At 40.2% G+C, this 137,671-nt stretch overlaps 2 protein-coding genes across 2 annotated transcripts; both read right to left on the bottom strand.

Moving 5' to 3' along the window:
* Positions 1-835: 835 nt before the first annotated feature.
* bean1 (brain expressed, associated with NEDD4, 1) lies at positions 836-90,244 on the bottom strand. Its single transcript, XM_067437910.1, has 6 exons — positions 89,781-90,244; positions 89,191-89,265; positions 87,437-87,565; positions 38,217-38,417; positions 35,216-35,357; positions 836-1,764 (listed from the first exon to the last, which is right to left on the bottom strand). Exons 1-6 carry the CDS (start codon positions 89,806-89,808, stop codon positions 1,395-1,397), a joined length of 945 nt encoding a protein of 314 aa, XP_067294011.1. The 5' UTR covers positions 89,809-90,244; the 3' UTR covers positions 836-1,394.
* Positions 90,245-117,420: 27,176 nt separating this feature from the next.
* On the bottom strand, positions 117,421-132,794 carry cdh5 (cadherin 5). Its single transcript, XM_067437921.1, has 12 exons — positions 132,432-132,794; positions 128,834-129,058; positions 128,385-128,667; positions 128,021-128,137; positions 127,242-127,409; positions 126,961-127,142; positions 124,374-124,630; positions 124,110-124,246; positions 123,263-123,375; positions 123,062-123,164; positions 121,397-121,630; positions 117,421-120,385 (listed from the first exon to the last, which is right to left on the bottom strand). The coding sequence occupies exons 2-12, from the start codon at positions 129,056-129,058 to the stop codon at positions 119,895-119,897; spliced, it is 2,310 nt and encodes a 769-aa protein (XP_067294022.1). The 5' UTR covers positions 132,432-132,794; the 3' UTR covers positions 117,421-119,894.
* Positions 132,795-137,671: the final 4,877 nt, after the last annotated feature.

Raw genomic sequence — 137,671 nt, forward strand, 5'->3', positions numbered from 1 at the left:
TATGTTTCCGTCGCATAATATGATATCGCATCAAATCATGTGGAATGAAAACGCCAAGATGCAAATCAATTCAAAAAGTGTGCATAAAAAACATATGCGCTCATTTGAATCGGATACATCTGATAAGGAAATATGCGCATAAACTACAATGGAAATGCATTTAACCAAAACAATTTTATTGATGTGCATAAGTAAATAAATAAATAATGTGACTTTTGCGATGTAACAGCTGTAACCAGCGGAAAAAATACCTTGTTTGTAAAGCATCCGAGTGCTGTTTTGGTCATTCAGAAGTCTGTTGTCAGAGATGCTCTGTATATTTCCTTCCCAGAACTGTCTTCCATGACTGCGTTCCCAAACATATTTAGCGGTAATTTATCAGGAAGAGAAGATTATGTTCTCTTCAACTCACTGAATGGAAACGGTGCCTAATTCGTAAATGTTTTGTAATATTGCAATCTTGCGCATAAGTTACGTTCGCAACTTTGGATGGAAACATAGCTTAATGTTGTACGTCTTATTTTTAGTCTCCCCCCCCCCCCACCCCCCAGTATTCTAATGAATATTATGTTAATATAAATATGTTTAAGACTTTTGGGGCTGGAAGTTACCCTCTGGTTGAGAACCACCGATGTAAAGAGCAAAGAAATGGTGAGGAAAAAAAAGAAAAATGGATTAAAAGCCTAATAAATTTTTGATGACATTCAAATTGCTTTAAAGGTAATTTCTTATATTTGCTAGTTAATCTATGAAATTTACAAAATGTTATCTTAAAAAAAAAACTTTTTAGAATACAAAACGTAAATAGTTAAAACCAACCCTAAATTTGAGAGAGAGAGAGAGAGAGAGAGAGAGAGAGAGAGAGAGAGAGAGAGAGAGAGAGAGAGAGAGAGAGAGAGAGAAAGAATAGGTTGTAACAGATAGTCATGTGGAAATAGTCACTCATGCAAGAATGCGCTCAGATTTTCACACTAAAAAGAAAGGTACATTTCTATCCCTATGTAAATTTCTCCAGGTGATGTTTATTGAGAGGCTTTCTTCTCCTTTTAACGTCAGGGCACCCAAAAGGGCGCTGAAATTTGCTGTGGTGCTCGTGAGGTTGAAATCATCCATAAGTCTACCAGTGAGAGAAGACGCACGTTGACATATAATTACACCATAAGCAAAAGACAAGGTGAGGCGACGCACGGAAAAAGTGGTCGATAGCCCTGTGCTCTCATTTGTCTGATAAACAGGAGGTGCAGTGTCTGTGTCAGGTGAAGTGAGAGGTAATTGCGGGCTTCTGCAGGAGTCCGTTTCAGCTCTTGACTCAGAGAGACCTCAGCCAGACAAAGGAGTTCCTCTCATAGCTGGTTTGGTACGGGTGACGCATGAGTGTGCTGGAGAGGTCAGGATTACAGGATCCTGTGGGAAACGCTGTCCTGAGGACTGCTGTCCGCCGTGGGGTGTTTGAGCAGATCCAGGGGCATCAGTGGAAGGGGTTGGTTTTGTTCACTCACTACTGCCTCGTATGGGGGCGCCTCTTCCAAAGGCAAGGCTGACAAAGAGATGGAGGCGATTGGCTGGAGTCTGAAGTCCCGTAGTCTGGTTGGGTATTGGGAAGAGCCGCTCGCTGACACCCAGGAAGCACCGGTGGGCAGATTCTCCATCTCTCTGTGATAGTGTGAGGCTGGCTGCCCACGGCACGGGTCTGTGAGGGAGTAGGGGGGTGGATCGTCCGTAGGAACGTATATTTGCGTCCCTTGTCCCACACATTCATCGTAACTGAAAGAAAAGATCATTTTGATTAAATATGATTATATACACATATAACATTTCAACAATACGTAATTGATACATTTCCTATTAATATAATATATCAAAGTTTGTTAAATATAGGAGGATTTAGTTGCACAGGATCCCTTCTTTAGGGAACCACAAAGTATCCTGTAAACTTGGTAGGTTACCTATTCTATCCACTAGAGGGCAGGGAATGTATTAACACAGCTTGGGATTTTCACATTTTGGCCATAAGCCATACATTATGCCATACATATAAAATGTAAGAAATCTTTAAAAAATATTGTTAATTAGGGCTGTCAATAGAACAATAAATTGTGATAAAGATCATGATTTATCATGATAGGTCAGGTTATTTTATCATGCTTTTGGGAAAATAATATTGGACTCAGGAGTGGCAATGGCACACAAATAACATTCAAATAATGACATATTAATCTAAAACGATAAATTAAACAATATGTGTATTAAGATCATTATGCTGGGCATATTTAATATTTAACACATTATCTTTAAAAGCTCTAGTTGAAAAAAAAAAAATCTTTATGTTTTCTGTGTAGCCCAGTGCACTCTTGTAGCCTCTCGGGACTAGGCCTGTTTAAAAAATAATATAAATGTAAAATGTACATACTAAGTCTAATAAAATGTGTATGATACAAATTAATATAATAAAATATTATACACTAATACATTAATGCAAACATTTTCCCTTTGAAGTTGTTTAAGTTGAAAAATAATAATTTCAAGCCACATTTTACTACATTGTCAGATTATGACATATTTTTACATATAATATAATGTTTTTTTTGGTTGTTTTTACATGAGAATATAATGTTATAATGTCTGAATGCAAGATCCTTTTGACTCACACTAAGTATTACTGACATTCAACTCTCTTTTTACTCCTTCCCATCACACAAATGGGAAGTCTTGTCTTTGCGATATCCTTCTACACAGCAAACAAAGCTCAAGTGAAGCACATCAGGTTCAAAGCATGATGTGTCCATCCAGGAGAAGAGCAAACAAAAAGATAGAGAAAGGAAGCGAAATGGCCTACTTGCTTGCTTGAGTTGTGTGTGTGCGTGTGCGAGTGAGGTGAGCTATATTAACCAGGGTCATGGGCACTTCCAGTAGAAGTAAAGCAGTCATCTGCCTCTGACCTCAGCTGGAGCAGGGCACTAGAAAGCTCAAGAGCGAATAGCAGCAGGGTAATTGGATCTCGGCATGGTTAACCATATCAGACTGTCAGTGAGAGCGGAAACGGGATGCTAGAATTGGTTTACGCCACCACCCCAGGCTTACACATGAGTGGGGGTATTGTGGTGGGCACAAAGGTTGCATCTTTTGTCTACACACAAAATTGTTATTGCGCTAGAATGCATTAAATTCAAATTCATCAAAAATGAGAGTAAATACATTTATAATGTTACAAAAGATTTCTATTTCAAATAAATTTTGTTATGAACTTTCTATTCATTAAAGAATCTTGATTTAAAAAATAGAAGCATTTCAATATATGTATAAAATACTTATTAAACATTAATAGTAATAAATGTTTCTTCATCATATTATAAAGATTTCCGACAGATTGTGTGACACTGAAGACTGGAGTAATGATGCTGAAAATTCACCCTTTGCCATAATAATAAACCACATTTTTAAAATATTAAAGTAGAAAACTTCACTTAAAGGGGTGATGAATTGAGAAATCAACTTTCCCTAATGCATAAGAATATTCTGTAAGTTTCAGAGCTGAAAACTTTCTTGTTAGTCAAAAGCTTTATAGACACCAGGCTCGGCAAACGCTCAATCTCAGAATGTCCCAACACTTGACGTCAGAATGTGGTGAAACACCGCCTCTGCAGAAGAACAACAACCTACTTCTTCATTGCCTGTTTAGCCCCGCCCACCGATTTGTGCATGTAACAAAGGCCGATTCCAGCTACCAAGCAATAAACATGCCGTTGAGGATTACAAAATATTGTGCAGTGCCTGGGCTTGACAGTAATGCAACATTTAAGTAACTGTTCATTCTAATGCCTGATCTGAAATGTGATGATTCATGTAGTCAAATGTTCTTTGTCTGTGTGTCAGTAAATCAAACCAGTAACTAAACATCAACTTGCATTGTTTCTCTTAGGATGAAAATAATCTGCCATTTAACGGTGATTAAATTCTATAAAGAAATTGCAGCTGTCAATAAAACAACAAGTGTTTATCAGTGACGTGTTTAACAGGGAATATCGTTTTATTCAAAGCATCCCTTAACTAGGGCTGGGCGATATGGCCAAAATTTCATATCCCGATATAGCTCATTTGATATCCCGATAACGATATACATAACAATATAGCAATTTTTCTGTTAATTCAGTTTATGAATAGTCTATACAAAATTGCAATGTGGAAATGCAGTTTGAAATGATATACAAAACAAATAAAGGTAGTATGGACTACATTTTTATTTTATGTAGAACCTTTTTTTAAAGCAAGACTGTTGGTAAAGTTAACACCTGCCTAGGGATGTTAACCGATGACCGTTTGACCGATGGCTGACCGTATCAACGTTAACCGATCAAAGTTGTCGGTTAAAATAAATAAAAAAGTGATCTCTAAATTAGGCTATTATAGACAGTGGACTAAACGCTACTACAGGTGGCCGTCTCATTCCAAAATCTTTTTGTGTGATTGAACATATCCCTCGCACTCAATTTTTCATAACTCGCCTGTTTGTACTTAATAAACCAATAAAAACATTTGGCGCGAGGTCACAGCGTTTGGGTTTGCGCGCTCACAAGGTTTGCAAAAAGTAAACACTCGAGGTTAGAGCCAGAGCAGACGACAGTATGAAGCGTGCATTTCGCTTAAGATGGGCTTACATTTGGAAATATATTACATCTTCATTTCAGTGGAAACACATAAGGTGTTGATCGTCTTTCTTTATTATTGTTAGCACTACCTCGAACTAAAGCGGCGTCTCTTCGGAGCTGTCATTTTCTTAAATGAGCCGCGGCAATGATTCAAATGAGCTTCTAACGCTAGACAAACGCCTTTATTTACAACGCGATCACCTTGTACCCAAACCATTTCGAAACTAATGAGCCATTTGTCCTCTGATTACAAACAAGCTCCTCTGCGGCGCGTTTGCGGGACTCGTGTTTCGCGCTGTGGGGGATTTTAAAAAAGTGACGTGAGTGGAAGGGAGGCTGCATCGCGTGTGTGTGTGAGTGAGAGAGCGAGAGAGAGACAGAGGGAGCGCGGCTCGCGGCTGTTATTTCAAATAGCGCAGCATATTTTAAACTAGTCGGTTAACCGGTTTCAACCGGCTAATGAGGCTCGGTGGTCGGTCAAGAAAATGTTTAGTTTTCGCCATCCCTACACCTGCCATTAAAATATTTCAATATATGGCTATATGGTGTGCCACGCGTAAAAGCCTGTTGCAGCGTCTGTGTCTGAAGTTTGTTTTGAGCGCTTATGCCACTATTCTGGCATAATTACTCTGAGAATTACCCTGGTCTGAACCGCGTCTACTACCGTCTTCCTCCATGTTTGTTTATGTATTGCAGCGTGCATGGGCATGCCGTGGCGTGAGGTGCATCTTGACATAAAACTCTGCCATAAACGCCTTATCGTGGCATAAGCGATAGAGCCTAATATAAAACGATAGACATTTTCTATCGTCCAGACGATATATTTCGTCATATCCCCCAGCCCTACCCTTAACTATATCATGTTTGCACTGTTAGTGAAGATGAACACATTCGTTAATGTACAGAAACTGAGTTGCAATTTTTCATGCCACGATTGTCATAGATCTAATTATAATGCAACACTTTCTCGATTAGTTAACCATGAGAACTGTAATTGGAAAAACAAGCTAAAAGAGGAAGTAATACTATTTCAAATGCTAATACGCTAGCGAGTCACAGTAGTGGGCGTTTACATTGAACTAACAGTAGACACGCCCCTTAAAACGTGTTTAAAAGCGTGTTTAGAGCAGAAGGAAAAAATGTGTTTTATTTATAAATTGAAATTTGTTTTAATGTAAAAAACATTCTAACATTAAAAGTGCTCCACAGGAAACATCCTAAAACAATTAAAAAAACCCACACAGTTCATGACCCCTAAATTTGGACAGTTGTAAATTAATTAGAATATCATCAAAAAGTTGATTTATTTGACCAATTCCATTCAAAAAGTGAAACTTGTACATTAGATGAATTCATTACACACTATATTTCAAATGTTTATTTCTTTTAATTTTTATTATTATAATTCATTATCTCAGAAAATTTGAATATTGTGAAAAGGTTCAATTTTGAAGACACCTGGCGCCACACTCTAATCAGCTAATTAACTCAGAACACCTGCAAATGTATTTAAATTGTCTTTCAGTCTAGTTCTGTAGGCTACACAATCATGGGGAAGACTGCTGACTTGACAGTTGTCCAAAAGACGACCATTGACACCTTGCAAAAGGAGGGCAAGACACAAAAGGTCATTGCAAAAGAGGCTGGCTGTTCACAGAGCTCTGTGTCGAAGCTCGTTAATAGAGCGGTAAAGGGAAGGAAAAGATGTGGTAGAAAAAAGTGTACAAGCAATAGGGATAACCGCACCCTGGAGAGGATTGTGAAACAAAACCCATTCAAAATGTGGGGGAGATTCACAAAAGAGTGGACTGCAGCTGGAGTCAATGCTTCAAGAACCACTACGCACAGACGTATGCAAGACATGGGTTTCAGCTGTCGTATTCCTTGTGTCAAGCCACTCTTAAACAACACACAGCATCACAAGCATGTCATCTGGGCTAAAGACAAAAAGGACTGCTGGGTGGTCCAAAGTTATGTTCTCTGATGAAAGTTTCCTTTGGAAATCAGGGTCCCAGAGTCTGGAGGAAGAGAGGAGAGGCACACAATCCAATGTTGCTTGAGGTTCAGTGTAAAGTTTCCACAGTCAGTGATGGTTTGGGGTGCCATTTCATCTGCTGGTGTTGGTCCACTGGGTTTTCTGAGGTCCAAGGTCAACACAGCCATATACTAGTAAGTTTTAGAGCACTTCATGCTTCCTGCTGCTGACTAACTTTATGGAGATGCAGATTTCATTTTACAGCAGGACTTGAAACCTGCACACAGTGCCAAAGCAACCAGTACCTGGTTTAAGGACCATGGTTTTCCTGTTCTTAACTGGTCAGCAAACTCACCTGACCATAACCCCTTAGAAAATCTATGGGTATTGTGAAGAGGAAGATGTGATATGCCAGATCCAACAATGCAGAAGAGCTGAAGGCCACTATCAGAACAACCTGGGCTCAACACATGTAGTTCAATTATCTTTTTGTAGTTCTACAGTTATGGTCACATTATCCACACAGGGAAAAAGGGTGTAGAATTGTATTTTTAGGGGTACAACAGCTTGATCATAGAAACGCTAGTGCTTTAAAGTACATTTTACTCTAAGGTACTGATATGAACCTTTTAGGAGTACAAAAAGGTACAAAGATGACAAGAAAAGCTGTTGTACCCCTAAAGGTACAATTCTAACAACCTCTTTCTCTGTGTGTATGGTGTTGTAAGAAAATGTGCTACATAAAGATTCTTTAAAAAACAAAAATCACTAAGAATTATACCTTTACTGTTACGGCCATTTTAATTTTGGTGCTGAAACATTTTCATGAGGTACATTATACAAAAAATATTTTATGGCTGCTCATTTGCAAAATATAAATGGGTTTTATTTACAGAACTCTTTTGGATCTCTCTCACAGAACCATTTGTGAAATTAAGCTCCCATAGGTGGGAATTGATTATTTCTGATGATTTTACAATTGTTGCTCATATAATAAAATGATCTAATATTAGTAGCAGCAGCTATTGATTCGTTTCCAAATATTCAGAGATCTGCTCCCTTTCCTTTTCCGTCAGGCTTCAGTGAGGTGATGAGGGCTAATTAACACACCACCTGCTCAACTGGAAGAGGTGATGATACCAGGGAAAACGGCTAAACATGACTGGGACCCATTGAGGGAGCAAGTAAACACCAAATTTGTTTTATTTTTAGGTGGTTCAGACTAAAATCAAACTAGTCTCACTCTTCTTCTGTCAGTGTTTCTCTGTCTTTTGTTTCTCTTCTCATACCATGAATCAAACCCCACCATGAACACGAAAAACTGAATGACATTTCTCATGCTTGAAGGTCATTCTTTATTTTTGCTACTGGGGCAACACATATAACATATATATTCTGAATTATTGATCTCCCTCCTGTTTGGATTCACTAGTATTTTGTTTTATCTTATAATGATTATTCTAAATAATAATAATAATAATAATAGTAATACCCAGAGACCTAGAGTTACATAAAACAGTTGAAGTTACTATTTTTAAATGGCACATACTAGTAAAAATGCCAGGAATCAGTGGTTAAAATAATTAATTTAGCATACTATTGTCTGAAAATGTATAATGCTATAAATGTTTTTTTTAAAGGCGTCATGAACTCGCTTTTTTATTTATTTATATTGTTGACTGAAGGTCAACTAATGATATTCGTGTGGGTTTTAACTTCAAAAACATCTGAACTAATAATGAGTAATTAACTAATAAGCTTTTCTACACTGGTTTTGAGACTCTCTCCTGAACGCTGGGTTTTGATGGGCGTGCAGCACTGGAGACTTGGAAGTAAACACCCACAGCTAGGATTGGATAAGATTAGCATATTTAATGAGCTGTCAGTTCACATAAGGGATTGTTTTGAAAATGGCAACCGGAATGATGCTCTCAATCACAGGGCTCATAAACTTCTTTGTCAAACAAACACAATTATTTATTTCTCATCCACCCGCAATTGATTGAAATATTATTTTTGTATTACTTGGCCCGCCCAATTGGTGGATATAAGCGCGAAACACACACGCACACGTGCATGCTTAGATCAAGAAAGGTGATATTTCACTAATTGAGATTCACCGGTCTGCCGACTGGCTTACGTTTTTATAGCCTGTCTGGAAAACACAGCTCGGGGACTACTATTACATATAAAAACCCCTTTTAGTCACATAAATGTGTTGCATGTCAGATCCAATACAGAAGGCACAACATTGTGTCTGCAAATCCAGCAGGACTTGCTTACAAACGATTCTGCAGTTAAATTCACAGTCTTCCCCACGTGAGTTGGAATTTCACTAAAAATAAATGAAGTAGTATCACACATTCCTAATATTAGGATAGTAGGAAGCTTAGCAGCAACTGTGTTCTTCCACAATATCGTGCTATCTCCGGCATGTTTATTGCTGCTGGCAATGCGATCCGAACACATCCATGAGTCGGTGGGCGGGGCTACTGAATTACACGTGCTTATTATTCTGTAGAGGCGATGTTTCGTTAGTCAGTGACGTCAAGATGCGAAAAACGATCGTTTTCTGGACATTGTTTCTGGACTTGAACTGTCACCTTATCGTGGTGGAGGGGTTTGAGTACCTGAATGATCCTAGGAGCTATGTTGTCCGGGGCTTTATGCCCCTGGTAGGGCCTCCCAAGGCAAACAGGTCCTTGGTGACGGGCCAGACTAAGAGCAGTTCACAAAGCCCATTATGAAAAAATTAAAAACAAGGGCCGAGACGTCGCCCGGCATGGCGCAGCCGGGGCCCCACCCTGGAGCCAGGCCCGGGGTTGGGGCTCGTATGCGAGCGCCTGGTGGCCGGGCCTTCCCCCATGGGGCCCGGCCGGGCTCAGCCCGAAAGAGCGACGTGGGGCCGCCCTCCTGTGGGCTCACCACCTGCAGGAGGGATCATAAGGGGCCGGTGCATAGTGGATCGGGCGACAGTCGAAGGCGAGGCCCCCGACGACCCGATCTCTGGACACGGAAACTGGCTCTAGGGACGTGGAATGTCACCTCGTTGGCGGGGAAGGAGCCTGAGCTTGTGCGGGAGGTCGAGAGATACCGACTAGAAATAGTCGGGCTCACCTCCACGCACAGCTTAGGCTCTGGAACCACACTTCTCGAGAGAGGCTGGACTCTCTACCACTCTGGAGTTGCCCATGGTGAGAGGCGGCGGGCTGGAGTGGGTTTGCTTATAGCCCCCCAGCTCAGTCGCCATGTGTTGGAGTTCACCCCGGTGAGCGAGAGGGTTGCTTCCCTGCGCCTTCGAGTCGGGGATAGGTTTCTCACTGTCATTTGTGCCTACGGCCCGAATGGCAGTGCAGAGTACCCGGCCCTCTTGGGGTCTCTGGGAGGGGTGCTAGAAAGTGCTCCGACTGGAGACTCCATCGTCCTACTGGGGGACTTCAACGCCCATGTGGGCAGTGACAGAGACACCTGGAGGGGCGTGATTGGGAGGAACGGCCCCCCTGATCTGAACCCGAGCGGTGTTCTGTTATTGGACTTCTGTGCTAACCATGGCTTGTCCATAACGAACACCATGTTCAAGCATAAGGGTGTCCATCAGTGCACTTGGCACCAGGACACCCTAGGCCGAAGGTCGATGATCGACTTTGTGGTCGTCTCATCTGACCTCCGGCCGTATGTCTTGGACACTCGGGTGAAGAGAGGGGCGGAGCTGTCAACCGATCACTACCTGGTGGTGAGTTGGATCCGATGGTGGGGGAGGAAGCTGGACAGACTCGGCAGACCCAAACGTACTGTGAGGGTCTGTTGGGAACGTTTGGCTGAACCCCCTGTCAGAGAGATCTTCAACTCCCACCTCCGGCAGAGCTTCGACCAGATCCCGAGGGAGTCTGGAGATATTGAGTCCGAGTGGACCATGTTCTCCACCTCCATTGTCGACGCGGCCGCTCGGAGCTGTGGCCGTAAGGTCTCCGGTGCCTGTCGAGGCGGTAATCCCCGAACCCGGTGGTGGACACCGGAAGTAAGGAATGCCGTCAAGCTGAAGAAGGAGTCCTATCAGGCCTGGCTGGCTTGTGGGGCTCCTGAGGCAGCGGACAGGTACCGGCAGGCCAAGCGGACGGCAGCCCGGGCGGTTGTGGAGGCAAAAACTCGGGCCTGGGAGGAGTTCGGTGAGGCCATGGAGAAAGACTATCGGTTGGCCTCGAAGAGATTCTGGCAAACCGTTCGACGCCTCAGGAGGGGGAAGCAGTGCCCTACCAACACTGTCTACAGTGGAGATGGGCAGCTGCTGACCTCAACTGGGGATATTGTTGAACGGTGGAAGGAATACTTCGAGGATCTCCTCAATCCCACCGACACGTCTTCCTTTGAGGAAGCAGAGGCTGAGGGCTCGGAGGGGGACTCGTCCATCACCCGGGCTGAAGTCATCGAGGTAGTTAATAAGCTCCTCGGTGGCAAGGCGCCGGGGGTGGATGAGATTCGCCCTGAGTACCTTAAGTCTCTGGATGTTGTGGGGCTGTCTTGGCTGACGCGCCTCTGCAGCATCGCGTGGCGGTTGGGGACAGTGCCTATGGACTGGCAGACCGGGGTGGTGGTCCCTCTTTTCAAGAAGGGGGACCGGAGAGTGTGTTCCAACTACAGGGGGATCACACTCCTCAGCCTCCCTGGGAAAGTCTATGCCAGGGTACTGGAGAGGAGAATTCGGCCGATAGTGGAACCTCGGATTCAGGAGGAGCAGTGTGGTTTTCGTCCCGGTCGTGGAACGCTGGACCAGCTCTATATCCTTCACAGGGTGCTGGAGGGTTCATGGGAGTTTGCCCAACCGGTCCACATGTGCTTTGTGGATTTGGAGAAGGCATTCGACTGTGTTCCCCGTGGCACCCTGTGGGGGGTGCTCTGGGAGTATGGGGTCCGGGGCCCCTTGCTTAGGGCAGTACGGTCCCTTTACAACCAGAGCAGGAGCTTGGTTCGCATTGCCGGCAGTAGGTCAAATTTGTTCCCGGTGCATGTTGGTCTCCGGCAGGGCTGCCCTTTGTCACCGGTTCTGTTCATAATTTTTATGGACAGAATTTCTAGACGCAGCCAAGGGCCGGAGAGTGTCCGGTTTGGGGACCACGCGATTTCATCGCTGCTCTTTGCAGATGATGTTGTCGTGTTGGCAACCTCAGACCGGGACCTTCAACATGCACTGGGACGGTTTGCAGCCGAGTGTGAAGCGGCGGGGATGAGAATCAGCACCTCCAAGTCCGAGGCCATGGTTCTCAGTCGGAAAAGGGTAGCTTGCTCACTTCAGGTTGGTGGAGAGTTCTTGCCTCAAGTGGAGGAGTTTAAGTATCTTGGGGTCTTGTTCACGAGTGAGGGAAGGATGGAACGGGAGATTGACAGACGGATCGGTGCATCATCTGCAGTAATGCGGGCGATGTACCGGTCTGTTGTGGTGAAGAAGGAGCTGAGCCGTAAGGCAAAGCTCTCGATTTACCGGTCAATCTACGTTCCTACTCTCACCTATGGTCATGAGCTGTGGGTCATGACCGAAAGGACAAGATCCCGGATACAGGCGGCTGAAATGAGCTTTCTCCGCAGGGTGGCTGGGCGCTCCCTTAGAGATAGGGTGAGAAGCTCGGTCACTCGGGAGGAGCTCAGAGTAGAGCCGTTGCTCCTTCACATCGAGAGGAGCCAGCTGAGGTGGCTCGGGCATCTATTTCGGATGCCTCCTGGACGCCTTCCCAGGGAGGTGTTCCGGGCACATCCCACCGGGAGGAGGCCCCGGGGAAGACCCAGGACACGCTGGAGGGATTATGTCTCCAGGCTGGCCTGGGAACGCCTCGGGGTACCCCCGGAGGAGCTGGAGGAAGTGGCCAGAGAGAAGGAAGTCTGGGCGTCTCTGCTTAGACTGTTGCCCCCGCGACCCGGCCCCGGATAAGCGGAAGATGATGGATGGATGGATGGATGGTGTCTATAAAAGCTTTTATTTGACAAACAAGGAAGTTTTCAGCTCTGAAACTTACAGGATATTCTTATAATACCATGACCTTTTATATATCAAAAGCTCAAGAGAAAGTTGATTTCTCAATTCATCACCCCTTTAAGTGAAAATATTTGAGTGAATCTATTGCTTTATATGGATGACATTAAGATTCATATGAATATAATTATGATATGAAGTCAAAATTATGACAAAGTTGAAATTATAGTTGAGATACATAATCTATGATAAATAATGAAGAATTATAATTACATATGCAAGTCAACATTTTTATTTGTGTACATTTTGTCTTCATAATTATACATTTTTACATGATTTTTTTTGTCAGAATTTAGATTTTTTTCATGTCACAATTATTTAGCAAAACATGATTTTTTATTATTTAAAATTATATTAAATTATAGATTTTGAGTGGTATTTAATGCTTTAATATTTCTAAACCTAAAGTGTCTGGGGATAAATTAAATGAACTTTAAAACAACGGTTGACATTTAAATTGGTCAAATTGGCTATGTTTTTTAAGAATTATTTTCCCCCCAAGTCCAATGTGACAATGCAAGATAACTCGCACATAAACACATGCAGATCAATGTAGTTTACCAATCCAGATGTCAGCGCATTTTGCAACAGGTGGGAACCACAGCAAACAGGACCCCATGCCCGGACACTTTACACTGCCTCCCCTAAGCGGGTCAAACAATATTGACAGCTTGACTGAATGCTCATAACCCCACAATGCTCTGGTACACGTCTCTGAGAATACTGGACTCAGATATACTGTGGTGCCACCGTGTCTAAGGATTACACCCTTCAGTACACACCGCTACTGAACTTGGCAATGATGGTCAATGACTGCATTCCTTGGATAGTACACAAATGCGTTATGCAGTCTTTTCATTAGGTTGTACCTTACTTTGCATTACATTATGTGATTGATTTTCAGACATATTCAAAGTCAAACAGCAACTTCCTCTGCAGTGCAGCATTCTGAGTCCAGTTCAGTCCACTTTAATATATACTTAGATAAATGAGGCCACTGTGTAATGTGTTATTCACCCAATTCTGCATTCTGCCGTGTAGCTTAATCTAATGAAGAGCGAGACACAGGAAGAACAAGATACTACAGACTTATAGCCACATATTATGCTATTAGCCCATATTATGCTATTTAAAAGTTTCCTAACAGGTTTACATGCATCAAAGGTAAAGAAAAAAGTTTTATTTTCTTATAATATACAATGTACACTCACCACAATGTTCAATGATTCTCAAACGGCTCAACGGGTGAATCAGTCTCTCTAAATCCATCCCTGTTTAGTCTGTTGTGATTGGTCTACCGCGTACAGCGCATATTTTGGAAACAAACGCCCATTACCGTAACTGAACTCCAGCTCTGTCCGGAGGCTTCCTAATGTTCAATTTTAAACAAATTTACATCAGTCCCAGCATGTGTCTGAATCAATCACATTCAGCATTAATAACTGTGCATCCATCAACAAACCCGTGTGTGTGTGTTTCTAATTTGTTGCAGTGCACATTCGGGAACTGTATCAATAACAGCACATAGGTTAGCTGATGTTAGCTGAAAGGCAAAACAATTCTTGCTCCATAATTTTTCTTTACTCAAACTAGTAAGAATAACAGACAATCTGCATTAATAGACAATGGTTTACAGTAGGGCTGAAACGATTCATCGAGTAACTCGAGTTAATCGAATTAAAAAAATCCTTGAGGCAAAATCATCCTCCTTGACGCTTCGTTTAGTCCATTTAACTACATACGGAGGTTGCAGAAAGACATTTTTTTTGTGTAAGGACTCGGAGTATGCGCGGATTGCGGTTATATCCACGGTTCAGGTGGGTAAACATCCCAAAAATTGCGTGTGGATGAGAGAAATCATAATGTGTTGATTTGAATAAAGACGCAGAACTCTCATTTCACGGTAAAACGCAATAAATGCGTGTCGTTCTTAAACTTTCAGTTTCAGCTCATGTCAAGGTCAAAGACCGCAATGCGAGAGAGAGCGGCATCAGCACTGGTAATATAATTTAGTCTCGCTATTTTTAAATAAAGACAAAGGTGTGTAGAGCTTCAGGATGCGTCGCTGAACATTTAAGTTTCATTTGCGGCAGTTCACACGTCAGCTGAGGAGATACAAGCAACTCACGAATGCGATGGAGTTAGCAGCTTTGCACATGGATCACCGTCATTGTGATGTGTGTGAAATATTTAATGAGACTTTATATACTTGATAATATCTTCGAAATACACCATTAAAATGTTCTCAATGCTAGGCGCAACAAACCTCAGAAGCTGTAACGTGTGTGTGTGTGTGTGTGTGTGTGTGTTTGTGATGAGCAGCGCTTGTGCTTTCAGAGCTGCATGCTTTCATTGATTTGTGTAATTTAAATATCACACTTTAATCATATTTATAGCCAGTTTCTGTGTTTACTAGAAGCACGCAAACGCAATTCGGCTGTCGTCATTATGGCCCCGCCCACCAACTCTATACACAACGTGATTGGGCCGTCCAGATTGTGAGGAATACTGCTCAGAAGGGTATTGAGAGTTCCTAGATGACACTTGCGGGCAAATTAAATTTGCTGCCGCTAGGGTGCGTCTAGATTTCTAGGCTATAATAGAGGCACTTTAAGCATACATATTTTTTATTGCACCATTAAACCTGGTTGAAGTGTAACTCTACATAACTAAATACATAAGGATACTGTAAGAAATTGTAGTCTGCCTCGACTCAGATTCCACTTCAAAGTATATTTTAGAATGAGCTCCTCCCCAAAATGGCTTAATTATCATAAAGAAGAAGAAATGCAAGTTATACTGCTTATGCACCATTTGGGTTGATCACATCCTGAGCAAATGGTCATCAATTAGTAGAATGGGAATGGGTGTGGGACACAGAGAACTATCTTAGACAATGAAGTGTCACAACTTCATTAACATACAGGCCACAGTTGTTACAACAAGGGCAATTTCATTTACATTAAAAGTGGTGAACTGTAACAGGATAACATTTTTGAGATTTGGATGTTTTGGGTTCATTCTGATACTGGTTAACAAAGGTGCTTCATGTGCTTTATTATTTTATGGCGAGCTTATGAGCTACTAGATGCGTTCTGCCTTGAAAACAAATGGTGCATTGAAATAAAGTACAGAACTAGTTACAAACTTTCTAGTAGTTACCAAGCCTCTTGTGTTGGATTTACTTTCCACTTTAAGAAAGAACTTACCCAGGTGTTTAACTAAATTTGAAACCATGGCAACAAACACTGGGGTGACACTGAGTCCTGCATGGGTCTATATTTGGAGGCCCACCCCCGCCCGTACACGCAAAGTTCAGCACCAGCTCCGACCCGTCACCCGTGATAATATCAAAATTAAATCCGCACCCTCCCAGACCCGTTAATATTTGACCTATTACCTATTGAGAAGCATCAACAAAAGTCACAGTGGTGGTGACATGATGGGTCTTCGATTTGTTCGAAGCAAGATTCATTCCGTTCTGGGCCTCACTTTATATTAGGTGGCCTTAAGTACTATGTACTTACATCAAAAAATGTACTTAATGTGTTCAAATTGTATTGCAAAACACCCTTGCTGTTATTGAGGTAGGATATGGGTAGAGTTAAGGACAGGTGTGGTGGTGTGGTTAAGTTTAAGGGTAGGGTTAGGTTTAAGGGAAGTGCCATAGGTGTAATTACAAATGTAACTACAGAAATTAATTGTAGACGTAATTACATGCAGGTATTTTTTTTAAATATAAGTACCATGTAAAAACATGTACACAATAAGTGCATTGTATCAAATTATTAATTAAAATGTTAGTACATAGTACTTAAGTCCACCTAATATAAAGTGTGTCCTAGTTCTGCAATGGATTGTCACTTAATTTTAACCTATTGTTTACTGAACGTTTTTATAAAATAAATATAATAAAATCCTGGGTCCTTTTAGTCGGAGACTGAGACAAAAAAAAGAAGAAAGAATGGTCTTGAGTACTATAAGAGTACACATTGGAAACTGACAATGCTAAACAAAGAAATGAGGGCTTGTGGAAATTGCTGTGAATAACAAGCGACAACTTCTCACGTTGAGCAGACAAGTGTCTCGTTTAATCACCAAAAAACATAAAACAACACTTCCTCAAGTGGGTGTTAACCATCGTCAAAAACGTCAACACACATCAGACAAACTTAAAGGGACCACGATCCCTGAACAGTACTGTGTTAATCCTCAGCAGTATATAGAACCATATTTAATTGTTATGATTGCTATTATTTATTATTATTATTTTTATTATTGTTGCTGTTTCCATTGTTGTCTTTGCTTTCATCATTGTCGTCATCATCATCATCATCATCATCATCATTATCATCAACTATTATTATTGCTGTTTTGGAATTTCAAACCTGGTTTTCATTGTCACCACTACTACTATAGTAAAATCGATTGATTATTTCTAATTTTCCCCCTAATCTTTTCATGTGTTTTTAATGCACCACAATGTAGAAGAGAAATGTGTGTTTGTATGTATATTTAAATTGGAAAACCTCATAAACACTAAGGCAGGTAGGACAGGCGAGAAATGGTTTCTCTAGGACAGCATCTCTGTCCTAAGTTGAGACACTCGCACAATGTCCCCCTTCTTTTAATGCACCTTAGACACTACACACAACATAAAAATAAAATAAAAAATAAAATAAAAAGTATAGGGACTGAAAAGATGTGGGGGGAGGATTATCTTATATTATTATTATACTATGTGAAACTTATTGACCCATTGAAAGTGGTGACAATGATAAATATTACATAGGAAAATAAAAAATAAAATAAAAAAAGGGACACTGATTATTACAATGATGATGATGATGATGGTATGATGATGATAAGTGGTAGTGATAATATAATAAATAATAAATGTGTAATTTTGCTTTTGAATACACACCCACACCTACACTCACCCACACACACCTTATACATTAACACACTTTTATTTCACTTCTAGAACTATGTAATTACTCGATTGTCAATTACTGCACTATTGTGGTTTGTATGTCTGTATGTCAATAAAAAAAAAAAAATAAAAAAATAAAAATATATAGATGGCAAAAAAAAAAAAAAAAAAAAAAAAAAGAACCATATTTAATAACAAGGGTCAATTATGTACGTCTCATTCACTACACACGTCCCCCCAGAATTCAACATAAGAAAAAAACAAACAGAAAGTCAACAGGGAGGTGGGCGTATCAACCAGCCGCAACGGCTGCGCTGTACCGGGGGTCAGGAGCACCCTTCTGCATCCGGAGGTGGGGCATAGGGTGTGAGGAGCTTAGGAGGGGGGAAAACAAGGGGCTGAGGTAAAACAGGAGGCCGTCCACGTCGAGGTTGTTGAGCCAGATCAATAGGCCTGTCCGAGTCTCTCCGGTTTACCTCCCCTGTCCACCACAAAATGTTTGTTCCCAGTCTCCAGAACCCAGAATGGGCCCTCGTATGGTGGGTTTAGCGGACCCCTGTGAGCATCATGGCTAATGAAAACATAGCCAGCTGCCTGAAGTCCAGCAGGAATGTGTAACTGAGGAAGGCCATGCCGAGAAGTAGGGACGGGTGAGAAAAGCCTTGCCTTGTCCAGTAAAGTAGACCGCTGTAGGGTAGCAGACCAAGGAACTGTGGTGCTAGGAACAAAATCCCCTGGCACCCGCAGCGGCTGTCCATAAACAAGCTCAGCAGATAAGGAATAAAGGTCCTCTTTAGGCGCAGTCCTGATGCCTAGCATCACCCACAGAAGCTTGCCGACCCAGTTACTATCTTTGAGGCTGGCATGCAGAGCAGCCTTCATCGACCTATGAAAGCGTTCACACAGTCCGTTAGCCTGCGGGTGATACGTGGTAGTGTGGTGGAGTTTAGCTCCCAGGCTCTGAGCGACAGCATGCCAAAGATCAGACGTGAACTTCAGTCAGAGGAAATGCCTGAAGGCGTGCCGAAACGTGCAACCCAGGTGCCAATGAATGCACGTGTCATGTCGATTGACGCCACTGACGTCTATGGCACAGCCTCAGGCCAGTGGGTGGTCCTAGCCACCATAGTTAACAGGTGTGTGAAACCATGAGATGAGGGCAAAGGACCGACCAGGTCTACATTTACGTGGTAAAAACGTCTTTCTGGAACTGGAAACGACTCTAACGGGGCTTTAGTGTGACTGTGTACTTTGGCCCGTTGGCACTCAACACAAGTGTTAGTCCAGTTTCTAACATCCTTCTTAAGGCCGTGCCAAACACTCTTTGCTGCAACCAGTCTCTGTGATGCTTTCGAACCTGGGTGGGAGAGACCATGGATGGCATCAAAACTTGTCGACTCCATCCCGAGGGGACGATCGGCTGCGGACTACCTGTGGAGACGTCACACAGGAGCGTGGTGCCAATATCACCAAAAAAACACTTCCTCGATCTGCAGCCCCATTGCTGAGGAGTTGTACACCTGGGTCTGTGGTCTGAGTCATCGCCATGCTGTTATAATCCAAACAGAGATGGACTGCCCCTGCCACAGCACCTGATAGGCAGTCTGCCACACAATTGTTCTTGCCGGCAACATGCTGCAAGTCTGTGGTGAACTCGGAAATGTAGGAAAGATGGCGCTGCTGGCGAGCGGACCATGGCTCTGCCACCTTGGCCATAGCGAAAGTCAGCAGTTTGTGGTCCACAAAAGCAGTGAAATGTCGGCCTTCCAGCATCCACCATTCGATGTAACTTGTGCTATATGTGCAGATCAGGCTACCATTGGCAGCTTCCAAAGGGCCTGTCAGTCACCATGTCTAAACGGGATGCAGGCAGGACGCTCCTCTGTGCTCCCGTGTCACAAAGAAAACGTAATTTCCCGATCCGCCGAAACTGCATGGTGGGCGACATTTGTTGGCCTTGGTTCCGAACTTCGCATGATTGAAACATAAGCCTGACGTTTGCTGAGAGCAAGAAAACTGTTGTCGATGAGGAATTGTGGCAGCAATAAGTGTGGACTCATCTCGCTGAAGCGATGTGCGCAGGAAAAAATGTGGACTCACAATGTCCCTGACTCGCCAGGAAAAACTTATCAGCCTCCTCAGCTAATTTCCGACACTCAATAATTGTGTTGTTAGCTAGAGCAGTTCTCATTTGGGAAGGCAGCTGCTGCAGAAAAAGATGGGTGAAAAGAAAATCGGGTCTGTGCTCACCTAAAAGATCCAGCATACGATTCATGAGCTCGGACGGTTTGCTGTCACCCAGTCCTTGAAGGGAGAAAAGCCTGTTGGCTCTCTCAGCGTCTGACAGTTCAAATGTTTCAATAAGTGGGCTTTGAGTGCTGCATACTTGTCAGTTGCTGGAGGATTTGTAAGAAGGCTCACCACTCTGGATGATGTTGTATTTCCGAGAAGTGACATAGTAGTATTTAGTTGTATCCGCGGTGATCTCACGCAACGCGAATTGCGCTTCGGTCTGAGCGAACCATGCCGAAGCTGACGTTTCCCAGAATTCGGGGAGTTTAAGAGTAACGACGTTCACGGTCATGGTAGTGTCGTTTCTCTGGATACGTCCAGCAGACAAAAATCGGGGTCACCAGTGTAGAAATTGCTGTGAATAATAAGCGACAACTTCTCAAGTTGAGCACATGAGTGTCTCGTTTAATCACCAAAAAACATAACAAAACAACACTTCCTCAAGTGGGTGTTAACCAACGTCAAAAATGTCAACACGCATCAGACAAACTTAAAGGGACCACGATCCCTGAACAGTACTGTGTTAATCCTCAGCAGTATATAGAACCATATTTAATAACAAGGGTACATTATGTACGTCTCATTCCCTACAGGCTTATATATACAGGGAGAGAGCTTATCAACGTAACATGGGAAATGTATGAATCAAGATGTACACATATTGTTATATATCCCATTCATTTGTTAAAGGGGGGGTGAAATGCTGTTTCATGCATACTGAGCTTTTTACACTGTTAAAGACTTGGATTCCCATCCTAAACATAGACAAAGTTTCAAAAACTAATGTTGGACGTTTGATAGAGTATTTCTGTGTCAAAAATACTCCTTCCGGTTTCTCACAAGATTTAGAGAGTTTTTTTTGAGTATGAGTCGACTTGACGTTAATAGAACGGAAGGTCCTTGTATGGGCCGTACGGACTCTTCTCCCCGTAGGGTGCGCGCGCATGTGACTAGAGCTAGCGAGTAAACACTCTCTCAGGTGCAGATCCAGTCGTCCGTGAACACTTATGTCGGTCATAGTCCGCGCCGCGCTCCACTTCATTCCTAGGGTTGACGTCGAGGGACTTCAACGCTTCAGCACAGCATTCCGGGAAGGCAGCGCTGCATTTGAACCGATTTGAATGCAGAAATGACGGGAAGCTTTATAACATCGCTTCAGTCGCATTTCCACGCCACTGCTGACACAGAACTTCACCAAATCATACCAAAGAAGTGCGTTTTTGACGGAGCGGTCCCAGCGATAAAGGTTCGGTCCTGCTTTGGAAGCAGCTGGTGAGTAAAACGGCTTCAACTGTCTCTGCTATTGGCTACCGTCGCGCGACTAAACATCAGTAAACGACACGATCGCGTGCTTCGTCATTCAAATGCGCTAACGGTTACTCCATTGCTGTTCTCTGTATAATGTTACACTAGGCTGACGTGCAAAACCGTTTTGCTTGCTAAGGTCTAACGTTAGTCGCATACAATAGTCCATAAACCGAATCATGTCCTCATAAACTGTGAGTAAAGACACACAAATGTTGACAGGCCACTAAATACAGTACATACCACAGAGACGGACGTCCTGCTGTTGCTGTTTCTCCTGTTCAATTTATTTCTGCCTCAGATTTGATTCTGGATCATTATCTGTATTAGCTGAGATAGCCATGGGTTTCTCCACGCTTGAGGACGTCACCGCTTTGTTCACGATCGTCATTCTTTAGCTCCGCCCACACGATACGCCTCCAGGCGCTCGTTTTTTTTTCCGGAAAGACTCTGTACAGCCTATATTTATTTTATAAATATAATAAAACTAAAGACTTTTCAGAGATATGAAGGATGCAATACTACTCTATAGGTACTCAAGATTGACATGAGATTGACTGAAACTGAGTGTTTCACCCCCCCCCCCCCTTAACAACATTTATCCATTACTTCAATAAGCTCACTGTTTCTGCCTTAAATTAATACATTGTTAGTTAACTGTGTGATTTGTATATGTACATTTCTGAAATGCATAACTTGACACAGTCAGCTCTGATGACAGATTACTCTAAATACTAATGTAGACACAGCAATGACCTTTCAGTAAAGCTGCTTTGAAACAATGTATTGTAAAACGCACTATAAAAATAAATGTGAATTGAAAGATCGAGCTGTGATGTTTTCAATGAAAAATGATGGGGCCCAAAAGTTGAAACTTATGCATGGATAAGATCAAAACAAGCATTTAGAAAATAGAATTTTAAAAAAGGAATTAGAAAGACAAATTGATTTTGACAGGTCGGGTCAGGTCTAAAAAGTTCATTTATAGACAAGGTTCAAGCTTCAACTTTAATTTCCATGTAGACCTCTACTTTATAGCCTGATACAGTTGTGCTCATTTAAAGGTTCACAACACCTGCTGTGTAACCTATAATCAATATGAATAAGACATCTGTTGTTACCCTGGTTACCCTCAGCGGTGTGTTCCCCTACTCCTCATACATAAATAATAACTCTGATAGAGAATGCTCCATGTGCAGGAGTGTGTGTGAGGTGCTATCAAGATAAAAGCACATTCCAAATGTCGAAGCCTGCTCTGCGATAAATTACAGGGAATGTATGAAAACTAATTTGGCTTTTTCTGAATGATAAGAAGGTGTAGCGCAGAGGTCTCTATGAGCTATCTATATTCTTTTGCGTTACATAAAGCTGTTTGCTCTCTTCAGAAAAGGCCTACAAGGTGAGAAATGTTTTGCACCACACCCTACTTCCCCTGTTTAGGAACCCAGCTCCTCAGGGACTCCTCCACACACACATACTGAGGTACTATCTCAACTGACAATAATTCATTAATCAGGCTATGCAAATGTCACAGCCCAGTCATGACAGTGTCTCTCATCTCATCTATCCAGATCCTAAAATAATGAACAGCCTGTGTTTTCTTTAATGTTTTTTTAAACACACTATTGTTCTCTCAGGAACAAATATGAGCATCAGTTGTTTTTCCACCTTGGTTTAATGCAGACAGTTCACACTTCCCAAGAGAACATGATGAAAAACACCTGCAGAGGTCTGGTTTATAGTATCATTCCACATCCAATCTTTCAAATAAATTTGTATATAAAATTATATTAAATATATATAAAAAAAACTACAAAATTCTATAAACTGGGCTATTTGTAAAAATGTTCACGTATTAATTGCTTTTTTATTGCTAATGTGTTAACAAATTGTAATGACACAAAAAAATAAAAAAAATAAAAATAAAATAAAGACCTGACTTACTGCTTACTAGATTGTCTATGAAAGCCTTTCATTTTTATGTGAAGGACTCAGGACATTTTTACCAGGTAAATCAAAAGGATGTGACGTTTACATGCACTCTCGAGGGTCTCTCTTCCATTCTATGACGCATGAACCGAATGCTTATGCAATGCACAGGATGATGCCAAAAGAGCCATTCTGTACTGTATTGTAAATGTGTCAGGCATAGAAAAATAATTATTTCCACAGTCTTAAATATACTTTATAATCAAACTATCATAAGTATAATTTCGAATTTAATTTGTCGACATTATGACATTGAATTAGCCTGACAAGCCAGACCCACATCAAGATGTTTGGTCTGGAAACTCACCATTGACAGGGCTCAATCCGAGGGGCGGGATAAACGGTTGTCTTTCAAACGCCCTCTGCACGCGATAGGATAGCGCTACACCAACCAGAGCAACGAAGGTGAAGCGGAGCTCGCTGATAGATTAATCAATCGCCGTATCCGGTCGGCTAAACTCCGAACACATCTTCCCTTTTTAAGAATGACTTCAGTGCCGTTCTTTGTTCTTTTCTCAGAGAAAAGCTTAACTCCAAGACTTCCAGGATCGCGGTCAAAGCTGATTCGAAAGACCGCCGCCGTTCGCCAGTTTCTGTGTTTACTAGAAGCACGCAAACGCAACTCGGCCGTCGTCATTATGGCCCCGCTTGCTGACTCTATACATGATGTGATTGGGCCGTCCAGATTCTGAGGAATACAGCTCAGACGTGTATTGAGAGTTCCTAGACGACACTTTAACGACACGGGCAAATTAAATTTGCTGCTGCTAGGGTGCGTCTAGATTTCTAGGCTAACATTGAATTGCAGAGCTTGTGCAAACCTATCCACAATGCTATAATCAGTTTTCTTAACTGCTGCCATGTCACGCTGTCATTTTTGTTGTGTTTATTTTGTTATTGAGAGCAAGGTGCACGGCTAATATTTACATATTCATCTAAACAACAAACTCAGCAGCATGGATGACGTCTGGATGTTTGTTAGTAGTATAAACTATAAAGTAAAAATGTATATTTAGTATTTAATTTATTTATCTATAACTTTCGCACACGCACAATGAAATGATGAAATGAATGAAATGAACCTTGAAATGATTCTTATATGCTTCCTGCTGTGTTTGGGATAATTCAGAAAGACCCAGCCACGTTTCATCTTCAATGCCCTTGCTGATGGAAGGAGGTTTTTATGGTGGATGGTTCCATTTTCTAATAATTGCTCCCAAATTTGATGTATTCACACCAAACTGCTTACCTATTGCAGATTAAGTCTTCACAGCCTGGTGGAGGTTTACAATTTTGTTTCAGGTGTTCTTTCACAGCTCTTTGGTTTTGGCCATAGTGGAGTTTGGAGTCTGAGAGTCTGAGGTTGTGGACAGGTGTCTTTTATACTGAAGTTTAAAGCACACGTTTAAACAGGTGCCATTAATACAGGTAACAAGTGGAGGACAGATGAGCCTCTTAAAGAAGAAGTTACAGGTCTATGAGAGCCAGAAATCGTACTTTTTTTTTAGGTGACAAAATACTTTTTTCTACCATAATTTGCAAATAAATTATTTAAAAATCAGACAATTAGATTTTCTGGATTTTGTTTTCTCATTCTGTCTCTCATAGTTGAAGTGTACCTATGATGACAATTTCAGGCCTTCATCTTTTTAAGTCGGAGAACTTGCACAATTCGTGGCTTACTAAATAATTTTTTGCCCCACAGTCCCAGAGTATGTATGTATGTATCTATGTATGTATGTATGTGTGTATATACTGTATATATATATATATATATATATATATATATATGTTTAGCCATATTTTAAAGTCTTGTCTAAAGTGAAAGTAAAATTGTGTGTGTCTATATAGCCCCTTTCACACTGCACGTCGGACCCGCAATATTCCCGGAACATTGCCGGGTCACCTTCTGTGTGAAAGCAACCACGTCCTAGAATTGATTACCGAATTGAACCCGGTTCGGGGACCTAGTAACATTCCGGTATTCGACCCGGGACGAGCGCTGTGTGAACAAAAGCCAGAACTAATGCCGCAATGTGTACGTAGTTATCGTGCGACTCCTAGAGCTTGTTTTTTCAATAATACAACCCTGCAGTGCCAGAAGAGCTAGTCTGTGTTTTAAACGCAGAGAGTGTTCGACTTCGTATACAAAAGAAACTAAAATGAAACAAGCAGAAATGTGTGCAAACTGGACACAAGTCGAGACCACGGAGCTCCTTACTATCCGCGCTGAAGCTGAGATCGCTCACCATTATACGTCACATCAGGATGTCACGTATCAACTCGATCCCGGACCGTTACGGATTGTGTGTGAAAGCGCACATATTATGGTATTTCGCTGGCAGGGAGAAAGGACCAAATCTAGCGGCCCGGGAACAAATGCCGGGTCGCATTATCCGTGTATTTGCCGGAATCGCAGTGTGAAAGGGGCTTATGAGATGCGAGCAGGTCTTAGCACAGCCTAATGATTGTGAACACTTGTCCTTAAAGGGACAGTTCACCTCTAAATTATGTTAATAAAAAAACTAAAAACAAAGGGAAAAATCACTCACTGCTCTAATAAAGCATATACAGTAGCTTTCAATCAATGTATATTGCATATTGAAGACTATATAGTTTTCATCTTAGCCTACATTTATTCATTCAATTTCATACTTAAATGCTGCTGTACATCTCTGAGCTGCCACTGCAAATTTTATATTTATTTTATATTATACAATACACACCCGGAATGTGTGGGCATAAATGCCTTGTTGATGCTAGATGCCAGATAAGGAGAATGGGCCGACTGATTCAAGCTAATAGAAGAGCAAATTTGACTAAAATAATCACTCGTTACAACCAAGGTATGCAGCAAATCATGTTAGAAGCCACAACATGCACAATTTTGAGGCAGATGGGCTACAACAGCAGAAAAGCCCATCGGGTACCACTCATCTCCACTACAAATAGGAAAAAGTGGCTACAATTTGCTCAAGCTCACCAAAATTGGACAGTTGAAGACTGGACACATTTTGCCTTGTCTGATGAGTCTAGATTTCTGAGACATTCAGATGGTAGAGTCAGAATTTGGTTTAAACAGAATGAGAATATGGATCTATCATGCCTGCTTACCACTGTGCAGGCTGCTGGTGGTGGTGTGATGGTGTGGGGGATGTTTTCTTGGCACACTTTAGGCCCCTTAGGGCCAAATGGTTCAAATGCCACGGCCTACCTGAGCATTATTTCTGACCATAAGCATCCCTTTATGACCACCATGTACCCATCCTCTGATGGCTACTTCCAGCAGGATAATGCACCATGTCACAAATCTCAAATCATTTCAAATTGGTTTCTTGAACATGATGATGAGTTCACTGTACTAAAATGCACCTCACAGTCACCAGATCTCAAACCAATAGAGCATCTTTGGGGGAGCTTCGTGCCTTGGATGTGCATCCCACAAATCTCCATCAACTGCAAGATGCTATCCTATTAATATGGACCAACATTTTTAAAGAATGCTTTCAGCACCTTGTTGAATCAATGCAACGTAGAATTAAGGCTTTGAAGGTGAAAGGGGGTCAAACACAGTATTAGTATGGTGTTCCTAATAATCCTTTAGGATATTTTTGGTGTGTGTGTGTGTGTGTGTGTGTGTGTGTGTGTGTGTGTGTGTGTGTGTATACACACACACACACCACAAATTATTCAGACACCAGACAATATTTTACTACCCAACAATTCTTCATACAATGGACTATCATTAAAATTATAAAAATTTGGGACAAAAATGATTCAAACACTTTGACCTGATGTTTTGTATAAGTGTTTTTTTTATTACTAATGCAACCTTTTACACAACAGAATGAACAATATTGAGAATAGGGTGACTTAAATTGGTATTATCTAATTGTGTACTTAAATTTAACAGCTGACAGCTGATTGGTTGATTGTAATCCATTACATACCTGTCTATCAAAGTTATCCAGATTAATTTGTTCTGACAGATTAACACTGAGTTATTGTCATATTTTATTGACATTTTCTAAACTTTACCGAATAAACTGTGATAAACTGTGATAATGTGAGAAAATGTCAAGGGTGTCTGAACAAATTTTGGTTTGACTTTTGATATATATGACATTGCAGGTGGATATATTTAAGCAATGGATAGTTCATGAATTGTGTGTATAGGTTCATGAACCCTGCAGAGTGTGTGTATGTGTGAGTGTGTGTGTTACTATGATCTGCCTAGGTTTCTTCTGCTCTGCGGAAGTGGCACTTCACGGGCTCCACAGGTGAGCAGCTCATATACATGCCCTGAGCACTAAGTTCCCAGGTGCCATCTGTGGCCATGGCAGCCCTGGCGTGAGTCACATACCACAGCCCCTCCCTGCCAACCCCACAGAGACACAAGGACAGCCACACAAACACACTGCCATTCTGTAGCAATGGTCTTGCACTTACACCCACTGCTAATAGCTCCTCTTTCCAAAGTCCTGAAGACATCAAAGAACAGCATAGCGGTGGACTCCATGTTAGAGTCCACATATGTGCATGTAGAATGAACTGGCATCTTCCCAATCATGGCATGCGGAAATGCCTGGGTAGCCCAGTTCCAACACAGCATAATGGTCCTATGCCAGTCCACATACACACACAAAAATAAACATTTTGCTTCCTCCAAGCACACATTTTTGTAGCCATGTTGCTTTAACTGTGAAGATATAGAGGCTTGAGTATGTAATAGTGGCTGAAAGGGCAGGCTGCAATGTGCCAGTGGTGATAAATGCACATTATGATGTGACTGGAGGCTCATCTCCTCTGATCTGAAGAGTGATTCTGCTCCCACTCATTTCTGGCACAGACGAATGAAGGCTAGTAGAGAGGCAGGCAGTGATGGAGAGCTTCGTTCAGCTTCAGTGCCTTAGCATCTGTAAGACCACCTCTCTAAAACACTTGAAATTCACAGATACCATACAGAACCTTATAACAGTAAAACATAGAACACTGGAATTGACATCTTACAATGAAAATAAATAGCAAAATAATATTTCTTAAATTAAGCAATATCACACAAGAGTGTTTTTGTTCCGAATATCAGCTGTAATTTGAGGTAAATTAAGTCCATGCTGCTATTCAGACCAACAGCACGATTATGACTGTGAGTATGATGAATTGTAATATTATGCAAGTTACATTTTAGATATAATATTGTCGGTTACTTTGCCTATTTTTGCTCCATCAACAAAACTAGTTCACAATGCAGTTCCTATCCAGAATTAATTAGTGATGTTGAACTAATCAGTTGGATTAATCATTCAATGACCTAAAATGTGACTTGTTTTGTGATTCAGGGTACTTCTCAAACCGAAGATTGTATCTTAGTGAGACTGTGTTCTTCTCCCCCTCAGCGCTGAATGTTAGAATAAAACGGTCTAGTAAGTGCACATGGCTATGTCACACGTTCCCGCCTTATGGTGCGAAAATACATTTAAAACTTTTGGAAAAAAATATTTTGTACTAAAAATCTATGTATTGTATTATAGTTTTTTTGGATTGCTTACACACTAAAATTAAAAGTAGTACACTGTTAGCAAAACCTTACACTCAAGAAGCAAAACATCAGCCCATATTTTCCCAACTATAAGCACATTGTCAACTTCACACTTGTTGCAAAACTCTACACACGGTGATTTGCAAAACAATAAACACACTTAACATACATTACACACAAAAATCTATCATTAAGTCAATTCCTTGCAATACCAAAGCACTGACTGTCAAATTACCGTGACGTATCAACGTTAACCGATCAAAGTTGTCGGTTAAAAAAAAAGTGATCTCTAAATTAGGCTATTATAGACAGTGGACTAAACACTACTACAGTTAGCCATCTCATTCAAAAATCTTTTTGTGTGAAGTGAACAAATCCCTCATACTAAATTTGTCAAAACTCGCCTGTTTGTACTTAATAAACCAATAAAAACATTTGGTGCGAGGTCACAGCGTTTGGGTTTGTGTGCTCACAAGGTTTGCAAAAAGTAAACAGACTAAAACACTCGAGGTTAGAGCTAGGGCATCTATATTTCAGTGGTAACACATAAGGTGTTGATCATCATCTTTCTTTATTATTGTTAGCACTACCTCGAACTATAGCCCCGTCTCTTCGGAGCTGTCATTTTCTTAAACGAGCCGCGGCCATGTTTCAAATGAGCTTCTAACGCTAGACAAATGCCTTTATTTTCAACGCGATCAATTTAGATTTTTAACCATTTAGAAACTAAGGAGCCATTTGTTTGTCGATTACAAACAAGGGGACAGTGTGTGTGTGATAGCGGCAGAGAGATGCGACAGAGTTGCGGAATTGCAGGCACGGCTGGCGGCTGTTATTTCAAATAGCGCAGCATATTTTAAACTAATCGGTTAAAGGGGGGGTGAAATGCTGTTTCATGCATACTGAGCTTTTTACACCTTTAAAGACTTGGATTCCCATCCTAAACATAGACAAAGTTTCAAAAACTAATGTTGGACGTTTGATGGAGTATTTCTGTGTTAAAAATACTCCTTCCGGTTTCTCACAAGTTTCGGAGAGTTTTTTTCGAGTATGAGAGAGAGAGGAAATGCACACTGTAAACAGTCTCTCAGATGCAGATCCAGTCCTCCGTGAACACTTATGTGGCGCCGCGCTTCTCTTTATTCCTATGGTTGACGTTGAGCGACTTCAACGCTTCAGCACAGCATTCCGGGAAGGCAGCGCTGCATTTGAACCGATTTGAACGCAGAAATGACGGGAAGCTTCACAACATCATTTCAGTCGCGTCTCAAAGTGGATTTCCACGCCACTGCTGTCAGGACTTTACCAAATCATACCAAAGAAGTGTGTTTTTGACGGAGCAGTCCCAGCGATAAAGGTTTGGTCCTGCTTTGGAAGCAGCCGGTGAGATAAACTACTTCAAATGTCTCTGCTTTTGGCTACGGACGCATGAGTAAACATCAGTAAACGACACGATCGCGTTCACGAACTGTTACTCCATTGTTGTTCTGTATAACGTTACAGTATTCTGACTTGCAAAACCGTTTTGCTTGCTACTTCTAAGGTCTAGTCGCATACAATAGTCCATAAACCGAATCATGTCCTCATACACTGCGAGTAAAGACACAGAAATGTGGAGAGGCCACTAAATACAGTAACTTGCATACCACAGAGACGGACGTCCTGAAGTTACCGTTTCTCCTGTTCAATTTATTTCTGCCTCAGATTTGATTCTGGATCATTATCTGTATTAGCTGAGATAGCCATGGGTTTCTCCACGCTTGAGGACGTCACCGCTTTACGGGCTTGTCATTCTTTAGCTCCGCCCACTCGATACGCCTCCAGGCGCTCGTTTTTTTCCGGAAAGACTCGGTACAGCCTATATTTCTTTCATAAATATGATAAAACTAAAGACTTTTCGGAGATATGAAGGATGCAATACTACTCTATAGGTACTCAAGATTGACATGAGATTGACTGAAACTGAGTGTTTCACCCCCCTTTAACCGGTTTCAACCGGCTAATGAGTCTCGGTGGTCGGTCAAGAAAACATTTAGTTTTCACCATCCCTAGTGCAAACACTTGTTTGCTTAATTGTAGACACACCAATCAGGTGTATAAGCACTATAAAAAGCAGCAGGTGAGTTCATCGGTCTTCAAGCACAATGGGAAGAGTCAGACGAGGAGGAGAACGACGAGGACAAGGAGGAGTAGGAAGAGGAATCAACAGAAGAAGAGGAAGGGATGGAGGCCATGCTGGAGGTAGAGGAAGAGGAAGACAAGAAGGTTCTCAAAGAGGACCGAATCTGACAAATGAGATCCGAGCAACACAGGTTGACCATGTTGTCAACTACGGCCTGGTGCTGAGGGAGGCTGGACTGCGAGTACAGCCAAATCTAAGCTGACACATAGTGGCAAGTGTGATAAGAACATTTTGACTGGAAAATGGGTATTGTAAAAATTTCATATCAAAAACATCTTCATGGTTTCAGTAACTGCTGAAACATAACCCCCCCCCCCCATTTCATTTAATAATGAACTCAGACAACCTCAGTGCTGACTCGTTTTCTGTCAAGTTCTTTTCATGAATTGGAATGTGTGTAAGAAATTGTGGGTGATTGAAGGATGTGAAGGATACACTTGATGCATCCTTCAAAATGGGCTGAATGACGCATGTAAAATGAAAGCTGCCTTCCAAGAATCCTTCAAACTGACGACCTTCAGCACTGATGTAGAAGCCGAGATATGCAGTCTTACTAGGACACAGCCTTCTGTTTAAGAAGCACCCTCAGTGTTGTTGAATGAATCAACTAAATGAATGATTCAATGATTCGCTTGTCAGGTCACACCAATCACATCAATGTAACCTGCAGAAAAAGTCAGTGAAAAATCCCCATCACGAACACAACCTGACAGTCCATCTGGAATGTGCAAACACAGACAAACAAAATCAACACTCTTAAAGCACAGTTCGGCCAATCAGGTTGAAGGACGGGAACTAACCGTAGTATAAGTTTTATATGTTTTTTTCCCATAAAAATTACTGCACTGAATGCAGACTTTTCACTGTAGAACAAAATGTGGTCAAGAATGTGTAGTCGTAATCTTCCATCATCTTACCACATTCTCTCAACAGAGGTGTATGGGTATGGACTGCCTGTCTCTAATTTAATTGAGTATCTGGACCGGGGGTCGGATATCTCTCCCAAATAGAATTACACACCATTCAGTGATTCTTAATAGGCCTCCAGGCCAGCACTAATATTCTATATCAGTCATAATTTGTTTTTTAATAGGAGGAGGCTCTGCTCTTTCAGGTAGCACTTGCTCTTGTGGAGAGGTAATTTCACCCTGTTAAAAAGCCCCTTCACAGAGCTTTACCAGAGGGCTCTGCCAGCCTAATGGAACTGTCATAGAGATGTAAATAACATTGGCACTCTGTGAAACAAGCCATGAAGGGCAGGCAAGTTGAGCACAAGCATGACCCTAACTAAACCTTTCCTCTCTGATATGCACACATAAGCACAAACAGACAGACACATGCAAAGGCATGTGTTATGCAACCGAGGAAGCGCTTCAGCACTGAGAAAGAATAACTACAGGAGTGATACATAATCTAACTAGACAAAGTCACTTTAAGAGCAGATTAACTGACTCAACAGTCAGCTCGATCAGAAGTGATTGTTCTGCATGAAGTCACAAGTTTTGAGTCAACATCTTTGACAGCAGCCCACCACTGTTTATATTTAAAGATGTCATATCATGCACTTTTACAAGTTGATTATACAGCAATGTGTGTTGATAGTGACAGTACACAACCATCCTATAATGATAAAAATCCATCAAGTGTTTTTTTTTTTTTTTTTTTTTTAAATCTCCTTATGTTTTCACCTGTCTGAAATCAAGCCGTTCGATGTGTGACGTCACACGATCGGACACCCTTCCCACGACTGTTGATTGACAGCAGTGTTTCATCTCAGACCCGCCCTAAGCGATTGGCATCTAAGCGATTGTGGTGTTCTGTTCTTGGGTGTAATAATGAACACAGTAGTCATTTTGATGTTGATATATCTGATATATCGAATTGATACGGTTAAACTTGCACAGATGTGTCCTGAGAGACTCGCGTTGTCAAACTTTTTCCTGTTGTCAGGATTGCCAGGTTTTCACAACAAAACCCGCCCAATTGCAACTCAAAAATAGCCCAAAACAAACCCAATTGGGTCTTTTGGGGTTTCCTGGTCACAAAAATGCATTCCGGGGGGTAAAATGCATGTTTTTTGACAGGGTTCCCTGCTAAAATGAGCAAATGTATCACCTCAGATATTGATTTTTGTAAAGTATCAGTGAGGTTCCTTGACACAATCAAATTGCTTTAATGGAGGTCTTATAAGTAGACATGCTTAAAACAGGCCACACCTAATGCTCAAAATACTTAATTGGTTTGAGTAGGACACACTTAATATAGACAAATTAGTCCAGTTAAATAAACTCTTAAGAGTATTTAGAACTTTATTTTTTTTCATGCAGTATTTCAAGTAAACTGAGCTGTTTCATTGTTTTGCATTGTATGAACTGTTTTCCTTTAATTTAGACTAATTTAAGCTTAACTTAAACTTTTTAATTTTTTAAATTTCCCAGCATGCTTTGTCCATGTCACTCGAAGGGGAGAGTAAATGCTAAAATTAAGTGTTATATGTTAGTTTTTGTGTGTGTGTGTGCAAGACTAATGGTAAGGGACAGAATTTTCCTGAGTTTATGATAATGTGGGCTTTTGAAGAGTTACCATCATGGTGGCAAGTGGCGCATGCTGTTTGGTTTGAAAGCAGTTGATTTACATGTAACTTTACAGGGTTAGTTCAGCCAAAAATGAAAATTCTGTCATTAATTCCTCACCCTTATGTTGTTCCAAACCTGCAAGACCTTCATTCATCTTTGGAACACAAATTAAGATATTTTTGATGAAATCCGAGAGCTCGCTGACTCCTCCACAGACAGCAATTTAATTGACACTTTCAAAAAACTCACATGACATGGCCTTACAATATGCCTTATAAAATATGGGCTGGTAAGGGGTTAAAATCAGGAACATCTTAACTAAAAAAAAGATGTCTTATTAGGGTTTACAGTGTACTCAAAAAAAAAAAAGGTTAGAATATGGGTTTTGCATCCACCCTAAAATCATTGCACTGAAGTTATATCTGATAAACAATAAAACCTTTCTCACTCAGACATGGGCTCCCCTACCTGAGAAGACTATTTTCTGGGTCGCTGTGTGAAGGCAGGCAGGCTAAATGGCAAGGAGGGGAATTGACAGATTCTTTGAAGATGCCAATTAGACAAGCTGCCATTTAGATCAAACACATCAAGCTTTTTTTCAGTGCACAGCCATGGCATTTATCAGCAATCCCTGCTTGTTAGGAGAGCAGACTGAAGGCTGAAAGTTGAAGGTTTCCAACCTTCCTAACAGGATGAGAGAGAGGACTGCAAAAGGTGAAACCTTCTGAACAGAGAAAGGAAGAGGACTGAGAGCTGAGAAGAGTGAATACATCTCATCAGGTTACTGCACCCCCCCCCCCCCTCCTCCTTCCGTGATAATTTCTCTTTAATTCCTAGATTTTCAAGCATTACAAAAAATGTAATAAAATAATACAGACTTTAGTTGTAGCCAAAAAAATGTCCCTAGAGGGGACGGGGGGTTGTGGGTTTGTGTCAACACAGGGCAATTTTGTTTTCTCCAGACACCACTGGCCTGAACCATGATGGAAGTTTAAAACAAAACCAAACCAAACTTGTTGACAAAAAACAAACCAATCTATTTTTCCAAACCAATCAGTTTTCTCTGTCAACTCAGGCTTTGATCCTGAGTTTAGGAATTATAGCTGTGACATCACTAGTGAACAGCCAATCACAGGCTGTGGATCAGAGGGTATTTTATTTTATTAGAGGTGTGTCACTTTACTCACAGCTGATGGTCCAATTTCAGTTTGAGATTTCTTATGCAGAATATAACCTGCCCTGGAGTAGGTTAGCCTTGGAGTGTAATTTACTATGGAGATGAACAGAGCTAAAAGCTAAACCACTTTAATGGTACCTAAAACCCAGGATTGGCACACACTATGATTAAACATATCTGGTTAGCCAGCTAAACCGGCTTCAGGGTATATGCCCCAGAACTAATTTAACTGCAACAGGTCTCATTATTTTCAAACACTTAAAGACTGAAAGATTGAATGTCTACATTCAATAAGATGGTGCAATTTACACTTCACTTCAAGTGAAATGTAATTGAAATATGGCAAATAGTGGACTATATCTATCTTCATCATCTCTAACTGGCTTTTAGTGTACTTATCAGCCCATGCTACGCTAAGGCCTTTAAAGACTGATGAAATGATGATGGAATGGAATCCATTAAAGAGGCAGTGTGCCTTCCCTTTCACAGCCGATAAAAGTGATCCCATTACTGATTACACACGCTTCCTCCTCTACCTTCCACTGTACAATATATATCCAGAGGTAAAATGTTACTCACTGAGGTGGGGAATCTGGGTACATGATGTTGACTTGAGACACCGTCTCTACGTAGGAGTCAAAGTCAAAAGCAGGGGGAAAGTCCTCAACACAAGTGGACCTCAGCTCTCCAATGGAGCCACCATATGAGAGGCCATCTGGAGCTGTAGAAACAACAACAACAAAACATGAATTTCTGTTTATAGTTTGAGAATTTCTTGAAAGTTTGAATGTTACATTTTGAAATTGAGACTGTCATACATTGCACATTGAAACAATATAGTCATGCTTTTAAAGGGATAGTTCACACAGAAATGTGTTTATCTTAACACAAATAAATTATTTTTCATGAAACCTGGAGATATTTCGCCACCTTATTGAAAATATATTCCACCAAAATGTTGTTGTTTTGGGGTTTACCAAAGATTTCTAAAGAGACAAATGCACTTTGTGTGATTTAATTTAAGCTTTTATTCACATATACATTGATCATCACACATACATTCAGCACATCAAATATAGTGGAAGCTCAAACATAGTTGATTGATGCTTAAGAACAAACAATATATTTTTTTTCAAGCTTCCATTTTTATTTATCATATATAAAATGATAAGTGATTTTGTCTCTGGGAATACTGGAATTGCACCACTATCTTAGGGGCGTCTATGGTTAACCGATTAACCGTTAAAAATTGTGTAACCGAGTGAAACATTTTGCCCGGTTAAGTGGCGTCAATGTCGTGCTTTGAATTTAGTTGTAATATATTTTTGCACTCCTAGAGACCGCCAGAGCGCTCCCAGACATTTTGTAATATCCACAAGAAGAAGTCATGACCAGCTTTCTAAGCGGGCAATGAAGCGGGCAAATAACGCGTGGGAGCACTTTAAAATTGAGTGACGGGGCAAAATGCAAGTATTGCAATGCAGTGCTTACCGCATTTTTCAGGCTATAAGTCGCTCCGGAGTATGAGTGGCATCAGTCAAAAAATGCGTCATGAAGAGGAAAATAACATAAGTCGCACTGGACTAAAAGTCGCATTAGGGCAGAAGCAGAGCGGGAGCCGCGCGCGCTGTGCATAACGGATCAGAAGAAAGAACGTTTGAAGTGAGAAACTTGTGAATGACTAGAGAAAAGCAGACGTTACTTTAACTGTAATGAAGAAAACAAAAAAAGCTTATCGCGGACTGAAAGCAAGATGGCCAGAGCTGAAGGAACGAGTCCACAGATGCTTGAACTCTCTGCCGGGAGAGGCTCAGCCACGCGAGTCAAACGCTGTGTGAATCATGCTCGGCTGCATATTTTACTACATGCCCTAATCATGCAGGCGGCCTCGCGGCCAATTGCGTTGCTTGGAACTGGAGCGCATCTCATCCTAATTTAACGTAACTCAGCGTACGCCTCACAGACATGAAATATATCTTAAGAAAGCTTGAAATGTCTTTTAACAATTTAAAACGAAAAGAAATAGGGTACTCTCTGATTATGTAATCCATGATGCGCATTTCTCTATATTTGCGCGTTCACTATACGGAGATGGCGGTCGTCAAATTAATAAACTAAAAATAACCCTGACACACACTATGGTTAACCGAGTATTAACCGCTATGGGCCTCGGTTAACGGTTAATGAAAAACTTGAAAACGTGCAGCCCTACTCTTTATGAACTTTTGAAACCATCAAAGTCTTGTTGTGTTGACTTGTTTTAATAGAGACACAGAAACCTCTCAGACTGAATTAACAACAACTTAATTTGTGTTTTGAATATCAACTTATGGGTTTGGAACTAAATGCAGAATTTTAATATTTGGGTGAACTATCCCTTTAAAGCATTGCACTTCTATTTGGTAATATAATATGTATAAAAATGTGGTTATTGCATAAAAGCATTTCCTTAAATTCTGCTACACAAATAAATCAAGGTAAAGGAACATACAGATGTCCAATATAAGAGATTTTAACAACAAATAAAAAAGTATTCTGCATAAACCATACTGCTAAACTTTTTTTTGATAATAACATTATGGTTTATGTAGGTTTCGACACTACCAGTAGTTTTAATGATGGAACAGCAATGATAATGTGAGTGGGTTTTCTGTTAGATCCAATATATTTTAGGTGCCCTATCCGTCGACAACAGCCTGGATTAGCATTACAATGTGACAGGATCACAAAACAATATGCAAGTAATATGACACATAAACTGTAAATATCAGACTGAAATATATAAAGATTTTTACATAGCACTAACTCAGTCAAGCATCTAAAAATATATATTATTATAACATTATTAAAAATGTTTAAATGTCACTGCATAAGATAAAAAATAAATTAAATCAATTGATGTAAAAAAAAAAAACAACAACACAAAAAGACAGAACACACCAGATGTTTTGGTTAGAAAATACACCAGCGATTATTCTGCTAGGAGAGTAAAATCCAAAGTAAAACTAAACCTTCAAAACGCTGCAGATTATAATACAGCCAATGCCAAATAATAGAAAGATGGTCTTACTGACCATATCACTAACTACTGGACAAGGTTAACTGACGGAATCAGTAGAGCTATACAAGGACATGCTTTCCACTGGCATCATTCTCTAAACTCCACCAAAATATGGATGCTTAAGTTTCAGATTTTTCAGATTAACAAAATAGTATGAAAAAAACCTGTCTCACATGTCAATGCATGTGGCACAACTACTTATGCCACAACACAAAACACAATATCGACACACACAGGGTTTCACAGACAAGGCTTAAGCTAGTCCCAGACTAAAATGCATGTTTGAGCTGTTTTAACTAAAAGCAACTTGCACTAAAATGTCTTAAAATATGTCAGTGCCATTGTTTTGTCTCAAGATGCACACAAGTAATGTTCAGTAACGTTAAGGCATGTTTAAAAATCTTCTTGAATGACCTAATTGAACCAATGCCTAATCTTGGCTTGATCTAAGCCCTGTCTGTGAAACCAAGCCTATGTGTTTTTGATATGTTATGAACCCCATGAAGTAAGGTCACTGACCGTAGCTGGCACGGAGGTGGGGGTTGCGCAGTCGGCTGTCTTTGCGCAGACTGCCCACAATGATGGTGACACAGGAGAGGAAGAGCACCAGGCCGATGACGATGCCAGCCACCACCAGAGGGGACACCAGCAGGCTGGCTTCATTACCCCCTTGTTGGCAGCCTGGGTACTCGTGAGCATGACTGCTCTGGTTTGAGCTCACTGAGGACATGGAGGACATGATTAAACAAGAGATAGGATGTGTGGAGGTTCGAAAGAAAAGCAGTTTCAATCATTTACAGTAGCAAGTGTTACATAAAACACAGAAGAGGCATTTTCTTCTTTCCCACACAGATCATAATGGTGTGGGATTATGTCATATAGTATATTAACCCTTTTCTGAGGCACACAAACACACTCACACACCTAACTGTCGACCGCATACCAGGAATGCTCCCCAGACTTTCATCCCTCAGTGGATTAGATTCTCTAGTCTGCAGCGTTAAATTTTTAATCCTGACCCGTTTGAATTTTTAAATATGCCGGTGGAAGACTTTCTTTTCAGCTGACGAGGAGTCTGACTTCAGCCATTAGCTCCCCTCTGACTTCCTTCACCCTTTCTATTCAGACTAGAGAGAAACCAAAATAAGCCCCACGCACTCTTACACACATAAACTTATAGGCTACAGATACACAGACAGATTCAATAAAGCCAATTGGAAAAGCTGATGATGATATTAACACTCTATGGTTAAGGCCTCCAGCCCTTCCTGGAGATAAACAAGACAGAAATCAAATCAATGTATCTGTGGGGCCAGCAGTGCTTGAATGCTAACCATATTTATTCTGAGGACAAAGGAAACATCTGGAAGTGTTTAGTGTGATGTGATAATTCTCCTAAACTCCATAAGCTGCAAAAGTCATTTTATATATAACAAAGATTGAATATAATTACATTTTTATTTACAATTTATTTTTGCATGATTACGGTAGGTAAATAAAAATGCATGGTAATCACTGGCTGTTAAGTTGCAGTGTTTATAAACATAAAAGCATTCCCTTGCATGCGAATAAAAAAATCATGCCACTCAACTAATGTCTTACCAAGGTTTCAAATGCATCACGTGATATCCCTTTGTTAAAGCAAGTAATATGTGTATTCTATTTCTGTATATTTTCCAATAATACTACTGTTGTAATTAAATATCCCAATGCTATTTTAATAATTGTTGTTTTAGAGGTCTCCTACAAAAGGTTTACATGCGTCCAAGGACAAAACCGCATCAATTCTCATCACCTCAGAATCTGAAAATGGTCAGTTTGATCAGCATTTATAAGCCCCTCCTTGTCTGTGAGCTTACTCTGCTCTGATTTGTCAAACAAACCAGTCTGTTGCGATTGGGTCTACTGCTCTCGGCGTGTGTCAGAAACTATGCATACATTGCCATATCTGAATTTCAGCTCTAGAGGCTTTCTCAGCTATCCATAGTGATTCGAACAGGAATGATGGCTTTCGTTTTTCCGTATCAAGTGGCTCTGCAGTGCTGAAAATAGTGTCTGCTTGACATGTCGACAATATGAACCAAACTTTTCCAGGTCTCGGCTACAACTACAGTGAGGATGGGTCAAAGCAGATGTTTTTTCGTGAGCAGCTAAAGAAGACCCTGGGCTAGCAGTCTGCAAATTTGTTATAAAGAGAGACCGGAATTGTTGCTGACTGGTTTCTTGTTTCAACTTGTGTATTTGTCGTACATTTGGATCTTTAAAACTTTGCAGATATTTTACATTCAAAAACAGCTAGGCCTATATTGCACACTGCATGAAAAGTAATATTTGAAAAAGCAAAACTTAATGGGTGAGCAATATTTTGATTTAAATTGATCACATATGAAGAAAAAAAGTATTCTGCCTGGAATAATTGAGTTCACACTTAAATGATACCAAACTAGGCCACATGCTGATCAAAATACTAGAAAGACTTAACACAAAACAATTAGTAAATCAAAAGACGTCAATAATTTCACACATACCATCACACATGCTTTCTCACACTAGGAGCAACAGATGTCACTTTGACTATTTGATTCTTTTGAATTTAAGTCAGTACTGTTACAAATTATTACTCAATATTTTAAAGAATATATTTAAATTTTATGAAGTTCCTGATTCCCTTTCAGGTAAATCTTTTTTTTCAAAGGTGTCATGACCTGGCTTTTTTATTTTTTTATATTGTTGTCTGAGGTCAACTAATGACGTTTGTGTGGTGTTTACATTCAAAAACATCATAACTAATAAGTAATAGGCTATTTTCTACACTGGTTTTGAGGCTCTCTCCTGAACGCTGGGTTTTGATGGGCGTGACACACTGGAGACTTGGAAGTAAATGCCCATGGCAAGGATTGGATAAGATTTGCATATTTAATGAGCTTCAGCTCCTGTCATATCTATGTCCCTGTCAGTATAAGGGATTGTTTTGAAAGCGGCAGCCGGAATGATTCTCTCGATCACACGGCTCGTAAACGTCTTTATCAAACAAACACAATTATTTATTTCTCATCTACCCGTGATTGATTTGACTATTATTTTTGCATTACATGGCCCGCCTGAATGGCCGATATAAGAGCGAACAGCACGCGCACCCTTCAAATGTCAAGTCAAGAGAGATTGAACAGTGCAGATCAAGAAATGAATATTATTTCGCTATTTGAAATAATAAAAAATCCCTTAAAAAGCCTATAAAAAAACACATTTTACTCACATAGGCCCTCATTTATCAAAAGTGCGTACACCAAATTTCCAGCGTACACCTTGCGTACACCCAAACCCACAGTGACTTTGAGATTTATCAATATGGACGTTGGCGTACGGCACACTCAAATCCTACGCCAGCTCAGGAGGTGTTGTACGCACGTTTGAGTTAGTGCGAAAATGCGCAGAAAAACAATTCCTAACACCACAAAACGCACTGACAAGATATGCTATATGACCCACTGTTAAAAACCACAACAACAACATTCAGTGTTTATTTTTGTGCAACATGAATGTCAATGTTTAATTTGTGTGACTTTAAGCGTTTGATTTGTAGGCATATGTATATGCGTATATATATGTAGGCATATTCCTCCAGTCGCGAGCCTGTGCGCTTTATCTGACGGTTCAGGGTTAGGCCCGGCAGCTGCGCACGGACTGGGACTAAAATAATTCAGACTAACAAAATAATAAAAATGACCTTCTTCTTTTAAATAATAGTAATTAACTATTAATAACAAGCGTCATTAAGAATAATAATAATAATTAGAAGAAGAAGAATCTTACAAATTGTCATGTAATTATTAATGTGAATGAATCTTACTCCACATCACATCATCATCACTATTGTACCCCAATACATGTGCCGTGATACGAAATTAAATGCTAATTGTTTCAAAACGTGCTGTAAAATAATGCATTGTGATGGTAATTTATCATCCAAACAGCTTTAAACTGCTGGAGTGCGCTTCTCAACCTCCACTCTATTAAGAGTAGCTACTCGTAATTTGGGTCCATATTTTGTTTTTGTAGGTGTCTTTAATCCCACTCTTTAAACTCCCAAATGAAACAATTTTGGGTTTTTTTCCACTTCCCTGGTGATGGTCTCGATGGGCGTGTCTCAATCATCTCACTAGTTCAGTAGTCAGAGCACTGATCAGGGAGTCAGCCCATTGACTTATGTCCTAATCAGTGCCCTGACTAGTGAACTAGTGAGATGATTGAGCGCGCCTGATCTCCACGTCGGAGAAGTTTCGCTTCTTTGCCGTCTTCTGTTTGTCCATGGCGTAAAATGAGGGCGTGGGGGAGGAGGAGACTTGAATATATATGGGCGTGTTATTCTAATGACGATCGTTTTCAGCCGCCACATTTATCAAGGGCAAGTATTGCGTACACCTGGATTGCAGAGGTGCGCACAGCTTCATAAATCAGGCGATGAGAGGAGTGTAAGCATAATCTTACGCCAACATATACACCCGTTTCTACACAAGATTGATAAATGGGGGCCATAGTGAGTAATACTTACATACTCACACACTCTCAAGTGTTTTGCACCTTTCCTGTCAGGTCCAATATATAAGAAACAGCATTGTGTTTTAATCTCAAATGTCTACAAATCCAGCATCGACCTGAGATTTGTTTACAAATGATTCTGCAGTGAACCCCATGTCTTCCCCACAGGAACTGGAACTTTATTAAAAATAAAGTTAATTCACACATTCCTAATATTAGGATCCGAAGGATGCAGCGACTGTGTTCTTCCACAACCAGGAATATCGCAATATCTTTCTATATTCTTCTGCATGTTTATTGTTGTTGGCTAGCTCAAGCCAATCACCTCCATGAGTCAGTGGGCGGGGCTACTGAATTAGAAATGCTGTAGAGGCTGTGTTTCATCGCGTGATGACGTCAAGATGCGCACACAATCGTTTTCTGGCCTTGGTGTCTATACTGTAAAAGCTTTTCTTTGACTAACAATGTTTTCAGCTCTGAAACTTACAGAATATTCTTATATTACCATGACCTTTTATATATCAAAAGCTCAAGCGAAAAGTTGATTTTCCCAATTCATCACCACTTTAATATGTTGCGTTCAGAGAATATCACCTGTGCTGTGAAGCAAACATTTGGCAAGGAAACTGAGGTGCTAAATGTTGGTCTGCTGTGAGGTTGGAATACAGCACTGCTGTTAAAACACCTCAATACTCGTGAGACTCTTTAAAAACGTGCTGTGAGAAACCAGGCTGTGTATCAGACACGATTAATTATTATCAGTTCACAAACCTTTACAATTATTTAAACAACAGCAGTGCTCTCAGTCAAATAGTCATTAAAATGTACTTTCAAAGACACTACCGTTAAAATGTTTGGGTTCAGCAATTTCTTTTAAAAAAGACAGTCAAAGTTAACACTTTAACAATATTTACCACAATTAATGCAATTTCTGTCATAAATTGGCTGGCGTTACATTATATGATCATACTCTTATTAACGCAAATCCTTTTAAACCATTTAAAGGTACACTATGCAACTTTTTCGTACGCTAGAGGGCGCCCTTTTCAAAACAAAGGCGTAGTTTAATGACGTCAAGTTTGGGCGCAGCATCTTGGGACATGGGGTCTTCACCTCACAGCAAGTGAAAAATAGGACTCAGCCAGAAAACATGTTGATGGATGTCGTTATTAACGTTAAGTTAGTATGAAGCAGAGCAGGACCGAGTTTTGTGGAGCTGAGCAAGGCCACTGGGGTGATTGTTAATAAGATGAATAACTCACGCCTCAGGAGCAGTGGGACTTTTATTATGACAGGACGGGACACAGTCGCTGGGCGCTGGCGCTATTTCAGCTTTTCTGGTCACGAATAGAGGGTAACGCAGCTCTGTCATATTTATCATATTAGATACATTTGAGTGTGTTGAAAATGATGGTATGACTTTTCTCTGTGCGTTCGCTCAGCAGCTGCTGTGACACTTGTTTACACTGCTAAGAGTAAAGCATTTATGCCAAATAAAACCAGAAGGGCTTTATATTTTGCAGAGGGTAACGCCGATATGACGCAATTGACAGGCGACTCCCTCAAACGCTATGCTCAGATATGCGTATGAGATCCGCTTCATTGGGGCAGCCGCAGGTCTTTAAGGACAGACAGCAGCATGATTATTATGTTAATCAAAGAACAAAGGTAACAGAAAATTACTCACTGCTCTTGACTAAAGAACTTGTGTAGCTTTAATAAGAATTAATCTAAATTTAATTAATAATTTATGCAATTTCTACATGGTAGAAAGGACACAGGTAAATATGACATTTATTTATTTAAAGTAAAACTTCATATATTTTTTAAGCCTAATAAATGCTTCAAAATTGATTGCTTTCAAGTACACTGTAAAGTTTAATGGCTATAATTAATGTTTAAAAAACAACACAAAATTAGCAGAGACATCAGCTGTCTTCTAAAGGTACCCCTAGGTATCACTATATCAACGTGCAGGGTGCTCTGTTGATTTTAGTTGTTTGCCTAATCGTCAGATCAAGACGCATTTAATTATTTGCATTTGTAAAAGTAGACATGATTTTATGAATATTTAAAGGCTACTTTTATATTTTCGAGTAACTAACCCAACTCCTACCCTAAACTTACCCACTTCTCAACAATATAAAACATGTTAACAGGCAAATAAATGTACAGTCACAGGTTTTTATAGCAAAAATAGTATAAAAGTATTAATTCATGTTGCATTCCAAATCTTCTGAAGTCATACGATGTCTTCATGTAAAGAACAGAGTTGATCTTGATCTTTTTAATCGTTGAAACAATGACCCCTCTCTGAACACACTCATTCACATCTCATTCAAATGATACACACGACTCTTGAGCATGATGCAATCGGTCATGAGACACATGAGAGCCAATGACATTTTACAATCAATGTTGACATAATGACAAAACTGGTCAAGAGATATACAAGAGCCAATGCAATATCACTATGAAATCGGACATAACTTTTCATCAGATAGCAATTTTGGACATTTGAATGTGTGCATGACCTTCGGCAGATGGAGACGCTGAATGCTTTTAGGGATTTTCGTCACACAAATCAATCGTTTGGCCTCAGAACACGTGGAATATTTGTACTTTTTTTAATAAATTGTGCATGCAGTCATATCTGCCTGTTATATCCTGTTATATCATATAACACACAAATTGGTAGGTTTAGGGATGGGATGGGGTTGGGTTACATGTTGGTAATGGTAATGGTAAAATCATAACCCAGTATAATTTCATCATGACGATAACATTTCCATGCCCAATGCATCCCATTCGCATGCTGTGTATGACGCCAAAGGTTTCTTATTAAAATAAACTGAGCACCCTGCGTGTCGAAAAATGTAATGTATGCACATTTCTTTTTGAGAACCTTTTTCCTTCTCCTAAGCATTGGTTGAACTTCACTGGGTACAACTTTGAACTCAAATCATTTATCTATGTGTTCAGATCTGTTTCACTAGCATTACTGTGTACTATTATATGGGTGGTCATTGCTGGTTGACAGTGAGGTCTCTAAAGACCACATGGGCTACAGCGGCATGGACACCTCAGGGATCCAGCTGGTGTATACTAACATGTCTGCTGTATCCTCTTACTCAAGTGGTATTAAATCTGACTGGAGATCAGTTCACTCCAGTCAGACTGAATTCAGTCAAAGCGTGTCTTATGTAAGTTGTCCTTGCTGTCCTTCCCTTTAGCCCTTGCATCCTTGGCCTGTCTAAGATACAAACTCATGGCTTTATGCTAAAGGTCGCAGCAGACCAACGTGCAACTATATTGCATAATCACAACAACTTATGCTTCCTCTGCCCTTTTTTAGCCTCTCTTTCACACACACACACACACACACACACACACACACACACACACACACACACACACACACACACACACACACACACACACACACACACACACACACACACACACACACACACACACACACACACACACACACACACACACACACACCTTTCACACTCTTCTTCTTCTCTTCCTGCTCTTCTCATGCTTCCCACGGGGAACAATCCAATTCTGTGCCACAGATTTCCAAAACTGCAGCCCACATTTTGTGTTTAACATTAGGCACTCTCACACTCCTATTTTAAGTTCCACACTAACAAAATCTATACATACACAATATATACCAAAATAGTAGTATAAAGTGTAAACCACAAGTCTACTGAAACTGAGCTTTGAAAAAAGTCTTGCTCTGAAATTCTTTAATTTCTTTCAATTTCTGATGTCAGAAAGTCATATTTACATCCAGAATCTTCTGTGTATTATTCTACTTGCATGGAACAGAACTCAAACCCCAAGCTGTATCTGTAAAACGGTTTAAATAATCCAGTGTTATATGATTCTTCTTAAAAATGTACATTGCAAAAGGCAAAAGGCTTTTTCATGTTGCTGAAGTGTCCAGCATTCTACGCAAGGTAACGATAGGCTCAGTGCTAAACTCTACTCTAAGACCTACGCTCTTGCTCACGTGGGCAGTGTGAATAACCTGTTCATATGGACACAGAAATAAATACCAACTACTTATGTGAAGCTCTGCGGTGCAGTGTGAAAAATGTTGAAGGGTCAGAGAGAGGGGTGGAAAATGTTTATATAAAACAGTGTTATGATGTAAGTATGCATGTATGAGTATATGAGTGATTCTATAATTGGAGATACATTTGGCATTTCAAGCCCTAAAATATTCTGATTACACGATACAATGATGGGAAAATACACTGACTAACATGATTTTCAGCTATATAAAACACTTATTACAAAAAATACTATATTGTGATGGCTTGTAACATTTTGTGATCCATGACAATGAGTAACAAATTATTAAAATAATTTAAAACATAACCATTTAAAAAAATAAAATAAAATAAAAAAAAGAAAAAAGAAAAAAGAATGAGTTTGGACACCAAGGGCCCTATTATACACCCGGCACAATGTGGCGCATGTGTTCTTTGCTTGTTTCAGCCTGACACAGTTATCATTTTTACGTCCTCTGCCAAACTGTTTAAACAGCAAATGCATTTGCGCCCATTTGTGCGCCCATGGGTGTCTTGATATAAAAACGAGGTGTGTTCAGGCGCATTGTTGGCGCGTTGCTATTTTGAGGTAACTAATAATGACTGCACCATTGTCCAACTGAAACCTGGTCTAAAGACAATAGTGCAGTATTTTTTAAGGCAGCGGCTATTTGCCCTAAGTGTAAATAGAATCTAGTTGCTAGTGTATATATAGCGATAGATGCTATTTACACCAAATGTATAAATAGCAACTAGACTTTATTAACACTCAGTGAAAATAACATATTTTCTTACAGTTTTTTTCCAATCGCTAACAAGCACTTAACCATACTTCAGATACTTCTAAACTCTAAACACAGAGTAACACCTACAAAACACAATTAGCCAAATGGATAATTTTCTTATCACAAACATATTTTGTTAAATATATAACTTCATTTCAAAACAGAACACATCTTTATCTGCACACACTAACTTTACCAAAACTTTACCTTTAGCGCACTTGCCAACAAGGCACACTATTTGCACTTAGTGTGAATAGAAACGCGTTAGTAATATGCAGCTATATAGGCAGGTGCACAACGCACATACACTCTCCTTATTAAACATACAGGGATCCACAGCAGCACACAATCATGACAAATTTTTAAAAAATATATATAAAAGATTATTATTGTGTACATAAAGATAAAAACGCCTACATGTTATAACAGATATCACTGCATGTATCAGAATTACCTATCTGCAGTATTAAGAAATAAAATTGCTACTTATTTAACCAATCGTGGCAATACACACATGTATTTAAACTGACACGTGAGGTTGAGGGTGTCTATATTCCGCCATGTAAATAGCGAATCCACCATAGTGCAAGCACAACTGGCTTTTAAAGGGAATGGGAGATGAGACTCTGATTGGTTTATTGGATGTTATGCCCAAAACACACCCATGACTCATTAGGAGAATTGGGACATCCTTTTTAGACCATGTGTCAGTTTTTTTCAGTTTTTCATATCTTTAAACTAGCAAAAGTGGATTCGGACATGCCCTAAGTGAATTTGCGTTGTATGCTTTAGGGCAGTGGTTCCCAAACCTGTCCTGGAGGACCCCCAGCACTGCACATTTTGCATGTTTCCCTCATCAGACACACCTGATCCAACTCATCAGCTCAGTAGAGATGGCAAGACCTCAAGTGGGTGTGTCTGATGAGGGAGAAAATGTGCAGTGCTGGGGGTCCTCCAGGACAGGTTTGGGAACCACTGCTTTAGGGCATTCGCTTAGATCGTTAAAATAGAGCATCAAATGTACCTGTAATTATAGAAATCACCCATACACACATACCATTTTGCTTAATTTGATGGATTTGTCTTAATTTAAAGGGGGGGGGGGGGGGGGTGAAATGCTGTTTCATGCATACTGAGCTTTTTACACTGTTAAAGACTTGGATTCCCATCCTAAACATAGACAAAGTTTCAAAAACTAATGTTGGACGTTTGATAGAGTATTTCTTTATCAAACATACTCCTTCCGGTTTCTCACAAGTTTCGGAGAGTTTTTTTCGAGTATGGGTCAGCTTGACGTTAATAGAGCGGAAGGTCCTTGTATGGGCCGTACGGGCTCTTCTCCCGGTAGGGTGCGCACGCACGCGTGACTAGAGCGAGAGGGGAAATGCATGCCCATAAACATTGCTCTCAAGCTGCAGATTCAGTCGTCCGTGAACACTTATGTCAGTTATAGTCCGCGCTGCGCTCCACTTTATTCCTATGGGTGACATCAAGCAACTTCAACGCTTCAGCACAGCATTCCGGGAAGGCAGCGCTGCATTTGAACCGATTTGAACGCAGAAATGACGGGAAGCTTCACAACATCGCTTCAGTCGTGTCGCAAAGTGGATCTCCACGGTCACTGCTGTCACAGGACTTCACCAAATCATACCAAAGAAGTGTGTTTTTGACGGAGCGGTCCCAGCGATAAAGGTTCGGTCCTGCTTTGGAAGCAGACGGTGAGTAAAACTGCTTCAAATGTCTCTGCTGTTGGCTATCATCGCGTGAGTAAACATCAGTAAACGACACGATCGCGTACTTCGTCATTCAAATGCGCTAACGGTTACTCCATTGTTCTATATATAACATTACACTAGTCTGACGTGCAAAACCGTTTTGCTTGCTACTGCTAAGGTTTAGTCGCATACAATAGTCCATAAACCGAATCATGTCCTCATAAACTGCGAGTAAAGACACACAAATGTTGACAGGCCACTAAATACAGTACATACCACAGAGACAGACGTCCTGCTGTTGCTGTTTCTCCTGTTCAATTTATTTCAGCCTCCGAATCTGATTCTGGATCATTATCTGTATTAGCTGAGATCGATAGCCATGGGTTCCTTCACGCTTGAGGACGTCACCGCTTTGTGCGCATTCGTCATTCTTTAGCTCCGCCCACCCAATACACCTCCAGGTGCTCGTTTTTTTTCCGGAAAGACTCGGTACAGCATATATTTCTTTTATAAATATAATAAAACTAAAGACTTTTCGGAGATATGAAGGATGCAATACTACTCTATAGGTACTCAAGATTGACATGAGATTGACTGAAACTGAGTATTTCACCCCCCCTTTAAGGATATTTAGATATTGATAAAAATAGGATGTTCTTTGCGGTTTCCATTTTTCCAGTTGAGCATGTAACACTGTTTAGAAATAATTTATGTTCTTCACATTGGTGTGAACTGTGGCAGCTTTCAGAGCGCTGATTGCAGACCGTTTACTCCGTTTGCTGTGCATATTTTATTTTATTTTAATATAATTTATTATTATACTCTGTTTCAAAGTCATCATGGGGCTTTTTTTGGGTAAAGCAAGGAAAACAGCATCATACTGGCATTTAGCTAAATAAGAAGACATAATGGATAGCACTTGTCCTTCCTCCTTTCTTGGAGGTGGAAAAACAAAGTTCTTTATGACTTACTGGATTTCTTAAAAAAATAAATAGTGTATGAAATAAAAGACAAGATTTTTTTGTCTAATATGTGACTTTCAGCATTGACTATAACATGTTTTGCCACTTGCGTTTCGTGAGTAATGTAATATATAAATCCAAAGGCTACATAAATGTAATTGGAGTAAAGGAATTGAATAAAACGTTGTTTATGTTAGTGCATTTAAACATCTATGAAAGAGTGTATACAAGAGAACTGCAATGATGACAAGCCATGTTCAGTAGCCTAACAACTTTTAAATTTGAAATAAAAAAATAATGAATAAATGGTGTGTTTGTGGTATACAGCCGAGGATCAGTTGCGCACTGAAAACGCGGCGTAGTACGCGCACGGCTCCTGCGTCGGCAACTTGTGCACCCTCCCGCCCACACACACCAATACACACGCTAATGGTGAAAGGAAGATTGGTAAGTGTCGTAAATCGTGATACAGTCAAATTGTAAGTTGTTTTTAATTACCTGCTACGGTTACTTGAGGTAAAAGAAAGGGGATATTTTAGTTTGCTATGGAGCTAGGGTGAACAAGCAGAATACAAGATTTTGCAAACGCAAGTTACAAATACCCTGGGGCTAAGTCCCCCCCTGCCTTCTAATCCTATAGTGACGTCCCTGGGTCTCTCAGTTCAAAATTGTTCCTGTCATGCATTATATCATCTCAAGCTGACACCAAGAAACCAATTCAAATAAATATTTCAGGTCATCAGACAAAATTTCAACACTTTACAACCTCTCTATGTGAACAAGGTAAACATGATTCAGGAAATTAGAAATGAAGTATCATGGCTAGAAGATTTCTCTTGCGGATATTACAGTCCTAGGCTCAACTGTACCGGAAGCTCAAGAGACAAAAACACAGCAAGAGCAGAAGAATACAGGGATTTGTTCAAAGTATGTCCTTTATGCATTACTCATCGCAAGCCTCACTTTGGGCGGCACATGAAATGCAAGCAGGTTAAATTATGAAATTTTACGGTAAAATTATGTTGCTAGAAAGGAAAGCTTTATTAATTAACCTTGCCATAGTGAAATAATAAGAGTTCAGTACATGCACATCACTGTGAGTCTGTGAGTACTGTGAGTCTCAAACACCATTGCCTCCTACTTCTTATATAAATCTCATAAATCAAAAACTCAAAAAAGTGCTTCTCAACATAAACCCAATCGTGACGTAAACGTTGGGGATCATTTATATGCACGCCCCCAACATTTGCATCTGTCCAAACAAGCCGAATCTACTGATGGTAAACAAGACACTCGAAGATAGCAAAAACGGCTCTCATGACACATGGTTGAGGTTTATTATAATCGGATACCACAACAAATCATTCGTTTGTTCTGCCCATTTCAAACAAGCTTCACTCAGCGTCTTTACTGCAAGCAGTAAGTAATTTATCCATTTATTGACTAGCTGTTTAAACAATTTCTGATTAAATTGAAAGTTTCTTAGAGAGACCGCATTGTCTAGATAACGCAAGATGCTAGTACAGTAATGTACAGTAGTGTATCTAATGACAAAGGTTAAAGGGTTACTTCAGCGATTAGCATATGGCTTTGTATCAGTAGAAACCCTGGAGTATATTCGAATGACTGGATTCGAATCCAGTCATTCGAACTAAAGATGTCAGATTTTAGCCTAGGATCAGAGGAATCTTTTAGGATTTGCTAAATTTGTCTAAGACGGCCAAATCGTGGCCAAAATCAGTGTGCACCCGGCTTAAGATACCTTAAGTTGTCTTTTGACTCAAACTAGACTAAAATGACAAGACATTTAGTCAACTAAATCTTGACTAACTAAAAAAGATATGCAAATGACTAAATATGACAAACTAACAAGGACATTTAGCACAAGACTAAGACTCAAAATTCTTTGTGAATGTTCCTTGTCAGACTGTACAAACATGATCCCGGATGTAAGCCATGTCACACTGTAAGATCTCAGTTGTCATTGATGTCAGACTGTACGATAATCAAGGCGCGCTAAAACAGACGCGCACAAGAAACTAATGACCAAAGACATCAGATTTTAGCCTCGGATCAGAGGAATCTTTTAGGATTTGCTAAATTTGTCTCAGACGTCCAAAATCGTGGACAAAATCGCACAGTGTGCACCCGGCTTAAGACAAGTTATTATGATTTATTTTTCTGTTGATATGAAAAATCAGGGTACATTTATCAATATAGCGGGTTCATTATGTATATTAAGATGTTATGATTAGGATATGCCATTGACGTTTAGAGTTGTTCAAAGCGTTTTTGCGGATGTTGATTTTCAGAAGGCAGTGGTCTGACTATGAGTTGGCAAACTGGAACATGGTTTGTGTAACATTAGCAACACATTATTAGCTGTTTGATAATATAAAGGCTAATCATATTAATTACCACAAGTGTTCGACGTTATAAAGAGCAATACATAAAAACGCATTAACTGTAGCCTGTATAATTCACTTGTCCACTTATTTATCTGAATCAGTTTCTGGTTCAAACATATGTGGCTGAATTATATCAGTATTTCTGCTTGCCATTGTGCAGCGTTTACTACAGTAAAGTTGAGTTAGTGGGTCTCTTAGCTGGTGCAAGTAAGTGGAGACGGGGCTAATTTGCATATTCATTATCCACGTATATTGAATGAAGCAACGGTGTAGAGTAAGGATGCAATAACTAAATCGATAATAAAAAATCATTGACAACTAATGCCAATATCAATTAGTCCTATCTTCCCACCGAGCACGGAAAACTTCCACCAGTCGCATCAAATTACAGCACTGAATAACGCATTTCTATGGACAAAATGCATTTAAAAATAGTGAAGCTGAAAGGTACATGACTTAAGCACCCAAAACATGAGAATTCTTTATTTTAAGCTTTTAATCAACTTGAACGTATTTGAAAGCGAGAACATGTAAAAGTCAAATCTTCTAAAAGTCAACATGTAATGCAAGTATTTTATGAGTGTTGTAACTGTAAAGGGATAACAGCATGTAACTGTATATAAATGTAAGGAAACCTCAGTACAAAACTTCCATTTTATGGTTATATCCTTATCTGTTAGAGTTACAATTTCACACGAGTATTTCCATTCTGCATAAAGGATCATCCTTACAGTTTGCGTTAAACTTCAGACATTACTGAATGAGCATGTGTCAAAAAGAGGGAACGTATTTGAGAGCGAGACGATTAAATTATTATTATTTTTTTCTGAAATATCTGTTGCTGGACTACTACCATCATGTTTCACAGACCAACGAAAATCAAGTAACAAAAGAATCAGCGGTTGACTGCTCTAAACTATAGATATCAAAACACCGGTAGATTTAAACTGCGTATTTGCTCAAAGCATTTGGGACCAGATGACTATTTGGAAAACATGAAAAGTGTTAACACGGTATGGCGTCTAAAGGATATGGCCAGAAGGGGCGAAGTGTATCATCCCACATGGCTATATATATATATATAATTTTTTTTTTTTTTTGTTAGCTTGAACGACCAGATTGAAAAACACTGCTGTTGTTTTTAGCTAACGTTACCTGTGAATGCAATCACTAAGCGCGGGGGTTTGCGTGGGCATTTGGTTAATACAGTATATAACATTAGTAGTATTGTTGTAGAGTTCTGGTGAGGTAGTGTATAGTTTGATTAAAACAGAAGGTGGAATTGCCTGTATTGTTTATCTACAATGTTTCTATGGTACAAAACACTACGTTGGTGATGTTACATTCTATGCCAAGGCTTCGGAGTGTCTCCTGCGTTGAAAACTATTTGGCGGCCACCAAAAAAATTGTTGTCCTGTCAAAGGCTTATTTGATCAGTTTTTTATTTATTTATGAGTGATGTAGATGACAGGGCACATGTTAACTGAGTGACAGAGAGAAAGAGCAGAGCGGGTGATTTTTTTTGACCAAAATCAAAAGGTCGGAAGAACGAATCCATGTCGGACCAGTTTTCATTGAATTATGAATCTTCTCTGACTCACCCGTTTGAATCTGTTGTCCTCATCCCTCCAACCCAAGTCTGTTCAACCATACTTTCTCTTTCACATTTCAAAAGCTTGTCTTTAGTGTTATTGTTATTCTGGTTCAAATAGATTTGGTTCGGGATCTGCACCAAAGTAAATATCTTCTGAATCGTCTCTCACAAACGTCTCCATGGTTAAAAGGCATGCTTTCTGTGCAGATTGTCACGCTGGTTATGTTGAGGGAGGTTTGTCTATTTTCAGGCGCTGTGTAATATCATTGCACCGCTGCACCCATGATGGCCGAAAATTTCTGTGTTTATTATGCAGGAATGAGAAAATAGTTCCTAGCTATATTGGTCTAAAAAATAGCAACTTTTCATTTTTTGTTGGTCTTAGTACATGATTTAATTAGAACAGTCAAGTTTTAAATAGGAAAAATATTGAAAGTCTTTGGTCGTTGTTTTGAGCACTGCTGCAGATATGATTCAATGATGTATGCTAAGCTATGCTAAAAGTGCTACCAACAGATACAGAGATCGGCTGAATGGATTCAAAAATGGTAAAACTTAACTGTTTAACTCTAAGGGACTTGGACAATGAGAGTATTTTCAAAAAAAAATGGAGTGTTCATTTAAGGGCTATACATATACATTTTAAGCTAATACAAATATTTAGATGAGATATTCTGTAAGTGTAACCTATAACGTACACACCTAAATAAAGCATAAATCCTGCAGGAATTATATGTGGCTCACTATGTCAGTTGAATGCAAAACCAAGTTTAGAAGGCTCTGCAGTCCTGTATGTGAAACTATTGTTCTGGAGTGTAAAGAGACACAAAGGTAGCATATATATGCAGCAGGAAGAACTGTCAGGATGTCTTGGTCAAAACATCTGTAATATCACTGGGATGATTTGGCCCACTAAGTCATAATATCATAATGTATCAATATATATATATATATATATATATATATATATATATATATATATATATATATATATATATATATATATATATATATATATATATATATATATATATATATATATATATATATATATATATATATATATATATATATATATATATATATATGCTTTATATAAGTTATGCTTTATATCCTTTGAATTAGCCATTTTTATCTCTATAAACCGCGGGTCCCCTTACAGTGAAGTTGCCATTTTGTGGAACCATTTTTCTACAGTAGCCCTAAATGGACAAACTGCTCTATAGAGAGCAGGCTACACTCTGCTGTCTTAGACGACAGCATTTTTTGTCCTGTGTCGGCCAATGTAGCTTCTCTATGTGCTTCGAAAATGAGGGGTGAGCAGTTGCAATTCGCAATCTCATTAGATGCCACTAAAATTTACCAGTGCAGCTTTAAGCAGAAAGAAATAAAGAATCTTAGCATATTGTTGGAGTGTCTGAATGTTTGAATAAGAGCAGGGTGATAGTCCAGGCTAACAAAGACCCAGTGATATTTGTGCTTCTCTTAGTTTTGAAACTAAAACAACTGTAAGACATTTAAAATCAGTAATACTAACTCAGTAAGATTTATATTGGAAGTATACTTAATTTGTATTTATTTATTAAGGTTAAAAACAAATTTACTGATCGAATAAAGCTTTTACCCTGACTGCATGCCAACTGAGAGACAGCTAACACCATGAAATGTTGTATGGACAAGTACCTTATAAGTACACATGTAAATGCGCTTTACACCTACAAGACAAACTTGCATCATACAAGCTTCTCCTGAGCCTCATGAGAAATGCCATCTGTCAGAGTCGTTAAAAGTTGACATAACCTTTTACTCATTTCCACTTCTGGGTCCTAAGAGATCCTGCTGGGAAGGATGTGACAGATAGTGCAAGCCTTGGCACATCCTTCAATCTCTACAGCTGACCCAGATAACACAGAGCATGATCGAAAAAGTCTACAAGGCTCCTAAATGATCAAAAAAGCCTATTTAATATTGTCATATTAGTCACATTAGGAAACTTTAGAATTGTTTTATAATTAGATTAAGGCAATTCACCCATGTGAAAAATGGATATCACAGTACTTCCCTAGTTGATTGATTACATTAAGAATTGCAAAAAAATTCTGAAATGTTTTATGTTTAATTATGCAAATGACACTTAATTACACTAAATACATATGCACTTATTTGCATACATTTCTAAAACAAAAATCGGAACATTGGATAAAGCCAGGTTAAATTATTATTATTATTATTATTATTATTATTATTATTATTATTATTACATATTAGTTTTTTCTAAGGTTTTTATAGACCAGATTTCAGAAAAATCAACATTTTTCACCATTTTTGTTTAGAAATAAAATGAAATCAGGCAAACTATATGAACAAACCCCTCTGTAAAAATCTTCATAATATGGATAAAATATAAGAATAAAATGGTAAAGTTTGGTGTATGTACACTCTAAATAATGCTGGGTTATTTTTTAACCCAAAATGCTGGGTTAAGACTGTTGGGTAATTTTTGTTGGTATATTTGATCACATTTTAAACACCATTGGGTAGTTTCAAATTTCCAGTCGTTGGGTTAAACCTGCTGGGTCGCAATGCTTGGTTGATTCTACCCAGCGCTTGGTTGTTTCACGTGCTTCCCGCCTGGATTCGTTTAAATTCGCTCCCAAACTGTCATTTAGAAAGGACAATGCAAAAGTCAAAGCCACTGGTTGCAAATGTTTTAAGATAAGTTCATATATTTTCATTAATAATCATTTTAATTAGCATAATTATAGTTTTTTTTCTTCTTCGCGGCAGCAATTACATGACGTTAAGACGACAAAAGTTTTACCTCAGAATCCGATGCAATGTACTGACTTGTGTTAGTTTAGGTAGGCATGTGGGACGATAGATTAATACAGTTTGTGATTAGACAGAACCATGATCCCCTTACGAAAATTAAACATGGTTGTATGTAGGGATGTCAAGTACCGGTAACAGTTACTTCGGTAACGTACCAAGTACACAATGAAATGTTAAAAATATGACGATAGTATCTGTATAGCATCGACTCACAAGTAGACTATATTCGGTCCCGCAGCTGTGTTCAGTCACGTCACGCAGGGCTCCAGACTGTAGCCGAATATATACGAGTGTCTGTGTATATTAAATACTATTTAAATATTAACGTTACTCTTCCATGTTTTGCGTCTCTATGTGAATGACGGGGCGCGTGTCATATCGGTCATATCATGAACACAGAGACTCAAAAGTCACGGCAACCCGCCAAAATAAAAGATTGATTTAAACGTGAATAAATTGACAGAATATATTAGGTTTGTAGTTGTCATTGTTGCCAATTTTAAGACATTTGTGTGTTGCACCATTTGTCAAGCAATAAAAATGATTGTTTTAACAGTCTAAACATGCATTCTTCATTTGTTCTTTCATGATTGTCTAGTTTTACAGTAGGCTAATGCACAGGATATTTTTTAAGAACAACCCAGCAAGAAAAACCCAGAATAGCAAATCCATTTACGGTAAAAAATTGACTACATTTTGGGTTTTCTCAACAGCCCAGCCTGCTGGGTTAAAATGCCACTGGGTTAATTTAACCCAGTATGTGTTCTGTCCAATATTTACCCAGCACTGGGTTGCCAATTGGGTTGTTTTTAACCCAGCCATTTTTAGAGTGTAAGTGCTGGTGAAGTGGAGAATTCTTCTAGCCTGACAATGGTGGAAACTCACCATTGACGGCTCAAGCCGAGGGGCGGGATAAACGGTTGTCTTTCAAACTCCCTCTGCACGCGATAGGATAGCGCTACACCAACCGGAGCAACGAAGGTGAATCAGAGCTTGTTGATAGATTAAACATTCGCCGTATCCGATCGGCAAAACCCCGAACACATCTTCCCTTTTTAAGAATGACTTCAGTGCCTTTCTTTGTTCTTTTCTCAGAGAAAAGCTTAACTCCAAGTCTTCCAGAGTCGCAGTCAAAGCTGATTCGAAAGACCGCCGTTCGCCAGTTTCTGTGTTTACTAGAAGCACGCAAACGCAACTCGGCCGTCGTCATTATGGCCCCGCCCACCGACTCTATACACGATGTGATTGGCCCGACAAGATTTTGGCATTTACAGCTCAGAAGGGTATTGAGAGTTGCTAGACGACACTCGCGGGCAGATTAGATTTGCTGCCGCTAGGGTGCGTCTAGATTTCTAGGCTAGATTTCTGCCTCAGTGCAGGAGAAAATTTAGAAAATGGCCTTTAAATATATGTAGTGTAATTGAAATTTACAGACGCAAATAGATAAAGTGCTAGACTTAAAAAGATACACTTAAAAGTATATTTTGGATGTTTTCTTTTCAATAGTCTGAAGGAAAAAAGAAAAGAAAAAGAAAAACTATAAAAATCCAAAAGATCCCAGATTCTCAAATTGACAGATGCATGAAAAAACAGTTTTTGCCTGTAGTGTCCTGCATTAAATGAGCTTTTAAGGAAAGAAATGGCATGAGAGGAGTGTAAAAATGTCTAACATCACAGATCTTATGCCTTCAAATCTGTGATGCACAGCAGGCAAAGCACTGATGAGATAAGACAGAGGGAAGAGCCCTTAGTGACAAGGTCAGAGGATGGGCAGACGTGTTGTCAAGAACACACAATCCATTCTTATAAAGCTGAAGAGGGCCGCTCCAATGAACAGCTATTGATCCAGGCTTTGGCGTTTTGTTTCCTTTTAAATCAAGAGAGGATTTTCATGCTTTGAAACCTCAGTGCTATCTTCTTTCCAACAACCCATTTAAAACGAGACAAGCACTTGCACTTAAAATAATGAAGGATTAAAATAATAAAGGTTATTTACTATAACTGCGGATGCTGTAATTAATGTTTGGAATGAACGTTATCATGGGAACAAGAGGAACAACTATAAAACTGCAAAAGTGGACCCAATTATATGAACATAATAAAATAAAGAAGCTAAAATTAGAAACAAATAAAGTGAGCCAAATTAGTGCAGTGGCTGAGTTATTACTGCTATTGTCGCTTGTGCATATTAATGTCTTTTTCATGCTCTCATCTCATTTATTTCAGAAGGAGTCTAACCTCTAACCCCAACTGTTCTGAGGCCTTTATAAGGACCCATCTGCAGAAGCAGCAGTGCTAAACTGTCACTCTGTTCACTTCAGGACATTTAGCGGCAGCAGCGCAGCTTCCAAGTATCGAGCAAACGTCAGCTCTGATCCAAGATCAGCACTGTGGAAAGCATTAGGCAGTCATGTCAAATGAGCCACTGAGCGAGGGGAGGCATGGAAAGCCATCAACACAAAAAATGTCCTGTTCCCTCATGCCAAGGGCATGTCTGAGCATACACCTTTCTATAACAAAGACGTACAAAGTAAGGAATAGTTCATCACAAAATGAAACTATTATAAAACTAGTCCACACAGCGGTTTATACACTGAAAAATAAACAAATAAGAGAACACTTAATCATCACAGTATAACAACAAAGTCACTTAAACTTCAGGGATATCAATGTGTCCAATTAGAAAGCATAAGAGATTGTGAATCAGTTTCACAAGCTTTGGTGCAAATGAAAGTGACAACAGGTGCACTAAAGAGGCAACAGCAAGACAAATCCCAAAAAGCGAATGATTTTGGCCATGCATAGACAATTGTTTTCTCCTTATTTTTCCTGACTGACTTGTCTTCAGTTTTGTGTTTTGTTATGAAACTTGGCAATGTATGTTGTATGAGGCAGTATATGCAAACTAATCAGGTTGCACAGGCAGTCCTGCTACTCCAGGATGTTACATCCATACGTGCCATCACAAGGTGGTTTGGTGTGTCTCTAAAAACAGTTTCAAGAGCATGGAGGACATACTGTTTGGCCGTTACATGAGTAGAGCTGGACAGGGACCTAGAAGGGCAACAACACAGCAGTAGGACCGTTATCTACTCCTGTGTGAAGGGGAACAGGAGGAGCACTGTCAGAGTCCTACAAAATGACCTCCAGCCTACTAGTGGTGTGCATATTTCTGACCAAACTGTCAGAAACAGACTCCATGAGGGTGGCATGAGGGCCCCACATCCTCTAGTGGGACCTGTGCTCACAGCTCAGCACTGTGCAGCTTTATTGGTATTTTCCAGAGAACACCATAATTCAAGTCCACCACTGGCACCTGTTACCTTCCTAGATGAGAGCAGGTAGACACTGTGCCAGACACGAAAGAGTCTGGAGATGCCGTGTGGAATATTTTATTATCTAGCACAATCGGTTTAGTGGTGGGTCAGTTACGGTCTGGGGAGGAATATCCTTGGAGTGTCGAACAGATCTCCACATGCTATCCAGTGGTTCTCTTACTGCTGTTAGACACCAGGTTTAAATCCTCAGAGCCATTATCAGACCATATGCTGGTTAATAATGCCCAACTTCATGTGACTAGTTTGCGTAGGCCACATTTTTAGAGGATAAAGACATTGATGACCGGCCCTCACATTCCCCACACTCTAAACAAAAATGTTGCTAAATGGCACTAAAAGTGGTTCATTGGCTTGTAATCATAGAGGAATACTTTAAGTGCCATATAGCACCTATCTTTAAAAGGTGCTGTATAGCAGCTTTGTAAAATGGTGCTGTGTAGAACCATAGAAGCACCCTATTCTCTTCATTAGATTTTAAATCTGTTCCTCTCCTCTCAGATGTTTGCTATGAATGGGAATTTACTACAATGGTATAAGTGTTTCCCCCCCCAACTAAACTAAGAGAGAGTTAGAGAATCTTTAAAGAACTATACAGGGGCTTAACATATTCTTTGTATGGCAGTGATGCTCTATAGCATCATAACCACCCCAAAGAAATTGCTGAAGAACCACACTGGGTTTAATAGGTTCTTTAGTAGCAGTGCAATATAGCACCTCAACCACACCAAACAACCGCAGAAAGAACTAAATTTGTTTTGCGTGCAGACCTGAATCCAATTGAGAACCTCTGGGACATTATGTATCAGAGCATCCGAAGCCGCCAAATAGCATCACAGACTGTCCATGCTCTCTTGGTGTTTTCAAATGCTGTTGTTCTTCAAAATTGCACAATACGCCAAGAAATGACACACATAAACCAGTGAGATTTGGCATTAATGATGGTAAACCTGGCACCAAGAGTAGGGCTGATTTGTGAGATCCAGTGAAGGGAATGCTCCTCTCATAAAATGATCATATGTCTTCAGAAGACTTAGTAAAAACCTAAATGCATGAGTCATATGGACCATGGCTACTTATAATTTGTTTTGTGCTTGCCTAAAAATGAAAGTTCTGCCATCCTTTATTCACCTTCATGTCACTCCAAACCTTCATGATTTTCTTAGTATATTTTAGTTCTTTTTTTGTCCATATAATGAAATTCAGTGCTCTTCCAATTTAATATTTTATGTTCCACAGAAAAAAAGAAAGTCATACAAGTTTGGAACAACATAAGATTGAATAAATCATGACAGAATATTCATTTTTGGTGAACAGTCTCCTTAAGCTTGACAGATATGGTCATTAACAAATCTGCATACACATTCTTCTTTTGCATACATACAGATTTGAAATAGCTCAAGGGTGATAAAATGACAGACTGTTCATTTTGGGTAAACTATCTCATACATGTTTACCAATACCTGTTTTTAACCATGAGATTATAAGTGTTGTTCCTACCTGTATGAATCAAATTATTACTAATGCAATAAGATGTTTTGAATCTACACAAAACATTCAAGCTTTATAATGTTTTTACACTTTATTGGCACCTTAAATGTGTATTATTCATACCCAAACAAAACCTGGCAAAACCTCATATAACTGACATTAAAATTTCATAATTTTCTGATCTATGTTCATTACGCTGGTGTATTTCCTCTAAACTGTGTGCACACACACTGATGCACACCCACACAACAGTTTGGATGAGCTGTTCTAGCACAGCTGGCGTAATGCATTCATAATATTTCCCCTGCAGGGCCTTTAATGTGAGTGTGCGCGGATAAGCAAAAGAGTCAGCGGTGATCCTGCGGGCCTGTAACGGATGCTGGCTGTTTGCTCTGTGACGAATGGGGGATAATGGATCTGATTGTGGCAATGATGTTTGCTCCCGTCCGCCGCCTGTGCTGAAGGCGGTCTCTGGGAACACTGTGTCACTGTCGGGCACTGTTTGATAGGGTTTGTTACTGGGCAGTCTGTCTGTCAGCATGCTGGGCTCACTCTAACCACCCCAAATCGACAGAACAGAACTGTGGGCTTCAGCAGCTCAAGGTCAGTCTGTACCCAGTGCCATCTGACGCGGACTGGACAACAGCTGCTGACCGGACAGCAAGAAACTATAAAGCATGGAAGCAGCAAACAAACACACGCATACGTTACTGCCAAACATGAATCACACTGACACAATGCATGCACACGTTAGGGTAAAATTAAAGGGATAGTTCACCCAAACATGAAAATGTGATGTTTGTCTGCGTACCCCCAGGGCATCCAAGATGTAGGTGTGTTTGTTTTTTTCAGTAGAACACAAATTAAGATTTTTTTAACTCCAACTGTTGCTCGTATAATGAATGTCAATGGGGTGTTTTTATATGAGAGCCACTATGAGAGTAAAAACCACATAGACATGCGATTCATATAAAACCCTGCGCCTTGTGGCGACACATTGATGTCTTAAGACACGAAACGATCAGCTTCTATGAGAAGTAATGGCCTTGAGAATACTGGATGAGATTTGTCTGATAGGAGTTAAAAAAATACTATAATACTGTTCGGTTTCTCGCAGACCCTGTCACAGGTTCACCGCTGTTCCTTCCTTGGACCACTTTTGATAGATACTGATCACTGCAGACCAGGAATACCCCGCAAGAGCTGCAGTTTTGGAGGTGCTCTGACCTAGTTATCTAGCCATCACAATTTGGCCAATGTCAAACTCACTCAAATCCTTATAATTTCCCATTTTTCCAGCTTCTAACACATTAACTTTGAGGACAAATTTTTCACCTGCTGCCTAATATATCTTACCCTCTAACCGGTGCGCCGTGATGAAGAGAAAATCAGTGTTATTCATTCACCTGTCAGTGGTGGTTGTTTATTGGTGGTTGTGTATATATATATATATATATATATATATATATATATATATATATATATATATATATATATATATATATATATATATATACACACCTAAAGGATTATTAGGAACACCATACTAATATTGTGTTTGACCCGCTTTCGCCTTTAGAACTGCCTTAATTCGACGTGGCATTGATTCAACAAGGTGCTGAAAGCATTCTTTAGAAATGTTGGCTCAGGTAGGATAGGATAGCATCTTGCAGTTGATGGAGATTTGTGGGATGCACATCCAGGGCACGAAGCTCCCGTTCCACCACATCCCAAAGATGCTCTATTGGGTTGAGATCTGGTGACTGTGGGGGCCATTTTAGTACAGTGAACTCATCATCATGTTCAAGACACCGATTTTGAAATGATTCGAGCTTTGTGACATGGTGCATTATCCTGCTGAAAGTAGTCATCAGAGGATGGGCACATGGTGGTCATAAAGGGATGGACATGGTCCACCACCACCAGCCTGCACAGTGGTAACAAGGCATGATGGATCCATTTTCTCATTCTGTTTACACCAAATTCTGACTCTACCATCTAAATGTCTCAGAAATCGAGACTCATCAGACCAGGCAACATTTTTCAACTGTCCAATTTTGGTGAGCTCGTGAATATTGTAGCCTCTTTTTCCTATTTGTAGTGGAGATGAGTGGTATTTGGTGGGGTCTTCTGCTGTTGTAGCTCATCTGCCTCAAGGTTGTGCGTGTTGTGGCTTCACAAATGCTTTGCTGCATACATTGGTTGTAACGAGTGGTTATTTCAGTCAAAGTTGCTCTTCTTTCAGCTTTAATCAGACGGTTCATTCTCCTCTGACCTCTAGCATCAACAAGACTTTTTCGCCCATATGACTGCTGCATACTTGATGTTTTTCACTTTTCACACCATTCTTTGTAAACCATAGAAATGGTTGTGTGTGAAAATCCCAGTAAATGAGCAGATTGTGAAATACTCAGACCGGCCCGTCTGGCACCAACAACCATGCCTTAAAATTGCTTAAATCCCCTTTCTTTCCCATTCTGACATTCTGTTTGATTCAGTTTGGAGTTCAGGAGATTGTCTTGACCAGGACCACACCCCTAAATGCATTGAAGCAACTGCCATTTGGTTGATTAGATAATTGCATTCATGAGAAATTGAACAGGTGTTCCTAATAATCCTTTAGGTGAATAATATATATAATTTATTATGTTGGTAGGACAATGAAACATTTAGATTTAGATTATTGTTTGTGTTCTATCAAATGACTAGTTTGGTTTGCACGTAAGAGAGAGAAAGAATGCAACATACCACAGTGACTTTTTATAATGGAGATTCAGAGTCATTAATTTCTGGTATAATGGAGGAGAACGAGCCTGCTGTACAGTGAATTGGATGTGGGTCAGAGAAATGCAGCATATCTAGGTCATACTGAATCGTACAGAGGCTTAAGCCTTCTCTCATTCTGGCTCACCTATTAATAAAGCCCATAGGGGAGACACAGATTACAATTCTGCCTGTGACGCTCCAAATTCACAAATCACAATCTCATTATTTAGCCAGACAACAAAGCTCAACTGTGCACTGAAGAGGTAAATCATAGGGAATATCTATTATATACTGGCTGCTGATGCTTGATGAGTGTTGAAATAAATGCTCTGGAATTTAAAGTGATAATTCACTCAAAAACTAAAATTCTGTCATCATTTACCCGCCATCATGTTTTCCAAACCTGTATAATCTTCTTTCTTTCCCGAACACGAAAGTAGATATTCAGAAGAATGTTGGTAACAGTTTTGGAGACCACTGACTTCCATTGTATGGACAACAAAGAAAGTCATACAGGTTTGAAACAATATGCCAGCCCTCACTTTTCCTCCCTTTCTGTGACAAAACACCAAGTCATTGGGGGAAAGGCTGTAGAATGTTGCAACGGTTGGTATGAAAGTTCCCTTGGTTAACAGGGAACTCTGATAAACAGGACAGAATGAGGTTGTAATATATCCTCTGGAGAGATTTTAAATGTGTGAAAAATAAAGAGAGTAACAACAGTAGCAAAACGATTTTTAACGCAAAATCATGTCCTGCCATAAAAGGACTTAAAGTCAGCATGAAACAGAAGTTGCGATAGTCTTTTCTTTCCCATTATGACGTATATTCAATTGAAAAGTTTTCAAACAAGAAAAAAACAACAGCATAGGGCTGTACTTGATTAAGGGTTTGGTATTGCTGCGATCTCATGTGAGTGACAGGTCGTTCCAGCCTCACACAGAAAAACACGTCAGAGAAAAGAGGTCATTGCAAGAGGGAAGGGACGTTGTTTTGGTTAAAGATTACAAGGCACATGAATAAAAAAATAATGTTGTGCATGGATAAATAATTTATAATAAAGAATATTCTATGAAAAAAAAAAAATGTCAATTTTGATTTCATGTTGACTTTAAAGCCACATATTTTTTTCTGTCAGGATCTTTATCATCAAATATGATTGATTGACTTTTAACATATAGTTTGGATTGGAGGTATGATTCCATTCTGGGCAAGAACTCCCTCCACATCCATGCAGCCTAGCACAGATAAAAGCAAGGAGAACAGTGATAAACCCTCTTAGGGTAAACAGAACAGAACCAACATGATGTATTGCAGATGTCATTAATGTTCAAATTAAATGTAAAAAATAGTTCAGGAATTTTAGTCTGATTCAAGGCGAATTAGAATATCAAATCCTGATTGTAAGAGAGGAGGAGCTGGGGGTGGAGGAGAGTAAATAATCTCTGGAGAAACGCAATAGCTACTGATAATACTAAAGAAGCTTATATACATTTACGATGAATTGACTTTCCGTTGAGCTTTTGATACATAAAAGGTCATGGTAATATAAGAATATCCTGTAAGTTTCAGAGCTGAAAACTTCCTTTTAAGTCAAAGAAAAGCTTTTATAGACGCCAGGCTCAGCAAACGGTCCTGTACTTCATACTGACGTCATTGCGCGACGAAATTCCGCCTCTAATCGAGTTTAATCGCACGTCTTAGACGTTTAGCCGCACGTCTAATCCAGTAGCCTCACACACCGACTCATGAAGGGCTTGTGCTAGCTGGTCAACAACAATAAACATGCCGAGGAAGATTAAAGCTACACTGTGTGATATTTTTCCCACATTTAGCGGTGAAAAGGTATATGACCATCCAGTGAATATTAGTTTCTGTTCCTCTCAATTCTGATTTCGTTTTAACTCCTACGGTGGCCGATTTAGTCTAAGATTAACATGGCTTCCAGTTCGACCTCGTCTATGAGTGCCATTGAGTGTTAAAACGCAGACGGCGAAGCTTGAATTTATGGGTATGTCCCTCTTTGGCTAATGTACTTTCAAGATGGAGGGGCAACATGGCGACCGGCATTTGAACCCCTCACCCGTATATTTTTAAATGGCATATTATAAACTTACGAGAGTACTTTATTACTTAAAAGAAGTAAATATACATTAATGAGCACATATATTTTTGAAAGAACTAAGTGTTTTTAGCTAAGAATAAATAAAAAAATGTACACAGTGTAGCTTAAAGATATTGCGCTATTCCTGGATGTGGAAGAACACAGTCACTGCATAAGCTTCCTTCGGATCCTAATATAAGGAATGTGTGGTTGAACTTTATATTTAATGAAGTTCCAGCTCACGTGGGGAAGAGAGTGGTGTTCACTTCAGTTCACTGTGGAATCTTTTGTAAACAAATCTTCGGTCGATGCTGGATTTGGATCCGACAGGAATGGTGCAACACACTTATGTGAGTAAAACACGTTTTTTTTTTTTATGTAATAGTATTGCATTGTTATAGATCATTTTGCTTATGTGTACATGTCTAACAGAGCATACCTCAGCACGCTTGACTCAGACACGTATGGGCCAGGGCTCACAAAGGCCAGAATCTTATTATATTCCGTTCTTGTTCTGCTAGTCTCTCTCTCGAGTTGACATCTGAAGGGCAGAGCGGTTGGTTCGCGCTTTTATTGCGGGCTATGTGTAATATAAAAATAATAGTCCAATCAATCTTGGGTGGATGAGAAATAAATCATTGTGTTTGTTTGATAAAGATGTTTACGAGCCCTGTGGTCGAGGAATCATTCTGGTTGCCGCTCCTCTCTCACTCTCTCCTCTCCCTTGTGAACTGACAGGGGAGCTGAAGCTCATTAAATATGCAAATCTTATCCAATCCAAGACGTGGGCGTTTACTTCCAAGTCTCCAGTGCGTCACGCCAACCAAAACCCTGCGTTTTGGAGAGAGCCTCAAAGCCACTGTAGAAAATGACCTATTACTTATTAGTTGTGATGTTTTTGAATGTATAAAATCCCACGAACATCATTAGTTGACATCAGATAACAGTATAATTTTTGACGACACCTTAAAATTCGATGTCTATGTTGTTTTTCCAACACATGCACAGTTGGTGCTTTTGTAGCCTAGTGACAAGTATGGTCACACCAAAAAAATGGAAATGGAAGACAATGAAAGCCTCAATTGAAGATTTCACAGACTAGCAGACCCTCGCGCGGACGTGGAAAGTATAAGTTATAATAACAATAGCTTAAGTGGTGTTCAAGCACCTGCCCTTTTGGCCTGACAAGATAAGTGCCCATTTTCTTTATATTAGGATTTATTTACATTTGGTCCCTAGCATCAATTCTCAATTAACTTTGTGCAGGACAACTGCATTTAATATCTAATTCTGTGAGAAAGCACAAAGCCCTAGCCCTTCCCTCTCTTCGGCATCACCATATAGGTACAATAACCGTTTTACGTTCATCGCTGAAAGCAAAGGTAACAATTGAGTTTGCTCTAAATTTCTGCACCGTTTCTCAGTAATGTGAAATGAAACGACTATTAAAATTTCTCAGTAAAATCAGCCTGATTTAGGGAATAGCCTTCCATTAAGCTTAAACAAGCAAGCTATTCTGGTGATGGCACAAAATAGAATTGTGCAACGTCGAAAATGCAGCTAAAATTAATAAAAATTCCCCTTTAAAATTCAAGAAATTAATTTATGTTTTTAGCGTTTATAATATAATATAGGTAAGCAACATCACACAAGCTATTTTCTATTGCTATATTCCAAAAGATATTCTTTTGCAGAATATCTGCACAATTGCAAATTACACAACAGTTCAATAACCAATAAGTATCGTATATTAAGTATCGACAACACAACGTTGTCAATTTGAAGCCTGGCTCCGTCCTCCTACATACATCCGCTCAATTTTAATTTTCCTTCAGCACTCTGTCTGGGATTGCAGTAAATATATCTTTTGGTTTTCTGAGATAAAATTTTTACCATTCCAATCAGCGAAAACAGGGACCAATATTCAGTTTAAAATATGTTAAAAGAGCAATCCAAATTTCAAATATTCACCAATAAAAGAGTGCAAAATATGAACTTTCTTAAAAGTAAGATTTAATCAGTCAAACAAACGTCTCGGTTACGTATGTAACCCTCGTTCCCTGAGGAGGGAACGGAGACGTAACGTCAGTGACTGACGAATGGGGGTTTCGCCTAGAAGCCAATCATCTTCGAGATCTTAGAAAGCGCCCAATGGCAGTGCCAATGCCATGGGCATGCGAATTTGCATACGTAACTCCGCCTACCCACCTGGGTATATAAGGAAGTAGCTGGCATGAATCGCATTATGTTACCTGCTGAGGAGCCAAGACTGAACTCTCGGCCGTTCCAGCGGTACAGCGGAAGTGGCAGTGGGACGTTACGTCTCCGTTCCCTCCTCAGGGAACGAGGGTTACATACGTAACCGAGACGTTCCCTTTCGTTCAGTCACTCCGACGTAACGTCAGTGACTGACGAATGGGGGTCCCAATACAATCACGCCACTCGGCTGTCTTCCAGTGCCCTGCGCAAGCGTGAGAACCCTGATGCAAGCAGAACGGTCAAAGGTCTCTACTTAACGCAGGAATACCAAGGTACACTGGGAGGCATATTCCAGGAGGAGATATGCGCCAAGATGCCAACCTGTAGGGAGGACTTAGGGAAACACGTATGACCCCGGGGGGCTGCATACGGAAGATCACTGGGGTACCAGCCGAAGGTGGATTTTTAACCCCAGGAGGTGGCAAGGTTGCCAAGGGAATACACCCGCTCAGGGAGGCTTACGGTGGAAATACACATGTGGGGGTCGCCGGAGGGGAACCATGCACATGGGGCACCTGGCCGGACACGAGTGTCTGGGCTAAGGGCAGACTTACTGGCGTCGGCGTCGTCAGTGCTGGAGGAGCTCAGGGCTCTCGGGGAACTCACCTGAGAAGAATATCGCACGTATCCAGTCCGTGGAGTGGAATGGCGAGCATGCGAAGACACCTGAGCCAATCCATTACCGGCCATTTGTAGAGGCGAGTACATAGTCGGATACAGGCTCCACTCGGAGGTTATAAAACCTGGCGAATGTGTTTGGTGTCGCCCAGCCTGCAGCTCTGCAGATGTCTGTCAGCGGAGCGCCATGTGCTAAAGCCCAAGAGGAGGCCACACTCCGGGTGGAATGGGCCCTGACCCCAAGGGGACATGGGCGTCCCTGCTGCTGGTAAGCCAAAACAATGGTGTCCACTATCCAGTGAGACAGCCTTTGCTTCGAGAGAGCCTTCCCTTCAGCTTCCCACCATAACAGACAAGAGCTGGTCTGAGGTCCTGAAACACTGCGTCCTGTCTACGTAAGCGCGAAGGGCGCGTACTGGACAGAGCAATGCCAAGGCTGGGTCTGCCTCCTCCAAAGGCAGCGCTTGCAGGTTCACCACCTGGTCTCTGAACAGAGTGGTGGGAACCTTGGGCACATATCCAGGCCGGGGTCTCAGGATCACGTGAGAGTCAGCCGGCCCGAATTCCAGGCACGTTTCGTCAACCGAAAATGCCTGCAGGTCCCCTACCCTCTTGATGGAGGCCAATGCGGTCAGGAGTGCTGTCTTCATAGACAAGAACTTAACATCTACTGACCGCAAAGGCTCAAATGGGGCCCTCTGCAGAGCACTTAGAACTACTGAGAGGTCCCAAGAGGGTATGAGAGGAGCACGAGGAGGAAGTAGTCTCCTCGCACCCCTCAGGAACCTGATGACCAGGTCGTGCTTACCTACCGTTTTCCCGTCCAAGAGGTCATGGTAGGCGGCGATAGCGGCCACATAAACCTTCAGGGTGGATGGAGACAGCCTTCGATCCAACCCTTCCTGGAGGAAAGAGAGCACGGACCCGATCGGGCATTTCCAGGGGTCTTCTTGGCGAGAAGAGCACCAATTGACGAAGAGGTTCCACTTCAACGCATAGGCCTGTCTCGTGGACTCGGCCCGAGCGGAAGTGATGGTAGCCACCACCGGAGGTGGTAGGGTACTCAAACCTGCCGCGTCCCGTCCAGGAGCCACACGTGGAGGTTCCAAAGATCGGGACGCGGGTGCCACAGGGTGCCCCGTCTCTGAGAGAGTAGGTCCTGTCTCAGAGGGATTGGCCAGGGAGGGGCTGTCGCAAGGAGCACTAGTTCTGGGAACCAGGTCCGGCCGTGCCAGTGCGGGGCGACCAAGATGACCTGCTCCTTGTCCTCCCTGACCTTGCACAGAAAATGTGCAAGAAGGCTCACTGGGGGAAACGCATACTTGCGTAGGCCCCGCGGCCAGCTGTGCGCCAGTGCATCCGTGCCGAGCGTGCCCTCGGTCAGGGAATAGTACAGGCTGCAGTGGGACGAGTCGTGAGAGGCAACAGAACTACCTGTGCGTCCCCGAACTGATCCCAATCAGCTGGACCGACTGGGGATGGAGTCTCCACTCCCCAGGGATTGGCTGAACCCGTGAGAGCTCGTCGGCTGCACGGTTCAGGATCCCCGGGATATGGACAGCACGAAGGGACCTCAGGCGCTTCTGACTCCATAAAACGAGATGGCGGGCGAGTTGAGACATGCGGCGGGAGCGTAGACCGCCCTGGCGGTTGAAGTACGCTACTACGGCCGTGTTGTCCGATCTGACTAGTACGTGTTGACCCTTCAGCAACGCTCGGAAGCGGTGCAGGGCGAACCGTACTGCCAGCAACTCGAGGCAATTGATATGCAGGCGGCTCTGGCTCTCTGACCAAGAACCGGCGGCTGCATGTCCATTGCACATGGCACCCCAACCCGCGGTGGACGCATCTGTTGACACAACAACATGCCGGGAAACTCGTTCTAAGGGCACTCCTGCCCGTAGAAAGCTGAGGTTCGACCACTGGGTGAGTGTCTGTCTGCAGGCCTGAGTCACTGGGACCCGGAGCGTGCCAGACTGCCATGCCCATCTCGGGACTCGATCGCGAAGCCAGTGCTGAAGCGGTCTCATATGAAGCAATCCGAGCGGCGTCACCGCGGCTGCAGATGCCATATGCCCCAGGAGCCTCTGAAATAGTTTCAGTGGAACCGCACTCTTGCTCTCTATCTGCCTGAGGCAAGTCAGCAGCGACTGCGCGCGCAAGCCGGTAAGCTGCGCGCACATGGCGACCGAGTCGATCTCCATACCGAGAAAAGAGATCCTCTGCACGGGGCAGAGTAAGCTCTTCTCCCAGTTGACCCGAAGGCCCAAACGAGCTAAGTGGTGGAGAACCAGGTCTCTGTGTTCGCACACCCGGTCCCGAGAGTGGCCCAGTATGGGCCAGTCGTCGAGATAGTTCAGGATGCGAACCCCTTGTTGCCTGAGTGGCGCAAGGGCTGCCTCGACAATCTTCGTGAAGACGCGAGGGGACAGAGCTAGCCCGAATGGTAGTACGGCATACTGATATGCCCGCCCTTCGAACGCAAACCGCAGGAACGGTCTGTGTCGCGGAAGGATGGACACATGGAAGTACGCGTCCTTCAGGTCGATCGCTGCAAACCAATCGCATGGACGAACGCATTCGAAAAGGCGTTTCGCAGTCAACATCCTGAACGGAAGCCTGAACAGGGATCGGTTCAGGACGCGAAGGTCCAGGATCGGTCGTAACCCACCGGATTCTTTGGTACAATGAAGTAAGGGCTGTAGGAGCCGGACTTCATCTCGGCTGGAGGGACGAGCTCGACCGCAACCTTCGCCAGTAGGGTCGCGATCTCCGCACGCATGACTGGGGCATTGGACCCCACCACGGTGTACCGGACACCCCGGAAGCGGGGAGGAGCTCGCGCGAACTGAATCGCGTAGCCGAGCCGGATGGTCCGTGCGACCCAGCGGGCCAGACCCGGCAGCTGTAGCCACGCTCCCAGGGAGTGTACCAACGGGGTCACACGGAGCACTGGCGTACCCTCGGTGGGGCAGCGAGGCAGCGTTACCGGCCCGGACTCGGGTGGCGTAGCGGCCCGGTGTCGGGGCGGCGGTAACGGCTGCGCCCTGACAGAGGAGACCAGGGAAGGACTCGCGTTCCACTGGGGTCTGCTCTGAGAGGGGGCTGACGACAGAGAGGGACGAGAGCGGCGTGGCCCGGGGGCGGCGCACACTGCCGTCACCGGTCTCTGGGTGCTCAGGGATGGGTTAATCAGTTCTTTCTACAAAGGTTGCTGCTGACCCGTGGGCCAGCAGCTGGACAAAGGATTCTCCCCCGGCCCTCCACCGGGGGAAGGGGCGGACCTGCCACCATCCCATGAAAGAACTGCCCATCCCAGAGCTGTCCGCGTCCGGAGCGCCGCTGGCCTATTTTCAGCAGGCTGCGGGGCTGGCGCGGACTGGGACGGCTTCCTACAGCGCGCCCTGTGGCGTGGCCAGGGTGAAGGCTGCTGCTGTGGCCACGCGGGAGGGGGTCGCAGGAAGTCGCCCAGGCGGCGAGGAGGCTGAGGCAACTGTGCCGGCGGCGCTTAGGTGCAGCAGCGGGCCGCCGGGGCAGATGGCCTCAGTCTGCCTCTGGGGACAGCCAAGAACTGTTGGGCGCAGTCCCTGACTGTGCCGCCGATAAGGCCGGCCTGGGATATGGGCGAGCTGAGGAGGCGGGCTCACTCAGCCGTCCCACATCGACCAAGTAAGGCCAGTTGTCTTTCCCGGACCACAGCTGTGGACATCTCCTGACCCAGGGGGCGTGTGGTCACCTATGCCGCGCTGGGCGGGATCGGTGGCGGCACGCCTTCCTCGAGGCAGTGTTACCGGCCCGGACTCGGGTGGCATAGCGGCCCGGTGTCGAGGCACTGGTAACGACTGCGCCCTGACAGAGGAGACCAGGGAAGGACTCGCGTTCCACTGGGGTCTGCTCTGCGAGGGGGCTCGTAAGCCCTGGATCAGCTCTGTCCTCGTGCATACGCATCGGGGCGGCAGCTTACCCCATAACACTGCTGGACTACGCCACCGAAGTAGACGAGCCAGCAGGCTTGGGAGGGCGCTTAGGATAGCCTCACCGCGTCAAGTCAAAGCACTCAGTGGACACCGAAGTGCGCAACAGAGCACCTGACCGAGGGGGAGGGACCCCAGTGTACCCTTAGGCCGCGACCCCTCGAGGGCAGAGAAGGCGGAGGAGGCCACCAAACGGTCGCGGGAAGACCCGGAGATCTCCCGGACCGCGTGCACTCCTCATGCATCTCGGGAGCGAAATGGCATTGGGGGCGGGGCCCGCAGCTGTCGGGTGCCACCTCCAAAAACCAATCGCCCAACCGCGAGCACTCGTGACAGGGCGGAGATTCACACCAGCCCGAGGCTCGCGGCTGCCCGAGATAACATGGCTGTCAACTCTAGGTCAGATTCTACAGTGCTACCACACCCGGAGGCGGAGCATAGCCGAATCGTCATCCCCAAAGGACTCTAGCCCACCTTGAGATGCGGCAATCGACCTCTCGCCGCTATCTGGAGTATGAACTAAACGAACGGGGCGTCAGCAGACGGTCCCGCTGTTTCAGTCCAACACTCACTGGAAGCGATGTGCAAGAGGGCGGGAGTGGCCCGAGGAATGATCGTCGGGGTTCTTAATACCACAGCACCGCCCTCAGGTCACCCTGGCCACCAGCCAAAGTACCACCTCTCTCGGAGATGGTAGATCGGGGTGTGGCAGAGGGGACTCTCTCTCTTTACAGAGATCATTGAGTCTCGACCACAACATCGCGATGGTCATGTTCCCACAGAGGGAACACAGCACATCCACACTGTCCGAACATGCTGGGCCCAAACACGTCGAGCAGTGAATGCGTCCCAAAGACAGCAACAGATATCGACCGCACCCGGAAGTGCGCGGGCAACCCGTCTTGAAAAAGACGTGCCACACGCAAGCTCTTTTTGTGAGAGGAAGCTCTGCAGAGTGCCGAAGCGCCCAGGGAAAACACACACAGCTGTTGCAGATCACTGCACAGATCAGCAGGCAGGCAATGTGAGATCGCTGGAACGCGCCGTTACACCAACACCCTGGAGAACCGCTCGTCTCGAAGACTGAAGAGAGGACTTCAGAATTCAGGCTTGCCGGAGTGAAGAGATGCTCTTGGCTCCGAAGCAGAAACATAATGCGATTCATGCCAGCTACTTCCTTATATACCCAGGTGGGTAGGCGGAGTTCCGCATGCAAATTCGCATGCCCATGGCATTGGCACTGCCATTGGGCGCTTTCTAAGATCTCGAAGATGATTGGCTTCTAGGCGAAACCCCCATTCGTCAGTCACTGACGTTACGTCGGAGTGACTGAACGAAAGGGAACAAAACAGTTGGGAAGTATTTTAACAAAAACAGAAAGTATCTAACCATTTAAAAAAATACACAACCTTTATTAGCTGCATATACATGAAAAATGTGATAAATAAATAATTTGCAACACTTGATAGAGGAGAAACTTAATCGACAAGAGATTGCTGTAGTTTGCTCCAGCTATTGGACTGCAATATAAATACCACTTAATGCTTTTTGCTTAGCCAGTGTGTATGAGGCAAAGACAGCTGCCTCAGTCTGTTAGGCTGTCATGGGAGCTGTCAGACGGATTTGGTAAACATAGAGAGAAAGTACAGCAAGTCAGTGTCAAAATTTCTCATCTCCACTGTCTAATCCAAGACGACTTGAAGCGAGAGTGCAACTATCCGCTTTCATGTTTACTGCTCCTAAACTTTATAATGAATCTGAGATGTTTGTAAAACCACAACCACTCAAAACAACCGAACACACAAAGAACAATATGTACAAAACCTTAGAGCACCTATATTATAAGAATTTGTCAACACCCATTGTCCAACATAAATTTAGCAAATACTGTTGGAGAACAAAAACTCTCATTTTATGTTCACAATAGCATACTTCAATACAACTCTTACTATTTCTGCTGTATGCAGCATGCATTGTACATGGTATTTACATGTTCTGTATGCATAAACTACCTGGACCTGGACTGGTCAAATTACATGGCAAAGTGTGCGTTGTAGACTAGGCGAATGCGCAAGACATAAAAAGCAGCAGCAGGGCAGAGAGACTTCTCCAAACAATTTGCAATGGTAAAACTTACACTATTTGCATATATTAAATATGAAGTTCTGTATATTTGTCCTTGAACAACATGAACAAGAAATTATATCAAACATTCACTCATTATCTGCCTAAACTCCAAAAAAGCAAGACATTTAATGTTATAAATTTTATACAATTTGAATTTTCCAGGAGTATACTGGGTAGAGCATAATTACACAGTTCACAACAACATTGCAAATCAATAGTATTAAGGGGAAAATATATACAAAAATCCAATTATTGAATTGTCACAAATACAGTATTTTTGCTGTACTGATTTAAAAGGCATCATATTACTCAAATGCATTGACTATTTTAAGGGTGCATTCACAATTGTAGTTCGGTTCGTTTGGTTCATATGGTCTGGACCAAAAAACAAAACATATAGTCCTGGTCCGCTTAGCGTTCACACTGGCATTTTTAACAGCGACTTTAAAGTTACAAAGGCATAGGGATACGGTCACATCTCCGCGTTTGCCCTTTCATTCCGGATACACTGATCTTTCCGCGTTGTCTAATCAGCTGACGTGTAACGTCGCATCTTGTGACATTACGTCCTGTTTTTGTTCGTTTACATGTCTTTGGTTAGTGTTGTGTTCATATATCAATCGAACTGCAACAGAGTTTGTTTGGAAGCGGACCGAAACCCATCTTTTTAGGGGTCTCGGTCCGCTTGTATGGTGCGCACCAGGGTTCGGGTGGTAGCGTTCACATATGTTCAAATGAACCGCACTAACCAAGCAATCGCACCCGGCTTCGTTTTAATCGAACCAAACATGACAAGTGTGAACAAAGTATGTTATCCCCCTGCCTTTATTAAATTTTTTAAGAGTTCAAAATGCAACTTTAAATCACTTCTTTGTCACTTTTAAACACACAGAAGGTCTTCCAATGTGATACTGTTAGCTGAAAAAAAAGGCCTCCAAACAAAGGTGAATGACTCATTGGGGTTGAAAAAAAAATACAGTGGTTCCCATTCTCACCTCAAAGACAGTTTCCTGTCATGGATGGGCAGCCTTTTAAAGACACCATTCCCATGTCATTTAACCCAGATTAAAGGGCACAGTGGTGATAAACCTCTGCGCTTTGGATACCACATATCCCAAGCAAGTTAAGCGGGGATTAACGCCAGAGATCAACATTATCTAGACCTCTGGGGTTTTAGCGGGTCAGGGGATGCAATAGCAGGGTCCATTTCCACAGGATTTTCCAGATTTGATCCCACTCTCGCTATTATGGCTGGCAGGCTGAGCCCATGGGATGAGGCATTGGCCCTGTTGCTTAATCTAGTGTAAGTGGTACCCATGAACCACTTCTGTATGTCTCCCTCTTTCAACAAGAATCCACCCATCTCCCTGTTCAAGCCCAAATATAGATCACCTAAAAATCATTGACAAAGATTCTCACTTTGGTATAATATGTACTGCCAGGCACAGATGGAAAGCGCTGCAGGCTGGAATCATTGTGCAGCTGTTGAATAATGCTGAATGCTGCAGCTGTTACTCAAATGATGTATACTCAGAGCACAAATCAATATTATAATTTATTTTGCTACAATAATTATTGTAGCAAAAAAAATAATAATATGAATTTGAAAAATATAAATAATATGAATAATATGGATGCAGCGTTTCAGACCATAGTAAAAGGTGAAAACATATTATGTTTTCCCCTTTTACTATGGTCTGAAACTATGCAAAATGACAATCTCTAATTAAACAACATGCTGATTTAACTTTGGCATGCACAACACATCATGACAATAAATATCATTAACAGCTTTTATATTATCTGTATTGGTATGAAATAATTCATCCAATACTGATTTTTTTTTTTTTCATTCCACACCAACTGAAATATTTCAGGTCTTTTATTGTTTTAATACTGATGATTTTGGCATACAGCTCATAAAAACCCAAAATTCCTATCTCAAAAAATGAGCATATTTCATCCGACCAATAAAAGAAAAGTGTTTTTAATACAAAAAAAGTCAACCTTCAAATAATTATGTTCAGTTATGCACTCAATACTTGGTCAGGAATCCTTTCCAGAAATGACTGCTTCATTGCGGCGTGGCATGGAAGCAATCAGACTGAGGCACTGCTGAGGTGTTATGGAGGCCCAGGATGCTTCGATAGCGGCCTTAAGCTCATCCAGAGTGTTGGGTCTTGCGTCTCTCAACTTTCTCTTCACAATATCCCACAGATTCTCTATCGGGTTCAGGTCAGGAGAGTTGGCAGGCCAATTGAGCACAGAAATACCATGGTTAGTAAACCATTTACCAGTGTAGATTTGGCACTTCATCTCCATAAAGCTTTTCAGCAGATGGAAGCATGAAGTGCTCCAAAATCTCCTGATAGCTAGCTGCATTGACTCTGCCCTTGATAAAACACAGTGGACCAACACCAGCAGCTGACATGGCACCCCAGACCATCACTGACTGTGGGTACTTGACACTGGACTTCAGGCATTTTGGCATTTCCTTCTCCCCAGTCTTCCTCTAGACTCTGGCACTTTGATTTCCGAATAACATGCAAAATTTGCTTTCATCCGAAAAAAATACTTTGGACCACTGAGCAAGAGTGCAGTGCTGCTTCTCTGTAGCCCAAAAGTGGCTTGACCTGGGGAATGCGGCACCTGTAGCCCATTTCCTGCACACGCATGTGCACGGCGGCTCTGGATGTTTCTACTCCAGACTCAGTCCGCTGCTTCCGCAGGTCCCCCAAGGTCTGGAATCGGTCCTTCTCTACAATCTTCCTCAGGATCCGGTCACCTCTTCTCGTTGTGCAGCGTTTTTTGCAACACTTTTTCCTTCCCACAGACTTCCCACTGAGGTGCCTTGATACAGCACTCTGGGAACAGCCTATTCTTTCCGAAATTTTCTGTGTATTACCCTCTCGCTTGAGGGTGTCAATGATGACCTTCTGGACAGGGTCGGGTCGGCAGTCTTACCCATGTTTGCAGTTTTGAGAAATGAACCAGGCTGGGAGTTTTTAAAAGCCTCAGGAATCTTTTGCAGGTGTTTAGAGTTAATTAGTTGATTCAGATGATTAGGTTAATAGCTCGTTTAGAGAACCTTTTCAAGATAGCTAATTTTTTTTTAGATTTTTGGGGTTTTCATGGAGCTGTATGCCAAAATCATCAGTATTAAAACAATAAAAGACCCAAAATATTTCAGTTGGTGTGCAATGAATCTAAAATATATGAAAGTTTAATTTTTATCATTACATTATGGAAAATAATGAACTTTTTATCACATATGCTAATTTTTTGAGAAGGACCTGTATATATAACTATTTTCTACTATATCTAATAGTGTTTTAATGCTTGATTGCATGTACAATTTTAAAATTGTGTAAATGTAAAATTTACTGTTGTTGATGTAAAATTGGAGATTTTTTGGTATATTATAATAAACTTTCTTTTTTCAGGAAAACAAAAAGAGCATTTCATCAATATAACACTACAGTTCAACTTATTGGCGATCACATTAATTATTGTTGACTAGGGATGCCACAATTCTCAATATAATATTGAACGTTCAGGTACGACATTCATGGTTCAGTATGCGCTTGTGAATTGCAATTTTATTTTTGGTTTTGCATTTAATAAATTATTTATATTTCTCTCCGTTTTAAATATTTCTCTCCATTTATTTTGGCTCTGTTTGAGTGTGCCTATTAGTCTTTGAGCTGACATAAGCAAATATTCAATCATATGCACTAAAATTAGGGGGTGTTTGGCTGCGTTTTAAAGCCGTGCAGGTTAAATATGTAATTTGCGTATTACATGCGCTGAACTTGCGCACCTGTCAGACACATGTAGGGTGACCACCTGCTATAATAAGCCCAAGGGGGGACAAAGGGTATGTTTCTGAGGGACAATGTGGGACACTGCCTGGCGCAGCGGTGCCCCACCCCACGGGCAGACAGGCAGATAGTGGTTTACCCATTTCTGGCACATAGCACCTTACATGGTATATTAATAATACCCTATTCCCCTAAACATGTAGGCTAATTGCTGATGTTTGCTCATTAATAGGCCAACCAATGTGTATTTTTAACATAATACTTTTAACATTCAATGAATTGACAGATGCACTTCCACTTACGATTTACTTTAGCTATTTTACTTAACTTATTTTTCATTATAATTTATTCACTTTAAATAAATTATAATATAAAATTATAGGATTAACAGAAATTGTAGTTGCTCAACACCACAGGAACAGTATTTTTTTTTAGTTAAGTTAAAGTTAAACTAAAAGTAAAGTTAACGCCAGAGGTTCACGGAACGAGAAGGGGAGGAAGGATGGTGAACTTCCATGTTAGTAAAGTCTGCACTGCAAAAAAAAGCATTCTTACTTAGTATTTTTGTCTTGTTTCAAGTCTAAATATCAAAAAAAAAAATCTTACATTAAGAAATATTTACTAGACATGTAAAAATTATTGTCTTGTTTTGGGAAAAAATACCTGAAAAATTAAGCAAAATAATATGCCAATGGGGTAAGAAAATGGGGTAAAAAAATCTTGTTTTCTGCTTGAATTAAGATAATTTTTCTTACCCCATTGGAAGATTATTTGTCTTATTTTAAGCAAAAACTCTCTTAGTTTTGAGTTATTTGTTCCCAAAACAAGACATTTACTTTTGCTTGATATTTTTTTAATTATATTGTGACAATAAACAAGTCACCCTAGACACATGTGATTACTAAGTAGTCCTACTACGCTAATACTGTCAAATACACAGAAGGTTAACATATATAAACACAATTGGTTATGTCTCAAGTGAAAGTAAAATCGAGTGTGTCTGTATATGACAGATGTGAGCAGGTCTTGGCAACGCAGCCTATAGTGATTGTGAACACCTGTCCTTAAAGTGACAGTTCACCTCTAAAATTATTTTAATAAAACAACAAAAGACAAAGAGAAAATCACTCCCTGCTCTTGAATAAAGTAATAATACAGTGGCTTTTAATCAATGTATACTGTATATTGAAGACTATGTAGTTTTAATTTTAGCCTAACTTTATTCATTCAATTTCATACTTAAATGCTGCTGTACATCTCTGAGCTGCCACTTTAAATCTTTATAAATATATATATATATATATATATATATATATATATATATATATATATATATATATATATATATATATATATATATATATATATATATATATATATATATAGAATGTATACAAGTTTTTAAAAAAAAGTAAAGTTAAGTTTAAGTAAGGTTTTTCAAGTCTTTTAAGTAAAATAAAGAAAGAGTTTTACAATAAAAACATTTTCTCCTTAACCTCTTTTTCTGTTCCTGTCGCCTAAAAACAGAATAGCAAAAAAACTAACCGAACTGAAAACCGTGGTTAAAAACCGAGGTATGTATTGAACCGTGGACTAATTGTATTGTTGCATCCCTATTGCTGACCATAAAAATCGTTATTGGAAATTGGTCAAAATGTCTTATACTGGTGAGTTTCCACATTCATAGTTCTGTGCCAGCTTATTAAACTGCTTTATGAAAGAAGCAATTTAGTCCCAAAGCAGTAGAAGGACCAGTCTATGGACCCAGCAGCAATGGTGAAAAACTCATAAGCATTACCATCATGCTAACTCCCACTTCTCTCCTCTCACTCTCGAATATAGCTCATATGCATATAGATTCCTAGCTCTTGCAAGGTTGCTTCTTCCTAAGAGTGAAATTGTTAGTCATGCTCTCATAAAGATGCAATCTCGCATATTTTTTTCTTCTCCAAAATTCATACAGAAAATTGTCTGATTTTGCTTGATGGCTAGAGCTGGAGGATCGAGTTTAATTCTTTGCACTAAAATACGAGCAGATCACATGAGCATTTAGAACGGGGCCAGTCTCATTTTCAATGCCAAGTGCTATTTGTATAATGTTTCAAATTTTCTCCACAGAGAAAAGATAATATCTCAGCCAGAGCAATATCAGATTTTTAATAGGAACAGAATAAAAAATTTGTGATATGAAACTTTAAAATATATGGTTAAAAGCACTTTGGCTATATCAGATGTCTCAAGGATCACAAGTTATAACTTGATAAATTGCATTATTATCATTAGAGGAGAGCTGCGATGGACTAATACTGTTTTAATGTGGACCACTGACATTGACAGCTGTGCAAAAGCAGGGCCAACTCAAGGATGTATATCAGCATGGGTATTTTTCCTCAGGGAGGGATGTAATAAAGCTTATTTTGATAACCCAAAACTCAGAGCCGCCCGTTGCTCATCTAATTGGAAGCGTTTATGTGAGCAGCAGCAGGAGAGGCCTTCGTTCTCGCTCTAGAATTAAAATGCTAATGCACTCGAAGCAAACAAAACAAAGCCTTTCTACAACTGGGATTTGCATGAACTTAAAAGTAGCCATGAAAGTCAATACCAGAGGGCACTAAGATTAAAGACAGAGTATTAGGCCAGCGTACGACAGTGCAAAGCCTTCTGACAGGAATCTAAAAACCATGCATGAAGCTAAAGGACTGATGCAATGACAAAGGCAACATTTTTTCACCACTTTGAATCTTACTTTCTTCTCGTCTTCTTTGCAGCTTCCTTTAGCCTCCCTCTGGGATGACTGTAGGAGGGCGAGTGTTTATGAGTGGGCTGTAGTTGCAATAATGGTGGATGTTGTCTGTACCAATGATGCAGGGAGAGGTATGATGGGTGTGCTATTCCACATGCACAGCAGGGGCATCCCCAGTGGGCTAGAGCAGAGCCAGCGTCACCAACCTGGCTGCAACACACAGATCTAACCAGCTGAGACAGTGCCTGACTGAAGGTCACATCAGGAAGAGAGAAAATGGCAGCATAGCAGGCAACCTGCCGATCAATACTAATGTTTTAATTAGTCAGTAATACGAACTATGTACCAGTTAATATACAATAGCCTACCTGGGATGCTTCCTGATTAAGACACAGAATTAGCTATGACTATGTGTTGAATTTATTTTTAATTATTAATTATATTTCTTCACCTCATGTTTTCTGAACCCATACAGTATGACTTTCTTTCTTCTGTGGAACACAAAATGTGAATTTTTATCAATATACTCAACAGTTCAAAAGTTTGGGGTCAGTCAATATTTTTCTTTTCTTCCAAGAATCCATAACACTGATCAAAATAAATAACTTGATCATTGATAATTAGAGTTGTGATGAAATTAGAATGTCATTTCTTATTGAGGTGAAAAGCTGCCTCACAATATTGCAATGACGCAGTATAAGTTAGAGAAGAATATGCCACCTCTACGTTTACATTGTCACTGTCGTTTTGCTTTAATAAAAACAACAACAACAATTAATTCAGTTGGATAACGGTTGCTTCAATTCCATCCAGCTCATCTAACATGAGCTGCATATTGATACGTCGTACACAGTAGGAATCAGAGTTGATTGACCAAGTGACGACGAGAGTAAGTGGCGAGATGACTGACAAGACCATGGCGGAGGATTCGTTGAAAACAGAGCCTAAGCATCCGACACCGCCAGTGTGATGAGAGTATGGGCGATCACGAAATGACAACGCCAAAATCCCTGATGCATGTGAATATCTCCTGATATGAAAGCCATCTTAGGCTGGACTGTGTAGTTGTAACCATCTCTTAGCTCTTTATCATGTTTGAAGAAAAATTTGGTCTATTTGCACTTTGAGTATTGAGAGAGTACTTTGATTATGGTTGCACTTATTGTTTGCACTTAAGCAAGTATAAAAACTGCAATAAAATAATTAAAAACTTTGATATTGATTTTTTTCTATAATGTTTTATCTATAAGTTTTATCTAATTTTTATCTATAAGTTTTTATTTCTATAATTAATTTGTGGAGTTCAAACATTGTAGAAGCTCATAATTCATGTACAGTAAGGTCTGAAGAGTTGAGATTGTGGCAAAACCTTTTACAGTGCTTGTATTTTGTTGTCTTTTAATGTATATGATAATTTATACTCAGAAAAGGAAATGACATTCATTACAGGGTGATCCAGTCAAACATTACACTATGCACCTGCAGACTATTTTGCATGCATTTTGTCATTCGGGATTTCTTAAAAATACTGTGTAAAAATCTTTTCTCATTCTCGTGAACTCAAACTTGTGTCTCGTCTCGTCACACCCCATATTCTGATAATTGTTGTCAATGCATTATCAATTATCAATACATTTATTTAAAAAATGTAATCTTTGTAATGCATCCTTGATGCAAAATGTATTCATTTTTTTAAAGAAATTAAATAACTTATTACCTAGTCATAGCCTAGAAATGTAGACGCATCCTAGCGGCAGCAAATCTAATCTGCCGAGACTACATGTCGATACACGTTTGAGCTGTAAAAACCAAACTCTGGTCAGGCCAATCACATCGTGTATAGAGATGGTGGGCGGGGCTTAACATAATGACGGCTGAGTTGCGCTTGTGTGCTACTAGTAAACACAGAAGCTGGCGGACGGAGGTCTTTCAAATCAGCTTTGACCGTGACTCTGGAAGACTTGGAGTTAAGCTTTTCTCTGAGAAAAGAACGGCACTGAAGTCATTCTTAAAAAGGAAGATGTGTTCGGAGTTTTCAGAAAATAAAAGCTCTGTAAAAAGGTCTTTATGAAAGTCATCCATAACATTTGATGATGAATCTTTTCAATGAACAACCCTGCATTTGGTCTGTTTTTATTTATTTATAAAAAGCTATTGTATTATTTCAGAAAACTTGCATTATAATGCACATTTTTTACTTTAATGATGCTTTTTGTATTTTAGTCACCGACAGCCAAAACAATGTAGCTTTTCATCAGTATTTATTATTTCTCGTTATTTTGTTCCGCTTGTGTGGGCTGGGAGCTTGGAAAAAAAGCTGGCTGGAGGGACCACAGGGCTACTGTGACATTTAAAGTGTTGGATAGATGAGCAATGTATCATGTATCTGAGTGAATTGAGGGGAGGGACTAGAGAGCGCAACTCTATGGGAGTGCATTTTTAAGGACACAGAGTCCTGCGACCTGCAGGCTTCTGCATTGTACATGAGATTTTAACATCTGGGGAAAAGCAGCAAGACACATATGGTGCATTTCAATATTTTAAGTGATCTAACTCTAATGTACCACAGGTTCTCTTCAGGTGCCGCACACCACTACCTCAGGAAAATTCATTCGGAAAGATTCTGACAATACTAATGCTAAAAAATATTGATATTTATGAATTCATTCAGGGGCTTCTATACATATATCTCAGTCTGTCTCATCCACTGCATTACATTTGTCACAGAGCATCATTCCCTACATATGTCTCAATTCCTAACAAACACAACAAGGTGCAACGATTTCCAAAGAAAGGACTTTTTTTTTTGGAGGTAAGGTTAAACAAAATACTACCTTCATGTTCTTTTGCTACGTGTTGAAAGTCTTGTGACATCATCAGTGTAAGTGGACACAATTTCCTGTGTCGGTAAACAGTTTAGCTAAAGGTCAGTCCGAATTAGCAGAGGCCTTACATGCGCTATGGTTGAAGGGACTGCCTGTCCCTTACTAAGATGTTTAAATGAGGATGGTGGCCACTTAGCAAACAAGATAATGGTCTGGTTTCACAGACAGGTTTTAGATTAAGTCAGGATTAAACCTTAGTTTAATGAGGACATTTATGTAGCTTTTATAAATGTGCCTTGCTGATGTTCATCTGGATTAAATACAATGGCACTGACATATTTTAAGATATAAGTTGCTTTCAATTAAAACAGCTCAAACATGCATTTTAGTCTGTAACTATAGGCTTACGGCTTGTCTGTGAAACCGGGGGTAAATAAGTCAGTCGAAAGAAGGTTAACGTAATCACACACATTGCCACAGGTTTCACAATACTAGTCTTGTATAATATTTACAGCAATAACAAAAGTTGAGTTTCTGATTAAAAATTTGCTTAATAAAAAAGTAACCGCAGTCCCTTGAGCATGCATTAACATTCAGGAACAATTTTTCTCATATTGAATCGACTAGCATACCTAATTTATTATTGGATTCGTTTGCACAGGGTTGAGAACGATCCCTGATGGCTCACAACCTTCCTTTATGAAATTCGGTGTGAAGATGTATCGCTGTAAGTCAAGTGTATGTATAAAAACATTTCAATTCTCATTCATGGATGACATTTCTGGCTCTCTGAGTAGTAGTTTACATGCTTTATATTTTGTTGTGCTGTAACTCAAGCTGCCAGACGAACTGAGGAGAAAAGTGCTCCCTTTAAAACAACACTGCTTAATCAACTCAGTGTCAAGATAGCCCAGTTGAATCACAACTTGGAGCCGCGTTGCCATGGTTTCTGTCTCGACCCCCAACTAGCTGCCTACAGTTTGGTTTTGTTTGTTTATTCCTCAGGATAAAACTGGTATCAACATTACAAGTGTGTGAAGTAGTAGGGATGTCAATTCATACAAATTCTCATAACTGATCATTGTTTAAATTAAGAATCAGTTCATTGTTATCCTTAAAGGTGCCCTAGAATGAACCATTTTTATTAACCTTGCCATAGTGAAATAATAAGAGTTCAGTACATGGACATCACATCCTGTGAGTCTCAAACACCATTGCCTCCTACTTCTTATGTTAATCTTGTGCATTAAAAACACCATGGAAAAATAGGCGAATCTCAACATAACCCCAACTGTGACATAATAGCTGGGATCATTAATATGTACGCCCCCAACATTTGCATATGCCAGAACATGTTCATTGTCAGGTGGAACTGTTTAGCCGGATCATCGGGAGTTCTGCAGGTAAACAAGCGCCACGTGAGAATAGCGAAAAGATCATGGACACAAATGTCATGTTCCAGACTGTGAAGAGGACGTGAGGACTTTTCATACCGGACAGTTTTTCTAACCTGGGACAATATCAAGCAAGCTTCGCTCAGCGTCTAAAACTGAAGAAAGGGGCAATTGCAACTATATCCCTTCAAGCAGTAAGTAGTGATTTATCCACTTATTGACAGTTTAAACAATTTCTGATTAAATTGAAAGTTTCTTAGAAAGACAGCATTGTCTAGATAACCCAAGATGCTAGTAGAGTAACAATAGCAGGGTTTTTCCAACATTGAAAATTTTTTGGCAGCCACCAAAACATTATTGGTATTTAATTTTTTTTTTTACAAAATAAAAATGCCACGGATGATTCAACGAACATGTAAACACTATATACAATGCTTTTACACCATGTTTTTGTTTGTAAATTCACAAAACATTGGTAAACTGTAGTGGATTACATTTCAAAGCAGGTCTTGAATGAGCCTAAACACAACATACAACAATCCCTGCATCCTAATGTACATAATATCCACCCTACACTCAAAAAATTATATGTTTTAGAGTGTATCCGCCCTAAATAGTATTTTAATATAAACTAAATAAATGTCACATCCTATTTTAGGATGGATAGTGTGCTCATTGAGATTCAAGCAGTGTGCTGCTTGGCTAAATCTATAGGACTTGCGAGATCCGATCATGTTGTGATCATGACGCAGTGTTTTCCAACTTAATTTGAAAGTTCAATGAATGGAAACTGGATCTCGGGTATAGTGGGTGGTTATAGTGGGTAGGGACGATGTGCAGAGATCAGTCGGACACTGTTTTAAATCTGGACAATGCTAGGATTGGTTTGATCACTTGGATTGACAGGTCTTAGAATAGAATAGTTAAATATGAAATAGAAAATATGTATTACTTTTTTATGGCATTTTTACAAGTAAGTAGATTAGTTCTTATGTTCAGTAAAATCACTTGTTTGGAGTTTTTTTGGACCCTTGGTTAATTATGTTTGAAATAAACGACTAGCCTACCTAATCCATTGCATGGTTTGAAAACATTAGGTGTGTTTGACTTGAAGCGGTGCTGTGCAGACGGATCTGTGTATGACATAAAAGTACCGCAAAAATGATTAGACCAGACGTTCTGTATGCTTTTGAATCACTCTAACGGTAGTTTAAGGTCATACACCTTCCTGACCTCTGTGCAGCACCGCTTCACAAGTCAAACACACCTATTAATACATTTAGAATCGATTCAGTTATTATCGATAAATCGTTAGCATCCCTATAAGCCAACACATAAACCACAATAAAAAGGTGAGATACAAATCATCATTTTTCTTACCTGAACAAATCAGTTTCATCAACATGTACTCCCTGCCACAATCTTTCTTATAGTAACATCTTAAACGATTGACCAAACAGGTTCCAATTTTGACTTTCTCCTTTTTGCAAAGAAGGATGATGGTCTCATCTGCAGGAACAAGAGAGATATCAAAGGGAGAGAAAGAGTGACAGAACGAATGTAATAAGTATGAAAGCGACGATCACCCAGATGTTTAAGCACCCTGTGGCTACATCCCACACAGGGACCACCAACTTTATTTCAATCATATGACCACATACCCTAAATATTTATGACAAGGGCATCTCCATTCCAACAAAAGCCAAAACACATCAAGTCAGTTTAGAGGGCATTTATGCAGACAGATACACCATCTACCCATCTCTTAAACACATTAGCTTGAATACAATTATTTTACAAATTTTACAAATATTTCAGATTTGTTAAGTTTCATTCTTGTATTTTCTATTTTACACAAAAATTGAGATGATTAGAAAATATGCATTGAGCTTAAAACAATTGCTGCTTAGTTTTGAAATGGTTAAAAGCACATTATTGAATTAAAATATCCACATCCCAGACATCGAACCCTCATTACACTCGATCCCTGGTTTTATTTTGCAGAAACCATGGAGACATCAAAGGTGCTTTAATATATATAGTATTTTATTAGACAGGTTAGCAAATGTTTGTATACATTCATCAACAGAAAAACTATTATTTTTTTATATAGCTCAATACAGTCTTATTGCCAATTAGTCTGCCCTCTGAAATTGCCGCATCGACACAGAATAATTGTTTAATCGACACGTCATCATCAATAAACCCGTCTCTGGCGTGATCCCTTTGATCTTTTGAATATTCAGATCTAATATGACTTCTGATCTGTAAGGTTGCCAGAATAATAATCATACACTGTTTGTTAATTTGTCAGAGTAAAACTGGTACCCCGACTGAGCCTGGTTTTTCCCAAGGTTTATTTTTCTCCATTATGCCCTGATGGAGTTTTGGTTCCTTGCAACTGTCGCCTTTGGCTTGGTTTGCTCAGTTGGGGACACTAAATTTCCTAATTGTTATGTAATTACTAAACTAAATTAACTATATCAACTAAATTACTGATCTGCCCACATTGTCACGATATGATCATTTAAATGAGCTAGATGACATCACCATTTTCTCCAGAGAGGCTGTACAGCCAAATCAAATTACGTTGCATTATTTTCCTGTTAACACTGTGAAGCTGCTTTGAAACAATTGGCATTATAAAAAGCGCTATAAAGTTGACTTGACTTATTGTTTAAATCTAGTTTTCTTGATTTACTCCAAGTACCATGTTTTACCATGCCTAATAATGATCTTACTGTAGTGTGAACAAGTGTCTCATAGCAGCGAATGCATTATAGCATAACTTTCAACACACTCAAATGTATGTAATATGATAAAACAGTGCCATAAATATAACATGAAAATGGAATTTAAACAGAGATACATGTGATGTAAAACATCTTTTTCTGGCTGATTCCCTGGGCAATAACTAACAGAAAACCACTTCAAGTATAGATTTTTCCCTTGAACTGCAGCCAAACTGTGTACATCTTTAAAATGGAACAACAGCTGATAATCTAATGGGATATATAAAGTGTAGGCTACACTAAACTCCGGATAAGCTAAAGCAACAATTCCTAATTATACAGGACTCGCAAGTGCATTTGAGAAAGCATGCATAAAAGATTCAAATAAAATAGTCTACTCACATGCTTTGGTGTAATTCTTGCCAGTCTTGATTATATCTGAAGTAGTGAAAACAAGAGGACAGTGCAACAGGACAACTGGAAATTAAAAGGGGGAAGAGAGACAGAGGGAGTGAAAGCGAGAGAGGGGAAATTCATTTAATTATTTCAGTATCATAGGCTATTATTTTATTTGAATTCTACATCCCTGCTGGTAGAGTTGCCTCTGACAGCATTACATCTCATGGGATCTCAGATGTGTGTGCAGGTGCAATCATTCTGAATCAAGGGAGACCAACTGAATAGAGCAACAAGCTACCATGGAGCCTGGCTAATAATCCAACAAACTAAGTGCAGTAAATAGTGACCTGTATTTTCTAACATTTAAGTTAGAAAACTCTTTTAGATAGATAGATAGATAGATAGATAGATAGATAGATAGATAGATAGATAGATAGATAGATAGATAGATAGATAGATAGATAGATAGATAGATAGATAGATAGATAGATAGATAGATAGATAGATTATTTTAACAGTGTACATTTCAGCGAAAGAAAAAAAAGTGGTGTGACTTTAAGATAAGGAACAGGTGAAGTAACCTACTTACTTACCCGCTCGCAGGAGAGAAAATAGCCCCATGCAACTTAACCGTCAGTGTTTCTCGGATTGCTCTGAAAAGCCCATATGGACTCATTCAGAGCTGCAGCTGAATGTTAGTCTGCTACCCTCCTCAGAGGTGTTTTAGCCTACCACAACCACAGCCCTGCAAATCCAGCTCCTCTACATGTCTTAATATCTCGCGCGGTCGATTGCCTTGTTGCACTGCATGCATGTGCCGCCGCACATCAAATCATCTGACTGAGCTGCGCAGACGCCGCTTTACTCCGAAACCAAATTCCAAAACGAATTCACGTCACTTTCATTACAGAGATTGTTAATATAACGGTAAACATTTGCTGTATGTGTATCCTCGCCTGCTCGCCACCTCATGGCTGAGTCTCCTGGCACTTCATAAGGCTTTCTGAATAAAGAAATGAGGGCAGGTGATGCTGTGTGCCATTAACAGCGCGCGCGCGCGCGCGCTCGAGAGAGAGAGAGAGAGAGAGAGAGAGAGAGAGAGAGACGTCTCAGAATAAATAGATATAATAAAACTTAAACACTTTACATTTGTTGCTTTAACAAGCTAACGCGTAGGCTAGTGTGAAAAAAACTATTTTGACGTAAGAAAGTAACTTTAAATTTTTTTTTTTTTTTTTAAATGTTACAGAAATTTCTGTTTTGTAGTTAAACACATAAAATTATGTTTATTGTGTTTCTGTGTAGATATATGTAATCCAAGTTGTTAGTGCTAATGTTTTAGCTTAGCTGTAAGGTGGGCTAGTTCATGGCTATGACTCTGGGTTGTAACAGCAAGACATACTTGCTGAGTCACACACACACTAGGGTGACCAAACTGTTTTCCCAGGACATGTCCTGTTTTCAAGTTCTATCCTGGTCCTAATATAACAATTTTCTATCCATACAAAGTGGGCACACTTTAAATGTATTGAAATTAATAAGGAAACTTTGAGTAGGCTATCATTTGAGTATCTCATTTCCGGGCTAAGTGTCCAGGTTTTCGGTAATCAAAATATGGTCACCCTACACACACGCACACACACACACACACACACACACACACACACACACATTCAAGGGTCCAATTTAAACATTTTACTATGGCTAATGCTATAATAAACATGCTTGTTATGGTCAATTACTATTACTATGTTGTATGGCCCAAGACAAATTGTTGCCTTCTTATTGTCCCGGGACATTGACTGTGGCACGATGGCCAATCAAATTTCTCCTTTTTATCCTCAGCTGTTCTTGTTTCTTCTCTTACATCCTCAACTCTTCTTGTTCCATTTCCTCTTCCTATACCCTTCATTTCTCCCCTTATCTCTTTCTACCTCTTCCACTGTTCCTCTCATTACTACCCTTCCTCTACCCTATCCACCACCTCTCACTCTTATATATGGAAATAAAATAATGACTAATGTTTTTGAAACAAAAAAGCATATTAATTTGCTCTAATAATAATAAAAAAAATTTAAATACATTGCATGCATTTTATGTTTAGAGCTTGCATTTGTATGGACTGGAATTCAACATGGTTGTATTAACTGTGAATATTTCAATTAAAAACATTTCATACTGTAAGGGTGGATCGCCTACAGTGGTTCAGACTGCAGGGTTGCCGAACGACTAAAGAAACGTTATCAGCGTGATGGTAGAAAACTGTACATTTCTTGTCTATAACCACCCACTGCAACTTATACCAACGACAGAAATAAGCGCAGTTACAATAGCAAAATATGTGGGAGAGTGTTGCTTTAATGTGACTATATTGTATTGCAATAGGGAGCACTTCAAAGTCAATACCAAATCAAAACTAGTTAGCAAATCATTTATAATTGAAAGAATTTAATGACAAAATCCGGTTATGGTTACACTTAAAATAGTTACAAAATAGATGAATGTGATGATAAAAACTTATACCATTAATCGTACCCAGCATGTATAGAATGTTACCTGAGAGATAGAGAGAGATAAAGAGAGATAAAAAGATAGAAAGAGAGAGAAAAAGAGAGAGCAAAGAGAAGAGCCAAAGAAGGCCCCTAGAAGCGACAGCCAGAGCAAAAGACAGCGTCAGAGGAAAGACCCCGAGCAATAGTTGCAATCTTCTTTTATCCATCCCTTGACCATGTGACTGAAACCCTGAGACATTCAAACTGACCAATCAGACCAAACTTCCCCCACTGTACTACAGGTGTGGCACCATTTGGCCTACAGGCCCTCAGCATCTCTGTGTCTTTAGGAATCCCAAACAGCCCCACTGATAAGAGAGAGGGGGGTGGAAAACAGTAAAACAAATGTCTTTGTTCAAAGTCAAATATCAAATATCTTTGATTATTTTGGATTCTTTCAATACACATTTTCATTATTAAAAATTTAATAATTCAAATTTCACTTCTAAAATCGTCACTCTGTTTAAAAATACAACCTGTAATATTCGAATATTTTCGGCCCATTTTATTTCGGTTCAAAAATTTGCTTCCACAAATTCAGTAGTTAAAAATTTGTCAGAAAGTTTGATGTTGCACATAGCTCATAACACACAATGCTTTTTTCAGTTGTTGTAATACACACAACACAGGAAATACCTATCTCAACAGATATTTGCCTAATTTAAAACATGCATGTGTAACTGAGAATTTATCAAATAATAGTTTTGTTTGTTGTGTTTGGGAAAATGGTATGTGCAAATGATTGTGATTTTTTTCATATTAAAATCTTGGTTAGCTGTGTGAACTACTTTCAAAACAAAATTTGATAATTGTGTGCAGTGTTTTGAAAAAAATATGCATGTGATTTGTAATTTAAAATGAAGGCAAATGTACAACCTGTTTAGGACATTAACAGAGTGGCCAGATCACTGTTAACTGTTTTGAGAACAGACCTGAGTTTGGAGAAATGTGTCAAATTTAAGAAAAAGTGTAATTCCAGTACATTCTAAAAACAAAATTAAAGTGGGGCCAAAGCTTTGAATTGCTCTATACTGATGAATGAACAAAATTGAGTTGAAATTCAGAAAACAATTATATATAAAAAAGTACATATATAGTCCAATGCAGCCAATGGGTCCTTCTCAAAAAAGTAGCATATTGTAATAAAGTTAATTGTTTTCCATAATATAATGATAAAAATTAAACTTTCATATATTTTAGATTCATGGCACACCAACTGAAATATTTCAGGTCTTTTATTGTTTTAATACTGATGATTTTGGCATACAGCTCATGAAAACCCAAAATTCCTATCTCAAAAAATGAGCATATTTCATCCGACCAATAAAAGAAAAGTGTTTTTAATACAAAAACAGTCAACCTTCAAATAATTATATTGAGTTATGCACTCAATACTTGGTCAGGAATCCTTTTGCAGAAATGACTGCTTCATTGCGGCGTGGCATGGAGGCAATCAGCCTGTGGCACTGCTGAGGTGTTATGGAGGCCCAGGATGCTTCGATAGCAGCCTTAAGCTCATCCAGAGTGTTGGGTCTTGCGTCTCTCAACTTTCTCTTCACAATATCCCACAGATTCTCTATGGGGTTCAGGTCAGGAGAGTTGGCAGGCCAATTGAGCACAGTAATACCATGGTCAGTAAACCATTTACCAGTGGTTTTGGCACTGTGAGCAGGTGCCAGTTCGTGCTGAAAAACCAAATCTTCATCTCCATAAAGCTTTTCAGCAGATGGAAGCATGAAGTGCTCCAAAATCTCCTGATAGCTAGCTGCATTGACCCTGCCCTTGATAAAACACAGTGGACCAACACCAGCAGCTGACATGGCACCCCAGACCATCCCTGACTGTGGGTACTTGACACTGGACTTCAGGCATTTTGGCATTTCCTTCTCCCCAGTCTTCCTCCAGACTCTGGCACCTTGATTTACGAATGACATGCAAAATCTGCTTTCATCCGAAAAAAGTACTTTAGACCACTGAGCAACAGTGCAGTGCTGCTTCTCTGTAGTCCAAAGTGGCTTGACCTGGGGAATGCGGCACCTGTAGCCCATTTCATGCACACGCCTGTGCACGTTAGCTCTGGATGTTTCTACTCCAGACTCAGTCCACTGCTTCCGCAGGTCCCTCAAGGTCTGGAATCGGTCCTTCTCTACAATCTTCCTCAGGATCCGTTCACCTCTTCTCGTTGTGCAGCGTTTTTTGCCACACTTTTTCCTTCCCACAGACTTCCCACTGAGGTGCCTTGATACAGCACTCTGGGAACAGCCTATTCTTTCAGACATTTCTTTCTGTGTCTTACCCTCTCGCTTGAGGGTGTCAATGATGGCCTTCTAGACTGGGTCAGGTTGGCAGTCTTACCCCTGATTGCGGTTTTGAGAAATGAACCAGGCTGGGAGTTTTTAAAAGCCCCAGGAATCTTTTGCAGGTGTTTAGTTAATTAGTTGATTCAGATGACTAGGTTAATAGCTCGTTTAGAGAACCTTTTCATGATATACTAATTTTTTGAGATAGGAATTTTGGGTTTTGCCAAAATCATCAGTACAATAAAAACAATAAAAGACCTGAAATATTTTAGTTGGTGTGCAATGAATCTAAAAGATATGAAAGTTTCATTTTTATCATTACATTATGGAAAATAATGAACTTTATCACAATATGCTATTTTTTTTTTAGAAGGACCTGTACAATGGATGTATAATATCTGGTGAAAACATTTTTACTGGTTAACTGCCATGCGATCAATTTATTCTTCACTGTTCTTAATGTCAGAAATAATTACATAAAACCTGAAAAATGATATTTATATTACTTACTTTACACAAAGCTGTGTGTCTTACAGGAGACAAGGCATGGCAATGGCTGATAGGTATCACTCATGGCTGGTACGTCTTGATGGTCTTGACATGGTGGTTGGGACTGTGAAAGCTGCCAAACTAAATATTAGTAGAGAGACTAGATGAGGGTGCTTAAAAGTGCATTGAATATTGGCATTTATACAAGTCTTGGGATTTTAGTAACCTGAGGAAATAGTTTAAAAGTATAGGAAACAGTCACAAAGGCATTGAACAGTAACAGAAGAACAACAACAGCACTGTGGTTTGATTCAACGGTATAGCTGTCATTGTCTTTTACATGCAACTCAGGAAAGCCCCATTCACTTCACTGGTCTTTCTGCAGCTGTTAAATCTCAGTGGAGGTAAAGTACAGCAGGTCAGCATTTTCTAAGTGCAAGTGTGAATCACTTTCTCACACTAGTACAAGATCACACCGCTGGGATTTGAGAATGCAACAGCTCAGCAGATATAAATGGGAACAGAATGTGCATAAGCCATTAGATGAATTGCCATTGCTTGTTTCAAATCTCAACAGCCCCTCATTCTTGGCATGAGATGTTCTGCACCATGCATCACTTGCTTTGCATAATTTAGTAAAAGAGACATGTATTATTATTATCATACTTAAAATTTATAAGCCTTTTTAAAAGTCGTGTCTGTTTGTGTTTCAGAGCTGTATATGTGTTTGTGTCACACACACACACACACACACACACACACACACACACACACACACACACACACACACACACACACACACACACACACACACACACACACACACACACACACACACACACACACACACACACACACAACCAGCCTAATCCTACCCAAGAGCCTGTCAAATGCACGCCATAAAGTGCGTATTATATGCACGCGGAAAACTGCATAGCATTTGCACGCCAAAACTAATTTTGGCGTATCCATTCCACGAGATTTTACACTCCTACTATCGATACGCATTACCACGAGATCGTGTTGCACAATTAAATATGTTCTGTAGACAGAGATGGATATTTAAGGACCACAGTCTACAGCCAGATTCACTCTTGAAAACTGCTCAATATTACAAATCATGATATCACTATATCATCAATTTTCAGAATGGCTCCTGCATTATAAGTGGGTTTCAGCTAGGGCTGCACGATTTGGGGAAAATATATAATTGCGATTATTCTGGGTAAAATTGCGATTGCAATTTAAAATGCGATTATTGTTATTAATTTTTTTTTACAAATGAAAAGTATGTGTATATAACATTTTGTGTTTTTATATTAATGTGACTAATAATAATAATTATGATTATTATTACTGCTAAAAATATTTTTAAAAATAAGAAATATTACCATAACAATAACATTTTCATAATTACAAATAAAAAAGAGTACGTCAGAATAAATATAACAATATAGAATACTTTCACAATTACTTACTCAAAATAAGTACCTGTACTCAAAGAGTATGCGATTTTGGACAAAGCCGTAGTCTTTTAATGAGATCACACTTACATATAATCAGATATAGCATAAATTATACAAATTTATCATGCTTCTGAAAGAGTACTGATTCTCCTAATCAAAGCACATGCAAGCAGAAACATATGATATTATATGTAATCAAATGCATATGTAAAATAACCTGATCACCAACATTAAACAGCATATAAATCAAAACCCCATAATATAACCGATTGAAATGTCGACCCAGGATGGCTAAAAGACTGTTAAAGCTTTTGGGGAGTTGATTGACTGCATCCATGTTGTGATCATCATTTTGAATCTGATCCAGATGTTAAAAGAACCTTAGCTGTCATTATGCATAATGCTTGTTGGTCTGAAGTGTTGAGTTGACCATTACAGTAAATGCACACAAGACACAAACAAGAGACAGAGAGACACATATGCAGTCCCTAATGATTTTGTGAGAGAGAGAGAGAGAGAGAGAGAGAGAGAGAGAGAGAGAGAGAGAGAGAGAGAGAGAGAGAGAGAGAGAGAGAGAGAGAGAGAGAGAGAGAGAGAGAGAGAGAGAGAGAGAAAAGGGGGATGCATGCCCTTTTGAGTGTGTAACAAGCACATGACATAAGCCAAGGAAGACATCTGATCAAACTCTCTGTGAGGGCATCAGAGTGGAAGGTACATTGTGGCTTGCTGAGAGAGAGAAAGGGAGAGAGAGAGAGAGAGAGAGAGAGAGAGAGAGAGAGAGAGAGAGAGAGAGAGAGAGAGAGAGAGAGAGAGAGAGAGAGAGACAGACAGACAGACAGACAGACAGACAGACAGACAGACAGACAGATAGATAGATAGATAGATAGATAGATGATGGATGGATGGATGGATGGATGGATGGATGGATGGATGGGTGGGGGGTGGTGGTGGTGTGTGTGTGTGTGTGTGTGGGGGGGGGGGTTGTGACAGGAACTAGCGTTTTTGTATTATATAACATTCTTGTGCATGAATCTGTAGGGTAGCCAATTTATCATTCTAGTAAGAAGGGGTATGTTCGTTATGTTCACTCAGAGTGAAAGTGGAAGCGAGAGAAGACATACAATACCAAAAGGTTAAAACAAGGGAAGGAATTTCCTTTGATTTACTGACCTTTCTTAAACCTCATTGCAAACCACATTGCTTTCCCTCCTGAAAACATTAAATGGAATCAATTTCTTTTCCCAAACCATTTACCTGTATGTATGAAATGGAAGAGACGAGGGTGGATGAAACAGATGCACTTAAAATATTTTACTGAATATTTTAGTGTGTCAGTGCCAGTGGGAACATTAAGAAGAGTCTGATAGAGTGAGAAGAAGCGGAGGAAAGTAGTGTTTGTTCCCCTCTTTTTTCATGAAGTTAGAGGGTAAGTGTGAATATGCGGGCTGTGAATTAGCAAGTACAATAAAAACACATGATATTACTCAGAAATGTTTATTTAAAAAATAACTTTCAAGATTTACAACACTTATTCATTTCTCATGCTTGGCTTCTTTCTCCTCTTGTTCATTTTTTCCCCATCCTTGCCACAGATGAATCATAAGAAGGAATCCCATGTCTCTAGCTATTCTGTATTATGTATTAAAAGAAAATACAGTACACCCAGAAATGTCCCCACCATTTACTTGTCTTTTACCCTCATGCCATCTGAGATGTATAATTTTTTTCTTCTTCAGATGAACACATAAATAATCTCTGGAAACTCATTTGGGTTCCTAAAAATTGAAGCATCAAACTTATACAGCAATAACTGCAGTAATCCAATCCCAATGGATGAATCAATGTCTTCTGAAGTGAAACGATAAGTGTTCGTAAGAAAAAGACCAATATTTAAAGGTGTCATGAACTGTGTCACAGGGTGTTTTGGTGTTGGGTTCATGTTTCATGATTCATGTTTTTTAAGTTTATCATGTTCACTGTCATGTTCTGTCATTTACTTCCTGGTTTTATCTTGTGTTCTATTGTCATGTGACTCCATGCCCTCATGTGTTCCTGCCTTGTGTTCCTGTGTCATGTTAGGTGTGTTCAACATCGGCTGCAGCTGGATGCATGCGATCGGCGAGAGTAGCCGAGTGCAGGCGGGAAGGAGCTGCAAACGGAGACGTGAAGTCGGGCACTTTCTGCTTCCCGCAGTGACGCTTGCGCTGTGTTTGCAAACTTTATCAGAGCTGAAGTTAAATAAATGCAATATTTCTCAAATACACAGATATTTCAAATGACATTTTCATTCAATACTGTGATGACCCGGCTGTCAGCGCTAGCAGCCAGGTGTATTATGGGTATTTGTTAGTTTGGAGTTGATTAATGCATTATTCAAGCGATATGGTTGAATTTTTGCTTAAGTAAAGTTATGTGTGTTTAAAAGTTATGTTCAAGTTAGTTGGTTGGGTTTAGTTCATTTACTGCTTATGTAAAAAAGGTGGCTCTCACCATCATGGAGAAAGATGTATAGGGGAAGGACATGGCGATATGGCCCTGCCTGTGTAGTTCTTAATCTATGTTCAGAATAAATGGAGAAATAAGCCGATATTGCCTCCTGCTGGGCTGTTCTGACTGTGCTCTTATTGTCAGAGACACTCATGGTCGTGCGGTGTATGGGACACGAGTGCTCATATTTTCCGTTAGCAATTAGCCTAATGCAAGTTTTATAGCTTAGCTTAGCTCCGTTTAGCCCCACGTTCCTCAGTATAACTGCCAGTTATTACAGTGATTTTGGGTGTTTAGAAGACGTCGTTATGGAACAAAGTATAGGCGAATTCGGGCGTGCCATTCAAGAGAACAGCATCATGCTACAGCGTCTGACTTGCGAGACGAGGTGGAGGAGCAGGGCTCCACACCTGCCTGACGGTGCCAATGTTCCCCGGACAGTGTACCGCTCCTCTAGTCACGAACTTCCGGCCGGTACACCGACACTTCAAATCAATGGCCGGCCCGGGCCACCTCACACGATCACCCGCTAAGCTGCCACGATATGGCGGGTTGACGCCCCTGGAGCCCTACCTGGTACAAGTTGATCTGGCCACTCTCCATGATGGATGGAGCTGCAAGGAGACATCGACTCACTTGGCCCTCGCCTTGGAGGGTCTCGCGGTCCAGGTCCTCATCGATTTGTCCCCTGAAGAGCAGTGTGATCTCCAGGGCCCTAACCGCTGCTCTCCATCGCCGTTTTGGGCAGAGAATCTCCGCAGAACAGAGCAGGGAAGAGCTGACTAACCGGTGTCGACGTGCAGGAGAGAGCGTGGGCGCTTTCGACATCCGGGTCTACGTACGGAACAAGCCTGCAGTCTCCCTCTAATTTACTGAAGCTTTCGCGCCTCGATCGCCCCCCGGTGACCGGTCCCAGTATAGCCGCCCCTTTGTGTTTTCTAATGGACGCGAGACAAACTAAACAATAAAATACACTTCAAATATTTTTTCCCCAAAGTTAGTTTATGTCATTGAAGGCAGTTATCATCACGATGATTTCATTTCAAGTGTTCGTTTTTAAAATAAGTTTAGTTTTAGTTAGTTATCTGACGCTTTAAAAACGGGGGGTGTGACGTCATGATTGACAGCTGAGACTGACGTCTTCTCTGAGTGAAGTTGTCACTGAGGCACTAACGGACTTTTTTCGGAATTTTTGGGAGCAGATTGGTGCTTTAGCTTTAATTTCTACATTTCCATAACTGTTTATTACACACCAACATAATTAATTGTTCTGCATCTGCGAGAGTAGGCGGGGTTTTGATATCGCAGCTGTACTTCCTGCGCTCTACTGCGCAACTCCGGTCCCGAAATCGTTACTGCACAGTCTCGGAACCCCCTACTTGCACCCCCGCCTGAAAGCTTCAAATATGGCAAGCGGAAACGGATGATGTCGAGTCGTCCATATTCTTTTACGGTCTATGGTACAGAAAGGCTATCCTACCTTCCCGGCGGCAGCGAGGGAAGAGCTGAGCCTCCACGCTTTCCTACGGGGCCTCACACCTGAGCGGCTCTGCCAACATGTCCGCTTGTTGTCACCCAGAGATCTGAGTGAGGCGCTGAGAGAGGCTAAGCGAGCGGAGGAGGTGCTACAAGCTGGTCCTGGGGCAGGTCGATCTTCACTCCAGCGTCACCTGACGAGAGCAGTTGAACGGGAGGTGGATGGGGCCCGGTCTGAGGAGGAGGAGGTCAGTCGGGTCGAATCAGCGATGACTTCCCAACGGAGGTCGAGACTAGAGCACTGCTACCGCTGCGGTGAACCAGGGCATTTCGCCAGGGACTGTCCTGCCCCAAGACCCCAGCCACGGGGAACGCCACCCCCGGGAAACGACCTTGGAATGAGGCAGTGAGGGGACCCTCACCCCGTTCTTCAGCAACCCTCAACAATGACTGCCCTACTGTGGGGCGCTGAGGGATTGCCAAAGGACTGTACCTGGACTGTGTTATTGATGGGCAGCCCTGCAGCGCCTTGGTGGATACAGGGTCCACCATTTGCTTGCTACGAAAAGGACTATTGTCAGGAACGGCCGGTCCTCTTCCAAGGGACTGGACCCCCACCAATACCGAACTGCTCACCATTACAGGTGAAAGGACTGTAATGCCTGGAAAGAAGCTGTTGTCTGTGGTGGTGGGGATGAGCCAGACGAGCCAAGAGTTCTGGCTCGCCAACATCAGAGATGAATGCATTGTTGGCTTGGACTTGTTGGCCCACTGGGGAGCACGTGTCGACATGTCAGGGGCCGCCCTCTGCTTAGATAGCGAGTCCGTGCCGCTCCGGTCGGGCCAGAGCCATCATGGAGAAGCTGCTGCCCCGCATCCGCCGCCCAGACATCAGAGTTTGCCGGCTACGGACCCCAGCTGCAACAGAGAGACTCAGGAGGAGCCCCAAGGGAGTACTGCAGCTCAGACTATTGCATCCCAGTCACTTACACCACACGCTTCATTCGCCCCCCCCCCCCCCCCCCCCCCCATCACCTGAGACTGTTGCTGCTGTGGAGGAGTTGGGGCGGTGAAGCAGTGAGCATCTGAGTCCGCCACAGCAGGAACAGCTAGAGAGGAGGCATTGAGAGACTTTGTGGACATTTTTGCAGCCCGTGAGGAGGACTGTACCAGAAAAGCTCTGGTGCATCACATTGACACTGGCTCTGCTGCCCCCATTCGCTTGCGCCCCCATAGACTGCCTCTTGCTAAGCGCCAGGCTGCCAAAGAAATTATCCGAGAAATGGCAGCTAATGACATTATTGAGCCCTCGGACAGTCCTTGGGCTGCACCCATGGTCATGGTGCGGAAGAAAAAAGGGGGGTGGCGCCCTTGCTTGGACTTTCGACGACTCAATGCGGTAACCCGCAAGGACTCACACCCACTGCCGCGCATTGGCGATGCATTGGATTATGTGGCTGGATCCTGTTGGTTCAGCTCCTTGGACTTGCGCAGTGGGTATTGGCAAGTAGAGCTGGCAATAGAGGCCCGGCCCAAAACCGCATTTACAATAGGGCAAGGACTGTGTCAGTTTAAAGTGATGCCTTTTGGACTGTGTAATGCAACAGTCATCTTTGAGCGGTTGGTGGAGCGGGTACTTAAAGACATTCCCCGCACCTGCTGTGTGGTTTACTTGGACGATCTGTTGGTCCATGCCAAAGACTTTGATCAGGCTGTCCACAACTTACTGGAGGTCTTTACAACCATCCGTAATGCTGGGTTGCGGTTGAACCCGGCCAAGTGCAACCTACTCGCCTGCCAGACGCAGTTCCTGGGGCACGTAGTTAGTGAGAGCGGGGTGGCTACTGACCCAACAAAGGTGGCAGCAGTGAGGGACTGGCCCCCACCAACCAACATCACTGAGCTGCGGAGCTTCCTGGGCCTGGCCTCCTATTACAGGAGGTTCGTTAGAGACTTTGCAACCATTGCCAGCCCCTTACATCAACTGACAAACAAGAGCCAGCATTTTGGGTGGTCTGAGGACTCCGCAGTGGCCTTCTAGCAGCTAAAAAGCGCTCTAATCAACGCTTCTGTCCTGGCCTACCCTGATCCCGACCAAACATTCCTCATGGACACTGATGCCAGTAATGTGGGGGTCGGGGCCGTACTCTTTCAGAGGGGGGAGAACGGAGAGTGAGTGGTGGCCTACTATAGCTGCAGTCTTAGTTGCCCAGAAAGTAACTACTGCGTCACCCGGCGGGAGTTGCTTGCGGTGGTCCTGGCGGTCCGTCACTTCAGGCCCTACCTCCTGGGCACCAGTTTCACACTGAGGACCGACCACGCTAGCCTCACCTGGATGCTGAATTTCCGCCAGCCAGAGGGTCAGGTGGCAAGGTGGTTGGAGATCCTCCAAGAGTACGACTTTGAGGTTCAGCATCGACCAGGGCGGCAGCATGCTAACGCTGACGCCCCCTCCAGATGTCCATGCTTCGCTGACGAATGTCAGTACAGCAGTCACCAGGAAGAACGAGATCTGGGGCCGTCGGCGGCAGCTGTAAGGCCGGGTGACAATGGTGGAGATGGAGAGCCATTTACCACCGAGCAGCTGAGGCAACAGCAGGTGAATGATCCAGTGTTGGTGAAGGTGAGGGGGTGGTTGGAGGCCCAGAGGCGTCCAGACTGGCCAGCCGTTTCCTCCCAGGGGCCTGAGATCAAGACACTTTACTCTCAGTGGGGCAGCCTGGAGCTTCATGACGGTGTGATCTACAGGCGGTGGCAGGCGCCGGGAGGGGGGAATGACCGTTCTTGTTCTTGGTTCCCCATGCCCTGCGGCCGGAGGTCCTCCGTTGGGTTCACGGGGCAGCTGGAGTTGGTCATTTCGGGAACTCCAAGACAGAGCGGCGGTTGCGGCAACGGCTCTACTGGCCGGGATGCCGGCAGGATGCAGAGCTGCATGTTCATTGCTGCGATGTTTGCACAGCACAGAAAGGACCCAGTCGACACTCTCATGCACCATTGCAACAGTACCTAGTAGAGGCGCCCATGGAAAGGATTGGGGTGGACATCTTGGGTCCGTTCCCCATCCCAGAGGCAATTGGCACATTCCTCAGTATAACTGCCAGTTATTACAATACTTTATGTACTGCTTAACCCCTTACGATTCAAAGATCATATACAGCCTCAGATTACTATTGTTCAACATTCACTGCTCTTTAAACATATTACTTTATCTGGACAAACTCAGTATCATCAGAAAGATTAAAGACTCCAGCTTCGATATTTGAACACTGTTTATGATAAAACTGGGTTGCAGTGACATTAATTTCTTAATTTATGTCAGGAGTGCATTATTATCGATCCGTTATGAATGATTATCAGACGCACGTTCATTCTCTCTCGTCTGCACTAGCTCATTTGTGTTCACGGAGATCGCAAAAAACATCTTTCAGTTTAGCTCTTAGTTCTAAAAGGCTTATATTTGGAGAAATATTAACATATTATCACATGTTTGCAAAATATTTTGTCATACAGAATACCATTTCTATTCATTTCTCACTGAATTATTCGATATAAAAGAGTTAAAACATGATTAGTTCACACGTAGAAATGTAGAATAGCCTCGTTCTTCACAGAGCCCGAATAAGTAAGTGTCCGAGACAGGAGGTGCACATCGTGCAGAGGGCGGTGTTCAGCAGTTAGATGACTGACAGATCAGAGGGCGAATGAAGGCCTGATGAGTCATATCTGATGCATATCATTAAAAAGAGACACAGAGAGAGGTCTGCACATGTTTTAACTCTTTTATATCGAATAATTATTTTGCATCCAGCCGCAGCCGATGTTGAACACACCTAACGTGACACAGGAACACGATTTTCAATTGTTTGTATGTTTTAGTTTGATAAACAGGACAATATAGCATCGCGACTACATGAAAAGAGGTTTTACTGTTATATATAAATGTTTCGTAAGCATTAGTGGAACAGAAGGTTTTAGTAATTACATATAAAAACACGTTTTACTCACATAAGTGTGTTGCACTATTCCTGTCGTATCCAAATCCAGCATCGACTGGAGATTTGTTTACAAACAATTCCGCAGTGAAATGAACCCAGCCAATACGTGTATGTGGGGCCCATGTGGATTAAACATGGGCTACAGGGGTAAAGAGTGGGCATGGGCTCAAAATGGGCATCTTATCTGGGGCCTACTTGGGTGAACTAAGTAGGTTCCACATGGGCAAACCCAGCTAGGCTCCCCATGTGGGACCTAGTTGGTTCACTAATGGAAAATGAATACATGGGTTGAAAATGGGCTACTCAGTGGTCTAATTCATTCACAGTCAAGACAAATGCAAACACAGTCAATTCCAAAGGTTGATTACATGGGTAGATAGTACACGAATATGCACCCTTGAAAAACATATATTGTTATTTGGACACTTGAATACAATTAATGTGACTTTAATCTAATCAAAATCTAAAAATGCCAACACAATAGCAATTTTACCAAATGTTCTGCCATATAAAAGTATCAAGAACCCAGGTGGGCCCCATATATCAGCCCATGTGCAACCCCTTTGGGCCCCACATGGGTGTGTTGGCTGGGAAGTGAACACTACTGTCTTCCCCACGTGAGCTGGAACTTCATTAAAAATAAAGTTCAACCACACACGCCTAATATTATGATCTGAAGGAAGCTTATGCAGCGACTGTGTTCTTCCACAACCAGGAACAGCGTAATATCTTGCTATCTTCCTCTGCATGTTTAAAATGGTTGGCTATAGCATGAGCCCTCCATGAGTCGGTGGGTGAGGCTACTGGATTAGACGTGCTGTAGAGGTGTGTGTTTCGTTGCGCAATGACATCAGTATGAAGCACAGGACCGTTTGCTGAGCCTGGTGTCTAGAAAAGCTTTTCTTTTACTAACAAGGAAGTTTTCAGCTCTGAAAATTTGAGGATATTCTCATATTACCATGAACTTTTATATATCAAAAGCTCAAGGGAAAGTTGATTTCTCAATTCATCACCACTTTAAACATTTTTAAACTGCAGGCTATCCCTTCCGATCAACAATCGTCTGTGCGTGCATGAGAGGGTTTAGTTCACGCTTGATGTAACTTGAAGCATGACATGAGTTCGTGGAGACATTAATGTTCACAACAGTATACAAACAATAACATGATATGTTAATAGCAATGAGAAAAACAAGACAGGACGTTTCAGATGAAACTGGAAAGAGAATGTCGTTCCTTCTTAAGATCCATCAGTGGACATAACGAAAAAGAAGAAGGGGAAAAAGAAGAGGAGAAGCCAAGCAAGAGAAACAAAAAAGGGACAAAACGTGCTTCTTTATGTCAGGACGTTAGTATTTGAAATAAAAAAGTTTATTTAAAAATAAAATAATTAGAAATGTAATAAATATGTTTTGAATTAAGTTATTTTTCAAATAACTATTTCAGAGTGATATCAGATTGTGTGTGCTTTTTTATTGTATTTACTCTGTACCCATGAAACAAGAGGGGAACAAGGACCATTTTAATTTACAGTCCAGAGATTCACATTTACCCTGTAACACGGATCTTAATTAATAAAAATAAATAAAAAATACTTACAGTATAAATAATTTTTTAATGTTCCTGGTAGTTACCCCTTAATTTCCCAAATATTACATACTGTTCCCTTATCTTTATAGTTATACTATAATTACCAAAAAATGTATTCTCTTTTGCCTACCAAGGCTGCATTTGCAAAACACAGTCAAAATTAATAAATCATTCTATTGTGAGGATTTGGTGCTCAAGAAATGTCTCTTATTATTATTAGTATAAATACATACATAAATAAATAAATAAATAAATAAATAAATAAATAAATAAATAAATAAATAAATAAAAAAATAAAAAAATATATAATAATAATAATAATAATAATAATAATAATAATAATAATAATAATAATAATAATAAAATAATAATTGTGCTACTTATTTTTTTTGTGGAAACCATACATATAAATACATCTGTATTTATATGTATGGTTCTGTATTTCTCTGTATTATTTTTACAAAATATAAATCTTGTAACATAATGGATGTATTTACTGTCATGTAAATTACAAAATTACATTTACATTTACATTTAATCATTTAGCAGACGCTTTTATCCAAAGCGATTTACAAAAAAGGGGAGAGCAATAGAAGCAACGAAACAAACAAGGCCAACAACCTGTAAGAGTTGTAAGAAGTCTCAATTAATTAGCACAGTACACAATTTAATTTTTTTTTTATTTTTTTTTATATATAGCCATCTACAATAGCCACCTACAACAAAAACTCACGTACGCAAAATACAGAACACTGGATTTTGATAGCCATGATAACCCATTAGGACTAAGGCTGTTGCCCCAGCTGTTGTCGTTAATGCAGATTCAGATTCAGTACTGTCACTACTGTCACTCTTTCAAAATGTAGCCAATGTTTAAAAATCACAAACCTATAGGCCTGATGCTCTTTTTTTTTATTGTGCTGCATAAATTAAATTGATTGTCTGTGCTTTAAAGGAGTTCAAAATAGACACATCATCCCTTCTGCAGTGTTGATATTGTGCTGTCCTCTTGTGTTCACTTTGTCAAACTGCATTTAGAGTGAAAGATTTATTTCTTATTTGGAATCCTTTTTTTTCTTCAATAAATAACAAAATGATTTATAAATTATGAAATGCGACTATGTTATTTGCATATTCTCTATATTTCCTTTGTATCTTTGTTCATATATGTTTAAAACTGTATAGGGCTGGGATGGGGGGTGTTTAAATATTCTCATAAGGTTGTGATATAGTTTTAGCCCATTCTTCTAGAGAATAGTTTTGTTTAAAATGTTTATTTGACAGTGTGTTTAGTTAAAGCATAGTTCCTCCAAAAAGGAAAATTACCCCATGGTTAACTCACCCTCAAGCCCAATTTGTATTAGACTTTTATCTTTCAGACAAATGCAGTCAGAGATATATTAAAGGGTTCCGTGATTATGATTTAATTTAGTGTGTAATGTTGCTGTTTGAGATAAACATAAACAACATCACACTGTAGAAAATAAATAAATAAATAAGGTACCTGGTTTCCTTAAAATTTTGAGTTCATTAAAATTAAAAATTTGAGTTAGTACGATTAATTTTTTTAGGAATTGACAACCTTTATTCAAATATATTTTTTAAGATTTTGTAAGCATATTACGCAATTGTGTGTTTTATTTGTGATGACGCAGTGCAACATGCAAAAATGTGCTATTTTCATGATTTATCATTTTTTTATGTGGTTCAGAAACAATAATATTGAGTTTCTATATATTAAATCAATTTCCTTCATTGTATCAACTCCAATTTTTAATTTCAAGAAACTAAAAATTTTAAGACAACTGGTTATTTACTTTTTTAAGTTAAACCAACAATATATTTAACAGTGCAGCAAAGTTACAGCGCTCAAAATTTCATGCTTAGGGAGATATTTTCTTTTACAGAAATCGCTTTTTAAGGACTACAACAAATGCCTGGTAGGGACTACAATGAGCTTTTTATCAGGTTGGGGACATCACACACCCTAAAATGTACATAAACTCTGCCCCTGGGAAACAATGCAACAAAGGAGTTGAGGCCATTTTGGGCTGAGTTGTTGTAGTAGAGTGCTATGCTGTCTGTTCTGTCGCCATTTCTGTTACACAGTCCGCCGTGTTTATACCCTCGCTAGAGCAGCTATAGTCATAAAAAGCTAGTTTAAATCATCCATAACTTCTGTTTTTGGCTGTAATGATAAACTCCCGGCATCGGAACCCCCGAGGATGCAGTGGATTAAATTAATTTGTGAAGGGAATGTGCCCAATAAATTAGCTGTTTGTGCGAATCATTGTACACTGGACTGCTTTGCAAAAAAAGGGTTAGTAAATGCAGATTTTGCACAAAAGTTCTTTCTCAAAGAGCAAATCAAGGATCAAATCCAACTCTTCGTGATCCAACTTCATATGTCACATCATTCATTAATTATCTATCTAACCAATTATTATTGATCTGTAGTATAAGTTATGTTCCCACCCATTACTACTTTCACAGATGCTGACACTGTCATTCACCCCCATCCTCTCCTCCATCAGGTGGGTCCCTGTCCATACATCAGGTGGTAGGCTCAGCTCCGGAACTCATCCGCTAGCCTCCAGATTTGGACTATGGACTTGACTATGCTATTTGACCATACCAAAAAATGGTTATAATTTCATTAATTCGATACTACTTCTACAAACTGTTAATAAATCTTATTCAAATGTTTTCTTGTCTTTCGAGTAGAACATCTAAATTTATAGTGTATGTGTTTGCAAATCGAATGTGCTAATGTGGCTAAAGCTACCATTATCTCTTACTGTATTCACAAAGACCAGGGGTCTCATTTATAAAACATTGCGTAGGATTTGCATCACAGAGAAAAAAAAAAAAAAAAAAACTCAATGAAGTAGAAGTCATCATTGGCGAGGTGGAAAAGAGGAGAAAAATGTTGTTAGGAGGGCACAGTGTGGGCATTACTAATGCCAAAAAGGCACTTGCGTGGCAAAAGGTTGCAGACGCCGTAAATGCTGTAGCTTCACAACCTCGGACCGTGGCCAAAATAAAAAAGAAATGGTCGGACATCAAAGTCGAGGCAAAATAGCGTCTAGCGCTCCAACGCCAGAGTGTGTCTGCCACGGGTGGGGGAAAGGGGACACCGGAGCTGACCCCTCTTGATGAGAATTCCTAATTTTCTTTCTGAATATAGTTGAGACATATGTAATGTTATTTAAAAAAATAAAACAAACAAAAGGCATATGAATAAATACCATGATTCCGTTGCTGATGAATAAATTTTTACTATGAAAACAACTTTCCCCAGTGGACAATTAATACTATCTATAATTAATAATTAATCTATCTATTTATCTATCGATCTATATACCTTACATAGTGGGCTCTGCCGAGGGAAAGACACGGGCTCGCCGTAGGGATACGTACCGTGGATAATATGCATGTGGGACCGCCGTGGGGGTCACAACATATGGAACCCAGCCTAACACAAGTTCCACCAATGTATACAAGTGTAGACCTGGCGTCTGACGCTCCGCCACGTCTGACTGCCATGGGTTGCGGAGGACTCGACAGAGTTCGCCATTCTGGGGAACTCGACTGGAGCATATAAGTGCACGTATCCATTCCATGAGGAAGGGAGTGGCGCAGCAAGCCGACACTAGAATGGGCACTCCGGTGCTACCAACTATGAGAAGTGAGTACACGGGAAGATGCCGGCTCTACACGTAGGCTATAGAATCTAGCGAACGTGTTGGGTGTCTCCCAGCCCGCAGCTCTACAAATCTCTGTCAGCGAGGCGCCACGAGCCAGCGCCCAGGACGAGGCTACACCCCTGGTGGAGTGGGCTCTAATCCCGAGCGGGCAGGGCACGTCTTGGTCTTCATACGCCAAGACAATGGCATCCACTATCCAGTGGGCCATCCTCTGCTTGGAGACAGCCTTTCCCTTCTGCTGGCCTCCGTAACAGACGAAGAGCTACTCTGGGGTCCTAAAGCTTTGCGTTCTGTCCACATAAGTCCGAAGAGCTCGGACAGGACAGAGAAAAGCCAAGGCTGGGTCTGCCTCCTCCGAAGGCAGCGCTTGCAGGCTCACCACCTGGTCCCGGAAGGGAGTGGTGGGAACCTTGGGCACGTATTCAGGCCGGGGTCTCAGGATTACGTGAGAGTTGTCCGGCCCAAATTCCAGGCACGATTCGTCAACCAAAAATGCCTGCAGGTCCCCTACCCTCTTGATAGAGGCCAATGCAGTCATGAGTACCATCTTTAGAGACAGGATTTTTAACTCCACTGACTGCAAAGGCTCAAAGGGAGGTCTCTGTAGTGCACTTAGCACCAGAGACAGGTAGAAAGGAAAGTACGGCAAGTGCGTTTGAATGAATTCAAGCAGTTCAACACTGACTGGACGGTCAGGGTGACCGAATCCAGCTCCATACCGAGAAAAGAGATCCTTTGCGTAGCGCAGAGTTTGCTCTTCTCCGAGAGTTTGCCCCAACTGGCTGAGGTGCTTGAGCACCATGTCCCTGTGTCTTGGACAGATGTTATTGTCACAGGGGAACCCCCCCATCCCTCCTCCAAGGGAGGAAGTGGTGCTGGTGCCACTTCCTGTAGAGCAGACTCCTCCATCTCTGGGTGGCCCGTCTCAGGGTCTCTTTCGACGACACTTGCCACCTGGCTTGGCAGCGGCCTGAGCGGGCTGGACGTCCTTCCCGTGGGCGGCTCCACGCCTAAGCCCGGGTGGAGGCTGCTGCTGGGCTGTGGCGGAAGCGGGGCCGGCGGCGGGCGGACGCCCTCAGCGACGAACAGGCGGAGGTGCTGCCGCCGGCGGCGGGGTAGAGGCAGCAGCGGACCGCCATGGCAGGATGTGCCGGGTGGCCTCCGTCTGCTTCTGGGCGGCCGAGAACTGCTGGGCAAAGCTCTCGACCGTGTCGCAGAACAACCCAGCCGACGAAATAGGGGAGTCCAGGAACCGGGTCTTGTCGGTCTCCCTCATATCGGCCAAGTTGAGCCAGTTGAGAACCAGCGCGGCCCACCCCGAGAAACCAATCGTCCCACCTAGAAGGTTTGGGACGTGGTGGAGGGTTCTACTCAAGCCCGACCTTTTCGGCGGCCCGGGAAAGATTAGCCGTCAACTCAAGGTCTGACTCAACCATTACCACTCTCCCAGAGGGAGGTAGTACAGCCGAATCTTCATCCCCAGAGGACTGAAACTCCCCCTTCGATGCAGGACACCATCAGACCCCGGGAGAGGGGCCGACGGGATCCTCTGGAAGCACCACTGGTTGCAGCGCTTGTGAGGGATTAAGGTTCCGCGAAGGTTCACTCGACGGGTTTGCCCTAACCGTGAACCTCAGGTCACCCCGGCCATCCGTCGAAGTAGGCCTATTCTGCTGGGCAGGAATAGACCTAAATCGAGCTATGGGTAGGGGGACTCCACCCTCCCGAAGGTGGGTGAGTCTCAACCTAAGCGCCGAGATAGTCATGTTCCCGCAGTGAGAACATGAGCTATCCACAAACACCGCCTTAGCGTGCTCTAAGCCCAGGCACGTGATACATCGCTTGCGACCGTTCGGAGGGCGTCAGGGAACGACCGCATCCAGGTGGAAAGACATCCTGAAAAGTACGGCATGTCACCCGTGTAGCTCTTTTTGTGAGGAAATCTGCTCTTTTAGTGCTGAAGCACCCAGGGATCGATCACGGCAATAACAGAATAACAGCTTTTGTTTGCAGCCTGTTTCTGCTCTCACCAAAAAAAGGAACACGCCCACCGAAACCAACTGTGTGTGGTGTGTGTGTAAGTGTAGTGCTATTTGCTCAGTTTCTCAAGTTTGCTGTTAAAACAGCAGCTCTCTCAGCAGCAGTGAGATCACGGTCGCCCTGTCTTGTGCCGTCTGGGATTTCCCCCAGCACATGCTTTCTCTCTCTCTCTTGCTAGATAGAAGGCAGTCAGATGCTTCATCAACACTGTTTGGCTCCGAAGTGAATGACAACAGTGCGTGGCAATCGCTTCCACAGCAAGGCGGAGTGCGATATGCAAAGCATACACGGCAATGTTTATTGGCCAGTTTTCTATATCTCGAACCTGATAGGGGCTCCTAGAAGTGATCCCAATTTGTCAGTCGAGACATACGTTATAGTGACTGACTGAAAGGAGACTGCTTTTGCTGTCGGCTGTTTTATATTGAAAATGTATTAGAAAAAATGTCTCTTCAAGCAGATACCAGGAGCTGCAACAACATGTTCCTTGAATAACATCACAGTAAAGAATACTTATCCTTTGGCGTTGATGTCTTCAGCCTTCGAGAGGTTACAGGGAGCATCCATATTCACGAAATTGGATTTACGCAATGCTTATCATTTGGTGAGCATCAGGAAGACTGCATTTAACACACCCATGGGGCACTTTGAATATTTGGTCATGCCCTTCGGGCTGTCCAACTGTCCCGCAGTCTTCCAGACACTAGTCAATGACGTGCTGGGAGACATGGTAGATCAGTTTCTTTATGTTTACCTGGATGACCTACTGATTTTTTTTCCCTTCTCTCCAGGAACATGTCCAGCACGTCAGACTAGTGTTACAGAGGTTGCTAGAGAATGGGTTTTTTGTCAAGGCGGAGAAATGTGCATTTCATGCACAGTTTGTACCATTTTTAGGTTACATTGTCTCGTCCGTGGGAATGCGCATGGATCCCGATAAGGTTAGGGCTGTGATAGATTGCCCAAGTCCAGATTCCTGTAAGGCCCTACAGAGGTTTCTTGGGTTTGCCAATTTTTATCTGCGTTTTATTTCGCAACTTCTGCCAGCTAGCCGAGCCTCTGACTTCTTTGACCTCTACCCGAGCGGCGTTCTGGTGGTCGGTTGCAGCCGAGACTGCATTTACCAACCTGAAGAGCCGCATTGTTTCGGCTCCCATTTTAGTGACCCCTGATCCATCACACCAGTTTGTGGTTGAGTTCGATGCATCAGAGGCGGGGGATGGGGCGGTTCTATCCCAGCGCTCTTCCTCGGATGATAAGAAACCCTTGCACATTTTTTTTCTCATCGCTTGTCGCCAGCCGAACGCAATTATGATATGGGTAATAGAGAGCTGTTGGCAGTCAAGCTGGCATTGGAGGAGTGGCGTCATTGGCTCAAGGGTTGTCGGGGGTTCCTTTTATCGTTTGGACCGACCATAAAAAGCTGGAATACATCAGATGTGTTAAGAGACTTAACTCCAGGCAGGCTCGGTGGTCCCTTTTTTTCAGACGTTTTGACTTTTCTCTTTCATACCGCCCGGGTTCCAAAAACATCAAACCTGTTCGAAGGTCAAGACGGCCTTAGAAGGGGTAACGCCTCCGCCTGCTGGACCCCCGAACCGATTATTTGTTCCGGAGGGAGTTTGGTCTGACGTTGTTTGATGGGGACACTGCTCCAATGTCGTTTGTCATCCAGGGGTTAATAGAACCAAATTTTTGGTTAAGCAACGATTCTGGTGGCCCGGTATGGCTCGTGACATCAGAGATTTTGTTTTGGGCTGTTCAGTCTGTGCTATGGGAAAGACAATTAACCGCCCACCCGATGGGCTCCTTCAACTTCCCTTCGAGACCCTGGTCCCATATCGCTTTAGATTTATTACCACCCTCCCAGGGCAAGATGGTTGTTTTAACCGTTGTGGACCGGTTCTTGAAGATGGTACATTTTATTCTCTTGCCCAAATTACCTTCAGCCAAGGAGACCGTGGTTGCTGTCATCGATCACGTCTTTTGTTTACATGGCCTTCCGATGGACGTGGTCTCCGACAGGGGACCCCAATTTGTGTCTAAATTTTGGCGATCATTTTGTAAATTATTAGGGGCGACGGTTAGTTTGTCTTTGGGATTTCATCCTCAGAGCAATGTCCAGACTGATCCTTCCTCCTGGAGTCAACTCATCTCATGGATTGAGTATGCACATAATTCATTACCAGTGTCAGGTACGGGCCTTTCGACTTTTGAATGTAGTTTAGCGTACCAGCCACCTATCTTTCCCAGTCTGGAATCCGAGGTCGCGGTCCCCTCTGTGCACGCCTTCATCCAGAGGTTTCGACACACTTGGAGTATAGCCCGTGCGACTCTGCTCCAGGTGGGTAGACACACCAAGGCCCAAGCCGATCGCCACCGGTCTAAGCCTCCCGTCTACGTTGTGGGTCAAAAAGTGTGGCTTTCTTCTAAGAACCTTCCTCTCCGCTCCGTGAGTAATAAGCTAGCCCCATTAATTCATTGGCCCGTTTACTGTCAACAAAGTTCTTAGCCCGGTGACAGTCCGCCTCAAACTACCTCCCGCATACGGGAGAATTCACCCCGTGTTTCATGTTTCCAAATTAAAACCTGCTTTTCATGCTCCTATTAATCCGCCTACCCCATGGGGAACCAACTTATATGGTCAATCGTATTCTGGACGCCAGACGGAGGGGACATGGATTCCAGTACTTGGTGGACTGGGAAGGTTACAGTCCGGAGGAGAGAAGTTGGGTTCGTTCTAGGGACCTCCAGGAGGCGCTCCTAGGGGGAGGGGTACTGTCACGGTTTATGAATTCACCGTCTCTTTTCTCTGTGTCTTGTGAGGTTGTGTTGGAGTTGTGGCCACTGATTATGGGACTCATCACCTTCACCTGCTGCACTCATCAGTCTCACTATTTAATCCGGTCTCTCACTGGCACCCATTGTCAGATTGTTACAGGCGTTTCTGGCGTGGCTTGCTTCGGCTTCTGTTATCCTGGGAGATTATCTCTGTTCTGGGTCCAGGATTTCGGCCTCTGGTTGTCTGCTGCTTCCCTGCCCCGCCGTGTCGTTTGCCTGGCCACCTGCACCTGACCTCCACCGTGGTTTGCCTGCCTGTGCCCTGGAGCCTGTCTCTTTGCTACTTTTCTGCCTGTTATCTGAGTCTTGTTTATTGTTGACGCTCATCATCCTGTATAACAATAAACCTCAATAAATCTTTTCACTATTGGATCCTCCTGTCTCTCATTACAGCCATGACAGTCCTCATGTTTGTGGTCTATCACATTTTAAAAATCTTATAAGACGTAAAAAAATATTTGGTAACACTTTACTTGAAGGGGTGTGCATAAGACTAACATGACACCTTCATAATCATGACATGACACGTGTCATGAATATGAAGGAGTTTTTATGCATGTTTATGACAACTGTCATTAAGTGTCATTCGCTTAATTATGTCATTTTTAATGCAATGATGACATTTCGGAGTTGTCTTTGTTATGACAACTTGACATAAACCAATACATCATAACCTGTCAGTGTCTTTGTCATGACAACTTGACATTACCAAGACAACATAACCTGTCATAAACAGACATGAAATGACATAGCAGATTAATTATCAAATTTAAGAAACTACTTAGCTTTTTGGGTTTACATTACATTAGTTGCTAGGCAACGTGGGGGAGAGGATGCTGGCGTTGTCTGTTCGCCGCTTCTCCACCCACAAATCATGTTAACTTTACTATTAAATTTAGATTATATTATTTAATTTTCTTATGATTGTGACTAGTCTAACAGAGCTACTATTGGGACTGTTGCTGATTGCTGGCAGCCACTGAGAGGACGTTGTTTGCCGTTTTTTCACCGCTTTTCTTCTGTTTTTGTTTGAATTTGTGGTTGGTTTTGGTTTAAAGAACATTAGATGTTGCTCTCTCTTCTGGGTGTCGGCTGCTCACTGGTGGTCTCCCTCGGGCTTGAGCTGCATGGTGGCTGAAGTTTGCACCAGGCTAGCGTCATCAGCGTCCGGCATGATGTTGAGATGTCATTTTTACTTGTTATTCATGTATTGTTATTTTTTCCCTTTGTTGCACTTTGACATTCTTCGGAATGAAAAGTGCGTTATAAATAAAATCTTTTATTATTATTATTATTATTATTATTATTATTTTTATTATTATTATTAAACTGTCATGTGGATGGTTTTGACGTTGGCTGTCATTAGGCTATTATAATGTCATGATTTTTTATAAATTTAATTTGTCATTTACATGTCATTAAGTGTCAATACTGTGTCAAATTATTTCATAACATTGTCATGAATATATTTCTTGACCTAAACTACAGTGGTACAAGTTGAATTTGTCATTAACATGTCATTAAGTGTCAATACTCTGTCAAATTATTTTATAACAGTGTCATGAATATTTAGCTTGACCTGAAATCATAGAGTAAATCGTAAAGAGTCATTAAAAACTATTAATATAACTCAAAATGATAGAGTGGCATAGACATATACACCTATATGATGATGTCTATGGTGGCACCACTGGTTATGTGTACGCTGTAACAGTTGTTGGCAGAGCCTCAGTCAGGTTAGTTTGTTTAGGTGTTTAATGTCAATTTAGTTTGCAGTAAGTAAAAACAATTCACAACAACGTTATTTTGGGTTTAATGTACTTTATTTAAACTTTCGCTCACTCTTTAACGAAAAGTTTGAGTTTATTCTTACCATTTCTTTGTTTGTCTGTTTGTTATGGCGGAGTCCCGTGTGCACCATCAAAAGGGGTTCGGGCGGAAACGTTGGCCCTATATATAATGTTCCGGCCTAGGCTCTAGTCGCAACCATTCCTTGTTCAGCCCGGGGTGGGGCTCTAAAGACTATTCCTCTTATTTTTATGCATCGGAAGATAATTTATAAAGTGAAGTCATTTGACAAGGTGTTATTTTTCTGTGTTTGTTTATGTGTGTATATGATGTTGATATATATATGTTTATTTTGTGTAATAGCCATTATTTGTGTACGTGTTTTCCCCTTTTTGCGTTAATTGGTGCTGGTCACCTGTGTATAAATTCATGCCTTGTGTTTTTAAGAGTCAGTTCTGTGAGAGGGCAGGTCTTAAAAATTAAATGATTGATTTTATTTCTCGAACTCCTTTTTCATATTTTTAAGACATTTGAAATTGTCTATTATCTAACCTTCTGTTGAAGCTGGTGGAGGAAACTTAAAAAATAAAATAAAAAATTATGAACTGAAAAATATGAATGATGCTGTTATTAAAAAATAATTTGACAGCGTATTAACACCTAATTACATTTTAATGACAAATTAAACTTGTGCCACTGAAAAAAATGTATGACATTATAATGGCCTCAGTCAACATCAAAACCAACCACATGGCAGTTTAAGGTTAACCCTATAAGCTAAGTAAGTTTCTTAAATTTGATAATCTGTTATGTCATGTTTATGACAGGTTATGTTGTCTTGGTAATGTCAAGTTGTCATGACAAAGACACTGACAGGTTATGATGTATTGGTTTATGTCAAGTTGTCATAACAAAGACAACTCCGAAATGTCATTGCATTAAAAATGACATAATTAAGCGAATGACACTTAATGACAGTTGTCATAAACATGCATAAAAACTCCTTCATATTCATGACACGTGTCATGTCATGATTATGAAGGTGTCATGTCAGTCTTATGCACACCCCTTCAAGTAAAGTGTTACCGAAAATGGTGATGATAAATCATAATTGGAGTTCTCAAGCGGAAATGTATGATTTTTTTCCTCATTATATAGCATCATCTCTGTGGTCATTTTAAGAAAGCCGTTTGCTCTGTGAATACTATGAATGGCTGATTTTTGAAGCCTCAGGAAGTCCCAGCTGGGTGTCACAGATGTGTTAGGCGTGACATCACTGTGGAATTTCCTCTAACATGCTGCTATCTGTGTGATCTGTTTGTCTGCGCGATAAACAACAGATATTGTGAATTTCACCTCAAGACACAATCTGCTAGCCAGACAAAATTGGTTTAATGAGACACACACTCTCATGTCTTTACACTCATTGTTTATAGGTTAAAGAGCCCTTATTTCACATTTTGTCATTATAATTTGACCAAAAAATGAAGGATAGTGAAAGCATTTTATGGAATATGAAGTTTATTGTTCAAATACAAAATTGGCAGTTTAAAAAGAGAAAACAAAAAGAACATTTTAACAATAGAAACAATAGAAAAAAGGCACATATTGTTTTCCCTCAAACACACACACACACACATAAAATAACCACATATTGAAATGTTTAGTCTGACTGCCCAACACTGACATCTACTGGACCTTCTCATTAAATCTCAGATCTGTTTGTTCAGGAAAATGTTCATACAACACGCTTGAAACATTATGCCATTATGTCAAGAAACGCTAATTCAAAGCATACACAGTAAGAGGAACTATGATTACAATAAGGAACAATCACATATACAGTCTACTGAAGGCCCCATCTTATTTTATTTAAATGGTTCCTGTCCTTCTGTACATATTTTAGCTTGAGAAATATGATACATCATTTCCTTCATGAGAATGTGTCTATGATTTTCACTCAAGTAATAGTCTTTGCCCAGCAGTATCCAGTCTACTTATTAAACATCTAATTCTACAACCAGAATGTTAAAGATACATTAGAACTATGAGATGTTCCCTTAAAATAATTTAAGAAAAAGACAACATTCGACAGCACCTTTTGTCTTGAAGGACAATGCTTTATGACAAAGACAGTGTGATTTATGTTGTTCTTCAACATTTCCCTGCTCTCCTAAGTTTTCTTTCTTTATCCCTCCAAGACAAGAAAACAGGAAAAAGGTTTCAATCTGTTCCTTCACTTGAAAGATAAGGGAACAGGAAGTGTGTTTCCTTGTGCTCACACAGACAGGAAGTTGACATTTCAGTGATGGAGCTGGTCATTTTAAACAAGACGGTAGAAGAGTGCTTGGCGTGTAATTCCCTATAGGAAAGGAAGAAGGTGGCTTCCACATATTGTGCCCATGGTTAATGGGGGAAATAGATTTGTGCACAGAGGTAAATATTTAAGGTATAAAGACGGTTTACACACCTTTTTCAATGAAAGGAGACCCTTTTGTCTATTTAGTCTTGAATGAAGGACACAAAATATTGTAAAGACACTGGCTGGCCTGCTACATGTTTTGGTTTTAACTATTATCAAAATAACATTTTGCAATTTCATCTTTGCATTATCCTCGTTTGATACCGTTAAATATATAGCCACACTTATGATTCACATGGTAGTACAGTTATTGAGACAACTTCTCGCATTTCAACAGGCATACAGCTCACTACATGTTTCCTGAGACGTCTGCAATTGCCTTATAATGGTCGACCTTTGAGATTTGGGCTTTACTCATAACAATCGATGTGCTGATGATTCCTGTCAAATAAACTTGGAGTAGCCTTTAATTCTTTCAAAGTATAGTTATCACCACTTCCTCTGTTGCTCCCATGGCAATACAGTAGTTTTCCTGATGAGAAGAGTCTGCCAAACAATGCTGGCTCCACAATTACTCTGACTACGAGTCCAGAAAAAAACTTGTATAAAGAAGGGAAAAAAGATAAACACAAACAGGAATACAAGATTAAAAAATGAAAAAGACCAACAGTCATTGGTACACTGTAAAAAGAAAAAAGAAAATTTTCTACTGACTGATCACACCTACATTTTCCAGTTGGCCAAATTGAATTTCTGTGAATTGCTGAATTTAATTAACAGAAATTCAATTTGGCCAACTGAAAATTTAGATCAGCCACTAGAATATTTTCAATTGGAGACCTGAATTTTTTTACAGTGTAACTTTCAGGCTTTTGGCGAATTGGATGAAAATAATCTCAATTTCGTATAATCTCATTTGAATGTTTTTATGAGGATTTATCGCTCCCTGACAAGTTTAGGGGTGGCCAATTTTTTCACTCGAATCTTATCATAATAATTTATAAAAAAAGAAATTATCAGTTTGCCAAAACATAAAATGGTTATGTTTTTTCATGAGATTGGGTTGAGTAATACAATATATGTAATAAGAACAAAATATTTCATCCACAAACTGGTGAGCAAGAAAGAACAAATATATTGGGTTAACACAAATAGTCTTGGTTACATATGTAACCCTTGTTCCCTGAAGGAGGAAACGGAGACCTATGTCGGAACTGACCGACAAATTGTAATTGAGATCCCATTTCGTCAGTCAGTTCCGACGTACGTCGAACGTGACCGACTGAAAGGGAATTCAATTTTCTATAAAGATGAAACAGCCTAAAGCTGAGTTTGTCCAACCATGTGTCCAATGCTGCTTTATATAAAATCCACCTGGACAAAAACCAGTGTAAAAGACCAAGGCAAGTTTTTCTACTAACAAACACTTATTCTATGAAAATTACAAATACAGTAGTGCTCATCAAAGTTTTTGAAACATTACTTGAAGGAAACAAGTGTTGGCACATCTTAATCACTTTCTTAAAGGGACCCTTGCAAAAAGAAGTCCCTTGAAGAGAAGACAGCAGTCTCCATGTGTCCTCCTAGGACGATGACCACCTTTTGACATTGGGCTTCAGTAGGAGCTATCGGTATCAGAGCCTTCTACTCCATAGAGCTGAGCCAGGGTCCTGAAACGAGGTCCCCACTCATTTAAGAAGTCGTAGTCATAGTCCAAATTGGACCCACTGGAGGATGAGCCCAAAGAGCTGAGGGAACCGGCCAGGGATTCAGATCCCTCATAGCCGTAGATGTGTAAAGTATCGTAGGGAATCCCGTCACGGTCATGATCTGCTTCGTCCTTCTTCACCTCGATCATCACGGCCATGTCACCCTTACAAGCAGGGGGTTTCTTCACCATTGCATAAAGCGAAGGCCCCGTGGCAGGCCGAAAGCTGCTGTCGTGACAGGCGGAGGTCAGGATGGAGACGTCATAACCATTCGTGTCCATCTCTCCGCCCCCCTCCTCGTCATATCTCACTAGCTGCTCGTGGATCTCGCCGGACGACTTGGTGACCAAAACCTCTTTCTGAAATCGCCTCCGCAACACAATGAGGATGATGATGACTATTATGATAAAAGAAATAAACACAATATCAATATAATCTCCCTTTTTTTGCTGTCTTTTTTTCACAGATAATAACATATTCCTGGTTTATTTCTGTAATTTAAACTCATCGTGAAATTCTGATTGACAGTACAAGTTGAAAAGAACATAAGGTGGATCCTGTGGGAATTTTAAAATAGCCCTGGTGTTGAAAGTCTCTTATTATAAAGGGAGTACATGAACCTTAACACTTCTCGTGACTGCAGATCAGTGAATTGTCTTAATTGTCATCACTCCTGTTTCACACATCTGGAAATGCAAGCGCAAACTTCTACTTCAGAAAAGGTGTGCAGACGCAAGCAAATATCAAATCTCACACTCATAAAAAAATACAAAATCTGTCTCTGGGGTACCCTTTATTTACTGATATACTTTTTATTTATGCACCCAGCAGACGCTTTTATCTAAACGCGACTTATGAGAGAGGAATAATTTGCGCCTGTACTAATATGCAACCTGTAGGGTTGAGTAAGGTATAAAAGAAGTATAACTTTTGTAAAGGTAACGCGCTAGTGACAGCTTTTGTACCTTTTTATCTGAGAGTGCACAACATCTCATCACATACAGTGATCTAACAAAAAATGACAATGACAGAGAATAAGGAGCTAAGTGCCTCTCTTACATGCTCCTATTCGGTCCCTGGGTTATTTATACAATCACACCACTTAAAGGATCCAAAGATTGTGAATTAAATAAACACAGTCTCCACTTGGGAAATTACAGAGAAAAGCCTTTCCTCAAATACAGGGTTTAAAATGTTTGCATGTATTATTAACACCACAGCCCTCATGTCATTTCATGAATCCTTTATAACCTGTTTTTTGCCGGTCTTTAATTAAATTATACTTTTGTTTTTTTTTAAATTGTGTTTCTCTTTTTCCCTTAAAAAGAGTGAATAATTTTGTATTGGCCTTTGCAATAGAAAGAAAAAAAGCAAGAGAGATCAGAGATAGGCCTATGTGTAAACATACCCAGGATGGTGACGATGCAGAGAAGAATGGCCAAAAGGGCGCTGACGCTCACTCCGGTCTGGGCGTAGGCCATACAGTACTCCATCTGTCGACCCGACTGACATGTGCACACTTTAATCGGGAGGAAGTTACTGCTCTTCTTTTCACCATCAGAGATTTCGATTTCGAGGACATGTTCCACTGAGTCCTCTGTACTGAAACCTCCATGCTTCAGCACAATGCTGGCAGTGTTATCTACAATGAATATTAATAATCAAAGAGATGCAGTCATTCATTTTGCTCTTATTCAGGGCAAATGACTGACTGTGACACAGGTGCAAGCTAACAATTTTCATCAGCAGTGCTATTGTTGTCATTGAACTCTGCTTTTGTTTTCCATTGATGCTTGGAGGGAAATGTTGCTGAGATTCTTGCGACAATTCAATGCAACCAGGCCTAAGAATATCCCATTTCGCACAATAGTAGGAAGAGTAAATCTTCACTTTGGCATTCTTGTGGCGTGGAATGAAATGCTGTCTTCATACAACATTTTTGGGGTTGGTAAGATGTTTTGGCAACACTTTACTTTGATGGTCAACTTTAGACATTCTATTACATAAGTGACTTTGTAAGCAGAATTCAACTTACACACCTAACTCTAACTTAACATTCTACAAATACTTAAATGAGAGTTAGCTGACATGAGTTACTTATAGTTAGTAACATGTATAACGTGGACAATTGAAATAAAGTGTAACCAGATTTGTAAATGTTTTTAAATAGTCAATTATGCTCATCAAGGCTGCATTTATCTGATCAAAATACAACAGAAACAGCAATATTGTAAAACTATGTTAATACTTTTAAATTTGTATTTATTCCTGAGATGACAAAGCAGATTTTTCAGTCTTCAGTCAGTGTTATGTGATCCTTTAAAAACCATTTAAATGCTGATATAACATTTTTATTCAAAAGAAAACTCCAAGACCGTTTTCTTTGTTCCAGTCAATGCACCTTAACAATCTACTTTGGATTCCTTTCTTCTTGTTTCTGAATCAAAATAGTAATTACTTCATTATGCTGTGTGGAAAGAAACCAGCGTTCTGAACATTTTCCTCAGTCTGGCACATTTAGAACATGGAGTATCATCATAGATTCATTGTGCTGAGCTGCTGCTTTCAGAAAGCTTGTACCTAATGCATTTTACAGTACTTTTGTGGGTTTATTTCTATTCTTTTTATGCCTGATTACACTAAGAATAATCAACAGTTTACTTTGGAGTAGTCCAGAGACTAAGGATAAAACAGTCTTGACGTCCCTCATAGAGAATGTGTACACGCACTAGAAACATCTCTCACCTCTTTTGCTTAAATAATACCAACCTTAGCCTATAATTGGAGAGCGATTAATTCTCTAGTCTATGGATTAATTTTACACTGTAAAAAAAAGTCACAGCCTGAAATCTTTAAGTACAATCGACTTGGATGCTTAAGTTATTTCAACTTAGATTATGTTAAACTGACTTTAAACACGAGTTACATCTTGTGTAACTTATTAAAAAAAGTTAAAACTTTCTTAACTTATTTTGATGACTTAAAACAATGTAAAATCATATGTTGTCATAACTTATTGAACAGAAAATGTATTGAACTTGGATTTTTTTTTTACAGTAATGAATTTACTCACCTTTGTTATCAAGAAGGGAAAAGTTTGAGCTCTTTTTTGTCAAAAGGAAACGGAACCTGCCTGGATGTTCATCCTTGTCATAGGCACCAATAGTCCCAATGATCTGCAAGAGGGTAATAAAATAAATAGTATGGAAATATATATTTGAAGGAAAGTAATTATAATTTTGATAATATGAAATGCATTTGGATAATTCCTTACTGTTCCAGGTGTATCACTCTCACAAACATACACATAGCTCCCATTAGTTAGTTCTGGTGCATTGTCATTAATGTCAAGAACCTTTAGTTTAACCACTGCATTGGACTTTAGCCCTGAGAATCAGAGAAGAAGGAAAAAAAAAAGCATTTTTTTACCAATTGTCTTTGATGATGATGATGATGATGATAATAATAATGATGAGATGCCTATTTTATTGTCAATTAACTACTATTTGTCTATAAACTCATTAAAAAGTTCATACTATTCTTGGCTATTTGGTAATTCTTTTATAAAAAGAATTAAAATGCCAATTTTTGCAAGTAACTTAATTTGATTTAATTAAACCAAAGCACTTTTGCAAACAACAACAATAATTAGCTCAACAAAACAGGTCCCAGAAGAAACATTCTGTTGGATTTCTTGAAACAATTTCTTGATTAGATAATTTAGCTAAATCAGCGAGCTTGTGATCCCTCCACATTATTAACACTGAAATCCCAATAGCTCAAGATATTTTGAAAACAAATGAGTTTTTTTTTGTATTAAATGTTTAGAAACACTTACATTAATTATGTTCCAAATTTATAAATGAAGGCTTAATTATTGCAACATAAATTGTGCTTATGCATGAATTAATAATTTAATTTAATTTTAATAATAATATTATAAAAAACGTATACTTCCAATACTGGCATTTGTGTTATTTTACATTGTTAATATTGTTTTTATGACTTCGCTATTTTTCTAAAACAAGGGGAAAAAAAAGAAAAATGGAGTGTGTGTAGACACATTTTGATTGTTTGTGTAAATTAATAAATTGGTAAGTTGTGAAAGCTTTATATCCTACCATTTAGGTTATCCTCATGTGCTGTAACATGGAATGTGTATGAGGATTCCTGCTCTCTGTCCAGTTCCCTCTCCAAAGTCAGAAGTCCTAGTACAGCATCCACATGTACAGGACAGTTTGGGTCTTCAATAGAGTACCTAAAGGGATCATTAGATTAAATACCAGTCTTATTTCCATCTGCTTAACATTTATGATATCGCAGCAGATTACAGAAAGCCTTTCATCTTTTTTGATATATGAATAAAAATAAAGTTCAATTTATACCGTATTTTGTGACCGATAGTATCTGGATCCTTTGCTGAAACAGCTCCAATTAACTTGTTGTTGATGGGACCCTCGTGGATGCTGAAGTTGTACTCAGTTTGGTTGAAAACAGGCGGTTCGTCGACATCAATTACATTGATGGAAACTTGGGTTTTCTTCAGCAGGTTTGGTCCTTGGTTGTCTGGTGATTTAGACACTGTGAGCTCGTCCACGTACACGGCAAAACTATACGTCTTTACTGTTTCATAGTCAAGAGGCTGTAAGTGATTAGAAAGAAAAATGAGCAAAATAACAATCAAGACACAAGAGCACATTTCAACTTTGATTGAAATTTTGAACAGCATTGCCAAGTCTTACAATTCAAAACCTCTTCCCCTTGTTTATTAGGAGAACTTTCAGAGCATGACTCTGCATCACGTTACTTAAAACCAGTTTATATTGCTCTAATGCTTTGCCAAGAAAGCAAATTCTTCAAAACTTGAAAACCAAACAATTATTAAACATGAAGCATTGGTGAAATTTACTACTGAACACATGTCAATGGAAGAAAAAGCACTGAAATGTGGGCCCCCATATGTGTTTTTGTTTGTTTTTTGAGAGAATTGTTTTCTCCTGATAGTTTTGCAAATACCTTTTTCAGACATGTGTGTCTTGTCTTTCTTACTTTACATTCTTATATATTAGGACATGCTACATATATGAAAAAGAAAATCTCCTGGCATTCAGAACTACAATGCATGCCTCTTTGAACAGAAATTCTTTTTTAATGTCTTACAAAATCTCTTTTCCCCCCCACATATTGTACTCTGGCACAGGTCTATTGATGATATTTTAATGTTATGGTCATCTGAAAATCAATTGCTACAATTTCATAGCTTTCTCAATACATGTGATGAAAATGTATCTTTTATTATAAGTAAAATGTATCTTTTATTACTATAATATAAGATATAAATGTATCTTATATTATAGTAAAATTACATTAAAATCACTCTAGTAAATCTCTATATTCTAATTGGTATATTGTTTGTATTGAAATGTGAATTTTCTTAATCAAGCCATTTATACCTAAATAAGTGTGTGGTGTGTTGATTGCTTAACTGTAAACTATAAAAAGTGTGGTGGAAGAGTTGGTCGTTGTTTTAAGGTTGTTCAGGGATGTTGAAAGTCTTTGGATAATGTGTTTGTATTGAAATTTTAGCCTTAATATGGCTGTCTTGTTTTAATTGCGATAGCTGTTCTCATGATTGAACTTGGCCTGCTAACAGGTTACAATCATTTGTAACTATGTTTGACTTTGAGTACTTATTGAGTTGTTGACTTTGTAGGTGTGGGCTTGAAGAAGGTCTTTGGTGAAACGTTGCTACTTTTAAAGCCACATCCACCCGAAGCCAGAGCTTTCCCTATCCAATCTTTTTTTCTCAAGAAATATCTGCGGATCAAAACTATGGGGAGTGCAGGGCAAAACCTAACACGGGTTTTAAATTTGAAAAAGTTTTAAAAATTTTCCACACACGCCAACATGATGAAACTTTGTGTTTTTACTATTTGTCATATCAACATTATTTAGAGAAAAAAATTGCACCGAAATAAAAATAAAAAATAAATATTTGGAAGATACAACTGAGCATTCATTTAACCATAGCAAAAGTACATTTCTTATGTTTATTTTTCATCTCTGTTTTTTGTGTGTTTTTTAAAATAAGATACATCTGATTATTGTAATCTTACATGTTATTTAACAGTTGAGATCATTCTTTAATGCGCATTTAACTAGCAAAGACACAAGGTGCAGTTTAAATCCCAGTAGCACAGGTGGGGTGCGTTTTAACACTGCGTTACAATGAGCCCCTATTAGAAATTCTTTTGAGAAACACCCACCCAAACCCTAATCCTGCCCTTAAAATACAAATACAGTAATTAACTGATGCAATATTGATGTGCGCATGCACAGTTGCCAAAGCTGTATCCCTTTTACAATTTGGTCTGATGACATCACGTTTCACAATATATATATGGATTGGCTCTACACACGAAAACGCAAGGGTGTCGGTTTCAGATTTATCCACTCTGGGACCTGGTTTAAAAAAAAAAAAGTTTCAGTCACCTAAAACGCTACCCGTCTAGATGAAGCGCTGATATGATACAAATTGTTTACGTACACAGCTAAACGCATCTCCGTGTGGACGGGGCCGTAATCTTTTCTAAATAAAGGAAGAATAACAGTGTACGGATCTTTATATTTTTTATGCAGAATTACAATGCACCAATCATAAAGTAGAACTAATTTAATGCATGCATTTTATTTATTTATGTATTTTTGATCTGTAAAATGCAATTACATTATGTATGGCTGTATGTTTTTACATTGTATTGTTGTAAAATACTTTGTGCCAGATTGTATTTTTGTGCAATAATAATAATAATAATAATAATAATAATAATAATAATAATAATAATAATAATAATAATAATAATAATAATAATAATAATAATAATAATAATAATAATAATAATAATAATAATAATAATAATAAAACAGCATTATAAAAAAATATATTAAAAAATTAAAGCTTGAAATACTTACCACTTTGAGGCTAAGAATTCCATCTTTCATCTGATCTCGTTTGATGCCAAACACTTCATCATATTTATGTTGTATAGTAAAAGTTGGATCTTTGTTTTGTATCTCGTCTTTGTCCTCCACCTCTAATTTTCCAATTTCAAATTCGGGTTGGCTGTCTTCCCTCACATCAAATTGGTAAATTCCTGCTGGATAAAATGATGTTCTGTTGGCATTGACCCTAAAAGTAATGCAGTCTTACAAAATTTACAAAATATTCAGTTACAGTTTTTAGGTTAACTTGCCTTTCTTGAAGGTGGCAACGTTGTCATTTGCATCATTAATGTTGATGGTCACAATGGTAGTAGCAGAATTCCCACTCAAACTTGATGGTAAATCTTTGCATTGCACAGTAATTAGATACTGACTCTGTTTCTCGCGGTCAAGATTGATGGTTTTTAATTGGATTTCACCTACAAAAACAAAGACATTTATAATGTTACAAAATCATTTTTACTTCATAATATTTTATGAACTTAGTAAATGATGTTGCTTATAATAGTTTACAATAAAATATTAACCAGCACATATGTTATTAATATTGACAATAACAATACATGTTTATTGAGCAATTAAGCAGCCTTAAGTTAGATTTTTAAAGGATTACATGACACTGAACACTGATAATGATGCTAATATTGTGAATGCACTCATAGGAACACTGTAAAAAAATAAAATAAAATAAAATAAAAAAAATAAGGCCCCAACTGAACATTTTCTAGTGACTGATCACATTTACATTTTTTAGTTGGCCAAACTGAATTTCTGTGATATAAATTGCATAAATTCACAGAAATTTAATTTGGCCAACTGAAAAATTAAGATATGATCAGTCACTAGAACATTTTCAGTTGTGGCCTGAATTTTTTTTTTTTTTTTTTTTTTTTTTTTTTTTTTACAGTGAATAATTTAAATTTTATTTAAATAGAAAAATAAATAGTTTAAATTGTTAAAATATTTCACAATATTACTGTTTTACTGTATTTTTCATCAAATAAATGTAGCCATGCTGAGCATAAATTACCTGTGTCTTTGGTAATATTGAAGAGGTCTGTCCCATTTTTCAACTCATACACAATCTTTCCATTTGGAGAGGTGGGATCATCAGCATCAGCTGCATTTACTGTCATTACTACAGATCCTGTAACAATGTATAAAAACAAGCATAAAATCATAGTGGTTCTGAGGGATTTTGCTTACGTTAACTTAATACTTTTGATAGAGCATAGAGCTTAGCTGGCTGTTTTAGAGTACTGCAACATCCGCATTTTATAAATCCATGGTTCAAGCTAAAGTTGTACTATGTCATTTGTCTTTACTTCTATTTGTGAATCTTTTCAAGCATTTGGCAACCATGGTAAAAAAAAAAAAAAATGTTACTCTGTTACCTGCTTCAGAGAGCTCGTTGATAGATCCAGAGAGGTTAGGTGGAAAAACAGGGCTATTGTCATTTATATCCAGAACGATGATTACAAATGAATCATTTTTGTCCAGAGGCTTTTTGTTTCCAATGTCGATTATTGAAGCTGAAAGCCTGTAGTCACCTTTCTTCTCCCGGTCCAGCTTTGCATTGACCAAGATATCCCCATTGTCATCTACAGTAAAAATGTCATTAGCACCTTCTCCTGAAAGAACAAATCTTGAGTTATCGGAGGAGCGTGTATTCTCCAGCTAAACAAGAGAAAGAAAGGGAAAAGTGGGATATAAAAATAATGATGAACAAAGATGATAAAGATAAGATCAATTACCTTTTGATTTCGAAAAATTCATAGATTTAGCATAATATTCAAACTATATATATATATATATTGTATTAATCATAGTTTAGAACCTTTACCTTTCCAATTTTTTCAGGTAGGTTTTCAGGCGACATTTCCTCAAACACATAAAGTTTATCCCATTTCCACTCTCTCTTATGTCTTTGGAGTACTCTGCTCTGCATGGATGGTGTTTTCAGAGCTTGCTGGACATCAGCTCCCATGCTGAGGGTACATAAAACAACCAGGATACCTGCCCAGCATCCAGGCTCAGTCACCTGCCTCCAGGCAGACAGTTTCATCATCTGTGGACCATGTGAATGGAACAAGAAAAAAAAAAAAAACTTTTATAATACATAATAATAGTGCAAAGAAAGAAAGAAGCTTAACTATACTGTAGTAACATTAAAATTAGCCTAATCATTTGATACAATACAATTATTTTGCATGTACAAAAAATACCTGCTCATAGTATCATAGCTGTAATTAATTTCTGTAATATTCATCTATAACACTGTTGACTCTTCCCTTGCACCTTAGCCAACTCTTAAACCATACCACCAAACTTGCCCCTCGCCAGATCCCACGTCAAGAGCAAACAGTGTTGGAAAGGTTAAATGTAATAGGTTACAGATTAAAAGTGATCTTGTTTAAAATTTAATAATGTTTATTTTAATTATGTTGAAAAAAAAAGTGTTTTTCAATTTATTTATTAAAGTAATATAACTGATTATATTTGAATACTTTTTTTATTTTTTTATAAATTTGTCTAATGAAAACAAATGTTTTCAACTGTTAGTCATTTTCAGAAATCTAAAGGTGCACTATGTAAATTTTAATGACATCTAGCGCTGAGGTTATGAATTGCAAGCGCCCAAATCTCACCCCTACCTTTTGAAGCAAACATAGAAGCTACAGTGGGCGACACAGGACAAAAATGTTATCTTCTGAGACAGCAGAGTGTAGCTAGCTCTCTATAGAGCAGTTTTTCCGTTTAGGGCTACTGTAGAACATAGCTCCACAAAATGGCAACTTCACTGTAAGGGGATCCACGGTGTATGGAGATAAAAATGGCTCATTCAAAGGGAATAAAACATAACAGATTTTAAATCATAACAAGAAATAGTTTAATAGCCATGATACTATTTTTGTTACCAAATTGTGGCATAGCTTGTAGCCTAATGCTTTCACCAATTTAATAATGTGGATTGATAATCAGCAGATCTGGTACGCTGCAAATACAAACAAGAGAACCAATCAAAAGCATCAGAATAGCATCACTTTACACAACATATCCTGCCTTTAAATGACAGGATATGTTGTGCAAATTAAAAGCAGGAAAAACACCCAAGAAAGAAAGAAAGAAAGAAAGAAAGAAAGAAAGAAAGAAAGAAAGAAAGAAAGAAAGAAAGAAAGAAAGAAAGAAAGAAAGAAAGAAAGAAAGAAAGAAAGAAAGAAAGAAAGAAAGAAAGAAAGAAAGAAAGAAAGAAAGAAAGAAAGAAAGAAAGAAATCATTTGTTATCTCCGACTATTAAATCCCTTCATTAAATTGTCATTAGGGTTCCTCCTGTCACACAATCTTCTGACTGTATGCTTCTGAATCATGGGAAACCGCACTCTCTGTGTGACTCTGTAAAAGCCTACTAATATATTATCCAGACTACTGTGTGCCTGGAAACTCAGAGGATATTCCCAGATAACACGCTTTAGCTTGATGAACCATTCTTACGTTAGACTCATTTAGATGATGATATTAAGATCAGGTGGATTATGCTTTTTAAGTGTTCCCAAATTGCTAAATATTTGCCTGAGGGCCTCATAAACTCTTCCACTCAAAATTATTACTTTAGGTATTTCACATTAGGTATAAAATTCCCTGACTTCATAACAATGGGTTCAGATGTTTTCGGGCATTGCATAAGAAATGTACTATGCTTCGAGAAGCTCAGATGTTCCTGTTTATTCATATCAGATTTTTAAAAATCAAATTAAGAACAAAAGGGAACTGCAGTTCATTATCCACTATTCTGCTAAGCTATACAATTTCAAAGAATTATTATACTTGGCAAAATAAATAAATAAATATTTGATTTTCTGCAAATGTAAGCCAAATGTCCCAATACACTCTTAGAAAATAAGGTTCAATGGGATTCTGCATGGCTGTTTTGTGAAGAACGATTTATGCCAAACAATTTTCCTTATAATTAAAAATATAAACATGAAATAAACTTTAAAAAAGTAATTATATTAAAATAATTGTTCTAGTGGGAAAGTAAGTTCGAGCTGTTAAATTCATCAAAATTAATTAAAATACAAATTAAATTTAAACAGAAAGAGTTCATTAAAAAATCCGTACAATTATATGATAGGAACCCTTAAAAGGTTTCTATATATATATGAAGTTCCTGACAAAACAATTAATTCAATTTTGTCTTCCTTTTGTTGGTTTTATTGGTAGGCTACAAATGCAGCCATGTTGTTTTCTAAATGTTGGTTACTCTATTTTAACTTCTTGTTGTGTAAACTATGAAAAGGCTTTTGTCTATGTCTCATATTCAGTCAGAAGAACTTCTGGTTTTTATATTGCATTATAAAAAGGAAACAGAGTAGATGATTTCCACTCAAACAAGTATATGAATACTTCTTTATTAAATGCAGTGCTATCAATAGCTTTCTTGCTGAGACTCATTATAATTTCAGTACATTGACATTGAAGCGTTTTTAATACAAAAATGGTTCTTAACATTTGACATTATTGAAAAGAACACCATTTCCACAACAATTGCAGTTTGTGTGTGTGTGTGTGTGTGTGTGTGTGTGTGTGTGTGTGTGTGTGTGTGTGTGTGTGTGTGTGTGTGTGTCTGTGTGTGTCTATGTGTGGGCTTTAGATTAAAATAGGTTTAATCACGGAGCAGCTTCCAGCAATCTGCAGTCTGCCTACTCTCTCCTCTAGGAAATTCAGCCTGACATACATCAGCTCTCCCCTTCATTCTATCACATATATTCCAAGTCACAAGTTCCAGAAACCTGTTAAAGGTGTCACTCTCTGAAGTGTGTGCATTGCACCTGTTCTCACCTCTGACTCATCTGGAACACCTCTCTTCATTTGCAGTATATGTTGCATAATGCCAAGCATACAGCTGACATGTTTTATATTATTTATAGACTTAACTGTGCTGTTTTACATGACCTTTAATAATTAGTATCATCAGCTTTCATTGTCTGTATAATGAGGACTGATTTCTACATCTCTTAAACATTATTCCTACAGGGGCATATGGGATGAGACATTAAGAATAACCTGTAATTGTGGTGTGGTTTCAAGAAAAAGCAGGACAGATGGTGTAAGGATTTTTTTTCTGTCCCTAAGTAAAATGTTACATCCAGATAAGTTCAACGTCTTGCAATGGGTAATCAGGCTTCCTTGGGAATTTCCTTCCTATTAGTCCAGGAAGCATCATTCAAATCAGAGTTTTGATTTTTTCCTCCTTCTTTTTTGAAAATACATATTAGAAATATAATTTCATATCATTTCATGTAAAGCACACACACATACAGTATATATTAACCATTCATTAAAATATATGAAAATTTCAACTTAACTTGAAAAAAAAAACATTGCTTTGACTTAAAATATATTACTAGAAAGACAAATACATATAGAGAGAAATCACTTACCAGAGTTTTGGTCCCTTCAACAGTCTTTCTTGATTTGAAAATCCCTACACTGAATGAGTCGAGTTATATCCTCCTCTGTTTCAGGTCAGCCGTGTCTGTTTCCAGCTGCATGTGAACCTGTCTGAGCTCCCACAGAGCTGCTCACCGGACAATCAGGCCACTCCAGTGGCAAAAGTGATCAGCCCAGCCCAGCCGTTCCTTTGGCCGCTTCCTGTTATTGTCCCTGCCTCTTTAGTCCAGCTCCAAACCCCTCTCTGGAAAATCAGATAACAGTCGCAGCCCCCTGACCACCAGTAGCTCTGTGAGAGAAGCGGCGCATTACGCCACTAAAGGAGAGAGAGAGAGAGAGCAAAAGAGACGGGGAGCGAGTGCAGAGAGAGAGAAAGAGAGACTGAGGGGGCCGGAGGTGGGAGATCATTAAGTTCCAGCTTGCTCCCTGAAAGAGGAGAGGAAAGCAAAAGTGATTTATTATTCAAACCTATAGAATAAAGAGCACGATAAACAGGTTAACGGAGTTAAACTAATCCTGAGAGATTTTCCTCAGAGTGGTATTAAATTTTTCAGAGACTGACTGTCATATCTGAATCTGTGATCTTGTCTAAACTAGTTAGGGAGAAAGGGGCGGGGGCTGAGGGGTCTACTCGTGCGTTCAGACGAGGGTTGAGTTTAGGGACTGGGACGTGCTGCGGATGTATGTATCTGTCAGAAGTGCTTAGCGTTGTGCCCCATTGATCTAAGTGGAGAGAGTCAGTTTAGTAGGATTAGTAGCACGGAATGGCCGAGTCGTTTTGACAGGGGACCTAAGATAAATACCCCTGGGTGCTTATAGAGAGAGATGCAATTGCTGAAGTGCAGCCCTGCTTGACATTTGCTTTTGTTTGTTTGTCTGCTTCTTGGCTTTTGGGAAGATATTCTTATTTCTTCGAATATGTCTATTGGCCTTCACTTTGGAAGACGTGGCTGACAGACTCCACCACAACAGGCCTCTGGTGAAAATGTCTGTCTGACCTTTGATCCTCTTGAGCCCTCAGTCAGATTGCCCTACTGAAATTTGGTTCAAATTTGGACTTCAAATCTGCTTTATGTCTTTGAAGAGTACTTCTCGTTGACCTTGTTTTTTTTTTTTAAATGCAACAAACGATTTTGATTATAATAATGATAAAAAAGAGTTTCACTCCATAGTCTAGAAACAAACAATTTCAATATTCAAAGTGGAAAACAACTAGTGTCATTTAGTTAACATGACTTAAAGTGCCCCTATTATGGTTTTTATTCCCTTCCATGCAATGTGTAATATAGCACTTTTTTGAATGTAAATGTTCTGCAAAGTTGTACAATTGAAAGTGTTTGTTTAAATACTATTATCTTCCAAAAGAATCGGCTCTGAACCGCCTAAACGAGTTGTTTGTATTTCGAATCCCGCTGCGTGATGGTTCCACGTCACTAGAAAAGACATTTGCATCATGCCGACCTATGTTGTACACTTGTCCCGCCTTCAAATGCTTAATTTTACTGACAACTGCTTCTCAAATCTTGGAGCAAAACAATTGCTCTTGAAAGATTTGAAAGAAGTTTATTTTGATGAACTTGCTCCTCAGAATCACCAACACTATCTCAGGACCAATTCTTATGTTTTTGTACGAGGTGGCTAGTTCGTATGAATTTTTGCGACTTCGTTAATATTAATTGGTATTGGTGGAAATCATACAAATTAAAGAACTCGTCAAATACGTACATACGAATTAGCCACCACAAAAAATAATGAACGAATTGCCCACAAGATCTGGTTGGAATAAAACTTGTTAGTATTATTAATTATTGATATATATATATATATATATATATATATATATATATATATATATATATATATATATATATATATATATATTTTTTTTTTTTTTTTTTTTTTTTTGCCCGGTGTTGAAAGTACGTAGTTTTGAGTTTAATATTGTGTATATGTTTCAGGCTAACTGGCTAACCTGAGAATGAGGTATGCAAATATTGTGTAAAAGCTAGGGCTTTGACCCATATATGTAAACTTTATGTAGTAACACAAAACTATAGTACAAATTAAAATAATATTTTTTGGTAATTGAAAACAAGATAGTTTTAATATGTATGGATCCTTACATTTATAGTTGATTGGATATTAAATTCTTAAATACATTTATTTTAAAAGATTAAAAAAAAATGCATGTTGTGCATTAGAAGGGGTTTGCATAGCTTGTGCATCAAAGGGTTAATGCTGAGGTGAGGAATTCCAGCTGCAACATCATGTAGCTTAAACTGAGCAGTTTATGGCTGCTCAAGTCATCCTTGCAATGGAGTTTCAGGTTGAAAAACTAAAACTAGACTCACACTCAGATTAATATGGTAAAATAAAGCAGAGCTAAAGTTTGTGGTAATGGGCATTTTGTTTCCGAATCTCAGCAGACTGGGCCATCTGGCCAATCAGAGCAAATATTTAAAAATAATGGCAAAAACAATTACCTTCCTTAACCCTACACAGGAAAAGATGATTAGGAAAAATAACAACTCTATCATTTAATCTTAAAGTATTATATACTTATATAAAAGTATTTACATTTAACCATTTAGCAAATGCTTTTATTCTAAGTCAATTATATAACAAATATGCAAGTACTGGAACTAGTCACATTTAGTCGTTATACATAATAAAATAAAATACAAAATAAATAGACATACATAATAGAATAGTAACTGTTAGTATTATTAGATCCAGTGTTGATTAAAAATATGTGTCTATAGCCTATCTTGAAAATGACTAAATATTTAGAAGCTTGGATTTGAGATTGGCAGGTCATCTACCAGCTTGGAACAGTGAAGGTAATGGTCCTTGAAAGTGATTTCATTTCAAGGTAGGAGTGACATAGGAGTGAGTTTAAGCATAGGGGCTACAGAGCCAGTGGTTATTCTGTAGGCAAACATCAGTGCCTTGAATTTGATGCGAGCGGACAATTGGCAACCAGTGCAAATTTATGAAGAGATGTGTGACGTACGTTCTGTTCAGCTCGTTAAAGACCACTCTTGCTGCAGAATTATGGATTAGTTGCAGAGCTTTGACAGTGCATGCTGGAATGCCTGCCAAGAACGCATTACAATAGTTCAGTCTGGATAGAACAAGAGCTTGGACAAGGAGCTGTGTAGTATGATCTGAGGGCATGGCACCAAGATGTAAGCAGCAGATCCTTTTACATACTGTAAGTTGCAAGGTGGGGCCTCTATGGCTCGGACTTACTTTTTCAGTACATCCCATAGATGCTCAATTGGATTGAGATCTGTGGAATTCGGTGACCCTAATCAACAACTCAAACTCGTGCTTGTGCTCCTCAAACCATTCCTGAACCATTTTTGCTTTGTAGCAGGGCACATAATCCTGCTGAAAGAGGCCACAGCCACCAGGGAATACCATTCTGCAACAATGCCTTCGCTCCCCACGTGCATCAATGAGCCTTGGCAGCCCATGACCCTGTTGCAGGTTCACCACTGTTCCATTGGGCCACTTTTTGATAGATACAGACCACTGCAGACCACAAGAGCTGCAGTTTTGGAGATGCTCTGACCCAGTCGTCCAGCCATTACAATTTGGCCCTCAAATCCTTATGCTTGCCCATTTTTCCTGCTTCTAACTCATTCAACTTTAAGGACAAAATGTTCTCTTGCTGCCTAATATTTCTCACCCACTAACAGGTGCCTAGATGAAGAGGATAATCAGTGTTATTCACTTCACCTGTCAGTGGTCATAATGTTATGCCTGATCGGGGTGTATATATATATATATATCTATATATATATATATATATATATATTATATATATATATATATATATATATATATATATATAATACACTTTAAAAAATGGTTGGTTTTTGTTGGTTTAACTTAAAAAAGTAAAGTAACCTGGTTGCCTTAAAATTTTGAGTTTTATTGAAATAAAAAATTTGAGTTGATACATTGAAGGAAATTTGTTTAATAAATAGAAACTCAAAATATTATTGTTATCTGAACCACATAAACTAATTATAAATCATGAAAATATCACTCTTTGCTAGAGAGAGAGAGAGAGAGAGAGAGAGAGAGAGAGAGAGAGAGAGAGAGAGAGAGAGAGAGAGAGAGAGAGAGAGAGAGGAGAAGAGAGAGAGAGAGAGAGAGAGAGAGAGAGAGGGAGGAGGGCAGAAATAAAATATTAAGTTAAATGGACAAGAAGCTCACTTGGAAATTTTCCTCAGCACGGGATTTCTCATTCCAGAAGTTAGGGATTCCTGAAGTTTATTTTGTCTTTTGTCTTTATTCCTGAACTTTCTTATTCTCATCTGAGACCTTTCCTTATGCCTCCTGCAGGCACAGCTGTGGTGTTTAACCCTGCCCGCTGTCCAGCGGACATTCTTTGCACCATCACCCACCAGACTGCCATGAGACAGTGGATGCCTTGTGAAGTGCGTGCTTTAAAAAATAGCAGGGTTCTTGTCGTCTCTCATTTGCCCTGGGTGAGCAGCCAAGCGCATGGAGGCCCTCCGAGAAAGCTGATGTACAGCATGTTTGAGGCGTTTGGACTGATCTTAAACGAGACATTAATGTTCACTTAACATGATCCTAAATTCACCCCGGGGCATGGTTTGGATGGAATAGCATGGGCTTGAATCTGCCTCCTTCCACTTTGGTCTTACTGAAAATGGACCCCTTTAAAGCAATCAGACTTTCATACTGAGTGCAAATGATTTAGCGCCACAATGGGGATGAAGCAATGAAAGCGTAAAAGTCTGTAATTTTTGTAGCTTTGGCAACATGTCTCAGAATAATTGTGTTACGGTCATACCAGTGAAAATTTGTTTTAATAATGAAACACAAAGAAACCCCTTCAAAAGCTAATGAGAAGCGCCTGAGGAATATGCATCGAATGCATCCTGCTGTTTGCAAGACTTCAGCTAAATTATGCAGTATGAGGAAACACAATAGCATCAAAACTCATTCAAGTTAAAAATGTTTTCGCTTTTGATGGTGTCTGAGGTTTGAAAATGGCTTTTGATTTCTTTGTATTTGGGAACAATGCAATCCATATTGTTGCAATACGTTGTCAGTATTGGTTTTGGAGATTTCAAACATTTTGCCTAATGCGATAACAAAGAAACAAATATATAGACTTATCAAAGCCGCTTGCTGATTTACTTTTCATGAAGCATATTAAATGCAAATGTTATCACTCCATTCAAAGAAG

The sequence above is a fragment of the Pseudorasbora parva genome, chromosome 1 (genome assembly GCF_024679245.1).
Source record: "Pseudorasbora parva isolate DD20220531a chromosome 1, ASM2467924v1, whole genome shotgun sequence".
Classification (NCBI taxonomy): Eukaryota; Metazoa; Chordata; class Actinopteri; order Cypriniformes; family Gobionidae; genus Pseudorasbora; species Pseudorasbora parva.

What these genes read in the sequence shown, in the direction of transcription:
- bean1 (XM_067437910.1), bottom strand. Translation starts at nt 89,808, where the DNA reads ATGGGGCTATTTTCTCTCCTGCGAGCGG. An exon ending in ATTTTCTCTCCTGCGAGCGG is followed by an intron (nt 89,266 to 89,780) that starts GTAAGTAAGTAG and finishes TTTAATTTCCAG; the next exon opens with TTGTCCTGTTGCACTGTCCT. An exon ending in CAAGAATTACACCAAAGCAT is followed by an intron (nt 87,566 to 89,190) that starts GTGAGTAGACTA and finishes TTGTTCCTGCAG; the next exon opens with ATGAGACCATCATCCTTCTT.
- cdh5 (XM_067437921.1), bottom strand. Translation starts at nt 129,058, where the DNA reads ATGATGAAACTGTCTGCCTGGAGGCAGGTGACTGAGCCTGGATGCTGG. An exon ending in CGTTGCCACCTTCAAGAAAG is followed by an intron (nt 127,143 to 127,241) that starts GCAAGTTAACCT and finishes TTTATCCAGCAG; the next exon opens with GAATTTACCAATTTGATGTG. An exon ending in ACTATCGGTCACAAAATACG is followed by an intron (nt 124,247 to 124,373) that starts GTATAAATTGAA and finishes TGATCCCTTTAG; the next exon opens with GTACTCTATTGAAGACCCAA.